Here is a 144,179-nt window from a genome sequence, read left to right as displayed (position 1 = left end):
GCTCGGTCGGTACGGTAGACACAATACCCTGGGATGTTTAGTTGTCTGCAAAGCGTAAGCAGTGTTTCGTTCACGAGAGCGATTCGGATACCCTTTCGCTCCATGAACGCGGTCATTTCGGCTTTTTTGCTTGCGATCCAGTTGGCATTCCAAAACAGGATATGAGTGATTGTGTTTAAGTCTGCGTTTCGGGGCTGTAGTAGTGTAAAAAGAGGTGTGATAGTGGCTTGGAAGCTAGTCCAGTTGAGCGTGCTCGACATGAACTGCTTAAAGAGTTGTGAGACACACCCCATAATCTTCGTGACTATTTCGGTGGTCGTGCGTTCGGGGAATAATGTTTCCATTATTCTCTGGAATGTTATCGTAATGTTGGTCATGTCGGCCTGCGAGTTATTGGTCGTTTTAGCGGCCGCTTGTTCCTGTGTCGGCGTCTGGTGAGGGCTGGCCTGAGTGTCGGATGTACGTGTGGCAGTTGTGGGCGCCTGTGCGTTCTCTGTGGTGAGTGGGTGAATTATGTGGGTTGTTGAGTTGGTGTCCGGGTTGTGTTCATGAGTGTTGGTGTTCTGTTGTCTGTGTACGTGTTGTGGTGTGGTCGTGTTCCTCGTGCTGCGGCTGTTTCTCCTTCTCCTCCTCTGGCGCTGTGGTCGTCCCTGTGTAGGTGCGTTTTCCGTGGCCTGTGGTGGGCTGCAGTCCGCGAACTCAGGGGGTAGGGTGGTGTTGTTGCTGATTTCGTGTGGTGTGCCCGGTGCGGGTGTGGTGTCAGGTGTTGTGATTGTCTTTTGTGTGTGTGTTGCTGGGGGTGTTTGCTGGGCGTGTCCTGAGCTCTGGGGCTCCTCTGACCGTCCCGCGCTGCTGGGGCTGCCAGCGACCACTCCAGCGAAGAATATTCCACTTCTTACTGGGCGCGGGGGCGGTTTCGGAAGTGTGATGGCGGTTGGTTTGGCATGTTTCGCTATTTTGCGCCTCAGAGCTGCTTTGTAAGCAATGCACCCTCTGTAGTTTGCCGGATGGGCAGCACCACAGTTGGCGCAATTGCGAAGTCCTGTGTGGGGGAGTTTGCAGCGTTGGGTCGTGTGACAGCCTGCGCATATGCGACAGCGGGGTGCGAGACCGCATCTGATACCCGCGTGCGCATAGCGCTGGCAGTTATGGCATTGTTGGGGGATGCGCGGCGTGTTGTAAATTTCTACATTGACGACCATGTGAAGAAATAGCTTTAACTTCAGCAGGTCGCGGGACTTGGCCGTGTCGGCCAATTCCGCCATGTAGTTATGAGACGGTCTCGCTGTGCCGAACTCTGACATTCGGTTTACCCGAATGCACTCCCACCCGAGAGCAGAGAGTTCTTCGTGTACTGTCTCGGTTGGGGTTCGTGGGTCTATCCCCTTGATCACGTACTGCTGTGTTTTTTCCAGGACTGTCCTGTACGTGAAGTGCTCTACCTTCCTTTCTTTAAGAAAGTCCAGTGGATTTGTGTAATCTGGCTTGTTCGCCACGTACAGTGCGGCGTGCTCCCCAGTGAGCTTAGAGTAGTATGTTGTGGGGTTGTGTTTCTTGTTAAACTCCTTGTTTAGGAGACTTAGGTCTCCGTAGTTGTGAATGATGACTGGTGGGAAGCCAGTCGCGGTATTGTTCGTGTTCTGCGTAGCTGCTTGTATATTTGTGGATGCTGCAGTCGCAGGGTTGTTTGTGTTGGTGCCTGTGTTGCCTTTGTTGTTGGTTCGCGATGTAGATGGTGTTGGCAACAGCGCTCGGCCGTTGCCTCGTGAGTTTGTGGGCTCACTTGTTTGAGTATTTGACGGCTGTTTGCGGCTTGGGCCGACCTGCTGCCACGGCCCGTCTTCGTCTGTGTTGGTTGTGTCCTCCGTCGGCTCTGGCTCCGGTTCCGTCGGTGCCTGGGCCGCCAGAGGTGAAATAGAGGGCATGTGCTTCGGTTTATTGGCAGGTGCCTGTATGTTTGGTGTGGGTGTTTCTGTCTGTGTGAGTTCGCTGCCCATCAGCTCTGCGATCAGCTCCTGCTGTTCCGCGATCTGTTTGTCCTTCAAGGCAACCTGCTCTTGGAAGGTGGACAGTGGGACGGAAATGATGGCGGAAGTAGCCGGCATTTCCGCCTCTTGTGCTGCAGCTTTGCTGCGGGTAAGTGGGGAAGCACAGGAAAGATCGGACATCTTTGCTGTTTCGGGAGTTTTTTATTTTGATAGGGAAAAATTGGATGCACGACAATTTTGCTTTTTTCCGCGAAGCGACAATATTTGCTTTTTCGACGAAAGTGCTGTGTATCGTGTCCCTACAGAAGAGGGGTGTCCCTAAGACCTATCTGCGCGGAGTGCAATGCGCGGCGCAAGAGAGCGCGGGTTGAAGAGAGCGGCCTACAGTGCGCGGGGTTAATCGACGTGAACGGGCCCCTGGCACTGAGATTACCCTACCAAAGAACGGGAGAGTCCCGCTGGGGGATTTGCAACCGAAGTTGCAGGAAGTTGAGCCGAAACTCTTGCCACTTAGCGCCCGAAAGCGTTAAGCGGCTTGCGCTAGTTCGTGCCGCTCAGTAGAGCGTCACCGGCAGCTACGCCAGTTGCAGCTTATTTGTGACCATTCCGGGGAGCTGTCAGACGGGCAGCTACGCCAGGTGCAGAGAGCAGCGTCCGCTCGTGTCGGCTGTTCGACTTCGAGTCCTATTCACATCCGATCACGGTTCGGAACTTATACTATGCTCGTATCAGTTCTATATAAAATTATCGTTAGTAACGGAGAATGCCTCCTACAAAGAAAGGGACAAACGCATAGCAGCGGTGTTTGACATGTGGAATTACATGCCATTCCGCCACTAACTCCATAATCAGGACATTTGTCAAGTAGATGAATACACAAGGATTGTAATACCACACAAACACCTGTCGTTAAATTAGAATCACCGTAGTTATGAAACCGAAGACTCGATTTTATGCCCAAGATGCGGCAGGGGAATTAAGTACGCCGCATAAATCTTCGTTCGTCTAGAGGAATGTGTCGAAATAGGATGGAAGCCCTCTGATGATGGAGAGGTTTGCTGTTAACGATCAGAAGTAGAGTGCTCTATATCACACACAAAAGACGCAGTTGTATGCGAGTCGAATGCATAATTGTCACACAACTGATGCATCCCAAAAGAACCACACAAAAAAATGGTCAAATGACCTGCAGCACCATGTCCCTTTCTCTCTAGAATGCATCATCAGTCTATCAATAAATCCTACCTCGTTACAACTCCACATCTCAACCGATCACTCCATCCCCTCTCTGTCATTCGTTAATGCATATGCAAGTAACTTTAGAGACAGAAGCGTTTTTTCATTTACATCCATAGTTGAAAAAATTATTGTTCTAATGACTAAATTTCATTAAAAATAGTAAATAGTCAAATAACATGATATTCACTAAAACGTCATACAAATACATGTGTTTTTTAATTATATTAGCTTTCAAATGCCTTATAAATTAAAAAATATGACCGATGATGAAAAAATCTAGATTAAAAATTAAATTTGAGCAGGATCTGAATAATCACATCATACACGTTTGTCTTACGACGTTCGAACGCTAACCAGTCTGCCACCACGAACTTTCAGCTTCCAGCTTCTACGCAAAGATACATCAGGTACATAACAGATATGTAAAACTTCTCTTGCGATTTTCTCGGAATTTCCAGAGTACTGCACCATACTACATGCACATTATGTTGTTTTAATGGCCTACTATAGATGTACGAAGTTTGAAGTAAGTATGTGATCCCAACGTCGCAACTTCCCCTTGTTAGAAGTCAATAAATTATTTGTTATCACTGGCTGCCTACATCTTCTGCACCCACACTTCTCTTCCACCAGGGAACACTCCCCAACACCTTCACCATACTCCTTACAGTGTCACCACATCATCCTCTACATCTTTACACTGGTATATCGTCTTGATCCTGTAACTGTGAGGTTGAAAACACAGCAGCTAATAATCTGAAAATTTAATTTTTTGCTCGTTCCATTTCGTATTAATCTATTTTGCAAATAGTCATTCCTTGTAAAGCGATAGCTTTGCGAACTATGTTAGACATTTGTTTTTTCTTCCTGAAATGTTTTTCTTGATGATCCTCAACAAAGAAAAAATTCCGTTGTATAGCGTGATCTCCATAACAATAACGATACCGTCAATGTCAAGTGTGTTTATCTGTAGATAACAGGAGATGCTCTGCGCTACGTGACAGAAATGTCGATTGTGAGAGCAACATCCCACCGATAACAAACCTTGCGATAAAAATGCAGAATACACTGTAGTGCAAACCTGATGGACGAAGGTAACGTACCCTCTATGAAACTTGGACCGTACATTGAAAGAATGGCTGTATTATAGGCAGAAAGTAACTGAAAGAAATACTCGGAAGAACAGAAATAACACTTTCATTGAAGGACATTAATTACATTGAAATCACCGCAGTTTTTGATGGTCCTCTCGGCATTACAAAAAGCGGAACATGGTTCCTAATAGGGTGTATAATCGCCACAGACAGCGATGCATATTCGGCAATGTGTTCCCGTCTGGTCAGTGTTTCCCATATATTCCTTCCGTTCCCGATTTTGCGAAGAACCTCCTCATTTCTTACCTTGTTAGTCCATCTGATTTTCAACATTCTTCCATAGCACCACATCTCAAATGCTTCGATTCTCTTCTGTTCCGGTTTTACCACAATTCATGTTTCACTATCTTACAATGCTGTGTTCCAAACTTACATTATCAGAAATTTCTTCCTCAGATTAAGGCCTATGTTTGAGAAAAGTAGACTTCTCTTGGCCATAAATGCCCTTTTTGCCAGTGCTGACCCACTTTCTATCTCCTCCTTGCTCCGTCTATAATGAAATGTTTTTCGATCTCGGTAGCACAATTCCTTAACTTCTTCCACTTCGTCAGTCCCAGTTCTGACGTTAAGTATCTCGCCGTTCTAATTTATGGTACGGTATTTCTCATTATTTTCATCTTCCTCTGCTTTACTCTTAGTTCATATTCTGTTCTCACTGGATGGCTCATTCCATTTAACAGATCCTGTGATTCTTCTTTACATTACTGACGCGAAATTTAACCGACAGGAAGAAGATGCTATTATATGCAAAGGATTAGCTTTTCAGAGCGACACCTACAACGTGAGGACAGTTTCCAACCGATTTCTCAACCACAAACATCAGTCGACCGGCGTTGCGTGGTGAAACGTTGTTGTGATGCCTCGTGTAAGGAGGAGAAATGCGTACCATCACCTTTCCTGCTTTGATAAAGGTCGGATTGTAGCCTATCGCGATTGCGGTTTATCGTCCGGAACCGCTGGACTGCTACGGTCGCAGGTTCGAATCCTGCCTCGGGCATGGATGTGTGTGATGTCCTTAGGTTAGTTAGGTTTAAGTAGTTCTAAGTTCTAGGGGACTGATGACCTAAGATGTTAAGTCCCATAGTGCTCAGAGCCATTTGAACCATTTGAACCTTGACGCTGCATCACAGACAGGAGCGCCTGCGATGGTGTACTCAACCACGAACCTGGGTGCACGAATGGCAAAAAGTCATTTTTTCGGATGAATCCAGGTTCTGTTTACAGCATCATGATGATCGCATCCGTGTTTGGCGATATCGCGGTGAACGCACATTGGAAGCGTGTATTCGTCATCGCCATACTGGCGTATCACCCGGCGTGATGGTATGGGGTGCCATTGGTTACACGTCTCGGTCACCTCATGTTCGCATTGACGGCACTCGGAGCAATGGTCGTTACATTTCAGATGTGTTACGACCCGTGGCTGTACCCTTCATTCGACCCCAGCGAAACCCTACATTTCAGCAGGATAATGCGCGACCGCATGTTGCACGTCCTGTACGGGCTTTTCTGGATACAGAAAATGTTCGACTGCTGCCCTGGCCAGCACATTCTGCAGATATCTCACCAACTGAAAACGTCTCGTCAATGGTGGGCGAGCAACTGGCTCGTCACAATACGCCAGTCACTACTCTTGAACTGTGGTACCGTGTTGAAGCTGCATGGGCAGCTGTATCTGTACACGCCATCTAAGCTGTGTTTGACTCAATGACCAGGTGTTTCAAGACCGTTATTAGGGCCAGAGGTGGTTGTTCTGGGTACTGATTTCTCAGGATCTATCCACCCAAATTGCGTGAAAATGTAATCACATGTCAGTTCTAGTATAATATATTTATCCAATGACTACCCGTTTATCATCTACATTTCTTGTTGGTGTAGCAATTTTAATGGCCAGTATCGCATTTTCACTCAGGATAGCGATGTCATAAGCGAATCTTATTACTGATATCTTGTCGTCTTGAATTTTAATTCCTCTCTTGAATCTTTATTTTATTTCTATAATTGCTTCTTCGATGTACAGATTGAACAGTAGGGGCGGAAGATTACATCCCTGTCTTATTGGTTTTTAATCCGGGCACTTCGCTCTTTGTTGTCCATCCATATTATACCCTCTTGGCTCTTGTACATGTTGTACATTACCCGTCTCTCCCTATAGCTTACCCCTATTTTTCTCGGACCTTCGAACATCTTGCACCATTTTACACTGTCGAACGCTAGAGGGCATGTATTTATATTAGTAAGGAACAGGGGTGGCTCCAAAGCTTCTCCTTGGAGCATCCCCCACTTGACCGTACCTCACTCAGACCTTCAGACCCCACATCATAGCCACTCTCAACTCTGTGAATAACGACCTTTTGCTGTCTATTGCTAAAGTAAGAGGAGAACCAATTGTGAGCTACTCTCCGTAGTCAGTTATGGTCCAACTTCTGGAGCAATATTTTGTGATTAACACAATCAAACGCCTTATTTAAATAAAAAAATATGCATATCGTTCGAAACCTTTTGTTTAACCCATCCAGTACCTCACATAGAAAAGAGAATGTGGGATCTAAGTGAGGTACGGTCAAGTGTGGTGATTCCCCACGGATAAGCGTTGGAGCCACTCCTGTTCCTTATTCATACAAATGGCATGCCCTCAAGTATTAAGGTTAACTCTAAAATATTTATGTTTGCTGATGACACTATCTTGGTAGTAAAGGATGTTGTGTGCAACATTGACTCGGTTTCAAACACTGCAGTTTATGACATAAGTTCTGTTGTGGTTGGCAGGAGAGCCAACACCGTGTTACTAGGGGAGGCCGAAAGACACGCGAGTTAGCTCACGCAGGCTGGCGTGAGGTCTGGAACAGGACAAGGAAATTAGAATATTAGAATTTAGAAAAACGGACGTATCTTGTGGAATACTTAACTTTAATCCATTAAGGATGAACGTCGCTCTGGACGGTACATATTTCACAATATCAATAGCAACTGATAATGGCGCCTTGCTAGGTCGTAGCAAATAACGCAGCTGAAGGCTATGCTAACTATCGTCTCAGCAAATGAGAGCGTATTTTGTCAGAGAACCATCGCTAGCAAAGTCGGCTGTACAACTGGGGCGAGTGCTAGGGAGTCTCTCTAGACCTGTCGTGTGGCGGGGCTCGGTCTGCAATCACTGAAAGTGGCGACACGCCGGACCGACGTATAGTAACGGACCGCGGCCGATTTAAAGACTACCACCTAGCAAGTGTGGTGTCTGGCGGTGACACCACAAGTTCATGGCTTGTAGAAAATAAACAAACGCTAAAGCACAGTAAGACTCAGTTTTTACAATTTCTAACACACAATTCAACAAAAGCTGAGGTTTTAATTTCACAGAGTGGGCATATGATTAGTGAAACTACACAGTCCAAATTTCGAGGTGTTTAGATAGATAGTAAACTGGCGTGAAAAGCCCACGTTCAGGATCTTGTTCAAAGACCTAATGCTGCCATTTTTACAATTCGCACGGTATCTGAAGTGAGTCATCGTTCGACACGAAAATTAGTCTACTTTTCTTATTTTCATTCGCTTTTGTCGTATGGTATTATATTTTGGGGTAACTCTTCCCATTCTAAAAGGATATTTTTGGCTCAGAAGCGGCGGTTCGGGCAATAAGTGGTGTAAGTTCACGAAACTCTTGTCGACACCTGTTCACAAATCTGGGTATTTTGACATTGGCCTCTCAATATATACACTACTAGCCATTAAAATTGCTACACCAAGAAGAAATGCAGATGATAAACGGGTATTCAGTGGACAAATATATTATACTAGAACTGACATGTGACTGCATTTTCACGCAATTTGGGTGGATAGATCCTGAGAAATCAGTACCCAGAACCACCACCTCTGGCCCTAATAACGGCCTTGATACGCCTGATCATTGAGTCAAACACAGCTTAGGTGGCGTGTACAGATACAGCTGCCCATGCAGCTTCAACACGATACCACAGTTCATCAAGTGACTGGCGTATTGTGACGAGCCATTTACTCGACCACCATTGACCTGACGTTTTCAGTTGGTGAGATATCTGGAGAATGTGCTGGCCAGGGCAGCAGTCAAACATTTCCTGTATCCAGAAAGGCCCGCAAAGGACGTGCAACATGCGGTCGTGCATTTCCCAGGGATCGAATGAAGAGTCAGTCACGGGTCGTAACACATCTGAAATGTAACGTCCACTGCTCAAAGTGCCACCAATGCGAACAAGAGGTGACCGAGACGTGTAACCAATGGCACCCCATACCATCACGCCGGGTGATACGCCAGTATGGCGATGACGAATACACGCTTCCAATGCGACCATCATAATGCTGTAAACAGAACCTGGATTCATCCGAAAAAATGACGTTTTGGCATTCGTGCACCCAGGTTCATCACTGAGTACACCTTCGCAGGCGCTCCTGTCTGTGATGCATCGTCAAGGGTAACCGCAGCAATAGTCTCCGAGCTGATAGTCCATGCTGCTGCAAACGTCGTCGAATTGTTCGTGCAGATGGTTGTTGTCTTGCAAACGACCCCATGTGTTGATTTAGGTATCGAGACATGGCTGCACGATCCGTTACAGCCATGCTGTTAGGATGCCTGTCATCTCGACTGCTAGTGATTCGAGGCCGTTGGGATCCAGCATGGCGTTCCGTATTACTCTCCTGAACCCACCGATTCCATATTCTGCTAACAGTCATTGGGTCTCGACCAACGCGAGCAGCAATGTCGTGATACGATAAACCGCAATCGCGATAGGCTACAATACGACCTTTATCAAAGTCGGAAACGTGATGGTACTCATTTCTCCTCCTTACACGAGGCATCACAACAACGTTTCACCAGGCAACGCCGGCCAACTGCTGTTTGTGCATGAGAAATCAGTTGGAAACTTTCCTCATGTCAGCACGTTGTAGGTGTCACCACCGGCGCCAGCCTTTTGTGAATGCTCTGAAAAGCTAATCATTTGCATATAACAGCATCTTCTTTCTGTCGGTTAAATTTCGCGTGTGTAGAACGTCATCTTCGTGTAGCAATTTTAATGGCCAGTAGTGTATATTCCTTACTGTCATTCTTTTATCAATATTAGCTTATTCCCAAGATTAAGCAGCTTTCGCTCAGTTAATACTCGGTAGATATCAAACCTGCATTTGGATTGGGCATCTATACTGCTGCATCTATTTTCAATAAGCTACCACTCGAATTCAAAAATCTTAGCAGTAATCCACGCGCTTTCAAATCTAAACTGAAGAGTTTCCTCATGGTTCATTCCTTCTATTCTGTCTAGGAGTTCCTTGAAAAATTATGGTTTGGCTTTTTTCGGGTCCATACATATTTTTTGTTTATCTTTTATTCCTTTTATGTTGTAATTTCATGTACTGAAACGTTATATGACCTCGGAGATTTGCTTCTCAATTTAGTCCTACGGAATCTGACGTGTAAAGAAATAAACAAATAAGTCAAGACTAATTGAGTCTGTAACAAGTTTCAGCTAGTAATAACGAATACTCTGTTCAAGAATCGCAAGAGGAGGAGGAGTACTAGGAAAAAGCCCTCTGATTCGGGAAGATTTCAGTTAGATTACATCATGGACAGACAGAGATTCCGCAATTAGACATTGGATTGTAAGGCGTATCCAGGAGAAGATATAGACTCAAATTACAAAATATTAGTGATGAAGAGCAGGATGAAGTTTATGCCATTAGTCAGGAATAATCAATACGCAAAGAAGTGGGATACGGAAGTACTAAGGAATGACGAGATTCAGTTGAAGTTCTCTGAGGCTATAGATACAGCAATAAGGAATGGCTCAGTAGGCATACAGTTGAAGAGGAATGGACATCTCTAAATAGGGCCATCACAGCAGTTAGGAAGGAAAATATAGGTACAGAAGATGACTGCGAAGAAACCATGGGTAACAGAATATATACTTCAATTGACCGATGAAAGGAGGAATTACAAAAATGCCCCGGGATACTCAGGAATAAAGAAATACACGTCGCTGAGGAATGCAATAAATAGGAAGTCCAGGGAAGCTAAGACGAAATGGCTGCAGGAAAAATGTGAAGACATCTAAAAAGAAATGATTGTCGGAAGGAAAGACTTAGCATACAGTAAAGTCAAAACAACCTTAGTGGACATTAAAAGCAAGAGTGATAACATTAAGAGTGCAACGGGAAATCCACTGTTAAATGCAGAGGAGAGAGAGGATAGGTGGAAAGAATACACTGAACGCATAGTGCTCAGACCATTTGAACCATTTTTGACATCAAAACCAGACTAGCAATGGCAAAAAAGGGCACTCCTGGCCAAGAGAAATCTACTAATATCGAATGTCGGCCTTAAATTGAGGAAGAAATTTCTGAGAATGTATGTCTGCAGTACAGCATTGTATAGTAGTAAAACATGGACTGTGGGAAAATCGGAACAGAAGAGAATCGAAGCATTTGAGATGTGGTGCTACAGACGAATGTTGAAAATTAGGTGGACTGATAAGGTAAGGAATGAGGAGGTTCTACGCAGAATCGGAGAGGAAAGCAATGTCTGGAAAACACTGATCAGAAGAAGGGACAGGGATGATAGGACACCTGTTAAAACATGAGGGAATGACTTCCATGGTACTAGAAGGAGCTGTAAGAGGGCAAAAACTGTTTAGGAAGACAGAGATTGGAATACTTACAGCAAATAATTGAGGAAATATTATTGGAAATTTGTGGTAAGGCCTTATGGGACCAAACTGCTGAGGTCATCGGTCCCTAACCTTACGCACTACTTAATCTATCTTAAACTAACTTAACGCTATGGATAACACACCCCCATGCCCGAGGGAGGACTCGAACCTCCGACGGGGGAAGCCCCGCGGACCGTGACAAGACGCCCTGGACCGCGCGGCTACCCCGTGCGGCTTAATTGAGGACGTAGGTTGCAAGTGCTACCTTGACCTGAAGAGGTTAGCACACGAGAGGATTTCGTGGCGGGCCGCATCAAACCAGCCAGAAGACTGATGGGAAAAAGAAGCTTTGCAGCATCTTTGGTTGAAAATCGGGAACCCCCTAAAAACCTTTACTTAATGTCACACACTCTAGTAGTGCAGGGATGGCTTTCGAAGAGAGATTAGGAGTGTTATTACTCATACATTGTCTGTGATTAGAAATCGGTAATGCTTATAGAATTTTATCAAGCATAATTGCCTAAAAAATTGTGCTTACACGTCTATGAAGTGCTTCTAATGACGCAATTAGCTATATAAACAACCTGATTCTCTCTCCCCCCTACGAAGTCGTGCTCCAAAGTGGCCTTTTTTAGAATAGTTTTTACTGCTAGTAATTCGTGGCTACTGCTATAAAAGTATTGTCGAACAGACAGTCACACACAACTACAGTAGTAGTGCTCATAGAATTTGGTATGTATAAGTACGTAAAATAGTTATGAATACTTACGCATCTACCTGGTGCCTCGAATGGCATAATAGAACTCAAGTGATGTAATTTGTCATAGACACAGTCTGGTCCTCTCGTTGTTTCTGTTCTGCTCCAGCGCATCCTTTTAGCTAGAGTGTAACAGCTATTACTGCTAGTAATCTGTGGCTGTTACCACAGTATTGTCGAACAATCTCCAACCTCACACAAAATTGCCACCCAACTGCAGTGATGAAAACCAAAAATAATAATAATAATGCAGTCGTATGTGCTATCAATCCCACACACTTTCAATAATTTTTTTTCCGACTTAAATCGCTATGTGTACTGTCGTTGCTGCTCTCATCAGGTACGGAAATATTAGCTAATCTATTTTTTTTACAACTAACTGCCCACGTCACTGGTGCATCACAAAAGGTAGGGAAATATTAATTAATTTTTTCCATCCACTACATGCTCGCAGAGCAGTCCCGGACATATGGTGGCTCGGCTATTTTGCGCCTGCTCCACAGTCACAGAGCTGTACTGGAAGCAACACAGTGAAATAACGTCCTTTTCAGATAGCTGCTACATAGTTGTTACCGCTAGTAATACACAGCTTCTGCTCCCATAGTACTCTCGAACAGACGGTGTGCAGTAGAGAGCTCCAAATATTAATAACAATAATTTTGCACTCGAATTGGTCATTAACTACATAATTTCTTTCGATCTACACCACTGTGTTTATTGACGCCAGTGCTCACAATAGGTAAGGACATATCAATCAAGTGTTTTCTACTACCTGCCCACACGATTACTTCGATATCATAGCTGACGCACGGGATATTTTCAACTACCTGTTCACAGTACTGCATGCTAGCACGAAAGTAAACTTCAAACAATGCACCTCGTTACTGGCTTGGCTATTTTGTCAATTACAATGAAGTGAATACCCCTAGCTGCATACAGGCGTTGATATAAGTCAACGGGGACAGTTGAAAGTGTGTGTCCCGACTGGGAACCGAACCCGGGATCTCCCATTTACATGGCAGACACCCTATCCATCTGAGCCACCGAGGACACAGAGGATAGTGCGACTGCAGGGACTTATCTGTGGCACGCCTCCCGTGAGACCCACATTCCCAGCTTATTGTCCCGCACTATATTCATAGTGCCAATGCCCATTATACTCATTACTCGCGGCTTCTTGCCGATCCCCGTAAGAGTCCGGGCACTGTTTGTGAATCCGCACAGAAGAAGGCGGTCAAATGGCCGGTGAGCCTTAACTATATATGTTGCTGTTGTTGTGGTCTTCAGTCCTGAGACTGGTTTGATGCAGCTCTCCTTGCTACTCTATCCTGTGTAAGCTTCTTCATCTCTCAGTACCTACTGCAACCTACATCCTTCTGAACCTGCTTAGTGTATTCATCTCTTGGTCTCCCTCTACGATTTTTACCCTCCATGCTGCCTTCCAGTACTAAATTGGTGATTCCTTGATGCCTCAGAACATGTCCTACCAACTGATCCCTTCTTCTGGTAAAGTTGTGTCACAAACTCCTCTTCTACCCAATTCTATTCAATATCTCCTAATTAGTTATGTGATCTACCCATCTAATCTTCAGCATTCTTGTGTAGCACCGCATTTCGAAAGCTTCTATTCTCTTCTTGTCTAAACTATTTATCGCCCATGTTTCGCTGCCATACATGGCTACACTCCATACAAATACTTTCAGAAACGACTTCCCGACACTTAAATCAATACTCGATGTTAACAAATTTCTCTTCTTCAGAAACGCTTTCCTTGCCATTGCCAGTCTACATTTTATATCCTCTCTACTTCGACCATCATCAGTTATTTTGCTCCCCAAATAGAAAAATTCTTTTACTTCTTTAAGTTTCTCATTTCCTAATCTAATTCCCTCAGCGTCGACTACATTCCATTACCCTAGTTGTCCTTTTGTTGATGTTCATCTTATATCGTCCTTTCAAGACACTATCCATTCCGATCAACTTCTCTTCCAAGTCCTTTGCTGTCTATGACAGAATTACAATGTCATCGGCGAACCTCAAAGTTTTTATTTCTTCTCCATGGATTTTAATACCTACTCCGAATTTTTCTTTTGTTTACTTTACTGCTTGCTCAATATACAGATTGAATAGCATCGGGGAGAGGCTACAACCCTGTCTCACTCCCTTCCCAACCACTGCTTCCCTTTCATGTCCCTCGACTCTTATAACAGACATCTGCTTTCTGTACAAATTATAAATAGCCTTTCGCTCCCTGTATTTTACCCCTGCCACCTTCAGAATTTGAAAGAGAGTATTCCAGTCAACATTGTCAAATGCTTTCTATAAGTCTACAAATGCTAGAAACATAGGTTTGCTTTTCCTTAATCTTTCTTCTAATATAAGTCGTAGGGTCACTATTGCCTCACGTGTTCCAACATTTCTACGGAATCCAAACTGATCTCCCCCGAGGTCGGCTTCTACTAGTTTTTCCATTTGTCTGTAAAGAATTCGCGTTAGTATTTTGCAGCTGTGACTTATTAAACTGATAGTTCTGTAATTTTCACATCTGTCAACACCTGCTTTCTTTGGGATTGGAGTTGTTATATTAACAATATATATATATATATATATATATATATATATATATATATATATATATATATATATATATATATAATTTATGTTTTTTTGTTGATGCTCTATGCTCTGACATCGTGATGCGGCTGGAAGCAACACTGCTGAAATAGAAAATGAAATGATAATATCAACAATATCGATGATAAATAATTATAAACAATTATATATCAACAATATCACTAATCAATTTTACAGATACTTACTGGCTGCTTGCTGTCGCATGCTGCTGCTCAAAATTACTTTTTATGCAATATTGCTGATTCATGTGGCTACTGCTGCTGCTGCTGATAGCAATACTGCCGAAATAATCGATTGTAATAGCAATAATACAAATGAGAAATAATTATAAACAATTTTAATAGAAGCATTATCACTAATATATTTACCAACTACTTACTGGCTGCCTGTTGCTGCTCAAAATGCCTGTTTTGGAATATTTCGAATTTATATGGCTACTGCTGCTGCTGATGTTACTGGCAAATGACAGACCCTCATGCTACTCAGACATCTGAACGTACGAAACGCTACTCTGCGCAGAGTCCCTGTGTTCAGGAGTCCATTGGCCAAAAATGCGTCGATACCCAAGTGTTACTGGACCCCCAAAACGCTAGGCCAGGATGATGGAGCGGCGGGGGAGAGAGGGAGGGAGCGACAGAGAGAGTCCAGAAAGAGAGTTGGGGGTGAGGGGTCAAGATCGTAAATTAGATAAAATGTGTTGGAACGTAAACTGTCATACTACTCAAGTTCCTCTTCAGGATAAGTGTCAACAAATATCCTGCCATTCCGTTCCCACGAAACGTGAGAAATGTAGCTTTATCTCAACGGTATGTTTGTTCGGGAAAACCCGTGCATTGCTTCCCCTTCTAGAAAGTGTATGTCGTATGTCCTCCAATAGTCGAAGATCGTCCAAACACGATACCAACCTAGAATTTGTTTATGGGCAGTACGCTATTTCAAGGAAACTTTAGCTGCGTTTCCCTGTATTCTCACGCTTCAAGGTACATTTACGTTTGCCCGCGGAATTTCGCGTGGGAAAGGTGAACTCTGAATTCCTCCCATTCCTTGGTAGTTATCCCGTGCCAACTATAGTTCGCTTCCTGGCTTTCGTAGCATACTGCCAGTGAAGTCTGAAATATTTAGAGTCGCTTTTTGTTGCAACATGAACTGTTAGTTTCATATCTCAGGGTCCATACTCTGAACAGCTCGCTCGTTATTATCTGGTCGTATGTACCTCTTGGATGTAGAATTAATTTGGTTATTTCTCTTGTGGCTTTCAAAATGCGGTTTTTCATGACTATTTTCCATGTTTTCGTTTTCCGAGAGTAATACTATAATAATATTGTAATATTAGAATAATATTCCGCGTGGTTTTTATACAGGAATAAAAGTATAGCAATTTGTGATCTAGACTTTCATTTGAGAATCCCACTTCCTGCAACTTCTTTGATGATGAGGCGATCATTATTTTACAAATATAATGAGGAGTACACTAAATTATTGTTTCAGTATTGTGGTGTTGCACGCAGTGCCCGTATTATTAATGGAACGTTGGATAACATGCAAAGATGTTTATTGTGGCGAAGAGTGGTTAGCAGTCGTAGGCTTTTATTTCCAGGATACCTTCTCTGGTTTCCACTGTGTGCTCTAGTCAGAATATCATACTGAGACGTATCTTAGGGTACAAAAGTTGTAGCGACCAATTCCTTTTCTTTGGTTTGCTTGCACATTTACGACAGCTGTAGTGCAGTCACTTCTAGCGTTGAATATATTGTGTTTTATTTCCCTTGTTTTTTTTTTTTTAATTTATGTGCGTATTTTGGGGGAATAATTAGTATATTTGTGTTTCGCGTGAAATTTTTAGTGTGAATATTTTTATTATTTGTTTAGGGTCTGTCTATCTTGTTCAAATTTTCTGCTGTAGATGTAATCAATAGCAAAGTGATGCTAGTTCAGCTTGCAAACCATGATGCAGAACAATGCAACTTTTTAGACTCGTGGGCGTCATCTCACTTTGGGCTAGTCAGTGGCTAGAAAGAACAAATGCGGATAAAAAAGAAAGTGATAGAGAAGAAGAAACAAAGAAAAAAGCGAAGGAATGAAATAAGAAAGCAGAGGTAAGAGACGGGAAAGAATTAAAGTTTGACATGGAAGCGTTGCTCAAGAATTTTGATTTTAAGTTACAGTTAATCAATGAGAGACTGTAGGACCTAACCGAAACGGCTGAGAACAATATATATACACTTGCGCAAGTTGACTGGGAGCCTTACTTGCACACACCTGATGATAAAAAAGAGGAAATAAGCACCTTTCATTCACAGAGGGTTCTGGCATTGAAGTATCAGATCATGTCGGAGGTAACTGAGACAATTCACTTCTCTCAAAGTGAGGAGTTTGATCAAACATATAAGAAAAGCGATGGGCACACATTGAGGGAACAGGTGATACGGCATACATTTTTAACGTGTTTCCATTAAATCACGGGCATGCAGCCGCGAAAATACCACTACCTCAACTGATATTTCGGCCGTGCGTCGGCCGCAGAGCGAGTAGCAAGGTTAACGACTAGGTGCCAAGCGCGGATTTCTATACTCCGCCGCGGCGGGGCGGTACTGTGTATGCGAGTCACAGATGCTGGTCGGCGGCAAAGAAGTACAGCGCCACCTGTGGTGAAAGCATTCAGCCATCTGATTTGTTTATCGACGTATATTCGGCGGCGGAAACACGCTGACGACTTCTCTGCAGTTTATTTACACTAAGAGCCAAATTCCATGCCTTACCCAAATTAAAATTAATTTCTATGGCTTCCTTGAAAACAGAATCCCAAAAGGAAAAGGTGGATATTGAAATCTCCACATCACTGTAGTTCACCGAATGACCCGTATCTATACAATTTTCTACCACAGCTGACTTGTCTGGTTGTAGTAAGCGAGTGTGTCGTCTCTGTTCCACGCAGCTCTCAAGAACGATGCGTGTTGTCTGACCTATAAATGACTTATCACAAGTTCTGCAAGGAATCTGATACATACCCATTTACGAAGCAATAAATCCTTCACGGCCTTATTTGAGCATCCTGTCATTTTATTTTCAATTGGTAAATTTTATTAGGAGATTAATGGACTTGCTATGAGAAGAATCCTATTCCCTCTGGAAGCTAATTTATTTATGGAAAACTTCAAGGATAAGCCACTGGATTCTGAAAGTTGTAAACCAACTTTCTTCTGGACAGGTCACCCGAGGTAGTGACGTGAGCAATTTAAAATTCACCTTTTCTTTTTGGGATTCTGTTTTCAAGGAAGCCATAGACATTAGATTAATCGATAGTTTAATGAATAGGGATAATGGTTTTAATTTGAATAGGCATGGAACTTGGCTCTTGGTGTAAATCAATTGCAGAGAAATGGTTCAAATGGCTTTGAGCACTATGGGACTTAACTTCTGAGGTCATCAATCTCCTAGAACTTAGAACTACTGAAACCTAACTAACCTAAGGACATCACACACATCCATGCCCGAGGCAGGATTCGAACCTGCGACTGTAGCGGTTGCGTGGTTCCAGACTGTAGCGCCTAGATTCGCATGGCCACTGCGGCCGGCTGCAGAGAAATCGTCTGTGTGTTACCGCCTCCGAATATACGTCGATAAGCGAATCGAATGGCTGAACGCTTTCACCATAGGTAGCGCATGTGTACGTTGTATGACTTTGACACCGACCAGCATCTGGGACCCGCAAGGGCAGTACCGCCGCGGTGGAGCATGTAAGGCCGAACTTGACACCTTGTCGTCATTCTTGCGATTCACTTTGAGGATGGCCAGACAATATGAGGCCGAAATATCAGTTGAGGTAGTAGTATTTGCGTACTTGACCGAGATATAATGAAGGTGATATGGTCTCCTACTGTAAGAGAGACGGGTGTTAGTCTGAATTCTATATCAATTGCTAGTTTATTAACGCACATTTCTCACCGACACAGTGGATCTGACAATGCACATAAAGACATAAGTCCGTAGTTTAGAGACAGTTTGCCAAATTCTTGGCCAATTCAACGCAAACTAGAATTCATAGCATCCACACGGGCATGACATGAGTCCTGCCAACAATTAAATACTACAGGAAGTTCGCAAATTTCGAAGAGAAAATCATGAGAGCACACAGATCGAAAAAATTAAAATGGCTGTAAGCACTATGGGACTTAACATCTGAGGTCATCTGTCCCCTAGACTTAGAACTACTTAAACCTAACTAACTTAAGGACATCACACACATCCATACCCGAGGCAGGATTCGAACCTGCAACCGTAGCAGCAGCGCGGTTCCGGACATACAGATCGACTGCAGAGCAAAACAGAGAGCGTATACGTATCATCAAAGCTCGGCAACTGTCAGGAGCTAAATTCAGAAGACACTTGGGTTAATTGGATGAGATTTTAAATAGCAATCAGCACCTCTATACCGCAAAATACTATCCCCGAAACACCCCATCAGCAAGAATAGAGTGCATTTGCTGTAACAAGCAACATTACACCCGGGGTCTGCTTGTTAAAGATTTCGAGTTGGTACTGAATCAGCTGCCACACGATTCAGTGAAGATGGTACCAGTCAAGGACTTAACAAACAGAAAACCTGAGGAAACCGAGGAAAATTTTTCTCAAGGATGAAACCAGTACGAAAAGTCGAATGGGAAAGAGTGTGCAAATGTAAATTACTCGGTGATAAACACTAGCAGCATATCCAAAACCCACAGGAGAATCGACACATCAGAGGGTACAAAATGAGGATCACGGATTCCATCCACTAGATTTTTTAAAATTTCAACGAAGGGAGCAGGAGTATAAACGGGTTGAAATCTTTGACATTTGGAGTTCAAGTCAGACGCGACCCAGCAGGCACGATTCACATTAAGAGAGGCCAATAGCTGTAAATGCGGGCCAGGTTTATGCCATTTATTACGTTGAATTACACAGACATGACTTTCTCGCCAAAATGGGCAACTTCTAAGCGGCAGCATGTCCTGTCAATCACAAAACTAGCCAATAAGTATCTACATTTATATGCAATACCTTGTACGTTAGGGAATTATAGAGTGCTGCAAATAGGCAGTATCTGTGCCGATCTTAAGCTTTGATTTTATAATGCATGTACACTGATGTAAAAAAAAATCGCAAAAAATAATTAATGTAGAGTAATGAAAATTCGTGGATACATTTGTTCATGTAAAATATTTAAGGGATTAACATTTCTTGATCAGAGGTAGACGTAAGCGCGAGATAAGCCATTGCAAATTTGAAATGGTGGTACACTAAATAACCGTTTAACCGCCATAATGTTGAATGCAAGCATGCAAATGTGGATGCACTGTGTTGTACAGGTGTCAAATGTCAGTATGTGGGATGGAATTCAACACCTGTTACACTTCGTCTTTGAAAACTCTGGAGTTGTCCGATGACGTCCCATATGTGCTCCATTGGAGATAGATCTGTTGATCAAGCAGGCCAAGACAACATATTGACACTCCATAAAGCATATTCGGTTACAACAGCGGTATGTGGGCGCACGTTGTCCTGTTGGAAAGATCCCCTGGAATGCTCTTCATGAATGACAGCACAACGGCTCGAATCACCAGACAAATTTGCAGTGAGGGTGCGTGGAATAACCACGGAATTCCTCCTACTGTCATTCAAAATCGCAGCACAAACCATAGCTCCAGGTGTGCGTCAAAAATTAATTTTGTATCACCAGTAACGTCTCTGTACTGATGATTCACCAATTATTTGTGCACATTTTTTATCTTTAAAGGACCTGACGAACTTTTTTGTTCTGTTTATGGATTTAAACAAAGCACCTATAGCCTTTGTAACTCCCCAAATTTTCGTGCCTGACCGAGACTCGATTAAAGCTACGTTTCTCATTGAAGGCAAAGCACAAATGGTCCTGATGTGCCGAACTTTTCACTAGTACGTTATCAAATCTGAACTTGAAAATTTTCATACTCTGCTTGGAATTCTGTCAACACCATTATCTCCCTTTTAAACAACCACGAAAAACATTTAATATAATTTCAAGTAATGTGACCTTAAATGACCACTGGCTCATTAAATAAAATAAAGTTTCTAGCGTAAGGAAGCTCACTGGCGACAGACTTTCTGTTCCCTGCGACTTCCGCCTCTGCTATGCCCCAGCGTAACCCGGCTGTGTACTAGTTGTTGTGGTCTTCAGTCCAGACACTTGTTTGATGCAGCTCTCCATGCTACTCTATCCTGTGCAAGCTTCTTGATCTCCCAGTACCTGCTACAACCTACATACTTCTGAATCTGCTAAGTGCATTCATCTCTCGGTCTCCCTCTATGACGTTTTCCCTCCACACTTCCACGCTTCCCTCGGGTACTAAACTGGGGATCCGTGGATGCCTTAGAACGTTTCCTACCAAACGATCCCTTCTTCTAGCCAAGTTGTGACACAAATTCTTCTTTTCTCTAATTCTATTCAGTACCTCCTCATTAGTTACGTGATCTACCCTTTTAACCTTCAGCATTCTTCTGTAGAACCATGTTTCGAAAGCTTCTGTTCTTGTCTTAACTATTAATCGTCCATGTTTCACGTCCATAGATAGCTACACTCTGTACAAATACTTTCAGAAAGGACTTTCTGACACTTGAATCTATACTCGATGTGAACAAACTTGTCTTCTTCAGAAACGCTTTTCTTGCCATTGCCAGTCTACATTTTATATCTTCTCTACTTCTATCATACCAGTTACTTTGCTTCCCAGATTACAAAGCTCATCTACTACTTTAAATGTCTCATTTCCTAATCTAATTCCCTTAGCATCACCTGATTTAATTCGACTACATTCCATTATCCTCGCTTTGCTTTTGTTGATGTTCACCTTATATCCTGCTTTCAAAACACTGTCCATTCCGTTCAGCTGCTCTTCCAGGTCCTTTGCTGACTCTGACAGAATTAAAATGTCGTCGATAAACCTCAAATTATTTATTTCTTCTCCATGAATTTTAATTCCTACTCCAGATGTTTCTTTTGTATCCTTTACTGCTTGCTTAGTATACAGATTGAATAACATCGAGGACAGGCTACAGTCCTGCCTCACTTCTTTCTCATTCAATGCTTTCCTTCCGTACCCTTGATTCTTACAACTGCCATTTGGTTTCTGTACAAGTTGTAAGTAGCCTTTCGCTCCCTGTATTTTACCCATGCCACCTTCAGAATTTGAAAGAGAGTATTCTAGTCAACATTGTCAAAAACTTTCTCAGAGCCTACAAACGCTAGAAACGTAGATTTGTCTGTCTTTAACCTATCTTCTAAGAGAAGTCGTAGGGTCAGGATTGCCACTCGTTGTTCCAACATTTTAACACCTGTCAACGCCTGCTTCTTTGGGATTGGAATTAATATATTCTTCTTGAAGTCTGAGGGTATTTCGCCTGTCTCAAACGTCTTGCTCACCAAATGACAGACTTTCGTCATGGCTGGATCACCTAAGGCTATCAGTAGTTCTAATGGAATGTTGTTTACTCCCGGAGCCTATTTTCTATTCAGGTGTTCCAGTGCTCTGTCAAATACTTCACGCAGTATCATATCTCCCATTTCATCTCCATCTACGTCGTGTTCCATTTCCATGGTATTGCTCTTGTACGAGTATAGACCCTCTGTATACTCCTTCCACCGTTGCTCCTATGCCTTCTTTGCTTAGAACTGGTTTTCCATCTGAGCTCTTGATATGCACACAGATGGTTCTCTTTACTCCATAGGTCTCTTTAATTTTCCTGAAGGCAGTATTTATCTTACCCCTAGTGAGATATTCTTCTACATCCTTACATTTTTCCTCTGGCCATCCCTGCTTAGCCATTTCGGACTTCCTATCTCATTTTTGAGAAGTTTACACCTACTTCATTTACTGCATTTTTGTATTTTCTCCTTTCATCAATTAAATTCAATATCTCTTCTGTTACCCAAGGATTTCTATTAGCCCCCGTCTTTTTACATACTTGATCATTTGCTGCCTTCACTATTTCATCTCTGAAAGTTACTCATTCTTCTTCTATTGTATTTCTTTCCCCTGTTCTTGTCAATTGTTCCCTATTGTTCTCTCTGAAGCCCTCTACAACCACTGGTTCTTTCAGTTTATCCAGGCCCCATCTTCTTAAATTCCTGCCTTTTTGCAGTTTTTTCAGTTTTAATCTACAGCTTACAACACAGACAGGCACACAGATCTGTAAGTCCACAGTATTGGTGATAAGTTGAGAAAACCGTCCCGAAACACACGTGCTACAAAACGCCAATGTTTCCTGCGCGTGTCCTCCGACATCAATATGGGATATGATCACCATACACACGTACACAGGCCATACAACTGGTTGGCATACTCTGGATACAGGTGGTCGAGCAGCTGCTGGGATATGGCCTCCCATTCGTGCACCAGTACCTGTCGGAGCTCCTGAAGTGTCCTAGGGGTTTGAAGACGTTCAGCGATACGTCGACCAAGTGCACCCCAGACGTACTCGATGGGGTTTAGGTTTGGAGAACAGGCAGGCCACTCCATTCGCCTGATATCTTCTGTTTCAAGGTACTCCTCCACAATGGCAGCTCGGTGCGGTGAGACCGTACGTTATCTTCTATCAGGAGGAAGGGGGGACCCACTGCACCCCTGAAAAGGCGGACATACTGGTGAAAAATGACGTCACGATACACCTGACCTGTTACAGTTCCTCTGTCAAAGACATGCAAGGGTGTACGTGCACCAATCATAATCCCACCCCACACGATCAAACCATGACCTCCATATACGTCCCTTTCAAGGACATTAAGGGGTTGGTATCTGGTTCCTGATTCACGCCAGATGAAAACCCGGCGAGAATCACTATTCAGACTATATCTGGACTTGTCGGTGAACATAACCTGGGACTACTGTTCCAATGACCATATACTATGTTCTTGACACCAGGCTTTACGGACTCTCCTGTGACCAGGGATCAGTGGAATGCACCTTTCAGGTCTCTGGGCGAATAAACTGTGTCTATTCAGTCGTCTGGAGACAACTATTCCATTGGCTGCGGTAAGGTCCCGAACAAGGCTACCTACAGTACTCCGTGGCCGTCTGTGGGCACTGACGGTGAGGTATCGGTCTTCTTCTGGTGTTGTACACTGTGTACGTTCCGTACTGTAGCGCCTGGACACGTTTCCTGTCTGCTGGAATCGTTGCCATAATCTTGAGATCACACTTTGTGGCACACGGAGGGTCCATACTACGACCTGCTGTGTTTGAGCAGCCTCCAGTCGCCCTAATATTCTACCCCTCATAACGTCATCAATTTGTGTTCATTGACCCATTTTCAACACACAGTCACCATTAGGGCGTCTGAAAACGTCTGTACACTTAATCGCTGCACCGTACTCTGAAATGCACCAACACACCTCTGCGTACGTGGACTGCTGCCAGCGCCACCGTGCGACGACCGCTGGTGAAATGCACCGTATGGTCATACCCCGAGGTGATTTAAACCTGCAAACCGCCCACCAGAGCGTTGTTTCACCATGTATCAGCATTATCCTTAATTTATGAGGATGAGTGTAGGTGGCATATAAACTAGTACTACTGTGGTAGGCCTGGCCTTCGTGTCTATCTTGCTTACAACAATGCGTTCAGTATGCTGTTCGTAGTAGCTTATCCGCGTTCCTATTTTTTTATTCATTATTAAACCTACTCTTGCGTTGCCCATATTTAATTTTGTATTTATAACCCTGTATTCATCTGACCAGAAGTACTGTTCCTCCTGTCACTGAACTTCACTAATTCACACTGTATCAAACTTTAACCTATCCCTTTTCTTTTTTAAATTTTCTAACCTACCTGCCCGATTAAGAGATCTGGCATTCCATGCTCCGATCCATAGAACGCCAGTGTTGTTTCTCCTGATAACGACGTCCTACTGAGCAGTCCCTGCCCGGAATTCCGAATGGGGGACTACTTCACCTCCGGAATATTTTACCCAAGAGGATGACATCATCATGTTTAACCATACAGTAAAGATGATTGCCACGGGAAAAATTGCGGCTGTAGTTTACCCTTGTTTTCAGCCGTTCGCTGTACCAGCACGGCACGGTCGTTTTGGTTTATGTTACTAGGCCGGATCTGTTAATTATGCAGACTGTTTCCCCTGCAACTGTTTAAAAGGCTACTGTCCCTCTTCAGGAACCACAAGTTGGTCTGGCCTCTCAACAGACACCTCTCCATTGTGGTTGCACCTACGGTACGGCTATCTGTATCGCTGAGGCACGCAAGGCTCCCCGTCAGTGGCAAGGTCCATGGATCAAGTCGGTGTGGGAAAGGGGACGGGTGCGGAGGGATATGACGTTTATAATGCGGATACTGAACTGTGGTGCAGCGTACCCTTCTTCACTTGGCATTACTAGAGGGGACGGAGATCTGTTCGAGTGTGTTTAAATTACAAGCCAAAAGTGTGAATCCAACACATACCTCACAGTTAAGAAACTAGGATCACTCCATCAGCTCACTGAAGCTCCCATATGCTACATTCATGATTGTGTCTTAACGTATGATTCAGTTACCTTACAAATTAGACATGGTGAAAAAAAATTCAGTTCTCCATTAAGTGGTTAATTTTCTGCAGCCTTCTGACACGGAAATTATGCGAGTCTTGTATCAGCGGGATGTAAAGGCGAGGCGCTTTTAGCCATAACAGTCTCGATTCGAAGCCATTTTGAAATTTTCGCTATTTCAAGACATTTCTTACATCTAGAAATGCCACTGTACAATACAAAAATTACCAAGTATTTCTCGGTCATTTTTAGAATCAGTTCCCCAACAGCAAGCAAATATTTGATACGCAGCAGATGGTAGCAGCGTTCTGTGGCAACAGTAACGCAACAAGTAGTTATTTAGTTCTTTCCATGTCTAGGCAAATTTTTCAGGGTTAATAACGGACGTCTCCAATTATTCGTAGATTACATTAAAACTAAATTAACTGACGAAAACGTTACTTCATAATAGAAATTACGTTGGATTACTACATTTACTTGCGCTTAGCAACGGCGCTTTCAAAGTGATACAACTGGTGGTAAACTCCACTTTCAAAGCCAGAGAACGTCAATGTTTTCTGTTTAATATCACGATCAATCTCTTCGGTTGACTTGATCGACGTCACCTATTTCAAGTAGAACAAGGAGGAAAATATTGCAAAATTTCAACTGTTTTCAGTTGCAATAAACTCATTCTATGTGGTCCACTTACTTTAACCGTAGTATTCATTTCAACAATTAACATAAACGTTGCAAATCTCACATCCGACTCAGACGGCGTACACTTAGCTGCCAACCAGAAATTCTAACTCTGTGGAACAGCAGTTTCAGTAAACTGCACAGTTGACTTATTGGACGCAGTAACTGTACTGCAACAGTAATTTTTTGAACAAACAATGCATACGAATTGCAGAACTTAATAGCGTCGCGGCTTCCGGTTCTGTATACCCCCTACCTAAACTTGCTCTGCGTCATTTCAGGCCCCAGGTACTGGAACGTCGTGCTATCACCAACAGTGTGCTCGTACAGCCAACTTTAGGGTTCGTTCCACTCGATTTTATAATCACCGAAATAAAAGTCACATGACCTCCTTTCTTCCTGGGATATTAGTTTCCTTGTAATTAAACTTTTTTCACTTCTAACCAGCGTGCGACAAAATTCGGCGGATAGTCGCTTCAAATCCACTATTTAATACTGTTAAGTAGATTTCTTTCGAAGTTGTTGTCGGAATTTAATTTAATCTTGAAACATCTTAAGCAGCAACGTCCATAGATTTACCGAATAAGGAAAGCTTATTGTCCAGGTAGGAAATGGTTTAAAAACAAAGTCTGCTCAGTCTCGGCTTGATGGATCTTTTCGTCTGATAGCACTGCATTATATTTTGCCTAAGAGGTACCACAAGTTATGTTCCGGTAGCTGTAGAACTCATTAGTTGAAACCGAGTTTAACATCCAAGCGTACGGTAGCGCTAAAAATACAAAACGATTAACAACCGAATTCTGAGTTCATCTTCCAACTGAGATGTATTTATAATAATGATATTGTTATTGTCCTTGCATTCCTCCAACGAACATTGAAAGCCATATACATAAATGTTTACAATACTTATTGCAAAAGAAAGGCGCAGAGAATACATCTCGCCAACATGTTTTCATTGACAAACAAATGAAAGAGCACCAAGGAAAAAATATCGTTCTTGCGGGTATTTTGGTGGATGGAGCACTTCAAACAATATAAATTTTTAGTGAAAGTATTTTTTCACAGATTAAAACTTAGATGTGCAAACCATGTTTATTTTACTTATCTATTTGTCTTGAATAAGTAAACTGTAGGCTTAAGCACTACAGCTCCTACCAAAAATTTTATAGTTACACACCCTTTCTTTTTTCTAAGAATGAAACATAATCAAATTTTACGATTACCAACTTGTGTCTTGCAAAAATACTTTCCTAGCCTTCTTGGTGGATTTATTAACTAGTAACCATCGTCGTTATTATGACATCATGATCGCGAACCACTTTCTCTACACTGATACCATCGCTAAGGTCAGGCCTGTTTGAAGTTACATGCTCTAAAATATTTCTGTTGTGTGTGGGTTGTCGTACTAGCTGTTCAAGAGCGCTTTCGGAAATCGTGTTCAAAACTGCTTCATGTGACAGGCCGTCTGTATCATCTGCAATGAATCCATAGATGTCCCAGTCTATAAACGTTACTTTCAAGTCGCCTCCAATTAATATCGCATGATTTGGGTATTTTAGTGCTACGGAGCGTAGACTTTCTTTTAGTGATTCCAAAATTGTCACTTACCAGTGTTCATCAGAGGTCGTAAGATTACTGCCTAGGCTAAAAAAAATTTTTTAAAAAATGATGGCGGCAGTTCTCCGTCTGTCAAAAGGCTACGAAGTTGTAACAACAATTATGGATAGCGCAAGGAAATGTGACATTAAACATTGGCCCCCATGTGTATAACCCCTGTGTTGGCTAACTACACATAAAACTAATTTAATTACTTCAAACCCACAACAAAATAAATAGCATCGTAGGAAATGAGAATGGGTGTCGTTGAAAAATTAATAACAAGGATCTACGGTATCACAAAGAGATTTATTAAATAAAATCGAGACTAAGAGAGAACAAACATATAAACAGAAACTTCAGCTGAGTAAGATTTCATTAACATGAACTCGGGTTGGTTGGCAACAGACTTGGAGAACCTAACTGGAATTTATGTGTAGAGGAGACTGGCTACTGTGAGTGGAAGGATGCCAATGTAGGCAAGCTCACTCTGCTGTATCGTTCCACTGATTGGCCTCTCGCGTCGAGATACAATTAACCGTGCAATAGTCTACTGCGAGTACAAGGCTGCTGTGAGGAAAGATGGTCGTGAAAACAATTGACGGGGTCCTGAATTTGACGTAGCTGCACAATGTTACCGGTATAGCCGGTAAAGACGAGACGCAGTCGTCTGCGTCTGGGCGCTGCTGAAGCGTTGTACTGCGGGAAACGACCCCACGTCCGCCGGTGATTGTCTCACGTTCGCAAAAATATAAAGTCTTATCCGGGTGCCCAGACATCTTTACAGCTAACTGCTCTCTCTGTAGAAACGGAAGAGCTCTAGCGCCTGTACAGCCCGACAGACGAGAAGCTAGTCCACCTCTCACTTGTACTCAAAACCTTCTGAAAAATAGACGTTCCCCCAATGAACCTATCATGGCGCAGCAGTGGTTACCGTGCCAATCATGTTTTGTAGCAAGGAGACCCAATCTTCCTCAACCAATCACTGCAGTACAGTACGCATTCTGTTCACCGAAAAAACAGCACTCATTGACTGGAGTTCCTGCAGCCAAATCCCTGGCGCGTTTCACAAGATGAGGGAAGCTTCCTAGTGAAAATAAGCCCAGTCTCGTCCATAAAACGATTTAGGGCCGCCGTTTCGGCAGGTGCGGCGTCATCTAAAGCAGCCCATACACAGCCGGACCGGTCCGCCGACCGACCCGTTGAGAGGGTTGGCCCCGGCCGGCTCCCCTGTGTGTGGGCGATGGGCTCGCGCTCGTGTCCGAAGTTCGGGTGCGTCGCCTCCACCGGCGAGCCGCTGCCTGCTTCCGCCACCGCCACCTGCTGAGGCGGGGCCACAGCTCAGGCCGGCCGCTTCCTCCTAGCCCATGTTCCGTCAGTACGGTGTCCGACTCTCTGTTATTCACTACTTCTTTCCTTGTCACTGCTTTTCGCTGCTTTTATAATAACATCGTTCGAGGAAAACAAAGACTTTTGGGCGTGTTTCATTAATAATGTACAGAGAATGGCCATGTTTGTGGGAGATAAAAATCGAAGGACTACTCCAAAAGCAATATGAGGAACAAAGCCTACAAAGCTCTTATAGCTAAGTGCAAAGAGATAAATCGTGCAGTAGACAAGGCGTTTGTTATTTTAAAAAAATAGTTCTCTAAGAGCTCTTTCCGGCGACAGTTTAGAAAAATACAGGAAGCTAAATCAGCAACTAGAAGTGCTGCTGAAAACATGCCAGAACCGACGCTTTGGTACTACGATCTCCTGCAGTTCACCCTGGATCGAGAAGAGGTGCGATGTGGGATATCTTCACTAACACAGGGGAGGACTCTGGAGGAAGACCAGACTGAGGAAGTAAATGATGAGTCAGATATTGATGTTGTAAGTATACAAACGCTTTTATTTATTAAGTATACAAAGTACAAATAAATGTTGCTCTGCACATAAACTCTAAATGATCAAAGTTTCTTGAAATTGTAATTCATTCACGTCACTGAAAAGTTGCTTGTATTTTCCTCGCAATTCTTCTGCAGTAACTGTGCTGGTTTGTCGTGTCGTATCGAGTCTTAACATTTGTTGACTACCTGACTGCAAATTTTTATCAGTAAGGTTAACAGTTTGTGAGTTATTGCAATCACCGGCAATATGAATGTAATTGGGGCTTTTCTTCCTTAAAAGGTTGTGCAAAACTGTACATGCAAGAACGATTCCATCAACAGTTTTTACGTCAACCACTATTAGCGTTAATAACACTCTAAATCTGTTTGCCATTATTCCAAAAGCATTCTCAACTACCCGCCGAGCTTTGCTAAGCCTGTAATTGAAGATCTTTTTCTCCCTTATTAAGTTCCTTTGATTCCACTCCTTCCAGATAAACAGGATCTGGTAAATTTAGAGTTCTAGATACTAGTGAAGTGTAGAAATCTGTAAGCTTTAGAATATCACCATCTGACACTCGACCATTCGTACCGGTGTGAACATATATAAACTCACAGTTTGCATTTACAACAGCGAAAAGGACAACTGCAAGTACCTTTGTAATTATAGTAATAGGAGCCACTACCCGCAGATTTTTTTAATCAGGACATGCTTGTTACTAGTCGCTCCTCACCAGTGATTATACACTCCTGGAAATTGAAATAAGAACACCGTGAATTCATTGTCCCAGGAAGGGGACACATTCCTGGGGTCAGATACATCACACTGACAGAACCACAGGCACATAGACACAGGCAACAGAGCATGCACAATGTCGGCACTAGCACAGTGTATATCCACCTTTCGCAGCAATGCAGGCTGCTATTCTCCCATGGAGACGATCGTAGAGATGCTGGATGTAGTCCTGTGGAACGGCTTGCCATGCCATTTCCACCTGGCGCCTCAGTTGGACCAGCGTTCGTGCTGGACGTGCAGACCGCGTGAGACGATGCTTCATCCAGTCCCAAACATGCTCAATGGGGGACAGAACCGGAGATCTTGCTGGCCAGGGTAGTTGACTTACACCTTCTAGAGCACGTTGGGTGGCACGGGATACATGCGGACGTGCATTGTCCTGTTGGAACAACAAGTTCCCTTGCCGGTCTAGGAATGGTAGACCGATGGGTTCGATGACGGTTTGGATGTACCATGCACTATTCAGTGTCCCCTCGACGATCACCAGAGGTGTACGGCCAGTGTAGGAGATCGCTCCCCACACCATGATGCCGGGTGTTGGCCCTGTGTGCCTCGGTCGTATGCAGTCCTGATTGTGGCGCTCACCTGCACTGCGCCAAACACGCATACTACCATCATTGGCACCAAGGCAGAAGCGACTCTCATCGCTGAAGACGACACGTCTCCATTCGTCCCTCCATTCACGCCTGTCGCGACACCACTGGAGGCGGGCTGCACGATGTTGGGGCGTGAGCGGAAGACGGCCTAACGGTGTGCGGGACCGTAGCCCATCTTCATGGAGACGGTTGCGAATGGTCCTCGCCGATACCCCAGGAGCAACAGTGTCCCTAATTTGCTGGGAAGTGGCGGTGCGGTCCCCTACGGCACTGCGTAGGATTCTACGGTCTTGGCGTGCATCCTCTGCGTCGCTGCGGTCCGGTCCCAGGTCGGCGGGTACGTGCACCTTCCGCCGACCACTGGCGACAACATCGATGTACTGTGGAGACCTCACGCCCCACGTGTTGAGCAATTCGGCGTTACGTCCACCCGGCCTCCCGCATGCCCACTATACGCCCTCGCTCAAAGTCCATCAACTGCACATACGGTTCACGTCTACGATGTCGCGGCATCGCATGCTGCTCAGCTAGCGCCATTCGACGGCCAACACCGCGGTTCCTGGTGTGTCCGCTGTACCGTGCGTGTGATCATTGCTTGTACAGCCCTCTCGCAGTGTCCGGAGCAAGTATGGTGGGTCTGACACACCGGTGTCAATGTGTTCTTTTTTCCATTTCCAGGAGTGTAGCTCTTATATGCGTTTCTTTCTTCTCTATTTTAGGCTGTATGAGATCCAGTAATTCACAAAAAGTGTTGTCATCCATACGTAAGAAGTTTTCATAGTCTGTAGGCTCTTGAACTTGGATGGTACGTAACAGATTTATGTGACAAAACTTGAATTTATCTCTCAACCATTCTTTCATCCATAAACGTTTCATTTTCTTGTATTTATCTACACATCAGTGCTACAGCCGCAGCAAGTTTTCCTTATTGTTTTGGCATGGCGAACGCTGCCACCCGACTGTGCGCTCGCAGCTAGAGGCCGTCCAGCGGTCGGGGGTGGCTACACACAGCCCGACTTGTCGGGGCTGGCGTTAGCGAGCGGTTTGGCGGACCGGTCGGGCTGTGAAGGGGCAGCTTAAGAAACGTGACACCCGGAGAAATTCGTCGTCCCGTCTCCCAAGGTACTCTGTCCTTGTAATAAACACATTAGCAGAGTGCCAGCCCGACGCTGCCTTACCTGGTCACGCACACGGAATGAAGAGACCAGACTCCACTCTCAGGCCGGCGCCAGGATGCCCAGTGCCGCCAGTTTCTGAGGAAGTGCCATTCCGCATTCAGCCACGACGTTCCCACCCTCGTGCTTGGCCGCTAGCGGAACAAGGCCGGCCGCCAGAATGGCGGCCCATGAACCACTGCCCTGCCAGGACTACAGCCGGTTTCAGTAACTCCAGAGGAAACTGCGAAGTCGCTTGCTGCTTGTGCCAAGTTCTAAAGCTGCCCCTGATGCAATGATCACCTCCGGCGTCCAAAAATCTGTCCCTATAGGCGAGTTTAATTCTACTACTGCTGCTTAAGTCATGCAAGTACTGAGAGATCAATCAGTGGTTTACACTAACCCTAACAGTTTATCGGATTACTATCAATCAGAGAAAATTTCGATACACGAAAGGCGAATGAAACTGTGTTCCAATCACCGAAACAAAATGAAGAGGGAGGTGCCTGACGGGTATTACCACGGCAGTTGCCTGCCCAGAAGGCACCGCCATCTTTCAAACTCCACCCAAACAGGCCATGAAGGCCCGACAGTACAGACCGGCCGCCGTGTCATCCTCAGAACACAGGTGTCACTGGATGCGGATGTGGAGGGGCATGTGGTCAGTACATCGCTACCCCGACCGTATGTAAGCTCGAAAACTGTCAGAAGTGTACACCTGACGCCTCTTGAGAGAGCAGGTTGCTCCCAAAACATAGGATTTTTCCTCTTTTAGCTATCTCAAAAGGAAACGAGAACCCGTGGATTTTTTCCAATTAAATTCAACCTTTTCTTTCGTTAACAGCAACAAACTGTCGAGTAGAGAGCAAAGGAGATAGAAGGAGTTGGAAGTAGTTGCAACCAAGAGGAATGTTATAACTTGAAACAAATGTTATAATTTGAAACTTACCCCACCACTGGCTGGAGACGGCGAAGTGGGAGCCAAGAGGACATTTCCGCCCCCTGAAAAATCAAAAATATGGGAAGGAGAAGCTTATAAAAGCAACATCAATTCTGATTCACTTAAGTCCACCCCACCTAACTTAAGAGGCAACACACCCCATTAACCGAACTGAAAAGATAAATCTCATAACTTCAGAAAGAACATCCTTGTTGCTGCCGTTGAGTAAGACTGTTGTTGCTGACCTCATCCAAGAATCGCAGTTCCGTGGTGCCTACCTAGCTATCTACCAACGTAACCCAGCGCGGAACTGTGAGATGGTTAGTTCACACCAGGCAGCGTAAAACTTCACGACTCACAGCCATCTCAAGTTCTGGCATCTCAACAAATAATATGGTGAGACCGAAGTAGTAGCAATTAGGACGTAGGGAAATTTACTTATTGAACAATTCTCAATAAGTTGCACGTTCTGTAGTTTAAAATCCAGATTTAGACCTCCATTTGCTACTGACTTCATACAAACTATAATTCGTTCGATCCATTTTGATCAAATTCACCTCTGAGTTGCACATTAGAGTCAGTTGTTTGCTTCTCACTCTTTTCAGTCAAATCACAGATGCCCACTCTACTATCTAGACATACAGCGTTTCGTACGCAGCTCGTGGTCTAGTAGGTAGCGTTGCTGCCCTAGATCATGGGGTCCCAGGTTCGATTCTCAGTTGGGTTGGAGATTTTCTTTGCCTAGGGACTAGGTGTTTGTGTTGCCCTCATTATTTCATCATCATTCATGAAAGTGGCTAGATTGGATTGTGCACGAATCGGACTCTGTAAAGAACTGAGGCTCTGTATGGGCGCTGATGACCATGCAACTGAGCGCCCTACAAAACAAACAAAAAAAGCGAAACAAAAGACAGAGGTTTTGAGTGATTTACTTTGAAGTCAGAATACACTTTGAGAAGCTTTAATCGTTCAATGTTATGTTGGATATCAGGTGCAGTTAACTCCAATTTAAGGTCAGATAGCGCATCAGGGGTCCTGATCCTCATTCCAGGTACATTTGAATACTTTGGTAGTATGATTTTAAGCAATAATGTTCTTGAATGCACTTAATGAATAAGTTACATTATATATCAATTTAAAACCATTCTCCGCATTCATTTACCAAAAAACTCCCATACACAATATTACAAATATTTCCTCAGCATGAGCAATCACCAATAAACAAAATTAAATATGACACAATGAAAATCATTACATTATTAGACAGACATATTTAACAACAGTTTTACGCTATAATCATGTACGACAAAACAAATGGTGTAGCACAAGATGATTCAATTAGCATAAATTGGCACATTGGTATGTACACAATATTTAGAAATATTTTACCACCCCTTAGCTGCACCGAAGCTCCAAAGAAACTGGTGTAGGTATACGTATTCAAATGCAGAGATACGCAAACAGACAGAATAAGGCGCTTCGGTCAGCAACACCTATATAAGACAACGAGTGTCTGGCGCAGTTGTTAGATCGGTTACTGCTGCTACAACGGCAGCTTATCAAGGTTTAAGTAAGTTTGAACGTGGTGTTATAGTCGGTGCACGAGCAATAGGACACAGCATCTACGAGGTAGCGATTCCCTACGACCATTTCACAAGTGAATATCTGGAAATCTCCGACATCACTGCTGCCGGAAAAAAGATCCTGAAAGCAGGAGACGAACTAGGACTGAAGAGAATCGTTCATCGTGACAGAAGTCCAACCCTTACGCAAATTTCTGCAGACTTCACTGCTGCGGTCATCAACAAGTGTCAGCGTGCGAACCATTCAACGAAACATCACGATATGGGCTTTCAGAGCCGAAGGCCCACTCGTGTACCCTTGATGACAGCACAACACAAATCTTTACGCCTGGCCTGAACTCGCCAACACCGACATTGGGCTGTTGATGACTGGAAACATATTGCCTCGTCGGACGAATCTCGTTTCAAATTGTATCGAGCGGGTTGACATGTACGGGTATGAAGGCAACCTCATAAAACCATGGACCCTGCATGTCAGCATGGGACTGCTCAGGCTGCTACAGGCTCTGTAATGGTGTGAGGCGTGTGCAGTCGGAGTGATATGGGACTCTTGATACGTCTAGATACGACTCTGACAGGTGACACGTACATAAGCATCCTGTCTCAACACCTGTATCCATTCATGTCCATTGTACATTCCGATGGAGTTGGGCAGTTCCAGCAGGACAATGCCACACCCCACATGTCCTGAATTGCTATAGAGTGGCTCCATATACATTCTTCTGAGTTTAAACACTTCCGCTAGCCACCAGACTCCCTAGACATGAACACTGTTGAGCATAACTGCTGTTCAGAAGAGACCTCCATCCTCTTGTACTCTGTCGGATTTACGGTTTGCCCTGCAGGATTTATGGTGTCATTTCCCTCCAGCGCTACTTCAGACATTAGTCGCGTCCATGTCACGTTGTGTTGCGGCACTTCTGCGTGCTTTCTGGGTCCCTTCTTGGTATTAGGTAGGTGTACCAGTTTCTTTGGCTTTTGAGTGTGGCAGAGTGGTACTACATCAATTGACCTCTGTTTTACTCATTCTGTTCCGATTAGTGGGGAAATATTCGGTGATATAGCAATATGATGCTACCAAAACAATCAACACCTCGCCAGACGACGTTTGAAATACTTGACATCGACTCAAACTACACTAAGTACATCACTGCTTTACACTACAGTCTACATGCTTCACTATGTAACTCGTCCTACCATAAACAGATCTCTGACCTAGAACATATGGTCTTGAAAACATATGTTCACTTACATCAGTTTGTCACTGATTGACAAGCTGACCTCCATACATGACACTGGATTTCAAACTGGTAAATTTGCAAATTTAACCACCCGCTGATAAGAAAAAACACAAAGAACACACACACACACAAGCGAGCGCGCATGTACGGGTATGGAGCCAACCTCATGAATCCATGGATCCTGCATGTCAGCGTGAGACTGTGGCTGAAAATATGAATCGTAAGTAGTAGCAGATGTGGAAGATCAGAAAGCTTCATTTGAAACATCTAGTGCACATAATGAGTATGCATGTTGTATGGCATGAATACAGCTCTAATATCACAACAGATGCTCGAAGTTTGCACCAACAGAGCATCGACTGCCAGACACACTCGAACACACTGGGAGTTTCTTTGGTTGCAGAAGCAGCATAGACGATTTCTGAGAAGAGACTCCATAGGATCGCGATACACGAGAGATTTCACGGCGCCTCGCAGAAAAAAGGTCGAGGATCTACAAACAAGGTGACCGTGGGGTCTAGGAGCCCGTCCACCATGCCCAGTCCATGGACGCGGGAATGAATTGTTCAAATGTCTACCAACAGCCATTCCAAAATAAGTAGCAGTCCCGTCATGTTCGGACCACATCCTGCGCCTCACATTTACTGGAAGGTGTTCAAGGAAGTCTAGAAGAATCTGTTCCAGAAAGGTCAGATGATTTGCAATGTCAAATGGGATGGTAAAAGGTGCGTCCCAACTAAACAGTGACTGTCCAAATCTACGCACACATTAACTGTGAAGGGTTGTTGTGTCGCTTGGTGCCGCAAACTGTGAGATTTTTCTGGTGCCCACAACTGCTCATTGTTGTGACTGAATACGCCACCTCTACTGAATGTGACGTCATCCGTGAACAACACATCAGCTGGGAAATGCAAATCTTGGCCGCTTTGTTCCAGAAACCACTGTGCGTGGCACACACGTACAGAACGGTCATCGGAGTACACTACGGAAATGAAACGCGTGTAAGGACACTAGAAATTTTTACGTCCGAGGCAATGGCAGGCATGCTAGTGCTTGGATTAGTCTCCACGACATCCACCACACTATCTTCCATAACGACGGAACGCGCCGATAGTGGCTCCTCTCGATATCTCTGTTACTTCTTAATGACCTGTACTCTTACAAATTTTGGTGCAGACGTGCAACAAACTGTGGTGCAGTTGATACCTGTCTGGGAAGTGTTGTAGATAAATGCGTCCAGCGACTCGTCCATTACACTCAGCTATTTAAAAAAATGGCTCTGAGCACTATGGGACTCAACTGCTGTGGTCATTAGTCCCCTAGAACTTAGAACTACTTAAACCTAACTAACCTAAGGACATCACACCAAACTGTGGTGCAGTTGATACCTGTCTGGGAAGTGTTGTAGATAAATGCGTCCAGCGACTCGTCCATTGCACTCAGCTATTTAAACAAATGGCTCTGAGCACTATGGGACTCAACTGCTGTGGTCATTAGTCCCCTAGAACTTAGAACTACTTAAACCTAACTAACCTAAGGACATAACACACATCCATGCCCGAGGCAGGATTCGAACCGGCGACCGTAGCAGTCGCACGGTTCCGGACTGTTCGTCTAGAACCGCGAAACCACCGCGGCCGGCGCACTCAGCTATTCCACAGGTTAAGTGAATGTCTGCAACCTCACCATTTATGTACCGTTCCATCCTGCTCTTACTCTGGCTAGCGCTCGAATGAAGAAATCCTCACATTCCGCTCCAGTATTCTCGTGCCCAGCGCCACCTACCGGCGTGGCGTAAGTCGACTTGTGTGACAGCTATGCCATTCTCAATCCTTACTACGTGCCCCTCCTCCCCTATAGGTTTGTCGTAACATTTCTGGGACACCCTTTATGCAAATAGTGGTTCAAATGGTTCAATGGCTCTGAGCACTATGGGAGTTAACATCTATGGTCATCAGTCCCCTAGAACTTAGAACTACTTAAACCTAACTAACCTAAGGACAACACACAACACCCAGCCATCACGAGGCAGAGAAAATCTCTGACCCCGCCAGGAACCGAACCCGGGAACCCGGGCGCGGGAAACGAGAACGCTACCGCACGAACACGAGATGCGGGCACAAATGGTGTTACAAAGCTATACCAATAACCTTTAACGGGTTGTAGAAGGTGTCTTGAGGAATAAATTGAGTGCAGGAACCCTTATCCTTAAACGTTATCCACTGAAGCAACACAGCATCACATTCGTAGAAGACAAGGTCTGTCTACGCACCAGGTAGCTCCGCCTTCTCCACTGGCCATCGTGGCAATCAGTAGTGATTACTAAATACCAAACATGATTGCGATGTGTTCCGCCAATGGTTCGTTAGCTTAAAAAGTCATGTTTGGTGCCGAAGGGATAGCGTACCGGCAGGCACCGGTGCCCGTAACTTCGAAGCTCTGTAGTGTCGTTGGATGACGTTTCCAGACACAGGTTCCTATCCTCGATTTATTTCCGAAGAACCTCTCTACAACACCTCGAAGTTCGTCGATATCGTTTTGTAATGCCGTATATACAGGTTGTAACAGGTATAAATGAAGATATTTCTTTTGGTAACTAAGGATGGTGTACTGAGCAACATTACGTCAGCGTTTACGTCTTTGTGAACTTATAGCTATTACAAGTCGTATGTTTTTAGTTTGGTAGTACCTCCAGGTATACGGGGCACAAGGAAGCCGTTAATGTTCATTTTCCCCATGGCAGCACGACAGACATTGAAATGTGGATGAGAACGAGTAGTACTGCAAGGATCGTTCACTTTGACGCCCAGATAGGCCTTGGTCAAAACGCTAGGTCGCAAACTTTGTGACGTGTTTATGGGAAGATGGTTCGACGCAGACAAACAACAACCAACACACTGATCTGTCTACATATCAAGATACCACATACACTCCTGGAAATGGAAAACAGAACACATTGACACCGGTGTGTCAGACCCACCATACTTGCTCCGGACACTGCGAGAGGGCTGTACAAGCAATGATCACACGCACGGCACAGCGGACACACCAGGAACCGCGGTGTTGGCCGTCGAATGGCGCTAGCTGCGCAGCATATGTGCACCGCCGCCGTCAGTGTCAGCCAGTTTGCCGTGGCATACGGAGCTCCATCGCAGTCTTTAACACTGGTAGCATGCCCCAACAGCGTGGACGTGAACCGTATGTGCAGTTGACAGACTTTGAGCAAGGGCGTATAGTGGGCATGCGGGAGGCCGGGTGGACGTACCGCCGAATTGCTCAACACGTGGGTCGTGAGGTCTCCACAGTACATCGATGTTGTCGCCAGTGGTCGGCGGAAGGTGCACGTGCCCGTCGACCTGGGACCAGACCGCAGCGACGCACGGATGCACGCCAAGACCGTAGGATCCTACGCAGTGCCGTAGGGGACCGCACCGCCACTTCCCAGCAAATTAGGGACACTGTTGCTCCTGGGGTATCGGCGAGGACCATTCGCAACCGTCTCCATGAAGCTGGGCTACGGTCCCGCACACCGTTAGGCTGTCTTCCGCTCACGCCCCAATATCGTGCAGCCCGCCTCCAGTGTTGTCGCGACAGGCGTGAATGGCGGGACGAATGGACACGTGTCGTCTTCAGCGATGAGAGTCGCTTCTACCTTGGTGCCAATGATGGTCGTATGCATGTTTGGCGCCGTGCAGGTGAGCGCCACAATCAGGACTGCACACGACCGAGGCACACAGGGCCAACACGCGGCATCATGGTGTGGGGAGCGATCTCCTACACTGGCCGTACACCTCTGGTGATCGTCGAGGGGACACTGAATAGCGCACGATACATCCAAACCGTCATCGAACCCATCGTTCTACCATTCCTAGACCGGCAAGGGAACTTGCTGTTCCAACAGGACAATGCACGTCCGCATGTATCCCGTGCCACCCAACGTGCTCTAGAAGGTGTAAGTCAACTACCCTGGCCAGCAAGATCTCCGGATCTGTCCCCCATTGAGCATGTTTGGGACTGGATGAAGCGTCGTCTCACGCGGTCTGCACGTCCAGCACGAACGCTGGTCCAACTGAGGCGCCAGGTGGAAATGGCATGGCAAGCCGTTCCACAGGACTACATCCAGCATCTCTACGATCGTCTCCATGGGAGAATAGCAGCCTGCATTGCTGCCAAAGGTGGATATACACTGTACTAGTGCCGACATTGTGCATGCTCTGTTGCCTGTGTCTATGTGCCTGTGGTTCTGTCAGTGTGATCATGTGATGTACCTCACCCCTGGAATGTGTCAATAAAGTTTCCCCTTCCTGGGGCAACGAATTCACGGTGTTCTTATTTCAATTTCCAGGAGTGTATAAGCCAGCGGGGTGGCCGAGCGGTTCTAGGCGCTTCAGTCTTGAACCGCGCGACTGCTACGGTCGCAGGTTGGAATCCTGCCTCGGGCATGGATGTGTGTGATGTCCTTAGGTTAGTTAGGTTTAAGTAGGTCTAAATTCTAGGGTACTGAGTATTGTAATCTTATGTTACCGCGTTGAATTCCACAAATATTTAGGGTAGTCAGAGTGTTACCTTTCATAATGTCTGGTAAGTATATAATACAGTTACCATTCAGTTAACTTCGCTTCCTGACCTGACTGAGTGCATATTCCTTCATCTCATAATAGATCCCAAAATTCTTCAGATTTAATATCTCCACAGAACATGACAGTCATACAATCACTTTTCAATATTTAAAATACGTGTAAATAATTAGGCACAAACTGTTTTTATCTGAAATCGGGGTTGACATTAGTATTGTACAGACAAGTCTTATTTATACACATGCGATACACTTGAGATAAAATCCACAACAAATATTCCCAAGGAGTAGCTCAATTCATTCTTTCACACTCGAAACGTGGTGCAGACTTTGTGACCTCTTCGTCCTGAGCATTTCGACTTCCACTGCGTTTTGATCTGCAATTCATCCATAAATCCAATTAGACTCGAAATTCCTCTTACTTCATAACGTATGACACCTCACCAGCATTTTCTGTACAACTGACAAAACTTTATCGCACTTTTTACATTTTGCCGCAACTCTCTGAATGTTTGCCAAGGCCAACTTGACTATCTCATAGTACTGTAACTTCAAAGAAGGCAAAGGAACAATTTTCTGAATCTTACCTGGTGAATCTAGTTCTCCAATACACATACTGCCGTTAGACAAGTAGTGGTATCGTTTGATAATATAACTTGCTGAAAACTGCGGACATAGGAATTCCAAGATTGATGACTATGACAATAAGGATGGCATAATACTCAGCTTCTTCATATCCGTTCTGTTGGGCTTAAAGCAGGATGATATGCTGAGATGAAATTGATTTTGATTTTCTATGTCGCAAAATCCTTTCCAAAATTGCGACAGAAATTTACACCATTGTATGAATTAAACTCATCAGCACGAACAGTTATTTTCAGAAGGTGCTTAACAAAAGCTCAAATCTTAGATTTACTTATGGTTTTCCTGGGACATGTGAATGACAACATACTTCGACGTCACCTCCAAGCTAGAAAGGTTTCAGAGAAACGTTTAGGAGCTGTTAGTAACGCATCAGACTGACTCCACCAAGTTTTTTAACACCGAGGAATTAATGTGAAAGAGCAGAACATGATGAGACACCATCGGGAGCTTCATCTTCTTACTACATTTTTGTGAAACAACCTCTATACAGTGATTCTTGAGTTTCTCCCGGCGTATTTGATAATCAAAATATCCACGGGTTTACTGTCGGTCTATAGTGTCCAACGGGCACAATATTTCGGCGATCAAACATGTCGCCATCATCAGGTGAACTGACGGACTGAGCTCCTGTGAACGTGCCGGCACGTTCACAGGAGCTCAGTCCGTCAGTTCACCTGATGACGGCGACATGTTTGATCGCCGAAATATTGTGCCTGTTGGACACTATAGACCGGCAGTACACCCGTGGATATTTTGATAACCTCTATACAAATTAGTTTCTTCACGTTCATGAAGTAACACATATTAGGAAGCTTGGGACAGCATTTCTTAGGCCCAAAATGTGCATAACTCAGAAGAGTATCCCAAATCGACTTGTCATCTAGATTATCTGGTATGCACAACACCCAATGTGAACTTCACTCCCATGATCCTTCCTTTCAAACAAAATATAACTCTTAATCATAAACACTCTAACAAAGGAATGGTCCAGATTGACATGTCGAAACCTACCTTGAAATTTTTACATGATATAGATTTGGCTAACAGTGAAACAATTCCTTGCTTATCTCCTATAATCGCCACAGAAATGCGAAGTGTCTATTGGGTGGTGAAAACAAACATTTTCCTTGCATCAACACACCTGATAAAAAACTTATGGGCTGAGGGACTTCTCAGTAATTACCACTTCTATTTATACGCAACTATAATGGAGCAAGAAATGGACGTGGCCATTGTTCTGCAAATTGCTCTGCATGCCAGATGTACTTGATCAAATTCGTAAAATGTAGTGATGAAAACTGACAATGCAGAAATGAATGATTTTTAAGAATACTGTTCCGCTGATAAGCCTGAAACGAGAAAAAGCTCTCGAAAATTGTACTGTACAAAATGTTCTAAAAAATAGTTTATACTTCCGAATTTTTCTTCATGATGAGGCTTAATCACACTATTAGTTCCAGGTGGAAATCGAATCATGTGTCGTTATGTCCAGATCAAGAGTCTAACAAAAGTAATGAATTATTTTCTGATGACGGTAAGAGGACATTTTGGGTATAAGATTGAAAATTATTCTCTCATTTCTTCAGATTTTGCTCCGTAGATTACAACACTTCCTCGAGTAAACAGTCCTTTTCTTTAATTTTTGGTCATAATTTGCCTTGATATTCCTGACTACAGGTATAAGGCTGCGAAAAACAGTTAACCACTGATACTTATTAATAGAAATGTTGTATACGAATGTGTCGTAGCATACGTCAAGTGCACAAGCGCCTCTCTTCTTTTTTCACTCGAAATGATAAAGTGCGGTCTGCACGCAACTTGTGCACGAACCCTGACTGATTGGCTATGTAGACAGCTTTCCAGGGAATAACAAAAAGCTTCGTCTTCTGTTAACTTTGGATTTCCCTATAGTATTACCTATTAGTGATATCACGTCTACACGTCTACTTGGGGTAAACTTCGTAATTTTGCGATTTCCTTCATCGTATAATTTCCTGAATCTGTTTAACCACGTCTAAGAAGCCTGAAATTAATTAACTTTCATCTCACTTGCAATTCAGAGCGCCAAGTCTCGTAGATGTCCTTCAGTAACGGTGCACTGATTCCCACAAGCAGTTATAAATGTTTCGAATAGTTTATCTTTTAACACTTTCATTAGTTTAATTTTGATGCATATTTCATACTTCTTGTAAAACTTTCTCCCATTTATGAAATTAATTTTGAGATTTTACGAAACGAATGGACTTGCCCACTGCTTAAGGTTGAACGTTTTCTCCCTTCTTTCTCTAACCAAAAAATTTACAGCTTGTCACTGACATTTGTTGTTGCGCATATTTTCTTTGCCCTTGGAGGGTACTGTATTTTTGTTCTGGACTTTAATTAACACCACAGTCATCGTTCAGTCCACAATTTACGCGATAATCTGAGTCATTTCTTGTTTCTTTAAATGTTGCCACAATTTCTAACGACATGCCGACTTCACTCGAATAAATGTCCAAGAAATTAAGTAGTAAATGACACATATGTAGACCTTCACGAGAATATGTCATTTCGATTAGACACCCCATTATCGCAAGGTTGAAAACATTAATTGAATTCCATGTTACTGTGAAACTGTGAAACCTACACAAAGGCAGATGCTATTAGCAACCACTGCTAATTATTTAATGAGATGCAAATTCGAATGAGTAGTAACTGTGAATAGCTGTGTCGGATAAACTATCAATGGAAACTGTAATTCGCTTTACAAATTACGATCGCTAATGCCGTGATATCTTTTTACCGATGTGACGTCAATCGAGATTACGTGCCCACCGTGTTGCATATGCATTGTCTGTTACAGCTACATCAAGAACCAGGAGTGTACAGTTCTCCAGTCGCCTAGTAAGCTACGAATTAAACAAGTTGTATTCGACAGTTCTGTTGAAGGGAGGGGGCACGGGGGGGGGGGGGGGGGGGGAGAGGACGGAAACCAGTAGATGTGATGTACAAATGATTACAATCTGCTTTCTGTGGCATCTCCAGACACGTCTTCGACCTGGAATCTCATCGAGTAAAGTAGAATTGTCTTCAGCGATGAGTTCCATTTCAAAGTGAGCCCCAATGACCAGCAAACACGTATCTGGAGGCTCTCCAGACAGCGGTGGGTACCAACCTGACAATCGCCCGCCATAAGGCCCGAATTCCGGGAGTGATTCTCTGGGACGCCACTTCTCTTCATAGCGGGATTCCTGTGGTTGTCATCCGTGGCACCTTTACAGTACGATATTCTTCGCACCGATCTATTGCCTTTGGTGGCAAGCCGTTCTGGGCTTTCATCTCATAAAGATAATGGCCGCCTGCACATGACGAGAGTTTCCGCTGCTTGTCTTTGTGTTTGCCAAACCCTGCCTTGGACAGCAAAGTCGCCGGATCTCTACCCGATTGAGAAAGTGTCTGCATCCACACCATACTCCACAAGCCGCCTGATGGTCGCATTGTGAGCAGGCAGATCAGGGCCCTCCTACCAATTCGGGAGTTTGACAATCTGGAAAGAATTTGGCACAATATCCCGCAGGACATCCACTAAATATAACAATCAATGTCAGTCCGAATAACTAGTTGCATAAGGGCCAGAGGTGCACCAACGCGTTACTGATTTCTTCAGTTTGTGAAACTCTTTCTCTAGAATAAATCATCCAATTCTGAAATTGTAATTGTTTGTTTCTCTGTACACGTACTATCCTACCAAAACGTATTCGAACGACCCGAATTATGTTTCGCCTGATTTGTTTGCAGCCTACATAACGTAGCATAACTGTCTTCAGGTCCTCTAATTTCTTTGCAGTACAGTCGTTTGACAATACAAAAGGGATACCACAGGCGATCCCTATAGTCCAATCCACGAACAATAGCGGCTCGAGACAGCGACGGAGTTCGCATTATTGTCAGTTCCAAGAGAGGATGGCAGCAAGCGCAAACACGTGCTCTGTGCTTGAAGAAAGCGTGTAAACCGCAAATTATATCTCCCGCTTGCTTGTGCAGAATTTGTTGCTTACCACCACCATCACCCGTGACAACCCGCAAAAAATGGAATAAAAACTCACTAAATAGCTCGTTAAAATTCCGGTTAATGCTCGCAAACCGCTGAGAACACTATTAAACGCTCATTCGCTGTCATAGATGCGCAGAACGAACCTAAACACATGACTCCAACTATACAGAACATTGATCAACACTACTAAATTGTAAATGCGCGGAAAAGCGTCATTAGAGATGAGACAGTCCTTAATCCCTGTAAACTCAATTTTATTACAGTAAGTGAAATTCCAAAATAACTAGTACACTCATTAGAATTTGAGTTAACTAACACCGTCACACAAATCCTTCCAGCAATCTTTAGGCAAGATGAAATATTTGTATGAACAAGAGATTTTGGGACAATATCTGGTCTCTCAAAGTTGTATTACAGTTCGACGTATTTTTGCACTTTAAAAGGTTTCCCCACGCTTGTGAAACGTCGTTGCTGAAGCGAGTGGTTGGATGTAAACTGGATGATGAGCTAACCAGTTAAAAACAATGTGATTAACAGCGGCAAGCGCTCTACGGAAACCTCAAAATTAACATTGTATAACCAGTAACGTCTCTGTACTCATGACTGAGCAATTACTTGTGCACATTTTTGAACTTTAAAGGACATGACTAACTTTTTTGCTCTCTTTATGGATTAAAAAAAAAAAAAAAGCACCTCCAGCCTTTGTAATCAAGCAAAGCTTTCGTGCCTGACAAGGACTCAATTACAGAAATGTTTTTCATCGAAGAGGACTAAATGGCCGTGATGTGCCGAAGTTTTCACCAGTATCTGTTAGCACACCTGAACTTGAAAATTTTTGTGCTCTGCTTGGAATCCTGTCAACGCCCTTATCTCCCGTTTAACCAACCACGAAAAAAGGTTTAATATGATTTCTCAAGTGATAGAGTTTGCATGTGTTTAAAACAAATTACCATAATGTAAAGTTTTATGAGCCTAACTCAAGCCCAGTGTGAAATCATATTGTTAACTAAGTAAATCCAAATGTTAGATACCTAATTTTTTCACCAGCAGTGACATATTTGAATGTGAAACGTTGTTCAAGATTTTTTGGCGGACCGGGAATCGAACACGACACCTACCACGGTTGGTTTCTATTCACGAGTTGTTTGCTCACCAGCAGAGAAACGTGTGCATCTTTGACTAGAAATACCGTCACCTATAGCTGTTGTTGACAACGCATGAAGAGACATTAAAAACGAAAATTATTTATCACTAGTAGTTTGGTGTGCATATGATAGGGCATGAAATGAAACCACGAATGTTTTTGTGCTGGACTAGGATTCCAGGATTCGAACTCACCTATGTGCCTTTCGTGGAGACCTAGACGAGTACGCAGTTTTGGGGAACACCACGAAATAATCAAACTATATCGTTCTATGTGGGTCGGATACCACGAAGGAGGAGATTCGAATTCAAATTTGGGTCCAGCACTTAAATTTTCAGCGACTCAAGTTCAAATAAAACAATAGCCCTGTGACCTTAAATGACCATAGCCTCATTAAGTAAAACGAAGTTTCTAGTGTAAGGAAGCTCACTGGCAACGAAGTTTCTGTTTTCTGCGACTTCCGCCTCTGCTATGGACCAACCTAAAGTGACTCAACTTCAATTGGTAGTGAAGGAATATGATGTTCATAATGCGGACCCTCAACTGCGGTGCAACGTTACGTTTTTCACTTGGCATTGCTAGAGGTGACGGACATCTGTTTAGTTCTGTGTAAAGCACACGCCGGAAGCGGGACTCGAACTCATACGTCGTAACTAAGAAACACATTATAGGGTCAATCGCCCAGACCGATGAAGCCCACACACGCTACATTCCTGGTCGTGTAGTAAGGTATAAAGCGCTTACCTTTCAGATTAGAGAGAGCCAAAAAATTCAGTTCTCCGTTAACCGCATTATAGTTTGTCTAAGAGGTATCACACGTTGTATTCCTGACACTGTGGAAATAATTACTTGACACCGAGTTATGAGATGATGATTACTCGAAACTTATACACTTTTTTTAGCTGTCAAGACATTTCAATGGAATTACTACATGGAAAGTCTAGATGGCCGCATACCTTAGGAATGGAAAACTTCATGAAGAAACTATAATGGAAGAAACTCGGCCTGGCCGAGACTGGGCAGATTTTGTTTTTAAACCAATTGTTATTTATTTATTGCCAAATTTTAGAGCTGTTGCCTGATGTTTTAAAACAGGTCGTACGTCTTACAATTTTCGTTTTTCATCTTTTTACAGTTTTCTTTTTTTTTTTTGTTTTATCTACAACATGTACAAAGAATAATACTTTTCATAATAACAATAATTTAAGGTTGACATATAAATAAAATCTTGCCGTTTTTAAAACTATGAGAGGATAGTGGAGATATTTGCTGGTACCTTCACTGAATGTAACTGACAGTGAATACCTCGGAATGGTTTCTTCGAACCGCTGACCGCTAGTCACACACACCCAGAAAAACACACACACACACACACACACACACACACACACACAAACACACACGCACACACACATGGTTATTAGTAGAGTATTGCTTAATTGCTTATCCTATTTATTACTAATCCTATGTATTAACTTTAGGTGCCCATCCGTGTACAGCACTTTTTGATTTCTTGGCTAGGTCGCCAGCACCTTATGCTTGTTTACTGTCACATATCGGCTTCCTCCTCCTGTTCCTCCTCATTGTCACTGTTTCCGCTGTCTCTGTGGCTATCGCAGTCCACACACTGGAGATTTTTCTGGCGTTGCACATAGGCATGTCTGTTATGTCGTGTCCACATGTACTCTTCATGTGTTCATTTTGAAATACTGTTTGTCAATACCTTTAATTGTGCCCATTGTTCTTCATCACGTACAATACGAGACGGTAATAGAAGGGAGAACCGCTAGAGGTACTCAGGGTACCCTCCGCCACACACAGTCAGGTGGCTTACGGAGTATGGATGTAGATGTAGATGTTATTGCTGTGTATATATCTATGTCTGTATCTGTGTAGTCTAAATGTAGTGTATGTCTGTCGTTTGTGTATTGCCCGCAGAAAAAGACAGTGTGTTCTGGGGAACCTTCTTCCCCGCATGCGCATGTAGGTGTGTACCTCAGACTCATGCGGCTTAAGTGCGTGGGATAAGGTCTGTGTCCGGTTAAGAAATGTACCATACCACGGCTGGGATCGATATGTTTCATTCTCAACCGCTCCCTTATGTCAGGGAGGAAATCGTGCAGTCTACGTCCCTTATCACGTACATCCCACTCACTTTGCCACGTATCAAAATTCCAGCTTTTAAGGTGACGTATCGTCTCTATCGGCACACCAGTTACTGTGTGTACCTTATCTAGTCTCCCCATCTTTAAAGATTACCTTGCAGCTCTGTATTCGATCGTGATATCTATGGGGCATATTCCGAGCACCTCACACAGTGCATCCGCTGAGGTTGTGCCGTAGGCTCCAGATAGTCTACGTAGGACACTTTTCTACCCTCGTCTGACTGATGCTTTGTTGGTGACCACGTTCAGTCTATATGCCCACGTGCTAGCGACAAAGCTGAGTACTGCTTGAAGAGCGCACACTGGTATGTCCGTATGACTGGTAGAGGTAATCTGTACTGTTTTGAATTTAGCCTCACCTGTTTGTGTAGTATTTTTTCTGCTTTGTTTGTTGTTAGCCTTATGTGTTCGTGGAAATTCAATTATTCATCTATGTGTACCCAAAGATAGTGCGTAACCCGTGCTCGTTTGATGTTTGTGTCCCCAGTTTTAACCGAAGGATTCCTTTGGAGTGATCCTTTCAGAAATGTGAAGTACGACGGGAAAGTAATGGTCGGCATACCTGGAAGCATGGCCGGGCAAGTTATTATGGATTAATGGGCATGGTGCTGAAGAAACGAGGGCTTAAATGTGAAGCGCACTGTGGGCCCAAGTCGCAATAGTAAAAGCCCACTGCCACATTGTGTCGCCGCCGTGGACTTCCGCCGAACCACCGACAACGAGGGAAGTAAGATCTAAGTAATTTTCGTAGGATAAAATTGTAAAAGGCTTGCCATTGACTGTGCTTTTCTCTGAAGTTGAACAATTAATAACAAGCACATTACAATCGAAGTGTTGCAGTTACATTCCACCTGACAATAACACCGAGTAGGTTCCTTACGATCCTTGCCTTATTGAACCGAGTGTGTCACCCCATTACCAATAGAAAATATGTTAATTATCAAATTATTTCCACAGACGATGAAGAGTAAATTTCAGACTGTTTTGAACGATTGGTTATCGTAGCTAATTGTTGCACTTAATAAGCTTACGCCAATCGTAGTGACTTAATAATAGACTGAAGTAATAAATTTGATTATTAAGATTTATTTCAATGCATATTCAGCTTAAGTTAGTTCAAGGATATTTCATGAAACTATAAAGTTTATTCCACCTGACAATGGCCTAATTAATGAATTATTATCATTCAAAACATAGTTAATCAATTATTGGCAATATATTTCATTATCTGTAGATTAAACTATGCAAAGTACGTAATTTTAAAGACAGAATGACAGTCCATTATTCAAAATCTCGATAGATAATTATCTGTGTTGTCGGCATTGCACTTAGCCGACAAATTATGAACAAAATAATTATCAAAATACTTATTGAAAATTAACCATTAATGTTTAAGTGTAGTTAGATTGTTATGACATTATTTTATACGACTACTGAGCCTGACACAGCACTTAGGTTATAGTTCCCGTTCCACCTGCTGCGCTACAAACAGGTAAACTTTATTTTTGACACAATTATTCACGTACTTAACAGTACTGTCGCTCATCAGTTGAGCTGGCGACTGATGTTTTAATTGCTTTTACAACTTAATCATTTCTTTAGGCAAAATTTCTACTGGCAAAAGTTGTTTCCAAATTATTTCCATTATTTCATTTCAATTTGAATGAAATTACTCATTCAATAACGATCAAGTTATAACGCCTCCTGTGTCCCGCGGAATAATCATTATTTAATCCGGATTCGGATGCCTTATTCCGACACGGGTCAAAATTCATAATTCACGGTCATTGTTAACTTATAATTTCGTAAATCCCGGGAAGCAGGGGGGTGTTATAATATAATTTTCGTTTGCGTCTTTCATCTTGTTTGAGTCGCATGAGTTCGTTGGTCCATGGTACTGGTGAGCGTTTTGTGTTCATTGCTGTCGGTATTGATGTGTTTTTGCATGTTGTATTACCTGTGTTAACTTATGTGCTCTATAATCGATACCTCCATTGATGTTTCCTAGAGCGTGTTGTTGGATAATTTCCGTTAATATGTTCCAGTCTGCATTGTGCAATAATAAGTGTCTGGTGTGTGATTTGGACGTTGTGTTCTGAGTGTGAGTTAGTGTGTATGTTATGACATTGTGATCATTACTTTTTATGATGTCGTGTACAATCCAGTTTGTTATGTATGCAATTGCTGCATTATTTGCTAGCGTAAAGTCGATATTACTGCTCGTACCATCGAACCCTGCAAATGTTGGTATAAAACTCTCCTCCCGCACAGGCCATGAAGGCCCAAAGGTAACGGCTGACCACCGTGTCATCCTCAGCCCACAGACGTCACTGGATGCGGATATGGAGGGGCATGTGGTCAGGCACACCGCTCTCCCGGCCGCATGTCAGTTCCCGAGACCGGAGCCGCTACTTGTCAATCAAGTAGCTCCTCAGTTTGCTTCACAAGGGCTGAGTGCACCCCACTGGGCAACAACGCTCAGCAGACCGGATGGTCACCCATCCAAGTGCTAGCCCAGCCCGACAGCGCTTCGCTTCGGTGATCTGACGGGAACCAGTGTTACCACTGCGCCAAGGCCGCTGGCATATGTTGATATAGGTCCTTCCGTACTCATTACATGTAATTGTGCTTCTTGTATTAGGTCGGTGGTTATGCGTCCTCTGTCATCTGTTCTGTCTGAGTTCCAGAGAGTCGATCTGGAATTAATGTCAGCACTTACCACTAATTTTTTTGCCTCTGGCATACATTACTAGGTCTCTGATGTAGTATACGTACGGCTGTATTTGATGGCTGTATTGGGCGTACTTGGAGGCAATAACCCATGTGACGCTCCCATTTGTTATCTCTATGGAAACTAAGTGTTCATTGCATAACTGTGTTACCTTAATTATGTTATAAGTTCTATTTAAAATTACTATTGCAGCCTGTTATTGTGGAAACATGTTTTGGTAGAGATGTTAGTTGCCCATTTCTATTATAAGGTTCTTGTAAGCACAAGATGTCTGCCTACGATTCTTGTACTATTTTAGGGATTTCCGCGCTGACCGTCGTACTGTTTTTTTTTTGTATTATGTTGTAGAAATTCATTTTTTCTATGTGTTCTGGGTGTTTTATATGTACAAAACATTTACCGCCTGTCTGAGAGTAATCGAAATATGTTCGTCCCTGCGTTCTTACATGATATATATATATATATATATATATATATATATATATATATATATATATATATATATTGTCCAAGTCTAATGATTCTGACCTGCGCAGGCAGACATGGAGCATGAAGTCGAGCAGCGGCTCTGCTGATATAGGAATATTTTCTGTCCTTAGGATGATTCTGTCTGTTTGCTCAGTTACCAGAAAACAGGAGAATCTTCCTTTGGATGGCACAAGCTAAGTAGCATCAGTTGCGCTGTTTGCAGCATCTCGTTTTTCTCTAGCTACTAAAAAGTAAGTTAAATTCTAAATTATCATAATTACGTGTAGCTGGCTTGCTGTTGGTGCTGGTATCTGTCACGGCTTCTGAGGTGGTTCTAGACGGATTGTGGCTTGGTGTTGGCCGCTGATTTGGAGATATTTTAAGATCTCCTTGGGATGTCGCACGGTTACATTTCGTTTTGTCATACGCTTCTTCAATGATTTTTGCCTTCACAAGTTTTTCAGTGATGTTGGTGGTGCTTGCTGGTGTGGTGTCTGCGATGGTGGTGATTTGTGTGGGACTGACTGTATGTGTTATGTTCTCTTTGTTGATGTTTGAAGTGGAGATTGTTTCTAGACGCATGTTGACATAGTTGCAAATGTCACAAGTGACTCCCTCAGATTTGTCCTCATATAATTTGTCTACTTTTATGAGTCTGGGTTCGGTAGTTCTGAGTTTTGTACTGGTTTGTGGCCTGATTGTTTTGGTGTGTATTGATTCAGGGTCTATGTGTCTGTCTGTTCCTTGTTCTTTTTGCCCGAGATGAAGAGTACCTCCCGAGACAAATTTGTCTGGTTTGATATACTGTTCACATTTACATGTGTAGTAGGGTTTTCCGTGTGATGATGATTCTGGTTTGTGTTCATCTTGCGTATGTGTGATGTGATGTACTTCGGTTGGGAGAAATTGTGAATGAGTATGTCGGTTTTGTTTGGACATTTTCTTGTGCACATTATATGTAAGCTCAACTTCCAACACATCTAACCTCTGCGTTAATGTAATTTGGAAGTTTATCCAGTGGTATATTTGTCTTTTAATTTGCTTTGCCACCTCGTAGTGGATGGAGCCACCGATTGTCATGTCATCTATATATTCTGTCTATTAATACAGCTATTCGTCGTAATTCTGCGGGAGACGATTCTCCAGTAATTTGCTCTTTGGTAGCTTCTCTGTAATGTTGACGGTGATGTGTATTTATGTGTTTTGGGTGATTGGCTTTGGGTGTTCGTTTGCCTTGTGTGTGTGCTGATTTTAGCTGTCATAGTCTATACCGTCCGGGAGCCGGTCATGCAATTGTTTGAAGGTCTGAAAACCACCCCCTCTTGTTTCATTGCAGACGCGGCCTCTGTACTTGCAGGGGATGCAGACGCAATCCTTGGACGTGCACTCAGTGCGCTTGTGTCCTTGGTTGCCGCGCTTGACACACGTAACGTCGGCCTTTCTACAGGTTTCAGTCGTGTGTCCTAGATCACAACACTTAAAACACTGGTTTATTACTGTATAGTCTTTCACAAAGAGTGATTAGAAGTCTATGTAGACCCTCTGTCTTCGTGTGAGGACTCTGTATAAGTGTGGGCTGGCCTCCAGTATCTGGTGACTGATACCCCTCCCTTTAGGCCCTGTTTTAAACCTTCTTTTGACTTTCCTGTCGAAGTCTTCTCTCGTGGTGTCGCCGGTTAGATTCTGCTCGTAGGCTTTCTAGAAACTCCTCGTCGGTAAGTGTATCTGGCACGTGATATACTGCCACGAGTTGCTTGCGTTTTCGCGGTCCTTCACAGACAATGGTGTGCAGGTCTTTAGTCTTTTCTATTATCTTCCGACAATCCTCCTGTGTTTCCGTTTCTACTATACCTGCAGTCTGGGTGGTTCTGATTGACTTGATATGTATATTATCTGTCGAACAGCTGTGGAGTCTTTATTCGATGTCGATTTGATATGTAGGGTTGTGGCCTGTTTTGTTTTAGCCTGTTCTATTCTTCGAGCCTCTTTGGCTTTGAGCTCTATTGTTAATGCGGCAGCGTATGTCTGTGCTTGGGTTTGCTCTTGTTGTGTGACTTTATTAGTTAATTCTGTAAGTTGTAGTTGCAAATCTTGGTTCGCTACAATGAGTTCCCTCTTTTCGTCCTCTAATTTCTCAGACTTCTATTGCAAAGTTTGTATTTGTAATTCTTTGACTCGATTCGATGCTCTCTGTAGTTCAAGTCTTAATCGCTTATTTTCATCGTTTAGGCAGGACAGTTTAGCTTCAAGGCTAGTTATTTGTCTCTAATGACGGTTAACAGAGCATATGAAGCTTGCTTAGCATTTAACTCTACTCCTATTTCGCTCAATATTTTGTCTATGGCTGCTACCTTTTGACTGGGGGACATAGGCACAAGTTCCTCCTCTGTGTGTTCCATTCCGGGTGTGACGTTGATGGCTCGAGCTAGCGTCTTAACCCATGCTTTCCCCCTTCTTCTTTTAAACCGATTCCTGTCTGAACAATAAGCTTTTATTTTGGGATAAATTTGTGAACGTTGCTGCTTAGGATGTTTTGAGATTAAACTAAAACCATTCGCCTGCGACAACATTAAAAGAAATCTTCTTAACTGCACCGAATAGTGATTTGAGAAGCGATTACTGGCCGTATTTTGCCACATTTCTCTGGTTTGAAGCGAAAACGCCTACTGACGGTTAGACTAAACTCCCTGAAGGAAAGGAGGAATGAAATGAAACCTCTCCCTTTGGACGTCATGTGCCTTTTACAGCAGTGACTATAAAATAGAGAGGAACGAGTAATAAAGTTGGCAGGACGAGCACTCTGTTGACGTCAGTATAACGTTGCAGTCGCGGATACATATTTCGGGCGCGTGGGGCGCCCGAAATAGCGCCACTAAATAGCGCTACTACATTCTGGAATTCGTATGCATATCTTGTTCACTAAATCTCTGTTGCAGTCCAATAAATCAACTGCGTATTTTCCTGTGAGACAAACTCATTGGTAAACCGTCTTTGCTGCATCACTTTACTGAAACTGGTGTTCCACAGAGTTAGCATTTCAGATTGGCAATTGGCAACTAAGTGTAAGATCTCTGAATCGGATGTGGGTTTTGCAATGTTTAAATATTTTTCTTCATTGCTGGAGTTGAATAATTCCGCGAAAATGTGGACTTGCACCACGTAGAACGAAGTTATTGCAATGGAAAATGGTTGATCTTCTGCAATATTTTCTTTCTTGTTCTACTTGAAATAGACGGCGTCGACCGTGTCACCTGCAAAGAATGACTGTGACATTTAACAGAGCACATTAATATTCTCCGGCTTTGAAAGTGGCGATTACGGCCAGTTTTAGCATCTTACAAGCGCCGTTGCTAAGCGCAAGTAAATGAAGTAACGTAAAGCAGTTTCTGTTATGAAGTAACGTTTTCTTTAGTTCATTTAGTTTTAATGTAACCTTGGAATAGTTGGAGATGTTCGATATTACTTGGAAAGTATTGCCAAATAACTCCTTGCTGCGTTACAGTTGCCACAGAACGCCTCAACCATTTGCTGCGGACTATGTATTTACCAGCTTTTGGGCAACTGCCTCTAAAAACGATCAAGAGACATCAAACGCTTCCTTCAAGCACGCATATAGCTGCAGTGTAATGAGGAAGTTAATAGCGATAATAGCAGTAATAATCGAAGTATCTGATAATTTCATATTATACAATGGTATTTCTCGACATTTCTTGAAATAGTGAAATTTTCAAAATGGCTTCGAATAGGGGCTGTGTTGACTAAAAGCGTCTTTACATCACACTGATATAAGGCCCGCATAATTTCCGTGTCAGAGGTCTGCTGGTAATTAACCAGCTAATGGAGAACGGAATGTTTTGACTCTCTCTAATCTGTGAGGTAAGCGCGGTATACGTTACGACACATTGATGAACGTAGTGTGTGTGAGAGTCGATGGTCTGGTGGATTGATGCTAGTTTCTTAGTTACGAGGTATGACTTCAGTTCCCACTGCCGACATGTACGTGGGCTATTGGGGAAGTAAGGAACGACAGGTCGCGAAATGGAAACCACAGTGAAAATCAAAACTGTTTTATTTGCAAAAGTTAGCTACAACTTCCAGCTACTTATCTCCATAGTCATCTATCAGACTTAGACTTTAGTCATGGCGTTGTATCAACTTTCCAATACCCTCGTTATAGAAGGCAGCCGCCAGTGCTTTCCGCCAATTCTCTACGCTGGCCTACAGCTCTTTGTCTGTGACAGAATGTTGTCTTCATAGCCAGCGGTTCATGTGAGCACAGATGAAACACAGAGGGATGTATTGTGAGTAATCAAACATTTCCAATTGAAAACGATGCAGGAACATCTTAACTTCCCCTGCAGAATGCGGCTGAGAATTGTCTTGAAGAAGAAACCGCAGGACAGTTATGTAATGTTGGCTCCATAGCTTCAGGCGAAATTTCTCACCAGGCCCTCGTACTTGGCGGGAGACAGTATTGCCCTAGGTATCTTTATGTGCTCCCTGTGTGCTCATAACAAAGAAGAACGACGTAACGCGATCGACGGGCTTACAAGAGACACTTCCCAACACACCTGTGCAAAACTTCATCGGGTTTTCACTGTGGTTTTCACGACGCGACAGATCGTTCCTTACTTTTCGAATAACTCTCGTATTTTAAACAGAATCGTACGGATCTCCTTCACCTCTAGCAATGCCAAGTGAAAAACGTCAGGTTGCACCACAGCTGAGAATCCGCATTACAAACATCATATCCCTTTGCTACCAATTTGAATAGAGCCGCTTTAGGTTGGGCCATAGCAGAATCGGATGTCACAGATAACAGAAACCCTGTCGCCATTGAGCTTCCTTACACTAGAAAATTTGTTTTATTTAATGTGGCAATAGTCATTTAAGGTCACAGGGATATTATTTCATTTGGACTTGAGACGTTGAAAACTTTGATGCTGGACCCCGATTCGAATTCGGATCTCCTCCTCCGTGGTATCCGACATACATAGAACGATGTAGTTCGATTTTTTCGGTGTATTCTCCAAGACAGCAAACACCTCTAGGTCTCCATGAAAGATCGCATGACTCTTATTTTATTTGAACTTGAAGCACTAAAAATTTTGTGGCTGGACACAGATTCGATTTCGGATCTCCTCCTTCGCGCTATCCGATTTATATAGAACGATATCGTTCGATAAATTTCTTTGTGTTCCCCTGGACTGCAAACTCCTCTAGGTCTCCACGAAAGGCACGTGCGTGGGTTCGAATCCTGGCCCAGCACAAAAATGTTCATGGTTTCATTTCATGCCCTAGCATATGCACACCAAACTGCTAGTGATAAATCATTTTCATTTTTAATGTTTATTCAACTGTTGTCAAAAGGTTCTGTTATTTCTATTCAAACATGCATACTCCCGACTACTGGTAAGCAAACAATTTGTGGATAGAAACCCTCGGTGGTAGGTGCCGTGTTCGATTTCTGGTCAGGCATATATATATATATATATATATATATATATATATATATATATATATATATATATATATATATCGCTAATAGTGAAAAAATTCGGTGTCTAACATTTGAGTTTAGTTAGTTAACAATCTGGTTACAAACAGGGCTTGAATCCGCGTCACAAAAATTTACATCATGGTGATTCATTTCAAACACATTCAAACTCTATTACTTGAAGCTATATTAAACTTTTTTGTGGTTGGTTAAAAGGGAGATAAGAGTGTTGACAGAATGCCAAGCAGAGCACAATAATTTTCAAGTTCAGATTTGCTAACTGATACTGATGCAAACATCGACGTTTCACTACCCTTTATGCCCAGTCACGATTGCTTAGGTCGAGTGTCGGTCAGGCACGAAAGCTGCGGTGAGTTGCAATGGCTATAGGGGCTTTGTTTCAGTCCAAACACAGAACAGAAACGTTCGTCATGTCCTTTAAAGTTCGAAAATGTGCACAAGTAATCGCTCAATCATGAGTACAGAAACGTTACTGGTGAACCAATGTTAATTTTGAGGTTTCCGTAGAGCACTTGCCGCTGTTAATCGTATCGTATTTTATAACTGGTTAGTTCAACATCCAGGTTACATCCAACCACTTGTATCAAGAACGACGTTTCATAAACGGCGTTTAAAAGGCTAAATTACTACGAATTGTAATATAAATTTAGGAATGCAGATATTGTCTAAAAATCTCTTGTTCGTAAAAGTATTTAATCTTGTCTAAAGATTGCTGAAAGGACTTACGTGACGGAGTCAAATAACTGAAAGCCTAATAAGTACGTTAGTGGCTTTGAAATGTCCTTAAAACGAAACTCCGTCCGAACAGGCTTTGAAGGCCCAAAGGTTCCGACCGGCCGCCGTGTCATCCTTAGACCACAGGCGTCACTGTACGCAGATATGAAGGGGCATGTGGTCAGCACACCATTCTCCCAGCTGTATGTCAGTTTACGAGGCCGGAGCCGATAGTTTTCAATCAAGTAGCTCCTCAGATTGTCTCACAAGGGCTGTGTGCACCCCGCCTGCCAACAGCGCTCGGCAGACCGCATGATCACCCATCCAAGTGCTAGCCCGGGCCGATAGTGCTTGACTTTAGTGGTCTGACGGGAACCAGCGTTACCACTGCGGCAAGGCCGTAAGCCTGTGGAACGCCACCTACTGTAAGTAATAAGCAAATTGAGTTTACAAGCGTTGGGGACTGTCTCATCTCTAATGACGCGTTTCCGCGTATTTGCAATATTGTGGTGTTGATTTACATCTGGACTGAATACCTTAAAGAACAGTCTTCTCTAGTGATCTCTTGTGGTCTTGTGGTATCAATTTTGTACAGTCGAACGACTGTACTGTAAAGAGATTAGAGCACCTACAAGACAGTTACTTTATATGGGCTGCATGCGAATCAGGCCAAACTCATTTCAGGTCGTTCGGATATTTTTGGTTATGATAGTACCAAAGGTACCTCTTGTGTTGTGGATCTTTTTTTTTTTTTTTTTTTTTTTTTTGGAGAAAGTACGCGATCTGTCACTACTCGTCCATTTGACTGCGAGTGGAGTGTCAATGGTAAATGTAGTCGTTGTGTGCAGGGCAGACTGGAATCAGAGAGGATTCAAGGTGTTATACCGAGCCCCCTAACCAACAAGATCGAGGTGTTGTCTTCCACTGAAAGTGAAACAGAGCCAGTGGGACTCACTTCACCTTTTGGGAAATTTGCCTTGTCCTGCGTCAAGACCAGGCAAATGCAAGATGCCAGGGTCTATTAATCGTCAGCGTTAAAAAAGTACGGCGAATCATGTTACCCATTACGGAAATGGCAGCAAGGGACAGGAATTAACACCAGATGCACTCAGTGTGTATGACTCTGGGGTCTCACTTAACACGTTGAAGAGGCTATTTCTTCAGCCATTGAAGGAAAAGGGTGTAGCCAACTGCAGATTGTGGCGCATGTTCGAACCAACGACACCTGTCGTCTGTATCCTTGTATCATTCCAGCGACTGGCAGCGAAGGTAGAGAAGCCCAGCCATGTGCACAGAGTTTCAAGTATCTCGCAGTCTGCAGCGTTGTTTCAAGAACTGATTAGGCCCTCGTTCGGAGTCGAGTAGAAGGACTTCGAATGAAATTACAATGACATGTAGACCTTTTTAGCTGCTTACAAGCGTTGATAAATATCAACGGGAAAGTTGAAAATGTGTGCCCTGTCCAGGATCTCATGCTTACATGAAATACGCTCTATCCGATGAGCCATCGAGGACATAGAGGATAGTGCGACTGCAGGGACTTATCTCTCACACTCTCCCCATGAGACCCACATTTCCAACTTATTGACCACACATTAGGTTTGTAGTGAACTTTCCCACCGTACTCATTACTCGCGGCAGTCCCGAAACCCGTAAGAGTTTGAGCAAAGTGAGTGCATCGCACTGAAGATAATCATTGTCCGATAAGCCTCATCTATATATGAATATGGCTCTGAGCACTATGGGACTTAACATCTGAGGTCATCAGTCCCATAGACTTAGAACTACTTAAACCTAACTAACCTAAGGACACCACACACATCCATGCCCGAGGCAGGATTCGAACCTGCGACTGTAGCGGTCGCGCGGTTCCAGATATGAATATGGTATCCGTTCTTTCGGACACCATTCATATCTTGCATCTCTCGAAGAATGAAATTACAATGAAATCTAGACCTTTTTAAGTCATTATAGGCGTTGATAAGTATCAACGGGGACAGTTGAAAATGTCTGCACTGACCAGGACACGAACCTGGGATCTCCTAATTACATGGCAGACGCTCTATCCGACTGAGCCATCGAGGACACAGAAGGTAGTGCGACTGCAGAGACTTTTGTCTGCATAGAGCCTTAGATAGAGCTGAATGCTTAAACCTTCCGTGAATATTGCCAGAGATAAGTCCCTACAGTCGCATTATCCTCTGCCTCATTGATGGCTCAGTCGGGTAGAGCGTCTGCCATGTAAGCAGGAGATCCCAGGTTCAAGTTCCAGTCGTCCCCGTTGATGTTTATCAAAGCATGTAAGCAGCTAAAAAGGTCTAGCTTTCATTGTAATTTCGTTCTTCGAGAGCTACAAGTTCACCAATGGTGTTCGAAACAACGGATACCATATTCTTATGTAGAAACTTTGAAGGTTCTGTGACAAGCTAGGTTGCGATTGCCGGAACTTGTGTCGTAGCACTGAGAGCTGTAGGGTCCCCATAAATGGGTCAGGTGTGCGTTACACATCAAAGGCTGCTACCCAGGTAGCTGACTGTGTGTGGAGTGCACACAGCAGTCTTTTTAAATTAAGCGACTACTCATTCAATCCAGAAAAGGAAAGCTGTATGAGCACCAGAAGTATGATTGGAAGATCCAAAAGAAGCCGCCAACAGGTGCGAATATTAAAATCCTTGTAGTTAACTCTCGAAGCATTCACAACAAAGTGCGAGAGTTTAAAGCACTCCTGAAAAGCAGTGCAGCTCACATAACACTAGGTATAGAAAACTGGTTGAAACGTGAAATTCACAGCAGTGAGAGTGTGGACGAATATTTCAGTGCGTATGGAAAGGATGGGGTATTGGGAAATGGAGTTGGTGTATTTGTCGCAGAAGACAAGAAACTCAAGTCCACCGAGACAGAAATTGATCCTACACGCGAAACTGTTTGGGCAAAACTCAGTATCAGGGATGGTCATAAATGTATCGTTGTATTGCCCGCCAGAACCACCCCCTGACGTAACCAAAACTTTAGAGAAAACCTCAGTTGTATGTAAATTCCCACATCATATTGTAAACATCTACTAAATACCTTCTCTGAAAACTATATAGAAAAAATAGTTGAAACCCCAGTCATGATGTAAATATATTAGATCTTACGGCAACAAAAAGACCTGAACGCCGGCCAGGGTGGCCGAGCGGTTCTAGGCGCTACAGTCTGGAACCGCGCGACCGCTACGGTCGCAGGTTCGAATCCTGCCTCAGGCATGGATGTTTTTAATGTCCTTAGGTTAGTTAGGTTTAAGTAGTTCTAAGTTGTAGGGGACTGATGACCTCAGAAATTAAGTCCCATAGTGCTGAGAGCCATTTGAACCAAAGACCTGAACTCTTTGAGGATGTCCACATCGACAACGATCAGTGATCATGAAGCTGTTGTGGTAACAATGATAACCAAAGTGAAAAGGACAACTAAAACAAGTAGAAAGATATATATGTTCAGTAAACTAGATAAAAAAAAGCAGTAGAATCATACCTAAATGAATAATTTGATACTTTCAGCTCAGGTCAGGAGCATGTAGAGGAACTATGACTCAAGTTTAGTTGACCATGTTCTGGACAGATATGCATCCAGAACAGCAGTCGATAATGGGAGGGATTTCAGCCCGGCTAGCCGCGCGGTCTAACGTACTGCTTCCCGAGAGGGAAGGCTTGCTGGTCCCCAGCACGCATCCACCTGGCGGAGTAGTGTCGAAGTTCGGTGTGCCGACCAGCCTGTGGATGGCCTGTCAGGCGTTTTTCCATCTGCCTTGGCGATTGCGGGCTGGTTCCCCTTATTCCGCCTCAGTTACACTATGTCGGCGATTGCTGCGCAAACACTGTCTCCACGTACGCGTACACCATAATTACTGTACCACGCAAACATTGGGGTTACACTCGTCTTAAGGAGACATTCGCGGGGGAGGGGTGGTCCAATGGGGGCCAAACCGCACAAAAACCCTGAGTTCGGTGTGGGGCGGCGGTTGGATGAGTGGACTGCTGTAGCCTGTTTTGGGATTATGTACCACTCAGGACTACGGCGGGGACGAAGCCTCTCCGTCGTTTCTAGGTCCCCAGTTCAATACACATATACAGACATTGGAGGGACCCTCTATGGTATATAGTCATTGTAAAGAAACTTATAAAGAAACGGAGACTGCTGCGTAATAGGTGTGAAACAAAGCATAGGGCTGTAGAAAGAGCTGAATGAAACGCGTTTGGCTCTCAAGAAAGCAATGCTTGAAGCCTTCAGGGACTACTGCAGCAGGATATTGTCGAATGATCTTTCACAGAACCAAACAAATACTGGTCGTATGTAAAGACCGCTAGTGGCACCAAAGTTAGTGTTCAGTCACTCGTCAGTGAGACAGGCTCTGAAATTGAGAGTTGCAAAGCAAAAGCTGGAGTGTTTCATTCAGTTTTCAAATTTTCCTTCATAAAGGAAAACCCATAAGACCTGCCCCAAATTAATCTTCGTACTACTGAAAAGTAGAGTGAAATAATTGCTAGTGTGGTCGTGTTGAGAAACAACTGAAATACTTAATACTGGACAAAGCTTCAGGGGCCGATGAAATCGCCTATCAGATTCAGCACTGAATTTGCGGCTGAGTTAGCCCCTCTCGTATATCCCTCAAACAAAAAACCGCGCCCAGTGGTTGGAAGAAAGCACGCGTCTCCTACGTTTACAAGAAGGTTAGTAGAGGAGATCAACAAAACTGCAGTTCAATCCCATTTCTTGATTTCCAAAAGATATTTGATTCGGTAGCACATCTGTGCTTATTATTGTAAGAAATTTCGTATGGGGTCTCAAGCGAAATTTGTAGTGGACTGAGGACGTTTTGGTACCGAGGATGCAGTATGTTACCTTGGGTGGAGAGTCACTGTAGAAGTAACTTCAGTTGTGCCCTGGGGAACTGTGTGCGGACCGGGCCCTTGCTGCTCATGTTGTACACACATCAGAAAAAAGTTTTCCATCACCCTGGTTCCCAGAACTCTTGAAGACAGACAGTGACTGTGGATATTGTATCGCAGACAGTCCACTTGACTGTTCAGAGATGTCACTAAACCTGCCAAAAGGAGTAAACAACCATGCATGAGCAGCGCCTATTAGACGGAGGATGTCCGACAGCCGAACAGTTCCAGTCATTCCACCAGGAAGGAGACACAGCTCGTGTAGTCTGCAGTTCAACCATGCCTAGACGGTCAATACCGCGGTTCGATTGCGTCCGCATTGTTACTTTGTGCCAGGAAGGGCTCTCAACAAGGGAAGTGTCCAGGCGTCTCAGGAGTGAACCAAAGCGTTGATATTCGGACATGGAGGAGATACAGAGAGGCAGGAACTGTCGATAACATGCCTCGCTCAGGCCATCTAAGCGCTACTACTGCAGTGGATGACCGCTACATACGGGTTATGGCTCGGAGGAACCCTGACAGCAACGCCACCATGTTGAATAATGCTTTTCCTGCAGCCACAGGACGTCGTGTTACGACTCAAACTGTGAGCAATAGGCTGCATGATGCGCAACTTCACTCTCGACGTCCATGGCGAGGACCATCTTTGAAATCACGAAAGCAGGCATCGCGGTACAAAAAAGGGCTCTGAGCACTATGGGACTTAACATCTGAGGTCATCAGTCCCCTAGAACTTATAACTACTTAAACCTAACTAACCTAAGGACATCACACACATCCATGCTCGAGGCAGGATTCGAGCCTGCGACCGTAGCGGTCGCGAGGTTCTACTCGGCCATACCGGCCGGCACAGCGCGGTACAGATAGGCCCAACAACATGCCGAATGGCAGCTCAGGATTGGCATCACGTTCTCTTCACCGATGAGTGTCGCATATACTTTCAACCAGACAATAGTTGGAGACGTGTTTGGAGGCAACCCGGTCAGGCTCAACACCTTAGACACACGAGTGCTGCAAGGTGGAGGTTTCCTGCTGTTTTTGGGTGGCATTATGTGGGACCGTCGTACGCCGCTGGTGGTCTTTGAAGGCGCCGTGACGGCTGTACTATACGTGAATGCCATCCTCCGACAGATAGTGCAACTATATTGCCAGCATATTGGCGAGGCATTCGTCTTCATGGACGACAATTTGCGCCCCCACCGTGCACATCTTGTGAATGACTTTCTTCGGGATAACGACATCGCTCAACTAGAGTGGCCAGCATGTTCTCCAGACATGAACCCTATTGAACAAGCCTGGGATAGATTGTAAAAGGCTGTTTATGGACGACGTGACCCAACAACCACTGTGAGGGATCTACGCCGCATCGCCGTTGAGGAGTTGGACAATCTGAACCGACATTGCCTTGATGAACTTGTGAATAGTGTAGCACAAAGAATACAGGCATTCATCAATGCAAGAGGATGTGCTACTGGGTATTAGAGGTACCGGTTTGTACAGCAATCTGGACCACCACCTCTGAAGGTCTCACTGTATGGTGGTACAGCAAGCAATCTGTGGTTTTCATGAGTAATAAAAAGGGTGGAAATGATGTTTATGTTAATCTCTGTTCCAATTTTCTGTACAGATTCAGGAGCTGTCGGAACCGAGGTGATGCAAAACTTTTTTTGGTGTGTGTATATTAATGATCTCGTGGACAGTAAGAGTAGTAACTTCCGAGTTTCTGCAGATGATGCAGGCATCTACAATGAAGTACTGTCTGAAACAAGCTACATAAACAGCTATAATGAAGTACTGTCTGAAAAAAAGCTGCACAGATATTCAGTAAGATCTTGATAAGATTTCAAAATTATGTAAAGGTTGGCAACTTGCTTTAATAGTTCGGAAATGTAAGACTATGTACTTCATAAACATGGGAAAAAAACGTAATGTCCTATGAGTCATAGCTGGAATATACCAACACATAACAAATACCTAGGTATAACACTTTGTAGGGATATGAAATGGAATGATCACATAGGCTCAGTCGCGGGCAAAGCATGTAGTAGATTTCGGTTTATTGGTAGAATCCAGGGAAAATGCAATCAGTCTATAAAGGTTGGTTACAAATCACGTGGGCGACCTATTCTAGGATATTGTTCAAGTGTGTGGGATCCGTACCAGCTAAGACTAACAGCGGATATTGAACTTATACAGAGAAGCGCAGACGAATGGTAACAGGTTTGTTTGAGCCGTAGGAGAGTGTCACAGAGATGCTAAAGAAAATGAAGTGGCAGACGTTAGAAGATAGACGTAAACTAGTCTGCGAAAGCATACATACAATGTTTCAAGAACCCGCTTCAAATGATGACTCTTGGAATATACAACACCCTGGATATCGCTCCCATAGGAATCTTGAGGGCAAGATTGGATTACTTATAGCACGCACAGAGGCGTTTAAACATTCTTCCTAGAGCTCCACACGCGAGTGGAACGAGGAGAAATCCTAATAACTGGTACAATACGACGTGCCCTCTGCCAGGCACTTCACAGTGGTTTGCAGAGTATTTATGTAGATGTAGATACTGCTATCGAATGACTCCTTGTGTAGCAGTAATGCCGGCAGATTGTCATACGAGTTTGTACCCCCCCCCCCCCCCCCCCCAGTTTTCGTAGTCAAGAATTGCTTGTGTTTCACAAATCACCTAATATTTGTTTGCTTGTCGTTTAAAGCATTGTTGACCTGATAGCAACCAAACTATATTCTGTAGTAAAAATTACAGTGGGAGATTATCTCTCCTCGTACATCTTATGACGTTCCGACATGCTCTTTCTCGCATACCAGTGAACAGAAGATCACTTATCTCATTCTCAAGTGGCTGATATAAGCTGATACTCATGCAAAGGCATTACACAGCTTTCGCCGGCGATAAACAAAACCATTCACTGGTAAAGAATCTCTCCCTTGGCCATGAGTTAGAAATTCGTTAATTTCTCCGGAAGCTTATCGGGGAACAGATAAAGTGGCAAATGAAAGTGGGCCTGCCGCACCAATGAACACTGATGTTGGAATATTGATTTTGAGAACGTTCACACAAATTTGCTTCTCCATAGGCAATTTTAACTTAAAAACAGCAAAAATAGAGGCGTGTGGTAGAAAATTTACTTCAGATCATAACGTCTTTCATTTTGCTGAAGAGACGCGGACGTTAGCTGATATACTGTTATTGCGTAGCATACCTATTTATTCTCTTTTCTTTGAAATTATTTCCAACCTGCTGTGTTTGATCATGTTCATTTATCACGATCGACTTCGAAGCTCTGATCGTTACATCAGCCACATGTCTGACAAACTGCTGATCACTTGCAAAGTAATTTACGTATCTGCACATTCATGGGACGTAACTGGTAATATCAACCAAAACAAGAAATAGAATACTATCATGGACAGTAATAAACACAATAAACACGTGTAATGTGTAGCTCCATCTTATCTGGCAGCATTAAGCAAAATGCCTGATTTGAGTATTCAAACTGGCATTTTGCTTAATGTTTTCAGTAAAGTTGGAGCTACTCAAGTATGCACGTTTTTTGCTTGTCTTGGTATTTTGGTTGATGCTGCCAGTTAAATTCCATGATTGTGTAAATATGTACTCAGCAGCTGCGCAACAATTTATCACAGCATGTTCTTGATGATGGAGCCATCAGAACTTTGAAATCGATCGTAGCAATAGATGAACATCATTCAAATATTTCGAAAAATTTAAACTGATGTAGACTTTACAAAATAACAGCAGGTGATAATGGTATTCTGAAAGCATCGCGCCAGGATAACCGTGCGTGTTAAAGCGCCGCTTCCGGAACGGAGGTGCGGCCTGCCCCGACAAGGGTCGGTTAGCCGGCCATTCTGGACGCGGCTTTTAGACGGTTTCCCACATCTCACTCGGTGAACATCAGACTGGAACGAAAATCCCTCCTCAGATACAAGATTTAGAAAACTTCCGCTCACTTTCACATCACGCAAACAGCTGCGGTACAGATATACTGTTCCATGTGGTTAAGGGAGGGGGGGGGGGGGGGGGGGTGCGAAAGTAAGGGCATTCGAACACCCCTTAAATTAACCGTGCCAAACCTGTAAATAACCATGCTGACATGCACTGATGCTGGACAAGAAAAATATATTCTGGAAGCGTTTGAGCTGTCAACTGTGACAGCTCGAAGTTTTCCGCCTCGCTGAGTCAAAAATGTTCAAATGTTTGTGAAATCTTATGGGACTTAACTGCTAAGGTCATCAGTCCCTAAGCTTACACACTACTTAACCTAAATTATCCTAAGGACAAACTCATACTCCCATGCCCAAGTTAGGACTCGAGCGTCCGCCAGGATCAGCTGCACAGTCCATGACTGCAGCGCCGCAGACCGCTCGGCTAATCCCGTGCGGCCTCGCTGAGTCATGTCTTGTAGCGTGATTCTAGTAGCAAGCTCAATTACTCGAGAGAGAGTAGAGTTTAGTCTGTCTCGGAGCTCCTAATGGTCTGCCGTGTAACTACTGACGCATTTCGCGTTGTTAATACTTTTGCAACTCTATGATAACGAAAGCTCCGAGGAATTAAATATGTGCGAAACTTCATTTCTTCGGCTTCCGGAAATTTCCTTTCTATAGTTGTTTCACCGTGTCAGTAGACAAAGAAAAATCGACAATCTTGTATAGTTACAACACGCCATTGGCACCTCGGTTATGGAGCTTGGTGCACCCTCAGAGTGGAAATAGGACTATTTAACTGACGATGGGTGACAGTGCTCCCTTTTAGTGACTTAGCATTTGTCTTTGTTTCAGTAGTGAAGCAAGGGCATGAAGAGCGGATGGGGTGATAAAACGTTATATTCTCGAAGGAAAGGCGTCATGTTAACAAACGGCTTAAATCTCAAAGGTTTGTGACAAATGTAACAAACGTGAGAGAGGATAGCACATGCAGATCTTGCAGAATCTATTTCCCGTGCGCTTTCAAGTGCTCCGAGGATGTTCCTTTGGCAACAATGCCTGGAATGTGATTGCGTTTGTAATTCTGATCTGAGTTTTGAATTGGTCGCAATTGTGCCATTGCGTGACTGGACCTGTCGAACTTTCTCCGTCATATTCTTGTTTGCAAATGTTAGTTAGGGACCACAGACAAATGTGAAAAGCAGCTTCGATAACTTTGTCTACACGAGCCGTTAAAAGTGCTGTGGCATTAGAGAATGTGACCTGTCAGGGTAAACTGTCAATAAAACACAATATGTAGACAAATACTATCACCTGTTCTATCCCCACTGTTGACAGTCTACAATCAGGGGAACCGCTGAGGCTAGAAAATATAAATACACGACATTTCTTCTTCAGAATGGCCCCTAGTATTATCATCTGTCAATATATGTCTGATTTTTTCCGGAACGCTATGTAACTGCACACAGCTACTAAATCTTATATTTCGCTCAGGGAACTGACGAATATCGTGTGACCGTACGTACTAAGTAACCATGCTAAGGAACTCTTGTCACAGTGCAACTAACACAAACTGACCCGCAAGTAAGCAGCTGCGCTCCTACACTGGTGTCTCCCGGCCCTGCAGCGCTGTTCCGTTGTCTAATTGGTCCCCCTCTGCCCTGTCTCCCACTCCCGCTACATTAAGCAATTGCGCATGCGCGCACACGAAGCTTCGTTTCTGCGACTCTCAGACTGTACCAGCGCGGAATTGCTAATTGGACGATGCCGACAGTTCGTTATCATTCGCAATATTACGGATACAGTTTTCTGGTCACATGGGAAAGGCGGGACGAAAGAACAATAGTGGAGCCGACGAAGGACGGTGTAGTATAGTATAACAGCGCAGAGCCCAAGCGAGCGCAGTCTGGCACTGTAGAGGCAGAGGTACAGACCTGGGTGAGTTGCACTATCGCCTATCAGTGGGACTAAATACGGTTAGCTTTCATTTTAATTGCGTTTCTACATTAATACAATTGCTTTTCTTTGTGATATTTTTTAGATATCTTATCAATGAACTCGATCAGCCTCCGTCCGATAGAAAGGAGAGACAGTATCGCATATACAGAGATGCTGTTAGGAGTCTGACTGTGTGCACTCCTTTGAATCCCCCCCTTTAGCAGCACTTCCAGCAGGAGGATCATAATCGTCTAGGGCAGGCTGTCAGCGAACACTTGTTGCTGCAGCGCGGAACTTTATCTGTTGCACTCTAAACCTGCAGTATCTCGGCTCCGCCCACAGGCAGTCACCCCAGAGTGTAGGTCCGCAGCGGAAGCAGGTGGCAGTCATGGAGATTGTGGAGGACGGCTACATTACAACACTGGACGGAGATGCCCTCCGACACGCGGCAGAGGTACTCAATGAGGCAGAAGATCGTCTGCCCGAAGAAGTGGCCAAGGTGCGCGCCTGGCTGCGCACGCAGCCTCACCTCAACGCTCACACTGGTAAGTTGGCTGCCTTGCGTGCCCAACACCGCCAGCTTTGACAGCAGATTGTTGTGTTCAGAGTTAGTCATGTTAGGTGCATACTAGTTATCCTGGTACGTGCGGGTTTAATATTCGCGCATCGCTATCGTAGTAAGAATACAATACCGTATTCTCTTTAACGCACATACAAAATTGAAAACGTAAGTGCTGGAACATTGTATTAGTATAATAACAATGTACTGATTCCACCCCGTTCTTGGCAATGTTTTCGAGATGTTGCGTCATAAAAGCTCGGGGAACGTAGTTTCAAAACACTACTTTTACAATATTTACACAAAACCACGAGATAGAAAGTCAAACTTTTAATGTTGTACAAAATACTGTTGAATCGTTACAGTGACGCAGCCGGCCGTAGTGGCCGAGCGGTTCTAGGCGCTTCAGTCTGGAACCGCGCGACCGCTACGGTCGCAGATTCGAATCCTGCCTCGGTCATGGATGTGTGTGACGTCCTTAGGTTAGTTAGGTTTAAGTAATTCTAAGTTCTAGGCGACTGCTGACCTCAGATGTTAAGTCCCATAGCGCTCAGGGCCATTTGAAGAGTGGCGCAAAGTTGCTCCGGATACACACGATATTGTCACCGGAGGTAGAAGCTATTATAGACTGCTAAATTAAATTTTGAGCCTTCATAGATCTGTGCGATAGTGTTCCAATTTCCACATCAGCCACATTCTTACTACTACAAGGATGTAGTTTGCTGTTACATCAGATTTCGACGCACTACGTTTTTACGTTGTGACTACTTGTCACATTAGATTAGATTAGATTTACTTTCAACCCAATTGATCCGTAGTGAGGAGGTCCTCCAGGACGTAGAACATGTCAGAAAAACAACAATACATGACAATATGTACAACTAAAACAAATAAGCTAATGTACCATTCCTAGCTCCCAAGTGGAATGATTGTCATTTTTAATTAACATTGTATTAAAAAGTCATTTTACAAATACTAATGCACTGAATTTATAATAAAACAGTTTATTTATACGGTAATAAACGTGTAATACAACTACAATAATACTTATTTACAATGAACACATTACTGTATTAAAATGGTGCAGAAGTTAGATTATACTTATACACACACATATTTACAATGAACACATTACTGCACTAAAATTGTGCAGAAGTTATAGTTGGTTTTACTGAGAAATTCATCAATGGAGTAGAAGGAGTTGACCACCAATAAATCCTTTATTTAGGCTTCTCGTAAACTGAATTTCATTGGTTGTTAAGCATTTTATGGCTGCTGGCAAGTTATTGAAGATGTGTGTTCCTCAATAATGCACACCTTTTTGTACAAGACTAAGTGGCTTTAAATCCTTGTCAAGATTATTCTTATTTCTAGTATTGATTCCATGAACTGAGCTGTTGGTTTGAAAAAGTGATATATTTTTAATGACAAATTTGATTAAGGAATAAATATATTGGGAAGCAGTAGTTAGTATCCCTAGTTCTGTAAACAGGCTTCTGCAGGATGTTCTTGAGTTCACACCACATATAACTCTTACTGCATGTTTTTGTACCCAGAAAACTTTAGCTTGGCTTGATGAATTACCCCAAAAGTAATCCCATATGACATGGAATGAAAGTAAGCATAGTATGCCAGCTTTTTCATTTTTATATCCCCTATGTCTGACACAATTCGTATTGCAAATAGAGATTTGTTAAGATGCTTCAGCAGTTCTGTAGTGTGCTCCTCCAAGTTATTTCGAGTGTTTTTCTTCTGCAGTAATTTGAAGAAGGTACAAGATTACATGTTCTGGAAGAATAACTTATAAAAATATTTTGAAACAAAATGTTTTAATATGAAACATCATCTTGTAAGCAAATAGTATGTTAGAATAGAGTAGTTACCTACTTACTTGTCTACTCACTCAGATTATCTGTGATTTTCCTATGTACACGTAAAAATTAATACTGGTACCATATTTTCAAATGCTTAAATGCTTAAGCGTTCCATTTTTTGATACTTCACAACTGATGTGGGGCTAGTTCATTAATACTATTAACTGGTTTGCACAATTTTCTTCCATGATCGCGTAATTTATACCTAAATAAAATTCCTGAGTCTCAGTTGCATATGTTATCCTCAGCAGTCTTCACATGTTCATTTTACTTGTTAGTCTACTTCATACTACATTTAAAATCCAGACTCTTGAAATACTGTTGCAATGCATATTGCTTTTTCATTTTTGTGTAATGTAACCTTATACAGAAGTTGCACATGCTTGGTTATGGCATACCAATTTAGAGAAAATAAAGTAGTAGATTGATTATATAAGTACATATAAAAATAACAGGTGAGTGTTGTATCTATGTTATGGTAACAGAGACAATTTAGAATATATCAGATGCAAAGTCATGAAAAAACTGATCCCACATGTGAAGCAAATAGTAAAATTTTTGCAAGGCTACAAACATGACAATAAGAAATGGTGATGAAATGAGAGGAAATTAATAATACCTTTCCTTTCAATTCATTTTGTAAATTTTCATTTTAAATAGCTTTCTTTACCATAAATTATTGTAATTACAGATGCGATGCACATAGTAAGGTTCTTGAGAGGATGCAAATATGACCATGAGAAGACACGTCGAAAAATAACGAACTTCTATGGAATGCGTGGCAGGTGTACAGAATGGTTTGATAACCGCTGCCCCACAATTCGCCAAATACAGGATATGCTGGATATGGGGTTAGTGTGATATCCAATTTTTATCTAACATAACACTTCTATTTCAGTAATTTTTTGTAATTAAATTTTGGAGTAAAAGAAAGTGAAACACACAACACACAGTATTTTATGATACAGAGTAATTTGTGTTTGCAGATGAAATTTAGTTTAAACATCTTGCTTAGTGAATATGGTGAAATATATTGTCCTTTGTCTTTGTTAATTGCAGATGCTGAAATTGTTCCTTACCCTTACCTTATAATGAATGGGAAGCAGTGTTTATGAGCTCTTGACAGCTACACAATTAAAGCAGTTACTGTATCATGTAAGGTCAGCATGAAAGTACCATACAGTTTGCTTCAGTGTTCAAAAGACCAAGTAATATATGTACTGACAATGTAGCTTGCACATTCCATCCTTTTCCTCTCTGTCTGATATGCCTTCAAGTTAGACTTACTTAAATTTTGGTGGATTGGCTGACTTGCAGTGGGTGGGGGATGGCATTGGTACACAAGCCTCATCACATGGGGTGATTTTTGCCAAGAAGCATCACTTTCTTTGTTGAATGTTGTAAAAATTTAATTGGAAGTTTCATCTTCTATTTTATGCTCCTCGTTTTGCAGTCTCAGTAGTCTGAGAGTTTCTTGTAAAGCTACCAACATTTGAATTACTGAGCATTTCCTCAACTGATCTTAAACTGTAGGGGGAATACTTCAACAACTGTTAGTTGCTCATCACCTTTGCTAACTTTACAAATATCCTCTATTTTCTGCTCTGTCGTGCTAGTGCAAGGACAGTGAGAGAGCATTCCGTAGATATGTAGTATCAAAGCTTCACTTACAACCATAAAACCCTTTGCCACTTACCAGTAATTGTGAAATACAGTAAATTATAGCAACATTGCATTCTTTCCCCATATTACTACAAACTGCACACTGCCGAGTACAATAGACTCTCACTCAACTCAGTAAATACTGAATGCAGTGAATGTGAGTTGGTTTAAGGTCACGGTTCTTCTCTCAACATACTTCCTACAGTGACTTAAACCCTAGAAAGCAGCACACATGTAATCACTGCTATATTCAAAAGGCATGATTGAAACTGCTTCAACATCTCAATGTGTTATTGGTGAAGAAATACGTGCATTAGCTAATTAACATATCATTCTTGTTTTTTTTACGACTTAGTACATCTTCAGAAATATCATTACCAACTTCACAGCATTTTACAGACCAAATGTACAAACCAAAATCTAGCGAAGAAAGACTGGGTGATACTGAGGGACATAAAACAACACTATTGTGATTAATTTGTTGTCCAGGATAGGTTTCATTCTGGTACTGGACTACTGTTTGTGGTGTAAGCACAAGGTTCCATGCTCATCCAAGTACCTTCCTTTTGTTGCTGAAGGAACATTCTTGGAGTACTTTGACAATAAATTGTGAAGAAGCTGGAGATACCATGCGCTTTTAAGGTGGTTGTCTATATTAACAGCACTTATAAGTTGGTTATCACTGATACCACACCTCATATTATCAGAGGAGCACTGATAAAAGAAAATAATGCAATAAATAGAAAATGTGGATAGTCAAGTTGCTTACATCGTAAATCTTTTCATTCACATGTATATGGATCTTGGAATTTTTGTTCATTCATTTACAAATAAAATGTAGATTTTATAATGAACAAAATTAATTCTTTATTAGTAATTATGAGTACTTACCTGCAAACTGCCTGCTGACATTGTGTCCTTCCTGAAGGTTCCGTACTCATGGGTGGTGATAGGGACTGAAGCCATACTCACATAATGTCTCACAAATACCTAAAGAGTGCACAATGGTGTAGAAATTTGTCAATAACTATTTTCTGGCTTGAAGTCAATTGCTTGTTCCAACATTTTTGTTCATTCCACTTATGACATTAGCTCTTCCAGATACCCAAAAATGTACATTCTAATTTACACACATTTCATCTACCCTCAGCAACAGTAGCTGATACAACAGCCTTTTAGTTTGTGAATCCTTTTTCTACGATGAACTGTACTGCGAAGCTTGTTTCTGCATATTTTTCAGGGTATTTTGTTTACTACTCTCACTCCAGGTCATCTAATTAAATATTAATTAGGAAGAAAACTGCAATCATCCACACTATTTTTGAAAGAATAATTTATCGCTCTATGACTAGTTTCATGACTAGTCCTTTTATCAGAAGGCAGTGAGGACTTTTTGTTTTCAGTTTTATCTTGGAGGAAACACATTGTATGTTGCAACATCAGGTCTGCTTCACTAATGCCTGACATGCTGAACTATCAGCCAAGCTCTTCAATTCCACTGGATGTTTTTATCATTCATAACATCATTGTTTATATTCCGCACAGCAATTTTACTTCTCAGAAGTTCAAACATCTTTTTCCACATCATTCTAAACACTGTACTCAACTCCACGAATATACAACATAAAGTCTGAATTTTGCATTTCTCGGTAGTCAGCCTGTGCGTTATGCAGCACAACTCTGTTTTGCTTCTAGTCTTCTGTACATACTCCAAATCAACATTTCAGAATAATAATAAAATAAACTTTAGATGTGACAGTTATCACACTTACCTGTCTACCTATTTTTGCTATTGTGAGGATAATACTTTTTTGGAGTTACTGTTTATTTGTTATAACAATGAAAACAATCAATTATTGACTAAATAATTTGACTGGATGGATAAAAAAACTCTACTCACAAAGTGGTGGCATAACACACACATAAAAGTAAGGTACTGTAAGGATAAGTTGGGATGCCCTAGCTCAGTCAGTAACATGGCTGACTTAAATGAAAGAGAAGCTTTTGGAGCCAGTGGCTCCTTCTTCAGTCAGAAATGTTTAAGGGGAAGGAAGAGGGGTGAAGGAAAAGGACCTGGAGATGTCTAAGAAAAGGGGTAGATTTTGGAAAAGTCACGCAGAACCACAGGTCAGGGGAGACTTACCGCACGGGATGTGAAGGAAAGATATTGTTAGATATTTTACCCAATACAATTACACTCTTTAGATCCCCTGTACATCTAAACAGATATTCTTAGAGGGTTTCCATTTAACATTGCATTGTGTATATTACATAAGTTGCAAATGACAGTAACAACAATGAACTTGGCTATTATGAGTCCTATGAACATTGTATTAAGTACCTTTCTAATAATGTAACTTAATGTTGTTAAACTGAGGAAATTGTATGCCAACCAAATGGCATGGTAGCAGGAAAAGTTAATTGGGCACACCAATAATAGGTGTGAGTTAGCGGATGTCATTACAGAAGCTGTGCTAATAATATGAGAAAGAGCTTTAGTCTCTCCTTAGATGAAATGTGTTTGGACTAGCCACAAACATATTGCTGAATAGAGATAATGATGCAGGAAGATTTAGTTACACACAATCAAGATGCTGAATCTGTAAGATCTCTTATTGCAGTTATGATGGTGATGCTAATGATAATGATGATGAACAAGGCGGGTTTTCGACAGGGTAAGAGATGTATTGACAACATCATTGATTAAGAAACTGGTGAAGAAAACACAGTTGTGAAAAATATCCCATAACCTACCTGAGAATGAGTAGAACTGACTTGATCAAAAAACGAAATATTTCCATACATCATATCCAAGATTTTATGGATTCTTCATAGTGTTTGGAGTTTTCACTATTTGTGCCATGTTGAACTGCATGACAATACTATGGATTTAGTATGACTAGTGACTAAATTAGTTCTTCTTCTTCTTCTTCCTCCCCTCCCCCCATTTTTTAATGGAATTAGCTTTTAAGTTTTTGAATTGCATGTGGCAGAGAGATTTCTTGCCTACTGTAGGAGTTGCACATCTAAAATTATGATATTGTGTTTTACTTCTTATATACGATAACTAACCATCAAGGAGAAAATATATTTATTTTCTGCTTGTGCAATAACCATAAAGGAGAATGGGAAAAATGCTTCATAAAAATATTTTTTGATCAATTTTTTGTGACTAAAAATTATCATCTGTGACTTTTTAGGGTTTAGTTTGAAAATCAGGTATTGTTTGTTGTCCCTGACAAAGTCAAGCTTGATAATGGTAAAAACACAGGCAGCCACTTTCCAACATTTCTATCGGATCATATCAATGGCAGAATGTGGTATACATTTATGGGGGACTCTCAGTATTTATTAAAATGATCACCTTCTATTTCTAAACCTTAATGAACACTACCTATGTTATAAAGGGCTTTGCTGTAATAAAGTAAAATACACTGGTACTGTAAGGATAAGTTGGGATGCCCTCACTCAGTCAGTAACATGGCTGACTTAAGTGCAAGAGAAATGGGTTCAAACCCAGTTACAAATGTACTAATATGGACTCACAGGATATATGTTTCTAAGGTCAGCTCAGTCTAAAATGAGGAAAGGGGCAATCCTGGGAACAAAGCAACACACTGACCATATGTCTGCCCACACAAAGGCCTCTGTGACAGATCCTGGCCTGTGGTGCTGTTGCAATAGAGGGTTTGGGTTATAAGGATAAACTATGCTAATGATTATTCTCAACATATGTAATCATAACATTACTTGATCCTTTTTGTATTAAGTTATTAGCCTGCTTGTCAACTTTTAATTCACCAATAAAATTCCAGTTAGATCTGGTGTCATCAGGTATTGTATACTTTAAACAACTCACATGCACCATGATTGTAAGAGGCAACGATATTATCAACACATTACTAAAAGAAAGTACAATATTCATACGAAATAAAATTAAGAAATCTTCATCAAAGAAAATAATGTTTAGTGTGTTTCGAAAAGAACTGTACAAGGCTTTTTGTGAACAGAAATTACAAAGACTGACTTTATGTACCAGATAATAATAATAATAATAATAATAATAATAATAATAATATATTAACTTTCACTGCTAAACATATTCCTTCTTAAGTCATTTGCACTTATGAATTTGTTGGAAATTTTGATAATATCAATATTTTAGTCATTTCTTTATGAACACACAAAATTGTCAAATCATTCAATCTTTTCCTGGGTGATTGTTGACTGCAAGAAATGTTTTCAGTCTTCTAACTGCTGAAAATAACTGCTCGGAGGTATAAGAAGTAACATCTGTACAAACTTCACACATGGGACGTCTGTCCTACCTACTTAAAATATTTATAATGACTGACAAGCTGATAACTCCTTTCTTTATTATGCATACATCTGGAAACATGTCAATACCCCATGTTTGCTTCTCTTTATCAGTGTATCTCCCATGGAATTGCAAAATTCGATTAGTACCAATTTGACCGATAGCAAAAGTTTAACATTGTCGGATAGTTTCTAAAACCTTCCTTTGGTGTTTGATACATATGAAGAGCACTGCCTTTGTCACAGCATTTTGGTATCTTCCTTTTCCTGGGGAAGACTGATGTATCAGTGTTCAATTCCAAGGCTGTCTTCACTGTTTAATCTACAACTCAAAAAATATGTTTAAGAGTACTGAAAATTTTACTCCTCCAATGAGAGGTCCATTTCCTCTTTCGGTCTCACATATCCCTTTACAAAACTAAACTTGTTTAAGCTACTTCATAGATGCCCTTCAACTTTCAGATTTTTATCAACAAATCTGGAGCACAAGAATATTTATTTATTCACTCATATGTTAAAACTCTCACTTAAAATGAGAGAAAAATATTGTACCATCTTAACAAATTTCACAATATTTTGCTGTATATCACTAGATAATAAAGAGACAATTTCATTTAAAATATTGAGAGAAACCAACTTATATGGAGTTTGCTGCAGCTGTGATTTCAACTCAGGAATACCTTCTGCCCTGAGCAGCAGCAGCTGATGAATATTTGCAATTCTTATCACTTCATGACATATCTGGTACAGCAAATGTATGAAGGATTTTGAAAGAAAAACTGTCTTGGTTGCAGGGGAAGCAATACTTTTATTGACGTGTTGCACCTTTCTGGGGCATTTTCCGAAAATCTATAGGCGATGTGTCATACAGGTGGTCAATCATATATTTGAAAAAAAAAGTTAATTTATGTTGGTGGGGGAGCAAAGCGGAGGTGTGGATCACTGAACCACTTATGGTAGGTTTACGATAAGTGTCAGATACAATACCACTGGAGTTTCAAATCCAACCCCAATGACTATGAGTCAGGAGCTACGTAACCTGAGTAATGTGGCCCAAAATATCAGATATAACCCTGAAGTGGTAGGAAACTATTTAAACAAAAAAATGGCAGAAATAAGTAATCGAGTAGTAGTGTATCTGGAGTCCTAAAGCCAAAGTTAATTTACTTCCTATCATGGGGAACATCTTGTACCAACTAGCAGAACTCTTCAAAATTTCTGGCATTAGAATAGCATTCACAATCCACAATGACTTAGACAATAAACAGCCACACAGGGATTAATATGCTACCTCTGGCATGTATAAACTCGGATTCTGTGAATGCCTGAAGGTGCACTTAGGGCATGCAGGCAGGTAGGCAGGCAGAATGTTTAAAATTAGATTCCATGAACTTACTGAGAAGAGTGAAGTCAAGTGGCATTCTGCATGTGCAGAACATTTGAAAGAAAGCGGTTGCCAGCCAGACATGTGAGAATGTCTTGAAATCCTGCACCATGCACCAAAAGGCAGAAACCTAAGCCCTCTTGAGGAAATTGAAATAGTAAAGCACTTGCACACACACATACAGAGTTAGTCATTAATAATCAGCTGATTACCAGAAACCACATGTATTTAGACTCTGTGCTATCACTTTTTAAAATATTTATTTGAATAGCATCCTGTTTAAAGTACATGTAGTAAGCACTATACATGTAACTTAAGAACCATGCACAACCAGTTTTTATAACTGTTTTGAACATTGTTTATAATACTGAGTAACGTCTCACTTTATGTGTTGTACTTTATAAGAACTTCACACAAGGTAACTGTAGCAGCTTAACAATTGAGTATGTTTCCACTATATTTTATTTTACAACTCTTACAATTTTATTTTAATCATTTTACTGGTTACTATATTGTCGGTATATACTGTTAGTTTGTTCATGTAGTGGTGAACTTTAGTGTGTAATCCACATTACTACATGCAGCAGCCACTTGACCAGCAAAGAAGGGCAGCACTGTTTGCCCTAAATAGCAGATATTTACATAAAGTGCTATATGTACAGTAATTCAGTTACTGAAATTCACATTTAGCTTTCCTTTTTACAAAGCAAAGTTTTTAAGAGAGTAGATAATTGCATCAGTTTCTCATATTATGTTTGAAGAAATGCAGTGATGCATGTTTGCAGATTACTTGAGCAACTGACAGTGCAAACAGTATGGGTTTTGTGTGGAAACTTGTAAGTGTGATACAAACGAGTTATTGTTTAGTGTACAGAATGTGATACATGGTTTGCAAACCTGTAAATGTGAACCTATGCCAGCACTGCTTCTTGAAATGAGCCCTCTGAGTTTCAGGTAAGGTTTGAACTGGGCGTAAATTTTTTTGTGGTTTTTCCCCCATATAGCTCTCAGTAACTGAATCATACCATTCTTTGCCCTGTATGTATGAACAATAGTCTCTATAGATGTGATGAATACAAATTTTGCAGTATATTAAAATAAGTTCTCTAATAAATCCTTCAATTTCCAATATAGCTCTGCAGAATAAGCCTGTATCCTGCTGAATACTATTTTCTTTTTCTTATAGATTTTATGGTGATATGTGTCAGTAAAAGTATTATTTCCCCTGCAACCAAAAATGTTTTTTCTTTCAAAATGATGAATATTTGATACTTTATTGGTTTGACCGCAAATTGTTATTCTTTGATGACTTAAAAATTAGAGGGACATTATTAACTTTAAAATCGCTTGCATACATTTATCATTTATCCTAACGTATATTTTGAGTTAAGAAATGACATATTGATTCCTTGTTTCGTAGTTGTCAAAGCAGTCAGAGACAAATGACAAAGTGTACATGTTTCATGAACCGTGAAACATTTTATTGTCTTTTGCCACTAGGAAAATCCATGTCAAACAAATGCATTATATGAATCCCCATCTGCAGAAGTAGCAGTTGCCGATGGAAGCACTACATATGCACGCACACACTACAGAACACTTCGTCCAATTTTTTGTTTTAAGAAATTCAAGGAACTGTCTTTTTCCATCCATAATCGTGTGACTTGCCTGATGAATTTCTTAAACTTGTTGCTAATAAATTACTGAACATCAGAAGACAGATCATTGGATTTATTATCTTTTGCCTTAACATTCTATTCACTATGCTCTGTGCCATTAATATACACCTGTGATAGAGATGACAAACATATGCCAAATTTATCCATATTGTTTGAATCCAAAAATATGTAAAGAAGAAATACTCAGTATTGTGTTGCAGCTTTCCACATGAGTCAATAGATCATGTTTGTAAATTGTGAAATTTTTGGCCAGTAAAGAGCTTCTGGTCCACACATCCGGTCAGTATAACCTCTTCTTTGTATTTACTATTAAGACTCCTTTTTTTCTAAAAATCAGAAGTTCTCAGTCCACAAACTAATCTCTTTCATTCTTCCAAGCCATTGTCTCTCAGAGAACAAACAAAATGATAACAGTCCAGGTTACATTAAAAAAGTCACTACAGTCATAGACCACACAACTCTGTATCTTACTGAAACAAAAAAAGAAGAAAACAGAAACTATTGAGGTAGTTGCTCACAATTGGTGTCTTCGTTGTCTAGCTTATTCTTTACTAGTGCTCCATTATGGCAAGTAGTTATTTTAAAACAACAGTTGGTGAATGGATTGGGAAAAAAAACAATGGTTGATGCATTGAGCGGGCATATTGTAGTGTATTACTTGTAAGAAAACATCAAAGTAAACTGAAGAAAAGGGATTCTCTACACAATTTATAGTTCCATTATTGTTGTTGTAACTGCCCTTGACTTGGCCAAAGATAGGGAAGGAATGGGGGAAAGTGTTGCTTGATTGTCTTTGCTCAAACACATTTGAAATGAACAAATAATATTTTAGAGGGTAGAAATTTCTATGCAGCTTTTGTATAAGATTATTTTTTGGGTGCTTGAGCCTGGAGCACCCACATATTTGGTGCAAATGTACAGAAGTGATATTCTTGGGGTTAGCACTCAAACGCCACTGTATGTTGTCAGTATAAAATGATAGCTACAAGACTGTAACATATATGAGATATCAATGATAATACAGGAATGAAAGCAACTGACCAAGGAGTGAACTCTTGGGGATACCAGATGGTATATTTTTCCATTATCTTTTCTCTGATCAACAAGCAACTGACTGATATTTGTTTCTCTGGTAACGGTTCAACCACAGTACTAAACCTGAAATAATTAATTTTCAAAGGAAGATATTGAAACTGACACTATTAAATGTCTACCAGAAATCAGAACGTATTAAAATAGTCTCGTTGTGTTTATCCATGGCTTGTTTCATTATTTTGTTAATCCAGTTCATGTGCTATTGTGGTTGCTGTTGTTGTTTCAGAAGCATGATTTAGATATCTCATGTATGTTATAAGCATTAAGGTAGTCCATCAGCTATTCATTTGATAATGTCCTCCAAGGCTTTTGATTCTCAGGGCAATATCCTGATGATCCATTAATTACATGATGCTTTCATATTACCATTCTTGGGTATGGGCTAAAGTAAGTGTTGTTCCAACTCAGTGGTGTATGTACTGCATACAATAGAAAAATTGAAGATCTGCCATGTGTTGTGCCTTCAGAGGAGATAATATCTTTATAGCTTTCAGTACTGTGAAAATATGTTTCACAGATAACACATATCTTACAGAAGTGTTATCTTATAGCTGTGTAGACCGATAATTTATTGCAAATTGAGAGCTGACTTGACCACGTTCCACCATAAATTTCGCATTTTGTGCTGAATACTGTAAAGTTTCTTAAATACACCACTGATTTTTAATGTATTCTCACTGTATTTAAATCTTTGCTCTTTATCAAAAGAAGGCAACTGATCTAGATCACCTGTTTCACCTACATCTGTTATTCACTTTTGTGTTTCCTTGTAGAGATTAGGTATCTTATGCATTCTATCATTACACTTTCTCTTTCTTGCTTGAAATAGGTTTCTCATTTGCAGTCTGTGTGGTGTTATACTTATTTCTTAATTTTGGTATGCAGCATCAGTTTTTAAAGTAATCGTTTTCCATCAGCATGTTTGCATCTTTAAACTTCCTCCTGATTTAAGTAGTTTTTTCTTACCTAGTAAAAAAAGCAAGGAAAAATGTTCGTTTCATTTACAGCTCACCTTACTTCCCGACATAGTCTCTTTGACAGATATATACTTGTTCTAGAAATCCTCCAACTTTTTCATCCCATTGGAGAAATAGGTGCTGTCAAACTCTGTAAAACACTCGTCAGCTGTAACTATCATTTCCTCAGTGTATAAAATTTCTTCCCAGTAAACCAAATTTTCAAGGTGTGGAATAGAAAGCACTCACTTGGAGTTAAGACTGTCAAATATGTTGGATGAGGAGCCAGTACAAAGTTCAATTAATGCAATTTCATCATTGTTAGCGCTTACCAACTTACAAAACGGCCTGTGCCTTCTTCGGTACTCTTTCACCACACGTTGTCCATTGTCTTGACTGCCATTTTGATTTTGGTGTCAGATGATGCATTGAGGTTTCATCAGGAGTCACAGATCAGTGATAAATGTCTTGTGGGTTGTGATTAAAGATCACCAGACAATGTGTTGAAATATTGTACCAGACACACTTTTGGTCAATTGTGAGAAACCATGGCACCCACCTTGCAAACAGCTTCTTCATAGCAAATTCTCTATGTGAGGTATTATGCAGTTGCTCAATTGGGATGCCTACAGTCTCAACAAACTCAAAAAAATTTATTCTGTGGTTTTGCATTACCATATCATGGATTTTGTCACTGGTTTTCTTCATTGTGACCTCAGGTGGATGGCCATAGCATGCTTCATTTTTGGTGCTTGTCTACATCTACATCTACATCTACATGACTACTCTGCAATTCACATTTAAGTGCTTGGCAGAGGGTTCATCGAACCACAATCATACTATCTCTCTACTATTCCACTCCCGAACAGCGAGCGGGAAAAACGAACACCTAAACCTTTCTGTTCGAGCTCTGATTTCTCTTATTTTATTTTGATGATCATTCCTACCTATGTAGGTTGGGCTCAACAAAATATTTTCGCATTCGGAAGAGAAAGTTGGTGACTGAAATTTCGTAAAAAGGTCTTGCCGCAACGAAAAACGTCTATGCTGTAATGACTTCCATCCCAACTCGTGTATCATATCTGCCACACTCTCTCCCCTATAACGCGATAATACAAAACGAGCTGCCCTTTTTTGCACCCTTTCGATGTCCTCCGTCAATCCCACCTGGTAAGGATCCCACACCGCGCAGCAATATTCTAACAGAGGACGAACGAGTGTAGTGTAAGCTGTCTCTTTAGTGGACTTGTTGCATCTTCAAAGTGTCCTGCCAATGAAACGCAACCTTTGGCTCGCCTTCCTGACAATATTATCTATGTGGTCCTTCCAACTGAAGTTGTTCGTAATTTTAACACCCAGGTACTTAGTTGAATTGACAGCTTTGAGAATTGTACTATTTATCGAGTAATCGAATTCCAACGGATTTCTTTTGGAACTCATGTGGATCATCTCACACTTTTCGTTATTTAGCGTCAACTGCCACCTGACACACCATACAGCAATCTTTTCTAAATCGCTTTGCAGCTGATACTGGTCTTCGGATGACCTTACTAGACGGTAAATTACAGCATCATCTGCGAACAGTCTAAGAGAACTGCTCAGATTGTCACCCAGGTCATTTATATAGATCAGGAACAGTAGAGGTCCCAGGACGCTTCCCTGGGGAACACCTGATATCACTTCACTGTCTGACCACATTTAAGTTCATTAATGCAGAAGTAAATGGTCTACAATGATGGTGCAGAGTCCACTTGAAATTCATCCAACTCAGTTTTGATTTGTGCAGCAATCTAACCCTTCAAATGAAAATGTTTAACAACAGCATGAAATTTGGTTTTCTCCATTTTCAGTTGCAGTCAGTATACTGACCACTTCAGATGGCTGTCAGTAATGAATTATTTGCTGTACATTGTTGAAATTATTTGTATGATCGTTGGAATAATCAAGTGTGCCCACTGTGGAGATGCAACAAAAATGTTCCATTCTTTTGTGGAGGTATACTAAACTTATCAACCACCATGTACCACTATACTCATTTAGATTCTGAACTCCTTTTTATTCCGCTTTATTAACGAAGTTGGTGTAGTCCTTTTAAGTTCCCTTTATTAAAGTCCGCAGCTTGTGGTCTTGCTGTCACATTCTTGACTCCGAAGCACAGGCTCTCGGGTTCGATTCCCGGCGGGGTCAGGGATTTTCACCTGCCTCAAGATGACTGGGTGTCTGTGTTGTCGTCATCATTTCATCCTCATTCATGACAGTGGTGAGATTGGACTGAGCAAAGGCTTGGAATTTGTATGGGTGCTGATAATCAGGCAGTTGAGCACCTCACAAACCAAACATCATCATCATCATCATCCCTCTATTATAGTTGGTGTATTCCTTGTTACACAGGGTTCTTTTGACAGACATACTGAAAAAGTGCTTTCTGTAGCCTTCGTTTTTCCTTTCTTTCTTCAGCTACATTTCTCTAATACTGGATTATTTGTCAGTGCTTTTGCTTGACCAGTAGCAACTTTATATGAGAAGTTAATATTCCTCTCACCATCTTGTACTTGCTTTTAATTTTCTAATAATTCTTTTCCTGTATTCTATAGAGACTTAGAATTCTAAGCTAATCATAATCATGATAAATTTTGAAGACTGATTGTGCTTGAGTGTCTTCTTCTTAAATTTTGTCTGTTTACTATGTTGCTCTGCCTTTCCTGTATACATACTTTTTTCACTCTTGAGATTGCAGCTAGGTGAAATAGTCCACAAAATCTTCATTCATCTCAGTTACTCTCTCTCTTATCTGTTAATGTATGAGGACTGTGCATTTTTTCATCTCTCTTACTACAACACCCAATTCTTCAGATTCACGTGCAAATACTTTCTTTCTTCTGCTCAAGTTAGCTTGTGATGTAGGCATCTAAAAAAATGAAACTGTCCTGACCTTCAGCTTTTTAACTACTCATTAAAAGGAATTAAAAATGACCTTAGAACCTAGTTGGAAATTGATGTTGATGTTACCATAAGCACTAAATTTCACCTGGAAGAATTCAAGAATCAGCAACAAAGCTACCTTTAAATCCTGATTAAGCCTCTAGCAAACACACTAAGTGTATATTGGAGTACTTTTCCACCTTGTGCGTTGGTCATCAAGCATCTCAGTTACCTTCCTGTTATGGGAGTCCACAATAGCTATAGGATGTTGGCCTAAACATAAACATTTATAACATTTGCAACTAAGAATTAATTTTCAAAAATTTTTTGATTAAAGCTTTATACCTATCTCCTTAGAAAAGAGAAACATTGTATGGTCTGCTGAAAAACAGAAACTTTCAATACCTACCAGGTAGTAGGAATATAGAGAATGTATTGACAGGAATGATGTAACTGATATGGCAGTCTTTTTTTACATCGGGAAATAATGTTTAAAATGTAGTTGTATACTACATTTCCACCCACATTTCTCATAAACTGTCACAAAATTATATTCTAATATCTTTTGCAGTGTTTTCCTACCACTGAGAAAGCACAATGAGCATCACAACACTGTGGTAATTATTCGTGCTGCAGTTCACAACCCAGCAAAGCATCGCCAGGATGATTTGTTCAAGACAGGGATGATGGTTCTTGACCGTGCTTTAGAGATGGATGAGACCATTTCTGTGTATGGTGTTATTGCCATCATAGATCTAGCTGGAATTGGTGTTGGCCATGCCAGGCAACTAACTATAAAGATCATACGAAATGCTGTTCATGCATGGCAGGTTAGCCATATTTCTTGCTTTTGCTGTAGTCTTAGTTGTGTTCTGTACATGATTCTTATGCAAAGTGTGTTAGCTTCAATAAAAATTACATGTTAATAGTTGTTATAAAATGCCGATAAATACTGGAACATGTGCAGCATGTGTTGCAATGTTCACAAAATACGGTGACTTCAGAATACACAGTTGGTGACATAAGACACTGGACTCACACTCAGGATGTTGATGACTCAAACACCCATTCATGTATTCAGATTAAAGTTTTTGTTTATTTACCCAAATCTCTTAAAATTCGTACCAGGGTGGTTCCTTTGAAAGGGTCACGACTAGTTTGCTTCCCCACTCTTTTCCAGTGCTAGCTTGTGCTATCTCCAATAACTTTATCATTGGTAGGTATTAAATGTTAATCTTCCTTCCTTTCTTTCTAGAATTCATGTCTACATAAAATGAGAATCTATAATTGGACACTGGAATGTCAAATTTAACTACTTGTATTCTGTTAGTTTCATTACATACTGATTCTTGTGAAATATCAAACAGTGGAAAATTCGGGATGGAATGTAACAGTATTATGAGAAGGAAAGTTGCTACTCACCGTATAGTGCAGATGCTGAGTCGCAGATAGGCACAATGAAAAGACTTTCACAATTATAGTTTTCAGACTTTAAGGCCTTTGTCAACAACAGACGCGCGCGCACACACACACACACACACACGTATTATGAGAAGGAAAGTTGCTACTCACCGTATAGTGCAGATGCTGAGTCGCAGATAGGCACAATGAAAAGACTTTCACAATTATAGTTTTCGGACTTTAAGGCCTTTGTCAACAACAGACGCGCGCGCGCGCGCGCGCGCGCACACACACACACACACACACACACACACACACACACACACACACATGAAAACACAACTCACACACACGACTACAGCTCATGCAACTGAAACCACAGTGGAAGTGAGGTTTCAGTTACCTGAGACTGCAGTCATGTGTGTGACTTGCGTTTGTGTAAGTGTGTATGCATGTGCATATGTGTCTCTATTGTTAGCAAAGGCCTCAATGGCCGAAAGCCATATTTGTGAGAGTCTTTTAGTTGTGCCTATCTGCGAGTCAGCATCTCCACTATATGATGAGTAGCAACTTTCCTTCTCATAATATTGTTTTTGTGAAATATCTCTGACGTAGAGATGCTCTTGAAGAATGCTTTATTTAAGAGTCTACACAGTATTTGTATAGATAAGATTGCTGTGACACAAGTTTCACCTGTTAAATAAGGAAGACTTATGTCCGAATTTCATTTTGCAACGTTAAGTAGATGCTGGAGTCCACAAATGAGGTATGAATATAAGAAAAGATGCAACAGATAGGGCATTGATTATAGTGTTTCTACTAGGATATATTTTTTTCAGATTAGTCCATCTGAAACTTCTAGATTTTGCAATGTTTTCCCCCAAGTGATTCATAACGTTTTAATGTTTCTTCTTATAAAATGAATGAAAAGATATGATTAAGAAAAGGAGGCTTTTAATTTTATTCTTCAAATCTTAAACTCTCACTGTTTTTATCCTACGAGTGTTAGTTATCAGAGTGTAAAATTGTATCAGTTTTCAAACCACATTATTTCATATAAAGTGTTTGATCTTTCGACAACTACTTGTACCACTGTCCTTAGAAGAAATAAATCACTGACTGATGGAGCTGGCACAGTGTTCACTTATGTAGGCATGATAGCAAAGTCTGGAACCTACCAAAGCAGGCCACTCATGTGTCATCATATTTGGACTCCCATCATAAAGTAGATGTCAGAAATTAAAATAAACTGCAACAGTTTTAACCAAGATCACAGGTACACACTTTATATAACCATGAGGCAGTTTTTAGAGACTAAGCAGATGCTGCAGGGAGGCTGTAGCAACAGTTTCAGAAATGATGCTGGCCTCTTGCACCAACTAGTGTCATTTTGTCTTGTAGTAGGCTGTAACTGCTAGGGTTCCCAACTCTTTTCTCCCTGTGCCATATGTCACTGCAGTTCTCTCTGGGAGCACCCAGATGCTGGTATCATACCTACATAAGTGGAACAACATGCCAGCCCCAACAGCCAATGGTTTTTTACTCCACAGCACCACATAAGACTCAGACTACACATTAGCAACTGGTATTAACTTTATATTTTAGAACAGAGACATGCAGTTTAATTATTATTAAACTTGTTCCTGCTTCTGCCCCTCACTAAATGCATCTGTGGTTATTTTTTAAGTCATCTACAATGCAGCATCCTATTTCTACTAATCAGTTTAATCTAGGGGGTACATAACATCTGACATCTGCTTTTTGACATGTACATTTAAAGCCTTGCATTCAATATACCATATTGGCATTTATAAACAATGCTTCTTCCATAAAATTTTGTACCAAAATATTAGGATTCAGTTTATCTTTAGGACCCTACAAATACCAATTTATTTTACATAGTAGAAACTTCAGCAGTGCTGGTTTCTTAGCTGGAAATGGAGCAACAATATTGTTAGTTTTTGGAAGTCAGTAGTTGCATAGAATACGACAATGTAGTCATCCCTGATGTTTGAAGTTTCATTTAGCTAGTGACCGTCATCCAGCTCCCACTTTCGTAACCATACACAACAGGGCAGTACAGTTTTCCTCTAACTAAAGAGTAAAATTTTTTCTTCGCCATTGAGCAATAACATCAATAAAAAATCATTACAGACTCAGAATTTGATGCAGTTGTGGCATAAATTTCAAACACAATGTTATCTGTTATGTGAAGAGTAGTGTACATTTAATAAAGAACTCAACACAAAGTGTGGATTGGATGACTTGAATCTGCATTGTTGGTTCACAGTAGAGAACCACAAACAGTTGTTTCAACAAGTAAACCCTGCATAAGGCCAGAAGCTAGGAAATGTTTTTAACTTAAAGTTAGGCTTCTTTTCTTTGTACAAGATAACAGTTAAAGAACTGGAAATTGTGAAGACCTTAAACATAGCACAGATAGAATTCTGTGTGAATACTGGTTAATGCCCCGGTTTATGCATAAAGTAACTTCTCTCTTTGACTAAGTACTTCACTGCCACATAGACTGCAACAAGATTTAATTGAGAAACTTGTCAATGCAGTGAGGCAAGTAAGCCAATGTGGCCATGGCTGTCTTACCCTCTGGACCAGATCAGCAATGCCTACACAATGTCCATATTTTGGAACATGACAAGCAATATGACAGTGAACTATAAAAGTGTAAAAAGTATCTCATTAGCAACAACTGGAAATGTAAAACAAAGAAATACTGTAATGTTAGCAGTTCCTGTAGAGGGACAAAATCTGCCCCCTTTGTTATTCCTAAGTACAAAACTTCACCCACATGAAATATGCCTAAGGAATATTTGTTCACTGCCAAAATAAAGGCTAGATGATTACAGACTTAATGATGAACTGACTAGCTCATGTGAGGAATCAAAGACCTAGTGTGCTGCTCAGTAAAAAAGCCATACTAATGTTGGATGGCTTTAAAGTTCAGATCATACCTGAAGTAAAGAATAAAGACACTGTAATGAAGACAGGCCTAATCAATATGCCCATAGGCATGACTTAAAAACTGCAAGTGCTTGATGCCAACATCAACAAAATATTTATTTCTCTAACTGGCCTTTAGAACGGAGTCATGCACTCAGCCAATTATCTCATTGGCTTATGTACCACTTTGTCAGCTTTGCATTGTTAACATGCCACACGAAAAAGGGCCCTTTGCACCTAGCAACCACACTTGTTGAGCTAAAAAAAAAGCTGATGAACCATCTTGCAAATATTGTTGCAGCTGCTTGTCTGTAAGTAGGAACTGCGAAAGTGAGCAACCTTCATTGATCTTGTGAAAAGTGAAAGCGATTGGCTTATGGTCTGTGTATATTGTGAATAGTCTAGCTTCAGTACAAGAGTGAAAGTGTAGTACAGCTTTATAAAGAGCCAGCAGCTTTTGATCGTATGCTCTCCCATTATTTTGTGCCTCCATCAGCTTCTGGGAGAAAACCTCAAAGGTTTCAAACTATTCTCAACACATTGATGGAGAGCTGCCCTGATAGCCTGTTGGCTGTCACCCACAACTGTTGCTAATGGTACATTATGGTCCAGGTGGGATAAGAGGATTTCTTGTTGCAAACTAGCCATTACATTTTCAAAGGCATGCTGCATCTGCATTATGGGTGTCAGTAGCAGGGGATGCAGCCTGTGTGTCCGTCAGTGACAGATTGGTTGGCCGGATGTCATCTTAATCTGATTCACCATGGTATGCAATACTTTCTTTAATTGACCAACAGTCTTTTTCTAGCTTGTGGACTAATCAAACTATTGGTCTGAGGCAATGACATTATTAGTACTTCTGCCTCTAGTACCAGTTTCCACCTTAATTTGTGCAATACTTAGCTTTATTTCCAATCCTTGGTCTTGTATGAAGACTGCACCTGATATCGATTCACTTACATCTGCCAGTGTGAACCCTCATTTGAACTTCTACTGAATCCTAGGTTCACTGTTGCTAAACACTCATCATAAATTGTCATGGGTGAGTTGTTAGCTGCTGTAAGGTGGACAGTTGCATCTGCCGCTGTGGTTGTACTTTGCATGAATGGCAGTGTACTTCCATCTAAGCCCAAATCAATAAGGTAGTGCTGATCAGCCTTCCTGTCTGTCACATGTGAATAATGCAAAATGTGAGCAGGTACACTTGCTGGACATGGCCACTTTATTGCAAAAAACTGGGCCAATGGTCTGCCCCTTTGCCGAGTGGTCAGCATGTCTGACTGCTGCACAGTGGGTCTAGGTTTGATTCCCAGCTGGGTTGGAGATTTTTTCCATTTGCGGAGTGGGTGTCATGCTATCCTCATCATCATTTCATCATTATCAACACGTGAGTCACCCATTGTGATGTCAAATGAAAAGACCAGCAACTAGTCGGCTGAAGTTGCCCAGGTGGGGACTCATCTGGAGTGCTGGATTTTGGCTACTTGTGATTGCCACTGCAGGTATCTACAGAAGTAGGGGCAACTCCCTCATTTACGCTTTGGTGCTCTTTTGGAACTGTGTAGGAACTGTGTAATATGCTGCACCTACTGGGAATGAGCAGGAAGGTCTGCATCTCATTGCCTGATCACCAAAATGCTTGCAGCACCAACACTCCTGGTGATTTTGTCCTCCTTGCAGCATCTGGCTGTTTGTTTGATTCTGCTGGCTGGATGCCCCTCTTCTTTATCTCTCCTTGTGCACGTCTACTTATTGGTTAGTGCCAACAGTTGCTTCTGAATTGCATCCATCTGGTATATCCGACTTCCAAGCTGCTCGTTGGTGTTAACCTGTTGTTGATGCGATATAGCTGAAGTCTTTCCAATGTGGATGTCACCAGATGCCTGTGAAACTGCCGAGGTACTCACCTGGCCCACTATAATGTGCACCTTGTCTGCTACAGCAAGCACAGAATTAACATCACCCTTTCTACACGTCACCATCACTGTTTCCACTGAAAATGATAGTTGTGTTAGTGCAGTGTTTCACCTGACAGCTTCCTCGGATGGAATTCTGTCTTCAATTTGCTTGAAATGAAACACTTGTTGCAATGTTTAATCCAATGATTTACATACACAGTAGCCTTCAAGTGGAGATCCATGTGATGCTATTTCGACTGCTTGGGCATCCAAGCTGTTAACCTTCACAGCAAACATTGTATAATTGCTAGTAATGCTCTTTGGATAAATACCAAATCTAGGCTTCTCCAGAAGGAACTTCGATATTTGTGTTTTCAACTTCAGAGTCGAAATGAAATAACTTATTGTTATATAGTCATGTTGTCACATGCTACAGCTCAATTTTGCAGATCCCTAATCTGCTTGTGTAGGTCCTCTTCTAGGTGTAAAAGCTGTCCTTCTATCTGAGTTTCCTTAATGTCACAACATGAGGTAAAGTTTCCTGTATATTGCTTGAGGTCTGTACTTTATCTTTTAATTTTGAAATCAGCAATTCATAGGCAGCTTCCATCGTTTCAGCCAAAAACATGCAGAAATGGAGATCAAGTTGACAAGATTATTCACTTGATTAGCTTAACAACAAAAGTAAACCAAGAATTGTGAAACTAGAACTAAGAGAAAATAAGACAAGGCTGACCTGTTGGCTAAAGAATAATGTATGCATTCTCAATCACTGTCTGATTTTGTTGTTCCCCCCAAACGAATGCCAACAGTGAAGTTAAGTGACATCAGTAATACTGTAGTTTGAAGGCTGGTGTTTCTGTGCAATTTATCTACATTACAGCATTTCAAAAAGTGATTTCAGGGTGATCATATTGTTAACAGGTTTTTGCAAATAGGTAAAGAGATAATTTTTTCTCCACTGAATTTCTCTCTTCCCCCTCCCTATCCCCTCAAAATTAAGGATGTGGCTTATATTGGACCAATATGTTATGTTTGTGGACCATCATAACCTATAAATAAATTTTCTCTCCATGAATTTCACCATTTCTTTTCAGCTTCATTTTACTCCCTCATTTACTTATCTGTTTGTCCACCTACTTGCTCATCTTGCTGTTTGGCATCAGAATATCATCTATTCTGCAAAATGAAGACTTTCATTTGAGACAAAGTAATTATTAACAGTAAAATTTATATTAGCTCATTAAAAAGCCCTGGAAATTAAGTGTTTGTAAAAATGTAAATCTTTTATGTACAATTTTAATATTTGTATGTATTTTCATAAGAATATCTTATTAAATCAGATTGCTTGACTATTACAGGACTGCTATCCAGTACGAATCCGGCGACTCGACTTCATCAATGCTCCTATATATGTAAATGTTGTTCTGAATACATTCCGTAGATTCATGCGTGAAAAACTTCGAAACAGGGTAAGATTTTAAAGTAAAAACTCTTACTACTGCCACCATCAAAGTGAAAATTGTGTACATATTGTATTGTCATAGTGCATAAAGTTAGTGTGTTAAGTTTCAACATATTTCTTCAGTATTGTAAGGAACCCAACTAATTTTTACTGTGTGGAACATTAATCAAGCATCTTTATTATTTTTTGTGAAATTTAATTTCAGATCTCACAATATTGTTTTAAGGAGTAATTCAGTCTAGAGGTAAAACACCCTGTTTATTCAAAATTATGACTACTGTCAAATTCTCCCCATAATACTTCAATATTTTTTTCTGCATTAATTTAATCATGACTTCATATAGATCTCATCATAAAGGAGTACCAGTATTTATCTTCATTAATGTTGAATGTGTGAAGGTACACATTAAGAAAGTGAAATAGGTACAAAAACGCTTTGACAAATGACTGTTAGTTACTGCACTGTGATACCTGTCACAAACCGTGGACCTTCCCGAGTTGGGGCAGCTTACGTGTCTCTGTGGTACAGACAGCCAAACCATAGATGCAACTACATTGGAGGGGTATTTGTGGAGAGATCAGGCAAACATGTGGATCCTGAAGCAAGACAGCAGCAGCCTTTTGAGTAGCTGTAGAGGTATTGGTATGAATGATTGACTGGTTTGGTGTTGTACCCTTAACCAACATAGCCTTACTATGTTGGTACTGTGAATGATTGAAAACAAGGGGAAACTACAGTCATCATATTTCTCAATAACGCGAATCTCTACCATATGGCATCATGTTGATAGCACCCTCTAGGGTAAAATATTGTGTAGGTAAAATAGTGCCCCATTCAGATCTACTCAGGAAGCTATTGTCATCGAGAGAAAAAAGACTGTCATTCTTCAGTTTGGAATGTTAGATCCCTTATCCAGTAACTATGTTAAGAAACTTGAAAAGAACAATGGGTAAGTCGAAATTAAATAAACTGGGAATTAAGTGAAGTGTTGAGGTAGAAAGCGTAGAATCTGTGGTCAGATGACTACAAGGTTATAAATGCAAAATCAAATAGGAGAATTGCAGTAGTAGATATAATAACGAGTAAGAAAACAGGAATGCAAGTAAGGTCCTATGATAGCTCCACAGATGATATAGAGATTAAAGAACTGCATGATGAGATAAAAGTAATCATTGAATAGTAATGAGAATAAAAATTTAATTGTGATGAAGGACTGGAATACAATAATAGGGAGAAGAGGGGTAGGAAACTTGGCAGGAGAACTTGAAATAGGGAAGAGGAATGAAAGAAGAAACCACCTGGTAATATTTTGTGCTCAGTTTAATAATTGCTAACACGTGGTTTAAAAATTGTGACACAAGGTTGTGTACACAGAAGAGACCTGCTGATACCAGAAAGTTTTGGATAGATTACATAATGTTAAGATGATTTCAAAACAAGATTTTAAAGAACATTTCCAGAGACAGATAATAATTTATTGGTTATGAACTGAAGGGCAAATTGAAGAAATTATAGAATTAAGGAGCTTGTGTCAAAGGCTGCTGAGAGTTTCAAAGGGAGCATAAGGTGACAATTGATGGAAACAGCGGTAAAAACCACAACAGAATATGACTGGGTAGCTTCAAGCCATGAAATAGTGAATTTGAAAGGTTGCCTACCAATTAATTCTATTCTGCATCAGTCTCTCATCAAAGAACGTTCATTACATTGCTGTAAAAATGTCTGTATGGGAAATATTTCCAATAACCTACACCACATGCTTTAGTGAATGGTCACAAGTAGCAACATGATGAATATTTTCGGCCCTTACGTAAAACATTTTTCACAGGCGCGCACTTTCAGCATTCAATTAATCAGTATGACATGAGAAAATTATCTACAGTGAACTTTCAAATAATTAATTCTCACAGTTTAATACTGAAGCATGTTTTAGTCATTGAATATGCCACATTTCCAGGTATACGACACTAATACATAGATGATTATCAGGTTAGCAAAAATGTGTGACCAGAATAAATTATTGACTCAAAGAAGTTAATAAAAGATAGTACAAGTTAAGTTACAATAAAGATGTTGATCATATGAATAAAAGTGCCAGATACTGAGGGAGATGTCAGTGATGTATGAGATCACCCAGGACTTCCACATAGATATTGCTTGTGTGATTTTGGAGCAAACACTGAAAATTTTTGGGTAGGTGGGTATTAATAACATGCCATTAGAAAAATTTTGGATTTTGGAAATTACATATTTGTTTATAAAATTGCTAGGTCAGAATTTACTAATTTGGATGAACTGTATGACACAACAATAACTTGGTTCACAAAATATGTAGTGAGTTAATAAAATGTAAAAGGTTATGGAACTCTTTTGTGCGTCTATGCTGAAAATTAACTATTTATGATCACAGCTGCCATATTTAAAATTATAAAAATGATTTAATTTGAGGCTTAATTACTTATTGAAATGACATTTGGCCCAGAAAAATTAGGATGACAAAGTATAGCCATAAAAGGAGGAATCTAATGAGGACAATGGCAAAATCTGCAATAGAAAATTTGATGTATCTGAAGATCAATACTAATTATCTTTTAAGGTAATTAGTTTTAGAGGAATTAAAACATGTTCCTGTTAAGTCTGGAGCCTTAGGTCTCTGGTTGTATATGTGTGTGTTTGATATGGCAGAGCCCGCATCTTGTGGTCATGCGGTAGTGTTCTCACTTCCCACGCCTGGGTTCCTGGGTTCGATTCCCGGCGGGGTCAGGGATTTTCTCTGCCTTGTGATGGCTGGGTGTTGTGTGATGTCCTTAGGTTAGTTAGGTTTAAGGAGTTCTAAGTTCTAGGGGACTGGTAACCATAGATATTGTCCCATAGTGCTCAGAGCCATTTGAACCATTTGATATGGCAGATTAGCTCAGTCGAAATACCATATGCTGTACTGTAGTAAAATTTTCAAATATTAACAGCTTACAATTAACATACATTCAAGGTAAACTAAATGTGATGTTGTAATCAGCATATGAATAATTGTAGTCTGATTAATGAATGAACATGATGTACCACCTGACATACGTTTTGAAAGATTACAGCATGTATTTCCTATACATTACTTAGAGGAATGGAAAATGAATAGAAAAAAATTATTAGTATGAATGCAACAATAGCAGGTGGAGTTGTCCTGGCTCATTATGCTATAAAGGCAATCGAGAGTCAAATAAGCAAAAAGACAAAGCCCAGTCTATATCCTTCAATAACACACAAGATATTGAATCTCACAAAATGGATGAGGCATTGAGTTGTAGACAGGCACAATGAAAAGACTGCTAAACATTTAAGCTTTCGAACAAAAAAGTCCTTCTTCACAAACTGAAAACACACTCACATTCACACAGGCAAAATACACACACACATGGCCACTGTCTCCTCTAGCTTTCAATATGTGGGTCCTACAAAAGAACGTTGATAATTAAATGAGTAGTTTGAATATTAATGAGGAGGTACTAACTTAAAATGAAGAAAAAGGAAATTTGTGACAACTTGACTAACAGAAGGGGTTAGTTGATAGGGCATTCTGAGGCATCAATGAATTGTGGGGTTGAAAATTACAGAGAGAAACAAATGCTTGAATACGGTAAGCAGCTTCACAATGGATGTAGGCTGCAGCAATTATGTAGAGATGAAAACGCTTGTGCAGTATAGATTAGCATGGAGAGCTGGATCAAATCAGTCCATGGACAAAAGTCAACAATAACAACACACTGCTATTTATATACTTCAGTTACGTTTAACATTGTAAAATTAAGAACACTGCCACACCTTCAAAAATGTACTGCTTCCACTGTTACATTAAATAGCCACTGCATACTTGATACTAGTAGCTTTAATTTCAGTACCTAGATCAGAAAACAACATGATTGAGATTTAGACATGGAAAGGTGGAATTACTGTGCAGCTTAGTACTGAATTCATCTGCATCTACATTGATACTCTGCAAATCAATGTGACGTGCAAATCAGAGGGCATGTTCCATTGTCCCAATTACCAGGATTTCTTCCCGTTCCATTCATGTACAGTGTGTGGCAATACATGCTATGGCAGCAATACATAAGAGTTCTAGTATACTCCTAGAGTCAGCATTTAAAGCGAGTTCTTTAAAGTATCTTACTAGGCTTTCTTCGGATAGTTTACATCTATCTTCAGGAGTCTGCCAGTTCAGTTTCTTTGGCATTTCTGTAACACTTTTCCATGGATCAAACAAACCTATGACCAATTGTGGACCAATTGTGCTGTTCTTCTCTGTACACATTTAATGTCCCTTGTTATCTTATTTGTTTCAGGTCTACTCCCACATCTACATCTATATGACTACTCTGCAATTCACATTTAAGTGTCTTGCAGATGATTCATTGAACAACCTACAGAATATTTCTCTGCCACTCACTCACTTACAGCCTGTGGGAAAAATAATCTCTGTGTGAGCTCTGATTTCTCTTATTTCTCCCTTTGTAGGCTGGCATCAAAAAAATATTTTCGCATTCAGAGGAGGAAGGTGATGTTTGAAATTTTGTGGTAAGCTCTCAGCACAATGAAAAATATCTTTGTTGTAATAAGTTCAACTGAAATCGCTTATACTATACACCATTACTCTAGTAGAGGATAGACAAACATAGCATAGGCCATCTCTTACAGAGACCTGTTGCATCTTCTAAGTGTTCTGCCTACAAAACACAGTATTTCGTTTGCAGTCCCCACAAAATTATCCATGTGACCAGTCAAATTTAAGTTGTTTGTAAATGTAATTGCTAGGTATGTAGTTCCATCAAAAGCCTTTATATCTGTGCGATTTATCATGTAACTGAAATAATTTAACGAATATCTTGTAGTATTCATGTGAATGATCTCTCATTGTTCTTTATTTAGAGTCAATTGCCACTTTTTGGACCATATAAGTATAATGTCTAAATCATTAAGCAGTTAGTTTTGATCATCTGATGACTTGACAAGACAGTAAATGACAGCACCATCTGCAAACAATCTAAGAAAGGTGCTCAGATTGGCTCCCAATTAGTCTATATAGGTTAGGAAAAACAGAGGATGTTATAGCATTCCTCGGGGAATGGCACATATCACTTCTGTTTCACTCAGTGATTTTCCATCTATTGCTACATACTGTGACATTTCTGATAGGAAATTATGAATCCGGTGGCTCAACTGAGATGATACTCCATAGGCACGCGAAACATTGTCAGTGGCCTTCTGGAAATCTTGAAGTATGGAGTCAATTTGAGATCCTGTGTCAATAGTGCTAATTACTTTGTGCAAATAAAGAGTTAGTTGTGTTTCACAAGAACAGTATTTTCTGGATCCCTACTGCCTGTGTCAAAAGATTATTTTCTTCAAAGTAATACATAACCTTCAAATGCACTATATGTTCCAAAATACTACTGCCAATTGACATCAGTGTTATAAATCTGTAACTCATCCTCTCTTGAGTACCGTTGTGGCATGTGAAACTTTCTAATCTTTAGGTATGGCTTTTTCTTAAGGGAGCAGTATTCTAGTATTGCGTGCACAAGTGATTTGTAAGCAGTCTCCTTTGCAGATTGATTGCATTCCCCAGTATTCTACCAATAAACTGAAGTCTGCAACCTATTCTACCTACAAGTGAGCCTCTGTGATCACTGCATTTCATATCCATAGAAACTGGTACTGCCAGGTATTAGTGTTAGTTGACACACTCCAACTGCAACTCATTGAAATTATAGACATACAATGCTATACTTTCTTGTTTTGCCAAGTGCACAGTTTTACATTTCTGAACATTTAAAGCAAGTTACCAATCTTTGCACCACTTTTAAATCTTAGCAAAATCTGACTTAATATTTATGCAGATTCTTTCAGATATAGATAACTGCATCATCTGCAAAAAGTCTGAGATGACACTGAGCCAAGAAACACAAATATGGCTTCATTCATAAACCTCTGAACTGTAACTGAAATAATCCTCTTGTGACTCTACAAGTAACAAGACAAAACAATCAAACAGAAGGAGCAACAAAGGCAACAGATGTGAGTGGTACAAATTAAAAGAACACCGTGAGAGTGAGTCAGCGCTGCTCCGCATGTATATAGGCACCCTGTGCACGCATACTATAGGTGGCCTCTAGTGGGCGGCCCGCACTCGTACTATTGGTGGGTGACTTAAGTACGCTCGTGCAGTGACACTACACACAATGCACTCACTCTTGCTTGCACTAGTAGCAGGATATGGTAGAGCTCATTAATAAACATCATGAACAGCAAAGGTCCAACAGATTTCCCTGCGGCATGACCCGAGTTACTTCTTTTCTGCCATTGACTCTCCCCCCATGAAAACTTGGTGCATTTCTTGACAGCAGTTACACAAACACTTATTTCAGTCAGCTTTTGAGTGGTATGAGTATTAAAATGGGGCAATATCCGAAAAAGTCAAGCACTTAAGTGGAAACAATTAGCTTAGCACATCACAGTCCAGATTTCGGAAGGATTGTTCGGCTGAGAATGCTGTTTACACAGTCATAAATAACAGTATATTGGCAGTTGGTATGTCTGCTTGTGTCTGTGTATGTGCGGATGGATATGTGTGTGTGTGTGCGAGTGTACACCTGTCCTTTTTTCCCCCTAGGGTAAATCTTTCCGCTCCCAGGATTGGAATGACTCCTTACCCTCTCCCATCTACCGGCGCTTTCCTGCTTGGTAATTTATATATAAGTATATATATATATATATATATATATATATATATATATATATATATATATATATATATATATATAAATTAAAAACAAAGATTCCATCCAAGACCAACGGTTGCTTCTTCAGGAAAGAGGGAAGGAGAGGGAAAGACGAAAGGATGTGGGTTTTAAGGGAGAGGGTAAGGAGTCATTCCAATCCCGGGAGCGGAAAGACTTACCTTAGGGGAAAAAGAGGAGAGGTATATATGCGCGCGCACACACGCACACACACACACACACACACACACACACACACACACACACACACACACACATCCATCCACACATATACGGACACAAGTAGACATATTTAAAGGCAAAGAGTTTGGGCAGAGATGTCAGTCGAGGCGGAAGTGCAGAGGCAAAAATGATGTTGAATGACAGGTGAGGTATGAGTGGCGGCAACTTGAAATTAGCAGAGATTGAGCCTTGTGGATAACGAGAAGAGAGGATATATTGAAGGGCAAGTTCCCATCTCCGGAGTTCGGATAGGTTGGTGTTGGTGGGAAGTATTCAGATAACACTGTGCCAAGATGTGCTGGCCGTGCACCAAGGCATGTTTAGCCACAGGATGATCCTCATTACCAACAAACACTGTCTGCCTGTGTCCATTCATGCGAATGGACAGTTTGTTGCTGGTCATTCCCACATAGAAAGCGTCACAGTGTAGGCAGGTCAGTTGGTAAATCATGTGGGTGATTCCACACGTGGCTCTTCCTTGGATCGTGTACACCTTCCGGGTTACAGGACTGGAGTAGGTGGTGGTGGGAGGGGGCATAGGACAGGTTTTACACCGGGGGCGGTTACAAGGGTAGGAGCCAGAGGGTAGGGAATGTGGTTTGGGGATTTCATAGGGATGAACTAAGAGGTTACGAAGGTTAGGTGGACGGCGGAAAGACACTCTTGGTGGAGTGGGGAGGATGTCATGAAGAATGGATCTCATTTTGGGGCAGGATTTTAGGAAGTCGTATCGCTGCTGGAGAGCCACATTCAGAGTCTGATCCAGTCCCAGGAAGTATCCTGTCACAAGTGGGGAACTTTTAGGGTTCTTCTGTGAGAGGTTTTGGGTTTGAGTGGATGAGGAAGTGGCTCTGGTTATTTGCTTATGTACTAGGTCGGGAGGGTAGTTGCGGGATGCGAAAGCTGTTTTCAGGTTGTTGGTGTAATGGTTCAGGGATTCAGGACTGGAGCAGATTCGTTTGCCACAAAGGCCTAGGCTGTAGGGAAGGGACTGTTTGATATGGAATGGGTGGCAGCTGTCATAATGGAAGTACTGTTGCTTGTTGGTGGGTTTGATGTGGACGGATGTGTGAAGCTGGCCATTGGACAGATGGAGGTCAACGTCAAGGAAAGAGGCATGGGATTTGGAGTAGGACCAGGTGAATCTGATGGAACCAAAGGAGTTGAGGTTGGAGAGGAAATTCTGGAGTTGTTCTTCACTGTGAGTCCAGATCATGAAGATGTCGTCAATAAATATGCACCAAACTTTGGGTTGGCAGACTTGCGTAACCAAGAAGGCTTCCTCTAAGCGGCCCATAAATAGGTTGGCATATGATGGGGCCATCCTGGTACCCATGGCTGTTCCCTTTAATTGTTGGTATGTCTGGCCATCAAAAGTGAAGAAGTTGTGGGTCAGGATGAAGCTGGTGAAGAGGAAAGAGATTTTAGGTAGGGTGGCAGGTGATCGGCATGAAAGGAAGTGCTCCATTGCAGTGAGGCCCTGGACATGTGGGATATTTGTGTATAGGGAAGTGGCATCAATGGTTACAAGGATGGTTTCCGGGGGTAACAGACTGGGTAAGGATTCCAGGCGTTCGAGAAAGTGGTTGGTGTCTTTGATGAAGGCTGGGAGACTTCATGTAATGGGTTGAAGGAGTTGATCTACGTAGGCAGAGATACTTTCTGTGGGGGCTTGGTAACCAGCTACAATGGGGCAGCCGGGATGTTTGGGTTTGTGAATTTTAGGAAGTAGGTAGAAGGTAGGAGTGCAAGGTGTCGGTGGGGTCAGGAGTTTGATGAAGTCAGGTGAAAGGTTTTGTAGGGGGCCTTAGGTTCTGAGGATTCCTTGAAGCTCCCCCTGGACGTCAGGAATGGGATTACCTTGGCAAACTTTGTATGTAGAGTTGTCTGAAAGCTGACGCAGTCCCTCAGCCACATACTCCCGACGATCAAGTACCACAGTCGTGGAACCCTTGTCAGCTGGAAGAATGATGATGGATCGGTCAGCTTTCAGATCACGGATAGCCTGGGCTTCGGCTGTGGTGATGTTTGCAGTAGGATTAAGGTTTTTCAAGAAAGATTCAGAGGCAAGGCTGGAAGTGAGAACTTTTGAGGAAGAGGAGGTGGGTCCTGCTGTGATGGAGGACGGAACTGTTCCAGGCAGGGTTCAATTTGGATAGTGTCTTGGGGAGTTGAATCATTACTAGTGGGATCAGGATTATTTTTCTTCATGGCAAAGTGATATTTCCAGCAGAGACTACGAGTGAAGGACAGTAAATCTTTGACAAGGGCAGTTTGGTTGAATCTGGGAGTGGGGCTGAAGGTGAGGCCTTTGGATAGGACAGAGATTTCGGATTGGGAGAGAGGTTTGGAGGAAAGGTTAACTACTGAATTGGGGTGTTGTGGTTCCAGATTGTGTTGACTAGAATTTTGAGGTGTTGGGGGGAGTGGAGCTGGAAGTGGGAGATAGAGTAGATGGGAGAGACTGGGTCTGTGTGCAATGAGAGGAGGTTGAGGTTTGTTGGAAAGGTTGTGGAGGGTGAGTGAGTTGCCTTTCCGGAGGTGGGAAACCAGGAGATTGGATAGTTTTTTGAGGTGGAGGGTGGCATGCTGTTCTAATTTGCGGTTGGCCTGTAGGAGGATGCTATGAACAGCCGGTGTGGATGTGGGAGAGGAAAGATTGAGGACTTTGATTTGGGATAGGAGTTGACGGGTGCGTTCATTGGCCGAGTCGATGTATAGGTGAAGGATTAGGCGGGTGAGGGCTATGGATTGTGCAGTATGGAACTAGTATAAGGACTGATGGAAAGAAGGATTGCAGCCAGAGATGGGAACTTTAAGTGTGAGGCCTTTGGGGGTAATGCCAAATGTCAGACAAGCCTGAGTAAATAAAATATGAGAGCGTAATCTGGCTAGGGTGAAGGCATGTTTGTGGAGGGAATGTAAATAAAATTTAATGGGGTCGTTGTAGGGATGTTGTGAGGTTGACATGGTATTAGAAGATGGAAAGAGTAACATGAGGTTAAAGTGAATATATATATATATATATATATATATATATATATATATATATATATATATATATATATATATATATATATAGGGAGAGATAAAGGTGTGAAAAAGTCGAAAAATTGTTGGTTTGAGATGAGCTATGTTGATCCTGTGCTGAACTTAGGTTGGTGAACAACAATGGGTGCAAAGGTTAGGTAGTTGTGTTGTCTCCAAACCACGTAAAAGGGTTGGGAAATCCAGGAAAATTTCGAAAAAATTGCGTGTAAATGTATTCAAAGGACTGGTTATGTACTGGCAGGTTATGAAAATGAGGCTAACAATTGTTTGACGAAGAAATAATAACGTTTAAACCTTTGGGAACCTGCTAAAAAATGATCGGTTATGTGGGAAAACGGGAATGGAAATAAAACGAAAGTTGTTGGAAATAGCTGAGATTGTTGTTTAATGGGTGAAAGGAACTGAAGCTGTGAAATAGTATTCACGAGTTTACACAAAATGTGTGATGATGTGACTTGCCAAACAAAAGCGCTGGCAAGTTGATAGACACACAAACCTACACACAAAATTCGAGCTTTTGCAACCAGCGGTTGCTTCATCAGGAAAGAGGGAAGGAGAGGGAAAGATGAAAGGATGTGGGTTTTAAGGGTAAGGAGTCATTCCAATCCCGGGAGCGGAAAGACTTAGGTATACACTCGCGTACACACACACACACACACACACACACACACACACACACACACCATTATCCATCCGCACATACACAGACACAAGCAGACATGAAATGTCTGCTTGTGTCTGTGTATGTGCGGATGGATATGTGTGTGCGTGTGAGTGTATACCTATCTGTTTTTCCCCCTAAGGTAAGTCTTTCTGCTCTCGGGATTGGAATTACTCCTTACCCTCTCCCTTAAAACCCACATCCTTTCATCTTTCCCTCTCCTTCCCTCTTTCCTGACGAAGCAACTGCCGGTTGTGAAAGCTCGAATTTTGTGTGTATGTTTGTGTTTGTTTGTGTGTCTATCGACCTGCCGGCGGTTTTGTTTGGTAAGTCACATCATCTTTGTTTTTAAATATATTTTTCCCACATGGAATGTTTCCCTATATATTTTAAGCTTTCACAGCCCACGGTTGCTTCATCAGGAAAGAGGGAAGGAGAGGGAAAGACGAAAGGACGTGGGTTTTAAGGGAGAGGGTAAGAAGTCATTCCAATTACAGGGGCGGAAAGACTTACCTTAGGGGGATAAAGGGACAGGTACTCTCTCTCTCTCTCTCTCTCTCTCTCTCTCTCTCTCTCTCTCTTTCTCTTTCTCTTTCTCTCTCTCTCTCTCACACACACACACACACATTTCCATCTGCACATATACAAACACAGGCAGACATATGTAAAGGCAAAGAGTTTGGGCAGAGATGTCAGTCGAGGTGGAAGAAAAGAGGCAAAGATGTTGTCGAGTGACATGTGATGTACGAGGGGCGCCAATTTGAAATTAGCACAGGTTGAGGCCTGGTGGGTAACGGGAAGAGAGGATATATTGAAGGGCAAGTTCCCATCTCTAGTGTTCTGATGAGTTGGTGTCAGTGGGAAGTATCCAGTTAACCCGGACGGTGTAACACTGTGCCAAGATGTGCTGGCCATGCACCAAGGCATGTTTAGCCACAGGATGATCCTCTGATCCTCATAACCAACAAACACTGTCTGCCTGTGTCCGTTCATGCGAATGGACAGTTTGTTGCTTGTCATTCCCACATAGAAAGCTACACAGTGTAGGCAGGTCAGTTGGTGAATCACGTGGGTGCTTTCACACGTGGCTCTGCCTTTGATTGTGTACACCTTCTGGGTTACAAGACTGGAGTAGGTGGTGGTGGGAGGGTTGCATGGGACAGGTTTTACACTGGGGGCAGTTACAAGGGTAGGAGCCAGAAGGAAGGGAAGGTGGTTTGGGATTTCATAGGGATGAACCAAGAGGTTACAGCGTTTAGGTGGATGGCGCAAAGACACTCTTGGTATAGTGGGGAGGATTTCATGAGGATGGATCTCATTTCACGGCAGAATTTGAGGAAGTCGTATCTCTGCTGGAGAACCACATTCAAAGTCTGATCCAGTCCCGGAAAATATCCTGTCACAAGTGGGGCACTTTTGGGGTTATTCTGTGGGAGGTTCTGGGTTTGGGGGGATGAGGAACTGGCTCTGCTTATTTGCTTCTGTACCAGGTCTGGACGGTAGTTGCGGGATGCAAAAGCTGTTTTCAGGTTGTTGGTGTAATGGTTCAGGGATTCAGGACTGGAGCAGATTCGTTTGCCACAACAACCTAAGGTGTAGGAAGGGACTGTTTGATATGGAATGAGTGGCAGCTGTCATAATGGAGGTACTGTTGCTTGTTGGTGGGTTTGATGTGGACGGATGTATAAAGCTGGCCGTTGGACAGATGGAGGTCAACGTCGAGGAAAGTGGCATGGGATTTGGAGTAGGACCACGTGAATCTGATGGAACCAAAGAAGTTGAGGTTGAAGAGGAAATTCTGGAGTTCTTCTTCACTGTGAGTCCAAATCATGAAGATTTCATCAATAAACCTGTACCGAACATAGGGTTGTCAGGCCTGGGTGACCGAGAAGGCTTCCTCTAAGCGACTCATAAATAGGTTGGCGTACGAGGGGGCCATACTGGTACCCATGGCTGTTCCCTTTAATTGTTGGTATGTCTGGCCTTCAAAAGTGAAGAAGTTGTGAGTTAGGACGAAGCTGGCTAAGGTAATGAGGAAAGAGGTTTTAGGTAGGGTGACACGTGATCGGCGTGAAAGGTAGTGCTCCATCACAGCGAGGCCCTGGACGTGCGGGATATTTGTGTATAGGGAAGTGGCGTCAGTGGTTACAAGATGGTTTCCGGGGGTAACAGATTGGGTAAGGATTCCAGGCATTCAAGAAAGTGGTTGGTGTCTTTGATGAAGGATGGGAGACCGCATGTAATGGGTTGAAGGTGTTGATTTACGTAGGCAGAGATATGTTCTGTTGGGGCTTGGTAACCAGCTACAATGGGGCAGCCGGGATGTTTGGGTTTGTGAATTATATGAGTAATAAGGTCTTCATAAATGTTGACAATGACTTTGTATATATATCCTGTAAATTGGATCGTTCCACATCGTTTTGATAAAAGAATTGTTAAAATTATCTATAGAGCATGTAACTGTAACTAACTCACTCTTGGGTTTTTCTTTTTACCTTTACATCTGCATCTATGTTCATACTCTGCTAGCTACCATACGATGCATGACAGAGGTTACCATGTACCACTACTAGTTATTTCCTTTCTTGTACCACACACACACACACACACACACACACACACACACACACACACACAGAGAGAGAGAGAGAGAGAGAGAGAGAGAGAGAGAGAGAGAGAGAGAGAGAGAGAGAGAGTGATATAGAGGAAAACTAACTGTAGATATGCCTATGTACACCCCTGATGTCTCATACTTTATCTTTGTGCTCCTTACACACAATATATGTTGGCAGCATTAGAATCATTCTGCAGTCAGCTTCAAGTGCTCACTAAATTTTCTCAGCAGTGTTCCTTGAAAATATCCTCTTCCCTCTAGGGATTCACATGAAAGTTCCTGAAGCATATCCGTAATACTTGTGTATTATTCAAACCTACCAGTATCAACTCTAGCAACATGCCTCTTAATTGCTTTCATATCTTCATTTAATCTGACCTTGTGCAGATCCCAAACAATAGCAGTACTCAAGAGTAGGTCACACTAGTGTCCTATGTGTAGTCTCCTTTACCGATAGATCACACTTTCCCAAAAGCTTCCCCATAAACCAAAGTCAACCATTCACCTTCCTTACCACAATCCTAACATGCCTGTTCCATTTCATATAACTTTGCAGCATTATGCCCACATATTTAAAAGATGTGACTGTGTCAAGCAGGGCTCTAGTGCTGCTGTATTCAAACATTAGGGATATTTTTTCCCTACTCATCTGCATTAATTTACATTTTTCTACATTTAGAACTAGCTACCATTCATCATACTAAGCTGGCCGCGGTGGTCTCGCAGTTCTAGGCGTGCAGTCCGGAACCGTGCGACTGCTACGGTTGCAGGTTCGAATCCTGCCTTGGGCATGGATGTGTGTGATGTCCTTAGGTTAGTTAGGTTTAAGTAGTTCGAAGTTCTAGGGGACTGATGACCACAGCAGTTGAGTCCCATAGTGCTCAGAGCCATTTGAACCATCACACTAAATAGAAATCTAGTCTAACTCATTTTTTATCCCCCTACAGTTACTCAACAATGACAATTTCCTGTACATCATAGCATCACCAGGAAGCAGCTGAGAATTGCTGCTCCCCTGTCAGCCAGATCATTTATGAATATAAAGTTGTCCTATCACGCTTCCCTAGGGCACTCCTGACAGCAACCGTGTCTCTGATAAACACTCGCAGTTGAGCACAGCATATTGTGGTGTTCTACTACTTAATAAACCTTCGAGTCACTCACGTATCTGGGAACCTATTTAATATGTTTGTACCTTCATTAACAGCCTGCAGTGGTGCACTGTGTCAAATGCTTTTTGGAAATCTAAAAATATGAAATCTGCATGTTGCCCTTCATCCACCATTTGCAGTATATTGTGTGAGAAAAGGGCAGGCTGAGTTTCCCACAAATGATGCTTTCAGCAACACTCCACACCAAATGGTATGTGGTGGAGGGTACTTCTGATGTCACTAATTAATCCCTCCTTCCCTGTTTTACTTCCAAATGGCACTTTGGAAAAATGATAGCCAGGAAGCCTCAGTATTAGCTCCAGTTTCTTGAACTTTCTTGTTGTGGTCATTTCATGAGATGTAAGTGGGAGGAAGTAATGTTTTATGTGACTGTGCTGCAAAGAACACTCTCAAAATTTCAACAGCAAATCTCTCCATGGTGCACAGCACATATCTTTTAGTGTCTGCAACTGTAGTTTGTTGAGCATCTTTGTAATACTCTCACACCAACTAAATGATGCTGTGGTGAGATGTGCCACTCTTTGTTGTATCTTCTCTATCTTTTCTGTCCGTTATACCTGATCAGGGTCCCAGACTGATGAACAATACTCAAGAACTGTTCGACCAAATGCCTCCTAAGCTTGTATGGATTAGTTACATTTCCTTAGGATTCTTTCTATGAATCTGTGTGGCATCTGCTTTTCCTACTATTTCTTTTTTGTGGTAATATCACTTAAGATCACTCCGGGTAGTTAACTCCTAGATTTTTATGGTAGATACTGTTATTAGCAATTTGTCATCAGTGGTGTACTTGTACACCATTGGATTTCTCCTTTCCTATATATATTACATTTATTTATGTTCAGGGTCAACTGCCAGAGCATTCACAATCATCAATCCCTGCAGGTCATTCTGCAAATTGATACAAACTTCTGCCATTGCTAATTTCCTATAATAACTGCATCATCTGCATACAGTCCGAAAGACCTTCTGACACTGTGGACATTACATGTACATTTTCCTTCTGTTGAGAACAGAGAACAGAGAACTACCGAGGTGGCCAAGCGGTTCTAGGCACTACGGTCACAGGTTTGAATCCTGCCTCGGGCATTGGTGTGTGTGATATCCTTAGGTTAGTTAGGTTTAAGTTGTTCTAAGTTCTAGAGTACTGATGACCTTAGAAGTTAAGTCCCATAGCGCTCAGAGCCATTTGAACCATTTTTTCTGTTGAGAACGACATGTTGAGATCTGTCTGCAAGGAAGTCTTCAATCCTGTCATAGATATGGACCGATACTTGGCATTGCAGGACACTGTCCACCATTGTCTGCAGTGTGGTGGATGAGTTTCACAAGGTCTCTGTTCACAGAATCCATGTTGATTTTTATGGAGGAGATTTTTGTTCCCTAAAATGTCATAAATCTTGAGCATAAAACACTTTGCATAATTATATGAAAGATTGATGTCAGCAATATAGACCTATAATTATGATCATTTGTCCTATGACCTATCTTGTAAACAGGAATGACTAGCACTTTGTTCCATTTCATCAGTGATCTACTATAAACTGCTGACAGAAGGGGAGCAAGCTCTTTCACATAATATTTGTAGGATGGTATAGATATCTCATCTGGTCCTGATGCCTTTGCACTATTAAGTGATTGTAGCTGCTTTTCTGTTGTGCAGTCAGTTACCTCAATATCTGCCTCTTCGATGTTCATATGATGATTGAAAGGAGGGTCCATGTTATGGTATTCCAAGGTGAAACAGTTTTGGAAGGCCAAATTCAGTATTTTGGGCTCTGTTATCTTCTGTTTCAGTGCCAGTATGGTCACTTGAGTGAATCAAACGAGGATTTAGCACTGATTACTGATTTTACATAAGAACAAAACCTTTTAAGGTGTTTGGTCAGATCATTTGACAAAATTTTACTTTCAGAGTCACTGAACATTCTGCCATTGCTCTCCTTATGCTCAATTTTGCTTTGTTCAACTTTCCCTCATCAGCTAGGCCTTTTTTTAGATGTAGATTCTAACATTCTATCTGAAAAAAATAATATAAACCAATAACCTTAGTACTCTCTCCTTCTATGGACTGTAGGAATATAACCACTTTTCATGTTACAAATGACCTTCACCTTTGTTCTGGATGATTATTGACTGTCAAACACAATGCTACTATATAGCAAACTGCTATAATATTTCTGTACTGCTTCACATATTCATAACTACCTTCAGTCTATTTCACTCTCTTACACAACACAGTAGTATGCAGTCTGACTGTTCAACAGATTAGCAAGTTATAGCAATATATTATCCAGAATCACAACAATGTGTATGTGTGCAAATAGTGTTTTCTCTTAATTCCTGTAAAATTTTATTGATTGCAACACAGTCTACTTTAATGACACTGCAACATAAACCATAGGGTCTATCAGACACAGGTTACGTACATGTGTGGTAGAAAGAAGAAAATATAAGTTAAGAAAACTTAATGGCACAGATACCTAATGGTACCTTCAGTGTGTTACTGAATATTGAAAGAGAGCATACCTGATGAGTGGGGGCTCAGTTTTAAGTCTTTCACACAGCAAAAAAGGTTAAAACTCCCTCTGGGTCCGTTGGAAGCAGAGTATGCACATAAGGGTTAAGGGGAATCCTACAATACTCCACCAAATAGTGAGGGTTAAGAAATTTGCATCCTATACCATTGCAGAGTTGTTTGAGCCTCTGGTTTATACCTTTCACTCAGCTCCAAACCGGAGCTGACCTTGGGTATGATGCTACAAATAGTCAGCTTAGCTTGCAATCCTCATGCTACACTAGCTATCTTCACCAAACTAGCCATCTGCTGAAAGGAACTGAGGACAGCCTCAGAATCCAAAGGACAGGGAACATTTGTGCCAACATGTGTCATTATTTCCAACTGGTTGCACCCTGTGCACTCAATAACCATTGGCAGAGTCTCTACCTTGTCATGGACAAGGCCCCCCCCCCCTTTCCCTCTCCCACGCAGCTCGGTAAACATACTAAAGGCACATTGGCATTCTTTCTCACCCTGCATGCTATTCCCTTCAGGGGCTCCATTACCTGCCAAACATTGGAGCTCCCAATGTCTAGCATACTCGCCCTCTGCTCTTGTCTGAACTGAGCAGGAAAAATGGTCATCGTCCCAGCAGAAGAGGCATCCTGTGCTGCCTCAGAAATATTGTCAACACGGCATACCATCTCAAACCTGTTGCCAAGACATCTTGAACCCCTGTGCAGCCCATTTCCTCTTTCACCTTGCGCCAATTGACAGTGACCCCTGTCTGCCACTCACTCTTGAGTGAAGACAAACTAGTCAGATGTTGTGTATCAGAAGATGCAGCAACAACCTAGTCACCAGGGAATTCCAGCGGCACCAAGGGTGTCACAAGTCTTATCATTGACACTTTGCTGCCACCACAACTTCGAGCAGTAGCCAGAAAGCATATAACATGTCAGCCTCAGATGCAAATAGAAACTGGTTTCTATTTGCAACTGAGGCTGACAAGTTATATGTTTAATTATCACAGTTGCTGACGGGGCTGCATGATGTTAAAAATTCTTAAAAGTAGCCGGAAACCTGTCGACTGTGCCCAACACAGCCTCCAGTATGGACAGACTTGTGTCTGCTCCCAATAAGAAAAGTCTATACTCAAACTGTACTACATAAAAAAATCTGATTAAGCTCTTAAAAATACAGACAAAGCAGTGAGGAGTAACTGTGGAAGCACCAACAGACCCCCTAAAAAGGGAAAATTGCTCAACTGTGTCACTACTGAGGTTGAAACATATGCAAAATATAAACAAGGAGAATAAAGAAACACTTAAATTCTTACTATGGCATAAGATCCACTAGTTCTTAAAACAGAAACAAATTTCTCTACTGATAATGGATTTATATGCTTACATAAAAGCTGCTGCAAGAAGTAAATATGCTAACACTGAAGCACTGATCTAAAGTATATATTGTGTACTAACACAAGATTTAAATGGAGTTACATGACATGGGCTTTCAGGCACCAGTAGCCTCACACAGATGTGCATTAAGATTTAGACAAAAAATTTAAGCAAAACTTAGTAAACAATAATCTACATAGTAAAATATACGGCTACAATTAACTTCTTGGGAGTAATACTTCGGAAATAGCAGCTAGATTGTATTACTGTTTGTCACCCAGAGTGATACAGCTATAGCCGTCCTCTCTGTTCTGCGACTTCCTTTGTAAGGGAACACTTGAAACTGGAGTTTAGCAACTCTACTTTTAGTTTGCTACCCTCAACATCAGTTTCTGTTTCATCCTTGAAGGAGTTTTCATGTTTTTCATTAACATGCAAAACTTAGTTTTCCCTGCAGGTGCACAAGCCTTATCACTCTGCTACTCACTTTCACTGTTAGCTGCAGAGATCATTTTGTATATAATTTTTAAAAAATAGCAAAAACTAATCAAAACAATTATATCAATGGTCATAATTGTCCTTGAGAGGTATTATTGCAGTGAACAAAATAGGTGGTGTGACAAAGGTTATTTTCTGGTTGGTTGTCTGTTATGGTAGCTATTTTGCAGACAACTAGCTCTCAATCACTTTGTTGCTCTAATCCAGGTGTACATAGACATACTAACATTTATCATAGAATAATTTTTGTCATCTTATTTCCTTGTTATGGACATCAGAGAAAAAGAGCTTGCAAAGTGAAATGTTGTACAAGAAATGCAATAAAAATAATGAAGTTATTTTTTCATTATGTTGCAGGTCCATGTCCACTATGGCTCTTTGGATGCACTGTATGAAGAGGTGAGCCCTACTATCCTGCCTTATGAATATGGAGGTACTGATGGGTCCTTGCAGGAACTGAAAGGTATAAATTTTACTTTATTAAATTTGTACTGCTCTCAAGAGCAGGCCTGTACTGAATATATATGAGAACAACAAAGAAACATGAGGAATGATGATTTGCTGCCAGTTGCCAGATGGTGCATAAGCACACACAATGAGGATTTGGTATTCATCTGCACAGTCCTCATCAAGCAACAGCCTATCTTTGTACATCTAACATATTTCACCATCCCAAATTCCAAATGTGTCATTTTTGGTAGAAAATAATTCTGTATGCCGTATCAACAAAACTTTATTGTTAAAATACAATATTCTACTTGTGATTACCTGGACAACAAATGAATGTAACAGAATCAGCTGAAAAACTGCTACTTTGGGTGACATATAGTGCCATCTCAGAATAAGTTATGTATATAGAAGTTATATATATATGCTACTGCTAGCTTAATATTTGTTTGAATACACTGAAGAAACTGTAAACAGGCACTGTAAATGCTCTGTGCCAGCAAAATCTCCATTTCTAATACTGCTACAGGGTAAAAGCCATGAGGTGGAATAATACTTCTAGTGGCAATAAAAAGTAAAAGTGGTACTTCATAATTGAAATCATGTTTTCAGTTTTTACATTTCACCCTTCTTAGTTTGCTTTAGTGAGGGATCCTCTAATAACTAGTGGGCTACATAACAATAATAATTAGCTGAGTTTAGTGAGTAAAGTCAACATTAATGTTTTACAAAGCATTGTCCACAAATATCTCATTGGATGGTGTCTGATGCTTGTATAAATTGTTTTGGAAAATAACTTCTACATTCTGCACAAATGAATCAATGAATGTTCATAACTCAAATATAACTGAAACCAAATGCAGCAATATCATAAAATGCTGTAAGAGGCTAATTATTCTGCCTGCAGGGTTGTCTGATTTAAGACTTTAAGATTCTCTCTCAGCTGAAAATTTGTTGTTTTATAGACACCTGTAGTCCTTGTCAAAATTTTATTAATTATTCGTCATAGCTTATATTAGAGTGAACATCAGCTTGAAGATTTGTTTGAACACCAAAGTGCTGTAGTAAATGACATTGTCACATTGGAGATGGCATGCTCTTTACCTTCCTACAAACTGAGAACCGTCGCACACCAATGTTAGCCTACACAAGTTGTGAAATTTTTAAATTTTTTCGTAACTACAACAGTTCCAACACTCATATTTAGCCTTTATTTTAAAAAATCACTTTTCCTCTTTTCCAGAATATTGGAAGAGTGAACTGATGGAAAACCAAGACTGGTTTGTTCAGGATGAAAAACACAAGGCCACCAAGTAAGATAATATTCTATTAGAATTATTCATGCCTGCAAAATTGTTTGTTTCTGCCTTTTATAATAATAACTCACATTCATCTTTGCAGAATCAAGTGAAGCTCTCATGAACACCAATCTTCAAAGCAAGATTTCAGAGAAACTGCTTACTGAAGAGTTCAGACTGAAGAGGGGCGAGTTGAAAATACTAGTACCTGCAGTTTTAACATTTGAGCATCACTCACAACTAATGAAACACTTTGTGATATAGGATCTGATAAAAGTAACAAGGCTTGTCCAGATCTCAAATGTTATCACTACTGAAAACTTATTTCCAGTGGATAGTTGTTGCAAATGATATTGTAGAAGTGATATGTCACACACATTGCCAAGCTTTCAGTGAAGTACTGGTGATGTTTTTACACTGGCATTAAGTCATAGTAAAAAGAAAAAAAACAAAGTGTCTGTGCCAGCAGCAGTCCTTGTGATCTCATAGTGGTTAGACTTGTCTGTTCGTGCTAACATGAAACAGTTTCTGCTGTAATTATTTATCAGCTTGTGCCTTTCCTAAGGTTATTACCATTAAATTATAATGATCTTTTCGATAAATGGTTTTCTCCCTTTACTTTTTTAAATGTCTTTAATATAAAGTTTTGTATGTCTGTACAATGAATTTTTTGCTTGCAGTGATTTATAGTGACACATTTCACATCAATTGTGCACTCCTTTGTTAATGACTGGCATTTTAAATAGATCTCAGTCGAAAAATAATGACTATTTAACAACATCTAAGGATAAGTCAGTAAATGTGAGCACTTTTTCTGTAATTTAGAAGAAAAATAATGGAGATCTTTTTCTATTTATAATTCAGTTGGTATGTTTTTTTCATGCTTTTGACTTTTCTTTTACCATTGTATGTCTTACACTGTGAAAACTCAGTGGTGTCATAAAAATTTGTTTCAAACACTAAATTATCAAGGAAGACAAAATCTTTCCACAGGTCTGCTCCCATGATGGCACTTATACTCAAAATTGTCTGTCTAGGTAACACTTTATTTCTTCAAATGGATTTTTTTACACTTTGTGGCAGATTCACATCATCAGATTAATAACTTAAACCTATGATGGTAGCCATTTGAAGAAGCAAAGTGCAATATTAACATCAGAAAAAATCAAAATGCATAAAATAAATTTTTTAAGAATCTTATACCAACAACAAGGTGCTAAATATATACTAGCTAATCAACAATGTAATAGAGGAATTTGCTTAACTTTTTCCAGGAAGTCCCCAACAGAATAGAAGGGGTGAGCCATAAGGCAGTTCACTTTAGACTTGAAAATGCATGGATGACTTGCTATGATTTTTTATTTCTTATTGAAAGTGGACATAGCAGAATACTGCACGCCTTTCTGCATAAGAGTTGAGGAAGTGCAATCCAAATTCAGGTTGGATTTCTGTGTAGTATTAGCTGAGTGAATGCTGCTAATTCTTGAGAATAAGCTCCTGTTGTTAACAACATCAAAGAAAATATCTAATGAAAGGTCAGTGTCAGAATTCCCAGACCCCTGAACAGGGGTCGACTAGAACTTACACCACTAATTGGCCTGGAATATGGTTACCATATTTCACAAGTGAATGAAAATAAGCAAAGGAGACCAATTTTCATGGTGGATTATTAATTACTGCAGATACTGTTCTAATGGTAAGTATGGCTGCATTCAGTTTTTGAACAAGATCCTGAACATGGGGTTCCCATGACAGCTTACCACATATCTGAAAACCTAAGAATCTGGATTGTTCAGATTCATTAATTACATCCCCATCCTATGTAATACAAATATCAGTTTCAGTTGAATTGTGTGTTAGAAACTGTAAAACTGAGTCTTATTGTGATTTAGTGTCAATTTATTTTCTGCAAGCCATGAACTTATGTCACACTGCGCTATTTGATACACTGCCTATGTTGAAACCAGCATCCTTCACCACCAAGCTGGTGTCATTAGCAAACAGAAATATTGCAGAATCATCTGTGACATTGAAAGATATAAAATTTATCTACGCATACAGGAGACAGTAATGGTCCCAGCACTGAGCCCTGAGGGACAACTCCCCCCCCCCCCCTCCCCCAATCAAACCCCATGTCACAGCCTTTCGCTTTACAGACATTTTTCTATCTGTTCTTAAGATATGAGATGAACCAATTGTGAGCTGCTACTCTTATTCCATAATGGTCCAAATCTGCAGTAATATTTTTATCAACGCAAACACCTTGCTTAAATCAAAGAAGAAGCCTAGCATTTGCAATGTTTGTTTAATCTGTCCAGTGCCTTAGATAGGAAAGAGAATATAGCATTTTCAGTAGTTAAACCAGTTCTAAAACAAAACTGTACATTTATACAGCGAATTATGTGAACTGAAATGAGTAACTGCCCTGATGTATATAGCCTTTTCAGTACCTTTAGAAAACACAAATGACATAAAAATAGATCTAAAACTGTATAATGTATCCCTTTCTGTTTTTTTATAAAGAAGTTTCACTAATAAGTACTTTTATCACTAAGGGAACTGGCCAATATGAAATGAAATATTACAAATGTGGTTAATTACTGGGCACACATATGCAGCACAGTGCTTTAGTATACTGCAAGGATCAGTAGTAATAGAAATGTTCTATGCATTTGGATTTAAAATGATTTGAATTTACTGATATGTTCAGTGAAGATACTCTTTGAAACATAATGCTGAAAACTAACATTGGTAACAACTGAAAACAACTCAGTATTAGGCCAAAGTCATACACAGTCTTCTATTGTAATAGCTACAAGCAGCCACAGCTCAGTCTTCATGTAGAAACCAACCAAATCACTTTTCATTCAATTCATAAGATGCCTATGCTTTAAAAATAGCCATACCAGTGTTCAGGATGAGTACCACAGTGGTAAGCCTAGCCTTGTGACTGACGAACTGGTGATGAAAATCAATGATAAAATTCATGAAAATCATCATGAAATGATTGTGGCACTGAGAAAGTTAAAGCAGGTGATACAGAACAAGTCTCAGAGATAACTTAGTGCAAAAGCTCTGTTTTTGTACCTCAATGTACATCCATACACCTCAGTTGTACCTGCGAGCTCCTACAGGATTTTGCATGGGAGGCATGTGATTGTCCACCATATGGACCAGATATGGCACTGAGAGACTACCACCTCTTCCCAGCAATGAAGACATGGCATAGTTGCAGTTGCAGACAGCAGATTTCGACAGAGATGGTATTAAAAAATATGCTGTGGTATGATCACTGCCTCAATTGAATGGCAATTATGTAGAAAAATAGCATAAGGGTATGTTTGAAATGTATATAACAAAATTTGGATTTTCCATATTGTTAATTTTTTATTTTGCAACATCTGTTACTGTCTGGACCGTATAGCCATAGTAGGTTGTAATTATATTTTGTGTGTGTGTGTGTGTGTGTGTGTGTGTGTGTGTGTGTGTGTGTGTGTGTGTGTGTGTGCAAATTCCTCAGTCTAAAAGAGGTGCAACTTTAACACCAATCACTACAGGAATCTTCCCAACCCCCTATACATTGTAACCTATAAGCTTTGCCAACCCCACCTTTGCCCTACTTATTGAGGTGCAGACCATTCCTAGTGAAACTTGGTCCATGAGTAAACCAACTGGGACCACTGCAGTGTGAGCCATACTCTCTGTCATCAGTGCTTTCTCGAGCCCCATGTTAATACACCTAACAGCTGTCTTAAGATGAAGATAATTTAGTCACGGAAACAGCTGCATAAAGAGCACATTTGTGACAGCACTTTGAGTAACAGTCTTCTCCAGCCTTCCAGGTCACCAACTATGTTATGCTTCTGCCCCTGTCAAGAATATTCTGAACTGTAACAAATTACCATCTGATCTTCTTTTGTAAAATTCTTACATAACTCCCTTACATTATCACTCGACAGAGGCAACTTTGCACTATACTTCACAAATGCGGGTGATCTGATACTCACTCCCCAACAGTCTCTGCAACTGTTGGGCTACACCTATGACATGAGAACTACCTCACAAGAGGATCTTATCATTTCTGTTTCAGTTTATAACTGATTTAGCCTTCTAAACTGTTGAAGTCGTCTGCTTGTTTCCTACACGTTACGGATACGAGAGAGTCCTCTCCACTTACCTCTGACAGTTGGTTAAATCTATTGGTCATACACAAAGTGCAGCTGTCTGAATGTATCCTTCTCCTGCCTTCATAGCAACTGCCACTTCACATTCTTAAGGGCCCTTCTCTCTCCTCATCCTGTCTAGTTCCTCCATTGCATTTTGTAAATGTACCTGAAGGGCATAGATCTTATGTGCCAGGAGAGTATCTCACTGCCCCCCCACCTGCATTCTGCCAAATGAAAACACTTCACATAAATCTTTCACAGTAACCCAGTACTCACCTATCAATGACAAAGCCCACACTTTTCACTCATGGTAAAAATTTTATAATTGTATTAAAAAAAGACTATACATCTACATTACCTAAGTTATGCTACTACAGAACATTTTATGAGCTAACTCCAGTAATTTCAAACTCTACTCTATATATAAACAAAGTAACTACTACGTAATACCAATAATACACCACTAACATTATTACCACAAATACTTCACATGTCCTTGACTAGAACATACATTTCAAATGGTCATTGGTACAATCAGCAAATTTGAATACCACACATTGAGCAAACTTTTCTAAAAATATTCTCTAGTTATTTCACAAGAAGCGGCAAGAAATACTGAAAACTACTAAATTAATAACTTACTAGAATGCACAAACAACTTTATTAGCACTTAGCCTTTGGACCCAACCCAAAAGCTAACTGTTTGTCATGAAATGTTAAGCATGTAGCAAGGAAACTTCAATGCAAGATGTAAACACAAACTAATGGACAACACACTGTTTGAAGCAATAACAGCACAAGATAGTCAGAGATGACTGTAAATCAACTAATAAATTACATGTATAGCAAATATTACTACAAACAATTGTTAAAGTATTTGAAAGCTAAAATATTTAAAAGCTGGAGAGCCATCTGAATAACAGTCTCCACATGTCCTGTTATTGTTGCTATCAAAGGCAAATGAGACTAGATCATTATCAACAAGTCACTAAATTGTAAAGTTCCACAGCAAGCAAATCATATGGTACAAATAAAAAATGCTTGTAATACTATAGTAAAAGTTCTTGAAAAGAATAGAGATGCAAAAATATGATTAAAAATTAACAAAGTGCTACAAATTACAAGACATTTAGCACATTTTGTAACAGATGGGGAAAAAGGACAAGAATGTTGAGTTTTTTGCATTAAGTTATAATTGCTGAAAACAGAAGGTAATTTCCCATCCAATTTATGACTTGCCATCCCGCTAGTAAACTGGGTGAGCTCTTTAATTTGGCATCTGCTTATCCCAGTCTATTCACATCGATAGGTCCTATCACATGAGGCGAAAATCATGTATTTTAGAGGAGGATACATTTGAGGAGAAAGTTAGGACTATATTCCCACACAATGGTTGACAGGAGCTACACCATGTTTGGGAAGGTACAAATTGCAATTTGCCCTGCTTTGAGACTACATGAACATTACATTGTGTGCTGCAAGCATTATACAAGCCTCTTTAGTTAGTTCATCAACAGTTCGTTGCCATCCAATTCAATGGGTACTATTAATCAACAAAATAAGACCAGTTTTCATAGATTTAGGCAAAGTTTTCATGGATTGAGTGAACCGGTTTCTCTGCTGGGCACATGCATTGGATGGCTTTCAGTGTAGCCAGAACACATGAATTTCATAACTCAAATAATTTTAATCAGTTCCAGTGCTGGCAAAATAGCATGCATGTTCACATAGACACTGAGTTTATTTGGTAAGCAGATCATGGTGACAGTCATTGTAAACCACACAGAAACCATCACCATAAACAGGTTCAAATGGCTCTGAGCACTATGCAACTTAAGTTCTGAGGTCATCAGTCACCTAGAACTTAGAACTAATTAAACCTAACTAACCTGAAGACACCACACACATCCATGCCCAAGGCAGGATTCGAACCTGCGAGCGTAGCGGTCGCTTGGTTCCAGACTGTAGCGCCTAGAACCTCACGGCCACCCCGACCAGCCTGTAAACAAGAATATAGTTGCCATGTTCATATAATAACAGATGCTGATGAATTTAAGGTGTGACGTATAGTAAAGTAAGAGCATGTAATCGTTTTATAGATATAAAGATTTCTTATACACTGCTATCATGGTCACTGAAGGAGAAATTTAAGTCACGTGATGTTTAGTAACTCAGCAAATGTAGACATGTTTTGAATAATCCCATCTTCAGAATATCTGCAGAAATATTACAAAAGTTATGAGAATGCAGATTTTTATTTAAGTAATTACTAAATAAAATTGACAAAAGTTTAGAAGGACATAAGCTACAATGAACGTACCAAAGGAGGTACAAAGCTTCATACACACAATGTAGTATCAAAGTAGCATCATCAGAGCACAACTGAGTGAGAAATATGACTTGTGCAAACATGGCCACCAAGTGGTGTGAATAGAAGCACAAGGAAGCACCGAACACATTTGACAAGCAAAATTTCTTAAAAATAAAGCTTACCAGGTAGGACATTATAGAGCAAAAACCACAAAAATACATTGGTACAATATATCAAAAACAGGAGAGTTACAATAAAAATAGAAAGAAATCTAAGGTACAGGATAGGGAGGGCAGGGGAGAAAATGAACAAAAGCTAGGTGGCACAGTGGTCTTACGTTGTATTACATAAAAAGGAAATATATATATATACATTTTGCAAAAGACAGAATATTATTAAGTTTTACCAAAAAATAAAGTATGTATAGCTAAAATTAATCCTTCTGAATCTGCTTGGTCTACCTCTACGATTTTTACCATCCATTCTGCTAAATTGGTGATCCCTCGATGTCTCAGAACATGTCCTACCAACCGATCCCTTCTTCTAGTCAAGTTGTGCCACAAGCTCCTCCCCAATTCTATTCAATACCTCCTCATTAGTTATGTGATCTACTCATCTAATCTTCAGCATTCTTCTGTATCACCAAATATCGAAAGCTTCTATTCTCTTCTTGGCCAAACTATTTATCGCCCATGTTTCACTTCCATACATGGCTACACCCCATACAAATACTTTCAGAAACGAGTTCCTGACATTTAAATCTATACTTGATGTTAACAAATTTTTCTTCTTCAGAAACGCTTTCCTTGCCATTGCCAGCCTACACTTATATCCTCTCTACTTCGACCATCATTGATTAACTTGCTCCCCAAATGGCAAAACTCATTTACTACTTCAAGTGTCTCATTTCCTAATCTAATTCCCGCACCATCACCCGACTTAATTTGACTACGTTCCATTATCCTCGTTTTGCTTTTGTTGATGTTCATCTTATACCCTCCTTTCAAGACACTGTCCATTCCATTCAACTGCTCTTCCAAGTCCTTTGCTGTCTCTGACAGAATTACAATGTCATCGGCAAACCTCAAAGTTTTTATTTCTTCTCCATGGATTTTAATACCTACTCCGAATTTTTCTTTTGTTTTCTTTATTGCTTGCTCAATATACAGATTGAATAACATCGGGGATAGGCTACAACCCTGTCTCACTCCCTTCCCAACCACTGCTTCCCTTCCATACCCCTCGCTTCTTATAACTGCCATCTTATTACTGTACAAATTGTAAATAGCCTTTTGCTCCCTGTATTTTACCCCTGCCACCTTCAGAATTTGAAAGAGAGTATTCCAATCAACATTGTCAAAAGCTTTCTCTAAGTCTACAAATGCTAGAAACGTAGGTTTGCCTTTTCTCAATCTTTCTTCTAACATAAGTCGTAGGGTCAGTATTGCCTCACATGTTCAAACATTTCTACGGAATCCAAACTGATCTTCCCCAACGTCAGCTTCTACCAGTTTTTCCATTTGTCTGTAAATAATTCGCGTCAGTATTTTGCAGCTATGGCTTATTAAACTGATAGTTCAGTAATTTTCACATCTGTCAACACCTGCTTTCTTTGGGATTGGAATTACTATATTCTTCTTGGAGTCTGAGGGTATTTCGCCTGTCTCATACATCTTGCTCACCAGTTGGTACAGCTTTGTCAGGACTGGCTCTCCCAAGGCCGTCAGTAGTTCCAATGGAATGTTGTCTACTCCGGGGGCCTTGTTTCGACCCAGGTCTTTCAGTGCTCTGTCATACTCTTCATGCAGTATCATATCTCCCATTTCATCTTCATATACATCCTCTTCCATTTCCATAATATTGTCCTCAAGTACATCACCCTTGTATAGACTCTCTATATACTCCTTCCACCTTTCGGCTTTCCCTTCTTTGCTTAGAACTGGGTTTCCATCTGAGCTCTTAATATTCATACAAGTGGTTCTCTTTTCTCCAAAGGTCTCTTTAATTTTCCTGTAGGCAGTATCTATCTTACCCCTAGTGAGATAAGTCTCCACATCCTTACATTTGTCCTCTAGCCATCCTTGCTTAACCATTTTGCACTTCCTGTCAATCTCATTTTTCAGATGTTTGTATTCCTTTTTGCCAGTTTCATTTACTGCATTTTTATATTTTCTCCTTTCATCAACTACATTCAATATTTCTTCTCTTATCCAAGGTTTTCTACTAGACCTCGTCTTTTTACCTGTTTGATCTTCTGCTGCCTTCACTATTTCATCCCTCAAAGCTACTTATTCTTCTTCTACTGTATTTCTTTCCCCCATTCCTGTCAATTGTTCCCTTACGCTCTCCCTGAAACTCTGTACAACCTCTGGTTCTTTAAGTTTATCCAGACTCCATCTCCTTAAATTCCCACCTTTTTGCAGTTTCTTCAGTTTTAATCCACAGTTCATACCCAATAGATTGTGGTCAGAGTCCACATCTGCCCCTGGAAATGTCTTACAATTTAAAACCTGGTTCATAAACCTCTGTCTTACATAATCTATCTGATACCTTTCAGTGTCTCCAGGGTTCTTCCACGTATACAACCTTCTTTCATGGTTCTTAAACCAAGTGTTAGCTATGATTAAGTTATGCTCTGCGCAAAATTCTACCAGACGGCTTCCTCTTTCATTTCTTAGCCCCAATCCATATTCACCTACTATGTTTCCTTCTCTCCCCTTTCCTACTCTTGAATTCCAGTCACCCATTACTATTAAATTTTCGTCTCCCTTCACTACCTGAATAATTTCTTTTATCTCATCAAACATTTCATCAATTTCTTTGTCATCTGCAAAGCTACTTGGCATATAAACTTACACTACTGTAGTAGGCATGTGCTTCCTGTCTATCTTGGCCACAATAATGCGTTCACTATGATGTTTGTAGTAGCTTACCCGCACTCCTATTTTTTTATTCCTACTCCTGCAGTACCCTTGTTTGATTTTGTATTTATAACCCTGTATTCACCTGACCAAAAGTCTTGTTCTTCCTGCCCCGGACTTCACTAATTCCCACTATATCTAACTTTAACCTATCCATTTCCCTTTTTAAATTTTATAATCTACCTGCCCAATTAAGGGATCTGACATTCCACGGTCTGATCCGTAGAACGCCAGTTTTCTTTCTCCTGATAACAATGTCCTCTTGAGAAGTCCCCGCCCGGAGATCCGAATGGAGGACTATTTTACCTCCGGAATATTTTACCCAAGAGGACGCCGTCATTATTTAACGATACAGTAAAGCTGCATGCCCTCGGGAAAAATTACGGTCATAGTTTCCCCTTGCTTTCAGCCGTTCGCAGTACCAGAACAACAAGGCCATTTTGGTTAATGTTACAAAGCCAGATCAGTCAAGCATCCAGACTGTTGCCCCTGCAATTACTGAAAAGGCTGCTGCCCCTCTTCAAGAACGACACGTTTGTCTGGCCTTTCAACTGATACCCCTCCGTTGTGGTTGCACCTATGGTACAGCTATCTGTATCGTTGAGGCACGCAAGCCTCGCCACCAACGTTAAGGTCCATGGTTCATGGGGAGGGGGGGGGGGGCAATATATAATATAGTTATTAATTAAAACAAGTACAGTTGTAATAATAAATGGCAATCGTAACACATAAAGATATGGGCATGCAAGTATACAGTAGTATATTATGTTATTCTCTATTTGTCAATATATGTAATACTTAAACTTTTCAGTTGGTAACTCCATTCACCTTCTCTTCGCATTGTCCATTTCAACAGTATTATGAAAACGAAAGTTGCTGTTCACCATATAACAGAGATGTTGAGTTGCAGATAGGCACAACAAAAAGACTATCACAAATAATTTTTTGGCCAGCAAGGCCTTCGCCAAAATAGACGACAGACACACACTCATGCGGAAGCAATTCACACACACAACTGCAGTTTCTGGCAACTGAAGCCACACATTGTTAATTTTAGGTGTGGCATTGATAGTTCGTATCGACCACAAAACTTAATATCTGCGAACTCTAAGTGTTCTGTCGAGCCTCCACCTTAACTTAACTTTAGTCAGTTCTTTGTTATACTTCATTCTGTACAAACGCAATCTCAAGTGTAAATATACATGAGCTACGACACATAGGGGAATTAAGTTTTCTATATCCCAATTTCCTATCCCGTGCTAATATTGGTGACCCCGCAGTTCGTTCATGTTTTGTTTCTTCTGCACCAGTGTTTATGCAACAGGTTATATGCACTAGGCAATGACCATGCCAAACATTGTCTTGTTTGAAGATGTGGAATTACAACTCCGCTCACTGAGTTTCGGTGTTTCTTCGGCGACGGCATAGTCATCATTTCCGCACAGTGAATCGCATTCTCAACCAACGCAATGTGCTAACCTCATTAATTTTCAATGGTCAAAAACCACACCGTTGGACCGAACAATGGACTCAGGCTTCACGTCACCGGATTATGCCCCTCTGACAGTGAAATGTAAACTTAACAATATTTCGAATTGTGTCTCTCCAAACCGAGTGTTTCAATCGATTTGAATACATGTTTTGCCACCCACCGGCATGCTACATCAGTTACTGTCCGGCAGTGTGCAATGTCACCATTACCACAAACAGCGCCGGATCCGTTCCTCGCATGTGGTGCGCCAGCTGTGTCTAATTTACATGCACAACTCAGTGTTTCGCGTAACATAGACCCCTTACCTCGCCTCTGTGGCCCGCCACATGCAATACAGACATGTTATGCGTCAGACAGTTTCCATGCAGGTGGCATTCTGAATCCCATCCCCACTTGCAGGGGTCGCCATTTCCGGTCGCTCAACCGCCTGCCACTCCCATGGCACCGCCTGTGTCTCCTGCGCCGGTCTCTCACCCTGTTCCGGAAGCGGGTCATTTCCATCCAGCATTCGTCACTCACGGTCCAGTTTCTGGGGCCCCCTCATATGCCTTCCAACCACCCGTTTCCACAGCACCATCTGTGCCTGCCATGCCATGTGTTCGTGACACACAGTCAACTATGCCAGCTGCCGCTACTACAGATTCGCTCGCCTAGTTTAAATTCAGGCCTGCCGCGCTGGCCTCTGACTTAACCTCAGTTCAGCCGCTACTGCAGGAGACACCGAAGCTGCCGTCATCACACCCTCCAGGCAGCCTGCTGAAGCTACAGCCCTTATACGAGGACAACCCAGCATTCTGGTTCGTGCACATCGAGCATCTTTTCAAGTTACATCATGCGTCTGACGACATCTCATAAAGTTTCTCTGCCTCGTCACACGCCTCCACAACCACTCGGATTTGATTTGTGACCTTCTCTTTTCCCCGCCGCCTGCACCAAAATACGAGTTTGCAAAGAAGACTATAATGGAATGACTTGCTGCTCGCCACGAGAGTTAATAATCAGGATTCTCTATGAGGAGCACCTGGGGAAATGCACCACCTTACAACTTGGGCGCCACCTTTGATTGCTCGTGAATGAGCATACCATGCCTGACACCAAGCTATGGGCCGTGGGGTTGACCAAACTAACTCCCGATCTACAGATCCATCTCTTACCAAACTCATTCCAGTCCATCAGGTCCCACCTACACATCGCCGACCCATTGTATTCACTGCTGCAGCAACATCAGCTGGTTCACTCCAACCATTTGTCAGCACAGCTGCCCCCGCATACTAACCTTCGGCCAGAAGAGGCAGGACTCACTCTGCCATCACCTCGTCTACTTCTCCTGGCAGCATCAGCTCACTCTCTGCTGTCTGAACACTAGAGGATCGCCCACAGACCTTATGTACTGGTCTATTCACGGGAACAAATCAACGAGAACAAGCCGCCCCCACTGTCGCAGTCTCCACCTCCTCCTCACCCTTTCTGCTGGTACCACAATGTGTTCGGCGACAATGCAAAGAAGTGCAGGTTGCCATGCCAATGCCCAAACGCTGACCACAGGAAATAAGAGACACCGAGTCCTGCGGGGAACCTAACAGGTGTCCTCTTACATTATACTCCATTTACTCGTCTGCCCGGCAGAGTGGTGACTGAGATTGCATTAGGTCTGGCTTTTCTGGGCAACACTGGTGCTGACGTGTCAATCATACCTACTCCGATGGCTCTATCCACTTCCTCACAGACGAAGTCACTTCTACGAGCTGTCAACACATCGGCGTTACCTACCTCAGGCTCAGTAAAGGTTATGTTTACTCCATCTTCTCTACATTTTCTGTGGACGTTCTACATTGCCGACATCGATGAACTGATCCTTGGTATGGATTTTTTGTCTCATTACAAACTATATCCGAACGGCATGCAAGGTTCAGTGCTCCACCATCCTACAAACACTCATGTATCGTGCACCCGCACCTGTGTCCAATGCTCTGTTCCCATCGCAACATATGATATCATATGCGAGTGCTCCACCCTAGCGGGCAACATTGTGACATGCGTTACCGACCTACTGTCAGAATATGACTCGGCGACGCAACTCTGCCAGGACAATGAGAAGTTGAAACAATGCATCGCTCATCATGGCTCGTATCTTGCTTCTGCAACTGCAGTCCACAGTGCAGCCCCCTAAACAAGATTGCTCAGCCAAACCTAGCTCGAACTCTCACCAGGTTAGTCCACAAACTTTACTTGCGAGTGACATTGCAACCCCACCCCGTCACACTCGCCTCATCTTGTGCCGTGTGTTTCAAACAGTACTGCTAATGAAAGTTGCACATTTTGCGACCACACCCACCTCTCAGACAGCTACCGCGCGTGTTGATAAAAATTCCCCCTCTCTCACTCACAGGCCACATGACCCAGCGGCCATTGTGGCCCCATGTGCGAAGCCAGCACTGCTCTCGCCCGCGCCCGTTGTCCTGTGCAAGGTTAACAGCGGACAGTCGCTGCCCATTCCCCTTCGCCCGCCGCTGCGCAAGCACCCACCCCCCCTCCACATATATATATATATATATATATATACCACATTACCGACTATCACCCACAAAACAATGGGTTGGTGGAGAGATGGCACCGCACCCTCAAGATGGTCCTTCGATGCCATGATTGTCTCTGGTCAGTAGCTCTCCCATGGGTGCTACCTGGTCCACGCTTGACCTATAAACCTGACCTACAGGGGACTATAGCTGAATTTGTTTTTGGTGAGAATCCAGTCCTACTGCAGGAACTTATTCTTCCCCAGGTTAGTGAGGATCTTCCCCTATCGCCAGATTTCATTAGCTACATGCGCACGCATTTTCAACAAACACGTTTGCACCCGCCAATCAGTCACTCACTGACCGAGACTTATGTTCCCACTGCACTCTCTAACTGCTCCCACGTCATGCGGCATGATGATGCGATTAGGCAGTCTCTTCAACCTCCTTATCTTGGGCCCTACAAGGTCTTGCAGTGGGGGGGACACGACTTTTGATTTCATGATTAAAGGCCACACACAGACAGTTTCTCTGCATTGCCTGGAACCAGCTTTTGCTGATGGTTTCACACTGCCACAGTCGGACTCTGCAGATGATCCATCCTTGATCGAGAATGAAGGTGTGCTCCCATCAACCTCACCGCACATCCCTTCCACCAAAGACTGTTCACCACCGTTCGCTGGATTTGCGACCTTGCCCCGTTTCACCCTGCGCAGGTTTTACACCCTCACCTCCAACATTGGAGACACACACTCCTACTATCAGTTTATCATGCAGCGTGCCGCTGCAACGAGTGAATGGCGTTTCTATAGTGACGTTCAACGACCAAGTGCTCATTCTTTTGACAGATAACTGAGGTCCCGCCATCGGACGGTCCCTTACACGTCAACATTGCACACAACCTCACACTCCCGTGTGAGTGTGACTGAGCATCTCTACGTGCTTTCATTTCTGCATGCAGCTCGGTCCACTAAAGGGGCAGACAAGCCTCCACCATGCTGTCAACCGTCCCGCTCGGCTTTCTCCCGGGCCGGCCGCCGTCTCACCCGACCATGGTGGCTGACTGACTACAAAGTGCACCTGCCTCTCACTGCTCCACCTGTACAACCCACCTCATTCGGGATGTAAGTACCTGTGGTGCGCCTGCCTACGTGCATGATTTTAACCAACATCGGCACCTGCACGCCCTCACCCTTGGACATCTGTAGTACTCTGTTCCTTGGGGAGGGGGGGATGTGCGGTGTTGATAGTTGACCACGAAACTTAATATCTGTGAACTCTAAGTGCTCTGTTGAGCCTCCATCTTAACTTTACTTTAGTCTGTTCTTTGTTATACCTCATTCTGTATGGATGCAGTGTCAAGTGTAAATATATACGAGCTACGACATATATGGGAATTAAATTTTTCTATATCCCGATTACCAATCCCATTTCCGTATAGGTACATGTAGTTTATTTTTGCAGTGCGCCTTAATAAGATCCTGTCATTGTAAAATCCTTTTTTTATGTAATACAATACATGAATACTGTGCCATCTAGGTTTCATCTGTTTTCTCCTCCAATCCTATCCTTTACCTTAGATTTCATGTTTATTTTTGTTGTAATTCTCTTGTTTTTTGTATATTGTATTAATTTATTTTATAATTTTTGCTGTTTTTTATTTTTGTTGCAATTCTGTTGTTTTTTATATATTGTAGTAGTTTATTTTATGGTTTTTGCTGTATAATGTCCTACTTGATGTGCTTCATTTTTAAGTAATTTTGCATCTTTGTTTGACTTGTTGAACATTTTCAGTGCAACCTTGTGCTACTATTCACACCACATGGTGATATTTGTGCATTATGTTACATTTTCTTACTCATTTGTACTCTGCTGTTGGTGGTTGTACATGATGTGATACCATGTGTATGAAGCTCCCTACTTCCTTTGGTATGTTTATTTTAATTTATGTCCTAAACCTTTGTCAATTTCATCATTTGTTGATTATTAAAAAAAACTGGTTTCCTCATCACTTTCGTAACCTTGCTGCAGATGTACTGATGATGAGTTTACTCAATATGCATCAGTAAAGTTAAGTTGCTGAACATCAAGTAACTAAAATTTTTCTCCACTGACTGTAACAGCAGTGCATAAACAGAGCTCCATGTCTACATTGTCCACTGTGAGATTGAATTCCATCTGTTGGTCTGTGCAGGCACATGACTCTGTAACTCTAGTGATGATGTGGGCAGGAAATGGGGAAATACACTGACATAAATCACTTTGGCAAAGAGCAGATTGTTGTGGCCTGTTACCTGAAAATAAGAATTTTGTAAGTGTCAAAACTGGTTAGTTGTTCAAATTCATCTGTCCTGAGCATCAATGACGCCTAAGAGAAGTGGTTGCACGATGGTGAAACCGTGGGCAGGCGTCAAAGACATCCATGCCTCATCACAGAATGTGGACTTTGGAGGCTTGCCTGCTCTATAAGGCAGGAAAGGTGGCAATTTGTTGCAGGTCTGGTAACAGAGTATATTTGTGGTGCAGGCACGAGTGTTTCAGAGCACACTACACAGCACACATTGTTGAACATAGGGCACTGAAACAGAAGATGCCGATGTGTTCCCAGTTTGACCTGTCAGGTATGATTCCAGTGGGCATAAGATCATCAATATTGGACCATGGTTCAATAGAAATATGTTGCTTGATCAGATGAATCACAATTCTTGTTACACTATGTGAAGACCATGTACAGATATTCAGTTGTGTGGGTATGATGTCATCCGGACCAGTGGAAGCTTGAAACATGCACCATGCCAGTGCAGGCAGCATTACATTATGGGGAACATTGGCCTGGGGTCCACTGGATCTATCATAGTAATCGAAGGCACCATGACAGCTATGGACTACATTATCACTATTGAGTACCATCTGCAGCCCATCATGCTTGCTGTATTCCATGATGGTAATGGTGTCTTCCAGCAGGATAACTTTCTGAGTCACAAGAGCACAATCATGTTACACTGCCTTGAGGAGCATGATGGTGAACTGATATTGATGTCCTAGCAAACAGTTAAGCTTGATCTGAACATGGTAGGAAACATCGGGGATGCTATCAGATGCAAGTTTCGCACCAATAATCCACCACCGATAATTTATGGAAATTACTTGACCTGTGTTTATGCATCTGGTGTCTCATACATCCAGAAAGCTACCAAGGAATTGTAAAACAGAGTAACTGGAGTGGTAAATGGGAGAAGTTGTGTGTGTGTCAGTTCCTAAGGGACCAAACTGCTGAGGTCATCAGTCAAAGAGTTGACTCTGCTGCTAGTAAAGGAATGAAATCTAAAATACGCTTGGCGTAAAAATGTCCTATTTTATGTGAAAGACTTCAAAGCATGTGGAGGTTTACTGGAAACATTTGTGAGTTGTTTTAATACCAGGCAGACAGCCTTTGGCAGATAGTTTTGAGGATCCTTACATGTGTAGATCTTGTTAATCCACACACCAACTAGTCTGAACTAAATAAGAATCACGCAGAGGCTTTGTAAAATTGTAACAAACAAATTTTGCTCTCCTAGAGTTGTGGCTAGGGCAAATAATACTATTTAGGGCCTTGAGGCACACTGATTTGGATTTCCCAGGTCTGGTAATCAAAAAGAGCTTGTTATGAAAAACCAGGTGAGGTCAATTATTTGAAGCTCAGAACTGTTGCTCTTTAATGCAGGTGAGTGTTAATATAATGTGATTGACAGCAACAAATACACATAGTTGTTTCCATCAAAAGCCTGAAACTCGAGTGTTCTGCTCCTTCAGCCAACGTTTAATTTGCAACAGATATACTAATATTGTAGGAGCAGCAACATATTGCAAAGTCATCCAAAAACATGAGACCTGAATTGAGCTCATAATTGTGAACTTGTGATTTAATTGTGATTAGTGAACTTAACGGCTGCTGACAGAACTTTAATTTAAGCCTAAATAAAACAGGCTTGTCTTTGAGCATAATTAATGAATTGAAGTAATTTCAGAAGTGGCAGTTTTATCAATGTTGTCCATGTTCATTACATCAGTAGCACTTGTTACTCTTTGGTCTATATTCCCATTATGATGTTATAAGTGATAACATTCTTTGTTTGGTGTGCTATATTATTGCCTTTTGCAACGTTCCAGCGGTGTAGGTGCTGTATTTGTGACAGGAGCCAGAGGAATTGTGAGGTGTCACTTGTTTTGAGGAGTATTTATTTTCCCAAACTTTCCATTTACTGAAACCATAGGCTCCTCCTAGTACCAGTTATGCCAAAAGAAGCTCTGCAGAATAAGCCAACAGAGAGCAGGAAGCTAGTTCCCATGGAGACAGAGGTAGGAATCAGACCATATGGCGTGATGATGAACCACGAGAGTGGAATACAAGCACTGAGAATCAATCTGACTCTACAAAAAAGCGCTAAGAGAACCACTAGTGTTCTGGTGCAAAGTATCGAGTTTGCTTTATTAAATATTAATCATTACAGCGATCTTTTGGCATAACTGGTACTAGGAGGAGCCTACGGATCATCAGGGCTTCACCATGATACTAACACTATGCAGTAAAATAGTAAATCCAATAAACAAATTAATGTTGTTATACTTACCAGAGACACTTACAATGCGAGTAAGGTATTTCAGCTGCACACCAAACTTGCAGTTAGCAATTCTTTGTCATTCCATATTATCTTTTATCAGAAAGTACTGAGTTTCCAGACATTTAAATGTCAGTTTTATATGACCTGACTGTCTCCATATCTTGTTCTGCCTGGTCCTCTTGATCATCCACCCAATGCATGCCTTTGTTCGAGAGATGGCAGTCTAATTTCATTTTCAGTTCTGTCATCCAGACCTGAACTATCAAATGCTGCCTTTGGTTGTTTCCTAATGTCATCTGCACTGCCCTGACTCACTTCCCATTAAAACACTCTCCAACACGTTCTGGTGGGTATTTTTCTTGCATTCCGTCATTTTCTTGCATTCTGTCATTTTCCCATAGAGTTCTTCATTTTTCCCTTAATGCAGGAACCAAACTTAACGCTGTTTTACATGCCAATCTCCTTTTCTTGAGATTCTTTGAAGAGTTCTTTGGTGACCTAGAAGGAGATGAATTTCACAACATTTCAGGAGATGATGTGGAAGACCTATTTGACACAGTTCTTTCTGACCTTCCACTCGGTGCTCATATTCCTTTTGATACCTTCTCTGAGTCCATAAAATGTTTAGTAGCAGTTTCCTGCTTATAAACTTCCTCCATTCTTCTGGTATTGAACCTAAATCTACATTATTGTCATTAGTTCCGCTTCCGGTGGCTGGTACACTAGCAACTGTCATTTCTGGTGTTCTAGTGGGGGTTTCCTCATGTGGTATTGAATCATGAAGACATATGGAAACATCTGTTTCTGGCATCTTTTGATATCTGTCAGCTCCATGTAAGAGTGAGCAGTGTCAATATGACCCTTATGAACTGGTTCTTATGATGTTTTAACAGTTGGCTCAGAACTGATTGGTAACCATCAGTGACACCAGATCCAGAAGCTACAGTGGTGCTGAGAGATGGTTACTCCGATGTCACTGGCACCGACTCACCTGGGCTGTGGTAGTTGGCAGCAGGGGCATATGTTAACTTCATACTGTCTACAGACAGGGCTCACCAACTCTTACTGTGGGAATGCGGGTCTCGCCTTCTTGAATATTGCGTGTGAATTTGCCCTGTGGAACTGCATAATGTCCGAGTACTTGGTTAGCCATCATAAATAATAATAGAACTATAGCCACAAATATTGAGATAGGAAGGGTACGTTTCTGCAGTTCTATCTTAATTTGTCTAATACCGTTCAAGACAAAAAATATGTGAGCATCTTTCTGCCATATCAGATAGTATTCAACTGCAAGGTCTGAGGGCTACATTTATTTCTTCTGGCGGAATTTCAAAAGGGAGCTCAAATACTCTAATTGTTCTAGGTCCAAAACCAGCATGACGAACTGTAACTCCACTGACACTTCTGTCTGAATGATTATACTTAACAGCACCTCCACATCTATCTACAACTAAACAACATATTTCAGGACATTTCATTTTAAGACATACAGCATTTGTCACCAATGACAGATACATGTCTTCAACATAATCATCACTTACCAAGAATCTCTGTGAACCACACTTTTATCTCGTAAGGTTTTGGCCTCACAAAGTTCGATCAAACAAAAACTTGACTGTACCTTTCCTCAGGTAATTCTTATTATTCATTCTAGCAGCTTGTTAACGCATGGTAGCCCACGTATATTGTTGTCACGCGATAACTCCCATGTTGAATTTTTCCTAACTATCAGATCTTGCGCCTTTTTTAATCTCTTTATGCCAGACAAAGACATGTTTATACAATAAATCATTTCTTGATTATTACCAGAGCATTATAAATTAATATAAACATGGTATGGAACATGTAATTTGCTAAACTTAAAAATACGTCAACATGCAAAAATTTAACAAACCGTTTTGATTACAACACCTTTGTGAACAGCAGTCTGTCATATTTATAGCAAGTGATGAATTAAGGTTAACCACACTCCTTTTTACTCATCAGATTCAGATATAGCTTCTTGTGACATACACTCCTGGCAAATAAGAACACACGATGCTGTATGTTCTTTACAGACAGGGCTGGAACAATGATGGCAACAATGCTGTGTGAATCTATTTTTTCCTTTTAGGGCAATAGTGACATCTTGTTTTTTCTCTTGATTCATTTTCTTCTTTAGCTGTTGGTAGTTTGCAAATGTGTACAACACCTTTTATTTTCTCCTTCAAATGAAGTGATATCCTCGCAATCAACATGCATTTGATCATGTGGGCTTTTGTAAGCATCATACTCAATTCTGTGATGAATCTTCTCATGGAATTAAGACATTTGTGTTTACATTATATATTATTTGAGCATTTATTGCTCTGATGTTCAGTAAGCCAAAAAACAGTGTAAGGGGCCAGCAGTTGCTTATTCTTGAAAGAGAATATTCTGATTTCAAATGGTTGACAAAATCTACACCTCCTTTTGTGTGATTGTAAAATGTAATGACTTCAGGACTGTTTGCTTTCCCACTGTGTGTCTGTAGCATCATTGCTGTGCGTGGTGGATAAGATTAGAACATTCTTTTTCTGTTTCTTTTTTGGAGTGTATGAGCAAATCAAGAAGTTGTTGCTTGGTTTTTCTCCAAATGCAAATATGCTGCCGTTTAGTTGCCTACACTTTACGTCCAGAAGTTCTGGTAGAATTTCTCTTTTATTCTTCCTTCGAGTACCTACTACTGTGAGTTGATGATTGGTGCACATTTTGTTAGCCAATAGTATAGATGTAAAATAGTTGTCGATCGTCACATTTCTGCCTGTTTTGCAGGTGGTCGAATCCGTCACCACACCATATTCTCTGCATCACTAGGTACTTGATATCACCAAGTAGGCTGTTTGGTGGCATATACTTCCATATTTAGTGTATAAAACATTCCGGCATCAAAGAGTGCATGTTCCTTGATGCCATATTTTGCAGGCTTGTTTGCTATATACGGCCTGAATTTGCAACATCCACAGAATGGCTCAAACATCTTTTCTATCATTGTCAATGCACTGGCAATACAGATATTCTTACAACATCCACAAATTCATCAAATATTTCTCTAATAGGTGCCAGATTCTGTGTTTCCTTTCTCTGAGGTCTTGTAGATTTGTCATCATGACGAATAGCTTGGAGAAGTGTGTGTGGAACCTTCATTTGCTCATCGATGCAATAAATAAATACAGTGCAGTCCCATCAGAGGACCATAGTTAACTAGTATTGAGGTTTTGTGCCTTTCTCACTCCTGCAAGATATAATACACCAAAGAAAGCAGATAACTCTTCAAAATCTGTCCGTTGGCATTCCGTGAATAAGATGCTGCATTCTGTCAAGTTCTTGGTTTGTGTATTTCACAATGCGACCAATTACGCTATGTGGAAAAAATAATTAGAAGCATTCCAAAATTGTTTTCGAATTTTTTACAACACTCTACACAGCTGGAAGCTATGTTACAATATTCTGATGGGCAGTTTTTTCTGGAGGAGCGTGTTGCTTCAACCATTCTGTTATCGCGCCCTTACCAAGAAAGGTTTCATGATCTGTATATTGAGAAACAGCTGCAGCAGAACTATCAGATTCTCTCTGTGACTGATCTGTTGTGGTATTGATCTCTTCATGCTCAGAGTGTGCGTCAGAATCTGATGACAGACCCTCTATGTAAATATCTTCATCTAGTGGTTCATCTAGCCACATCAATATCTTTTCCTCTGATATGACTTCTTTCCAGAAAAGTTTTATATATTTTCATATCCAACAGAGAATGTCATGTACTCTGTATAAAGAATTGCTGCATTCAGTGTATAAAACCCAATGAGAATATTTACTTTTCTTATAAAAGTCGCATGTTACAAGTACAAGAAACAGACTAAAAGTGAAGCAAGGCAGTATTCCACGAAAGGAGAAGAAATTGTTATGTAAAGATACTTGTGTCAGAAAAAAATCTAACACTGGGCACCGCTTCAAATAATGGCACAACTAGCAAGCTATTGTTGAAATTTGATTGTCAAGTCACAGATTAATTGAAGTACGGGATATGAAAGAAAGCATTTCTAGATCGTTGGTTCATTAGCTTTGAAATGTGCTGCCGGCCGCGGTGGCCGTGCGGTTCTGGCGCTGCAGTCCGGAACTGCGGGACTGCTACGGTCGCAGGTTCGAATCCTGCCTCGGGCATGGATGTTTGTGATGTCCTTAGGTTAGTTAGGTTTAAGCAGTTCTAAGTTCTAGGGGACTTATGACCTAAGATGTTGAGTCCCATAGTGCTCAGAGCCATTTGAACCATTTTTTGAAATGTGCTGGAATGTTTAACTAAAATCATATATGTTAGATATTTTCTAACAATATGAGTGATCTCGTGTTAATGCAAGTGTAAGAAGAATAACACTTGAGCAGCACCACTAACCTTGCAAGCAGCAATTCGGCCATTTTCTACTTCAGGCAGAATTCCAGCTCACAACTGTCCTGCTTAGCAGCTGGCTCACAATTGACGAACTGCTCAGCCACACTACCTGCACTGTTTCGTGCACCAGTGTTCCTAGCTTTTGTCAAAGCAGTGCACAGAACAGTTTCACATTCTGCTGTGACTGGCTGCTCATCCATCACACCTCAAACAGCTGCCCTTTTTGACTATGGATTACCCTCTCAGGCATCTGTTCCCAATCTTTATGGTAGTGCAAATTGTGGCCTGTGGAATGTGAGTGAAAAATCAAGATAGGCATATTGAATAAGTTCACAGATATGTGACGGATTTGAAGACTTCTTAAGTAGCAGAACCCAGTGTGTTGTCCTTGAAGGCGAGTGTTCATCAGAGACAAGGGAGTGTCCCACGATAGTGAGATAGGACTGCTGGCATTCTCTATGTACATGAATGATTTGGCACACAGGGTGGGCAGCAATCTTCTGTTTGCTGATGATGCTGTTGTGTATGGTAACAAGTCAAGGTTGAGTGACTGAAGAATGAAACAAGATGACTTGGACAAAATTTCTAACTGGTATGATGAATGGCAGCTAGCTCTAAATGTGGAAAAATGTAAGCTAATTCAGATGAGTAGCAAGAACAAACCTGTAATGTTCAGATACAGCATTTGTAGTTCCTGCTTGACACAGTCAAGTCGTTTAAATATCTGGGCATAATGCTGCAAAGTGATATGGAATGAAATGAGCACTTGAGAGCAGTGACAGGGAAGGCAAATGTTTGACTTCGGTTAATTGTGAGAATTTTAGGAAAGAGTGATTCACCTATAAAGAAGACCAGATATAAGATGTTGGTGTAATCTATTCTTGAATATTTCTTGAGTGTTTGGGATCTGTACCAGGTTAGATCAAAGGAAGATATCAAAGCAGTTCAGAGGTGAGCTGCTAGATTTGTTACCAGTACGTTTGAACCCCATGTAAGTGTTTCGGAGATGCTTCAGGAACTCAAATGCAAATCGCTGGAGGGAAGCTGATCTTTCTTTTCGAGAAACACCATTGAGAATATTTAGAGAACTGTCATTTGAAGCTGACTGCCACACGATTCTACTGCCGCAAACATACAATGCATGTAAGGACCGCAAAGATAACAGAAGAGAAATTAGAGGTCATACAGAGACATATAAAAAGTCTTTTCTTCCCTCACTACTTGCCAGTGGAATAGGGAAGGAATGAGTAGTAGTGGTACAAGTACCCTCCGCGACGTTTGCGGAGTATCTATGTAGATAATGTAGATAATTGGTGCACTATCGTCATTGCAATAAAAGCAATACAAAAATTCAAAATTGCCCTGATCCATATTCAAACCTGGGTTATTGCAACTACAATGAAATGTCCGTACCGCTAGACAACCACAGCCACAGTGCCATACGGTGAAGCATCTGAGCGGACTGCAGGTGGTGGTACACAGCAGAGCTAAGCTCACAGTTCCATTGTACACAGCTGTGTCAGAGATTGTCCCAGTTATACGGACACAGGCAAATGAAAAGATCTGTGTTGTAAGGACACTAACCAGAGCAGTTAACTGCATTCACCTCCCTGTCAATTTCTTGCAGTACTCAAAGCCTGAGGCTTTGCCTGTCGACTGCAGGTATATACCTTGATAAGAAGCGAACAGATATCACTTAGCTCTAGCTGTTAGTTGTAGCTGTGAATGATACATAACATAGCTTTTTGCAATCGTCAGAAGAGCATCAGCCAAGCAATGTTGAGGCAAGTCAAATAAGAAGAGCAACAAAAATGCTAATATCCAGGACTGGAAATTGAACCCTGGCCTTCTGAGTAATAGCGACGTATCCTAGCCACTAAACTACATCAGATTACTCTATAAGCACTCCTCCGGGGAAAGTAGTAACTACCTACCTGCTAGTTAATGATCACTGTAAAAATTCAATTTTTCAGTTTGTATAATGCCATACTACAGATGTATTTCATGATAATGAACACCGGAAATCATGAGACCAAACTACACCTATGACTCCTGTCATTGCATGATGCATTGTGGCACAACAGTTGACAAAACAGACACCCACACTCTGCTGCGCTGTTTTATTTGTAAGTAATAAGTGGTCCTGTCTTAGAGATGGAAAATGTTACACATGTGGCAGTGGTGGGATACAAGCCAACACCTTGGAAGTGACTGTTGCCTGAAACCAGCACCTTAGACAGCTTGGACACACTACCTACACAACACACCAATCACATGAGAACACACTGCAATGGCACAATAATGAGACATTAAAATAGGCAACACTGGGATTCAAACCCACGCCTCTGAAGAGACTGCTTCCTAAAACCAGTAACTTAGACCACTCGGCCACATTACCATTGGAAAAACAATGGCAAAACTGTTTAGTTTATACAACAATGAGCACTAAGAAGAGGAAGTGTCCTGGCGATCGTCATTCCATGCATTTTCCCTGCTCTGCCATTGGAAACATCTATTTATGCCTTCCACAACTAGAAGAAGTCGTGCTCACCTTATGGTAGCAATGCAACATGACTGTGGCTGTGATAGTGAAAGAAATAGCATCAGCACATGTTTTCATGCAGTGATCAGAATTCGAATCTAGGCTATGTCATAACCACTAAAGTATCATAGCTGTACGTGGTGTCTGGAGCCAGTGTGCTCTATGTTAAAGTCATATGTAAGTGTCCAAGAAGGCTACACTTACAGATGAAGTGACAGGTCAATGTGTTAGAAGCCAAACTGCACACTCCTATCACCCCCCCCCCCCCCACCCCCACCCCCACCACCCCTCCCCCCACCACGTCCACCTACTCCCGGCATTTCACTCTCTGTAAATGCCTTCAACAAAGAATTTCCACTGCTTTAAATGAAAACGTGGCTTCTTGCAATAGAAACTAGGTAGAAGGGCATGATGCTGCCAGTGGAAAAACATAAAATTGTTGTGTACAGGGTCCAGGAGTCTCAGCAATCTTCCTGCAAAGGAACATATAACAAGAGATGGAAGGTATCTGTTATAAAGGAATGCATTTGTTGTAAGTAGTCATCATTTCTGATTGTAGTAAATTATGAGTACTGCATAAACAAGTGGTAGCCAATACTTACAGTATAAATACTTAAATTAAACTTGAAGAAGAGAACAGTTTATGATTCTAGTGGTTGCCAGATCTCCAGAATGCATGATGCAGCCCATTAGAAGCTAGGGAATGCCACAGTTACTAACAGTTTACAATCATTTGTAAATTTGACTATACTACAACAAGATGTGTATCAGAGGTTCTGTGGAGCTCAGAAACTATCAGACAGATTTTGCCGGTTGTAGTTGTTGTGGTCTTCAGCTCAGAGACTGGTTTGATGATGGAGCTCTCCATGCTATTCTATCCTGTGCAAGCTTCTTCATTTCCAAGTAACTACTGCACCATACATCATTCTGAATCTGCTTAGTGTATTCATCTCTTGGTCTCCCTCTAATATTTTTACCCTAAATGCTGCCCTCTTATACTAAATTGGTGATCCCTTGATGACCAAGAAATGTCCTACCAATCTATCCCATCTTCACCAATTTAGTACTGGACAGCAGCGTGGAGGGTAAAAATCGTAAAGGGAGACCAAGAGATGAACACACTAAGAAGATTCAGAAGGCTGTAGGTTACAGTAGTTAATTGCAGATGAAGAAGCTTGTACAGGGTAGAGTAGATGGAAGACCGCATCAACTCAGTCTCTGGACTGAAGACCACAACAACAACCACTACACCAACCTATCTGCCCAATTAAGGGACCTGACATTCTGCACTCCAATCCCTAGAACACCAAGTTTTTTCCCCCCCTTCTGATAACGTCATCCTCCTGAGTAGTTCCCATTGGTAGATCCGAATGGATATTTGCCTCTGGAATATTTTACCCAAGAGGACACCATCATCATTTAACCATACAGTAATACTTCATGCCAGCAGGAAAAAATTATGGCTGTAGTTTACCCTTGCTTTCAGCCATTCACAGAACGCGCATACTGAGGCCAATTAGGTTTATGTTAAAACACAAGATCAGTGAGTCATCTAGACTGTTGCGTCTGCAACTACTGAAAAGGTTGTTACTCCTCTTCAGGAACCACACATTTGTCTGGCCTCAGATATACCTCCATTGTGGTTGCACTTATGATATGGTTATCTGTATCGTTGAGGTGCAGAAGCCTCCCCTCCAATAGCAATGTCCGTGGTTCATGGGGGATTTTGCCACTATGGAATTTATAGATGAGTTTTGAGCCATGCTTGGAAAACTCAGTCAGTAAGAGCATTTGCCAGCCGGTGTGGCCGAGCGATTCTAGGCGCTTCGATATGGAACCACGTGACCTCTACAGTCACAGGTTCTAATTCTGCCTCGCGCATGGATGTGTGTGATGTCCTTAGGTTAGTTAGGTTTAAGTAGTTCTAAGTTCTAATTGCAATTTTGAAACTAAGAACAATGTTAAGGATTTTTACATCAGAACTAGTTCTCTGCTGTGCATGTAAACAGAACATGCTATAATAAAGTTAAGTAGTTTGAAAATTTGAGTCCCAGAAAAGTTAATTTTGCAAGCATTAAGATCATGTTAGGGATGTGTGAACATTAGAAAAACAGTATTACTAATGTAAAGCAGTAATAAAGTTTAATATAAAGTAAAGCATGTTACAAGGTGTAGATTTTTCTATGTTTTTCATAAAATACTTCCACAGAATTTGTGTTTTCATTGTAACTACAACCTTTTCTTCTCTTTCATTCTTCAAGATATGATTTTAAATTTAACAGCTGCACTGGTATGAATGATCCTGCTTTAGGCCAGATAGATGTCGAGGAGCATACTAACTCACATTTAGGACCATGCTCACATCTAGAGCCGTGTATGCCAGGTAAGTGTTTCCTAGTGACTGACAAGGGAAGGGTACAATGTTGGGATCACAGATTTACTTCAAACTTTGTACACTTTTAGTGTCCCATTAAAACAACATAATTCTGAGAGAATTGCAAGAAAAGTTTCATGTATCTGCTTTGTAAATGATGTGTGTATACAAAGGTGCTCATTGCGAGATGTCATTGTGGTCAAGCGGTGTTAGCATTCATGCAAAGAAAGTGTGTCAGGAATGAGGCGGCAGTTCGAATCCACTCACTTTCTAATCTAAATTTTTTTTGATCCACTCACTTTCTAATCTATATTTTTTTAATCTCTGGTCAAATTATTTAATTTATATGACTTTTGAGAAATAATATAATGAAAAAGAACCTACATGCTTTCTTCATAAAATTGTAGTGAATTTCATGTTATTTGACTATTTACTATTTCTAATTAAATTTTCAAGGACGAGGGTTGGGCTTCAAAAGCCCAAGTCAAACCTCGATAAATAATTATGCGAATGATGTCATTAACATCACTAATATAATAAGTCACAATGTGCCAGTCCACAACAGTAATGTTCAATTACACCTCAGATGTGCTCTCTTTATCACATGTTGCAGGGTGGTATTTATCATACAGACATGGAAAACATAAATTGAAACTTAATGCAAATACTCATCAGTTTTTTTCGTTATATTATTTCACAATGTCATATAAATTCAACATTCTGACCAGTGATGAAAAAATATAGACTAATAATTAAGTGTGAGTGTAACTGAACTGTGGCCTCATACGTGATTGGTTTATGAAGCTTGAATGCTAATCATTTGACCACCATGAACCCTAATGTCTAGCACCTTTGCACAGATACATAAGCCACATAATAGAAACATTAAACTTCTCTTGCAAGTTTCTCAGAATTGCTAGAGTGGTGCACGTTATACTTCCACATTAAGTTGTTTTAATGACCTAATGCAAAGTGCAAACTCTGAAGTAAATCTGTTACCCCAATGTCATGCCCTCCCCTTATGAGTACAACTCATAATTTACATTCACATTATATAAGCTGTTTTTAATACTGTGTTCTTCAGAGTAACATCTGTACAAGAAATATTTTTCTTTTTCCAGTGCTCCTGTTTTAAACAGATGTATACCTCATCCAGTAAAAGACATACTTATGCAAATCATCAACAGTCTTATGATGTATTAAACAGCTGGGATGCAGTAGAAAAGCTGTTGGGTGGTTTGTACATGACATGACAAAGATAATCAAAGAAGTGTTAATGGTAGCGTTGTGCTACTGGTTGCTGTTCAGGAACTGGCCCCCAAAAATCGAGCATTCTATGCTGGCCTGAAAAGACCAATTGTGTGACAAGTAACTGTGTGAAGTATGTCCGTAAACAGGCTTCTAACAACAACACAGCTCACAGCTCATTACAACTGGGTGCACAGGTATGACACGAACAGAATAGATAAGCCATGACGCTTTTCAAATCTTGAAGATTGTTTGAACTTGAGTTGCTAAGGTTAAAACAAAATTTGATGCAGTAACATTGTTCCACTTTTTCTCTTATTTTACCTACAACAGAAAATCTAGTGACTACTGCTTATATGTGTACACTTGGCAATGGCTAGCCAGCAACTGGTTGCCTCCACAGTAATGAAAAAAATCGGACATGCACATTACATATGCCTCCAAACGTAGAGAGCACGCATGCCCCGATACCACTGTGGGTTTCAACAATAAAAAATAAGGTTGGATACTTTTTCACCAGCCCTTATATTATTATTATTATTATTATTATTATTATTATTATTATTATTATTATTTCTCTCCTTTCTCTTACGTTATGTCTGGTTAAAAATGGAAAGTGATGCAGACCTTGATCAAGCGTGACTTCCTTTTAACTGTATGGTATATGTTACAATGCATTTAGGAACTTTCGGGTAATTGAACATGCATCAATAATTACAGATTTCTGTAGTTGTATATATACGTTTGGATGTAGCTGTATTGTGTTGATGTACTGGCGGATATTGTGTGGTATGACTTCTGTAGTTGATAGTATAATTGGTATAATGTCAACTTTATCCTGATGCCACATGTTCTTGACTTCCTCAGCCATTTGGATATATTTTTCAATTTTTTCTCCTGTTTTCTTCTGTAAATGTTGTATTGGGTGTGGATATTTCGATTAGTTATGTTAATTTCTTCTTTTTATTGGTGAGTATGATGTCAGGTTTGTTATGTGGTGTTGTTTTATCTGTTATAATGGTTCTGTTCCAGTATAATTTGTATTCATCATTGACCAGTACATTTTGTGGAGCATACTTGTATGTGGGAATATGTTGTTTTATTAGTTTATGTTGTATGGAAAGCTGTTGATGTATTATTTTTGCTACATTGCCATATCTTCTGGTGTATTCTGTATTTGCTAGTATTGTACATCTGCTTGTAATGTGATCTACTGTTTCTGTTTGTTGTTTGCAAAGTCTGCATTTATCTGTTGTGATATTCAGATCTTTAATAATATGCTTGCTGTAATATCTGGTGTTTATGGTTTGATCTTGTATTGCAATCATGAATCCTTCCATCTCACTGTATATATTGCCTTTTCTTAGCCATGTGTTGGATGCGTCTTGATTGATGTGTGGCTGTGTTAGATGATACGGGTGCTTGCCATGTAGTGTTTTCTTTTTCCAATTTACTTTCTTTGTATCTGTTGATGTTATGTGATCTAAAGTGTTGTAGAAGTGGTTATAAAACTGCAATCTACATCTACATGACTACTCTGCAATTCACATTTAAGTGCTTGGCAGAGGGTTCATCGAACCACAATCATACTATCTCTCTACTATTCCACTCCCGAACAGCGAGCGGGAAAAACGAACACCTAAACCTTTCTGTTCGAGCTCTGATTTCTCTTATTTTATTTTGATGATCATTCCTACCTATGTAGGTTGGGCTCAACAAAATATTTTCGCATTCGGAAGAGAAAGTTGGTGACTGAAATTTCGTAAAAAGGTCTCGCCGCGACGAAAAACGTCTATGCTGTAATGACTTCCATCCCAACTCGTGTATCATATCTGCCACACTCTCTCCCCTATAACGCGATAATACAAAACGAGCTGCCCTTCTTTGCACCCTCTCGATGTCCTCCGTCAATCCCACCTGGTAAGGATCCCACACCGCGCAGCAATATTCTAACAGAGGACGAACGAGTGTAGTGTAAGCTGTCTCTTTAGTGTAGCCGATGTATTTATATGAGTGATTGCTTTGTGTATTTTGCTAGTTTCTGCTCGTTCTATAAAGAATTTTCTTAAATTGTCTACCTGTCCATAATGTAGGTTTTTCATGTTCATAGATCCCCTTCCTCCTTCCTTTCTGCTTAATGTGAATCTTTTTATTGCTGAATGTATATGATGTATTCTATATTTGTGGCATTGTGATCGTGTAAGTGTATTGAGTGCTTCTAGGTCTGTGTTACTCGATTTCACTACTCCAAATGAGTAGGTCAATATTGGTATAGCATAAGTATTTATAGCTTTTGTCTTGTTTCTTGCTGTCAATTCTGTTTTCAGTATTTTTGTTAGTCTTTGTCTATATTTTTCTTTTAGTTCTTCTTTAATATTTGTATTATCTATTCCTATTTTTTTGTCTGTATCCTAGATATTTATAAGCATCTGTTTTTTCCATCGCTTCTATGCAGTCGCTGTGGTTATCCAATAAGTAATCTTCTAGTTTAGTGTGTTTTCCCT

At 41.3% G+C, this 144,179-nt stretch overlaps 1 protein-coding gene across 2 annotated transcripts; it reads left to right on the top strand.

Annotated features, from left to right (window-relative positions):
- The first annotated feature begins 66,858 nt into the window (after positions 1-66,858).
- Positions 66,859-113,952, top strand: LOC126356364 (retinol-binding protein pinta). 2 transcript variants are annotated; one of them, XM_050007355.1, is made up of 8 exons: positions 66,859-68,268; positions 68,372-68,813; positions 71,393-71,552; positions 85,288-85,546; positions 92,335-92,445; positions 111,706-111,811; positions 113,039-113,108; positions 113,197-113,952. In XM_050007355.1, the coding sequence occupies exons 2-8, from the start codon at positions 68,657-68,659 to the stop codon at positions 113,204-113,206; spliced, it is 873 nt and encodes a 290-aa protein (XP_049863312.1). In that variant the 5' UTR covers positions 66,859-68,268; positions 68,372-68,656; the 3' UTR covers positions 113,207-113,952. The 2 variants fall into 2 exon arrangements, with proteins under 2 accessions (XP_049863312.1, XP_049863320.1); XM_050007363.1 differs by lacking the exons at positions 66,859-68,268; positions 68,372-68,813 and adding an exon at positions 68,836-68,995.
- Positions 113,953-144,179: the final 30,227 nt, after the last annotated feature.

The sequence above is a fragment of the Schistocerca gregaria genome, chromosome 1 (assembly GCF_023897955.1).
Source record: "Schistocerca gregaria isolate iqSchGreg1 chromosome 1, iqSchGreg1.2, whole genome shotgun sequence".
NCBI lineage: Eukaryota > Metazoa > Arthropoda > Insecta > Orthoptera > Acrididae > Schistocerca > Schistocerca gregaria.
The sequence above is the reverse complement of the archived record's forward strand: the minus strand, read 5'-3'. Positions and strand labels throughout refer to the sequence as shown.

What these genes read in the sequence shown, in the direction of transcription:
- LOC126356364 (XM_050007355.1), top strand. Translation starts at nt 68,657, where the DNA reads ATGGAGATTGTGGAGGACGGCTACATTACAACACTGGACGGAGATGCC. An exon ending in TCACCTCAACGCTCACACTG is followed by an intron (nt 68,814 to 71,392) that starts GTAAGTTGGCTG and finishes TTGTAATTACAG; the next exon opens with ATGCGATGCACATAGTAAGG. An exon ending in CAGGATATGCTGGATATGGG is followed by an intron (nt 71,553 to 85,287) that starts GTTAGTGTGATA and finishes TATCTTTTGCAG; the next exon opens with TGTTTTCCTACCACTGAGAA.